Source organism: Haliotis asinina, chromosome 2 (assembly GCF_037392515.1).
Source record: "Haliotis asinina isolate JCU_RB_2024 chromosome 2, JCU_Hal_asi_v2, whole genome shotgun sequence".
Classification (NCBI taxonomy): Eukaryota; Metazoa; Mollusca; class Gastropoda; order Lepetellida; family Haliotidae; genus Haliotis; species Haliotis asinina.
The window spans coordinates 29544357-29688535 of NC_090281.1; the positions used below are offsets into that span (position 1 = coordinate 29544357).

A 144179-nucleotide genomic window follows, 5' to 3' on the forward strand; every position below is an offset into this window, starting at 1 on the left:
ATGAAGAAGCGAGAAATAGTTTTAGCAACGAGAATATAATGTAAGGAGCCAGAATTGAAGCAGCTAGAATATAATCTACACAACGAGAAAATAGTTGACAAATTCAACTGTGTGTTTTATTGTGAATAAACAACATGCATGTTTAATCTTATCTGTTTATGGACTCGAGTTTGTTTCTACTAAAATCTTTCCAAAACCTAACTATTTTGAAAGCATGCATATATAACAAGTTTACGACAGTATGTACATCAAATAAACACTGTCGACACGAATCATGTTAATCTAAGCTGTTGTATAACATCAAATGACTCCATGATGCAAACAAAGACAGATTTTGTATTCTCTATTGAATACTATGCAGAGAGTCATTATAAAAGACAGTAAAGAAATATGGCCTCAAGAAACATATATTTCCAAGAAAGATATGCATGCTTGAATTTTATGAATTCCTCGAAGCTACTTGAATCGAGGTGAATCACCCCCCGTCATAGCCATAAAGCACGTGACTGCTTGAGAGCGATCCGGGTACAACTGCTCCTCCCTGATGCATGTGATTGACAGTTTGACGGTTTGGTGTACTCATATATATACAACACCGCGCTTATTTGCGAGAACCGTGTGTCTTCACAGAGGTCGTGACCATATAACTGGTGTGTCTCCTACAACACCCAAAATGGTAGGTTTTTACTATTTTACAATATTTATTTTTATTATCCTTATGTATGTTGATAGCAGGACTGCATATGAATATAAGAATTACTTTTAAGTTGAGATCTTGAGATCTATTGATTGTAAGCAGCTGCGGGTATACATAGGGTTGCTATTTTCCTACCCATATAACATTAGTCTCGTGTAAAGGATACAGTCACCAAAAATCGTTTGTAAAACATACAACCAATGTTAGTTGTTAGTAAAACATACAAGTAATGTCAGTCGTAAAGAAAGCATAGAACCGATGTTAGTCATTAGTAAAAGCTACAAGTAATGTCAGTCATGAGGAAAACATAAACCAATGTTAGTTGTTAGTAAACGATACCTCCGATGCTGGTTGTTAGTAAAACATACAACCAGTGTTATCCGCTAGTAAAAGATACGACCAACATTAGTTGTCAATAAAATAAACAACCAATTTTAGTCAGTTAAACATATCACCAATGTACGTCGTAAGTAAAGCAGACGAGCAGACGAGCAGTCAAAGTCGCCAGTCAAACATAACTCCATCACTATGCTGTGTCAGAGTAAGGATCCTGTTATAACTGCGGTATGGTATTTAAGTTATAAAGTCAGAACTATCACAAACAGCCACACATACACGAACGCACAAACGCCTGCACAAACACTGCCTGAACAAGCAGCATCGTTCACCTGAAAGAGCAAGACGTATTTCCGAAACATCGAGTTCAATAATGTAGAAGCTGATATCCAAAATACTTTGATCATAGTTCATCTCCTTAAGTGCATTTATAAGAAGTGAGGCGGTAGAGTAGCCTAGTGGTTAAAACGTTCGCTCCTCACGAAGGTTCGATTCCCCACATGGGCACAATGTTTAAAGCCTATTTCTGTCACCCTCCTGATATTGCTGGAATATTGCAAAAAGCTGCGTAAAACCCATCTCACTCATGTTAAAGGAGTAAGTACCAGTAAAGCATCAATAATATTTGTCTTTCAGTGCATTTTTACGAATCGTTTTTCACAGATGTCCTCGGGCAATCTCGTGCTCCTGCTGTGTGTGTGTCTGTGTGTCCAGTTGGCAGCTGGCCAGGTCGGGTGTCCATCCGGCTGCAGCTGCCCCACCTCCAACACCGCCATGAGCTGCAGCCGTCTCTCCGTCTTCCCTACTTACATTCCCTCCCGCATAACCACGGCCTATTTCTATCATTCAAACTTCAGGGAGATCTCCAGCGGAATATTCCATGGACGCCCTAATCTGAAATCTATAAGCTTCTCTTATGGATCCATCGGCACCATACAAAGCTGCGCGTTTTCAGATATACAAGCTTCAGTGTCCTTCTCACGAGTAAACATCGCCAACATCAGGGGAGGCGCCTTTAGCAACCTCAACAAAAACATCCTCCGTCAACTCACATTTTCCAATTCCAACATCACCACCATCGAGTCCTACGCATTCCAAAACCTAACTGGTATGAACTCGGTTACCTTCAGCTATTCGAGGATCACCACCATCCAACCGTATGCTTTCAAGGACATCATCTACAGTCGGTCCTTGAGGATTCAGTACACCAACATCACAAACCTGATGAGCTACGCCTTCGATCTATCTCCTTACGGTTTCCAATCGTCACAGATCACCAGAGGCTCCGTCATGAACATCGGCTGCAACACCCTCGAGGAACTAACGTCGGTGCAGTACCTGACAACACCTTGCAACTGTGACAACGTCGAGTTGTATAGACGCGGAACCCGGTTCTCCGGCAAACAGTACTGCTTTGCCCCCAACCAGATCCAGAATCTCTCCCCAGGCAGCATCAACCGATGTCTACGTCCTGAAATCAGGATGCCGAGTGCATGCCCCGGGAGTTTCCATATTGTTGATACTGGCGCCACACCGACCATCAGAGTGAGTACATTTTCTTCCCGTCCTAGAGAAAGTCCTTCTGCACTGGGAGCAGTGGGGGGTTGGGGTTGGGGGTATTGCTTTTGTCCCGTGGAAACTGTGTAGAAAGCCCTGGGATAGGCCAAACTAGTTTCACTGCCTCACAAACAGGGGCAGCAAGTCGTTACGTCGGATGTTGCTTAGTAGAAAGAACCCGTGGCCCAGTGACAGGGTACAAATAACCCCAGTGTCCCAAGAATATTCTCTAGAAAGTACTCCCTGGAATATTCTGTAAACTGTCTATCTGTCTGTCCTAGGGTCATTTAGCATGCCGCTCGTTAGATGTATTTTGCATTCGGTCACCCTGTCCGAAATATTTAATATTGTAAAAACATACAGCAAATCTTACTTAGTACCTTTCAGCGTGATAGCACTTGCCACCAAATCGTGTTCCATACACGTATTCGTTTCTTTCCCCAAAGTTGTAAACACTTCATTAAGGTCCTGTACCCCATGTCAAACTTAACAGTTTGTTATATCCTGCTTAAAACTGAGTGGACACCCACACAATATCAGACTGTCTATGTAAAAATCTGACGATTAAGGATAACAACTTTTCACATGTAAATATACTGAGGGAAAAAGTAAGGGATCACATGAAAGCACAAGTGTGCCTTTATTTTTTACAGGGTTCTTCGTAAGCTTTGCGATGCAAACCTTGTGATGAAACCTTAAACAATAAAGGAACACTTGTGCTTCCCTGTGATCCCTTATAATTTTCACATTAAATTAGGACTACTAATATATTCTGATTCTTTCAGCCTCCTATCCCAACAAGTGGCAACTGCACCCGTGAACAGATCCGTCTCCAGCTGGCCAATCAGAACTACAGGGAGGCGCTGGCCTGCTTCCGGTTCAACTTTGACATGTCGGACAACAACCTCAGCTTCAAATTCGACATGTTCCTCAACTGAAACAGGACTATATAAAAATAATCATGCTGATATGAAGGAACAATAAACATAAAACTATAAAAATATGAGTGTTATTTGGCAACTTTTAATGCAAAACTGTGTAGCAGTGGGAGTAGTAGTGAGTGAGTGAGTGAGTGAGTGAGTGAGTGAGTGAGTGGGTGATTTTATTTTTACGCCACACACAGCAATATTCCAGCTATATGGCGGCGGTCTGTAAATAATCGAGTCTGCACCAGATAATCCAGTGATCAACAACATGATCATCGATCTGCGCAATTGGGAACCGATGATCTGCGTCAACCAAGTCAGCGAGTCTGACCACCCGATCCCATTAGTCGCCTCTTACCACAGGCATAGTCGCCTTTTATGGCAAGCATGGGTTGCTGAAGGCCTATTCTAACCCAGGACCTTCACGGGTAGGGAGTAGTAGTAGTAGTAGTAATAGTAGTAGTAGTAGTAGTAGTAGAAGCAGCAGCAGCAGTAGCCATAGTAGATGAATAAGCTGTAGTAGTAGTAGTAGTAGCAGCAGCAGCAGCAGCAGTAGTAGTTGTAGTAGACGCTTGTTCTGTAATTCGCACTCAACAATTTTCCAGATACACAATAGAAAGTGACTTTAGTTTTACGGCTCTTTCAGCAATATCCCAGCAGTATCGGAGACATCATAAATCAGCTTCAGATATTATAACTATTCAGAAAATTCGTCTCGCTATAGCGAACTTTAGATGCTGTTCTCACCAAATTAAATTTGAATTGAGTATATATTCAAATGCTCCGAGAAAAGGAAGATTTTCTGATGTTTAGAAAGTGAACCATGACAATGATTGGTAGCACTTCCTGGTACTATTCCAGGACTACCTCGATTTGCATGAACACGTTTAATGTCCAGTGATAACAGTGATGTTACAGGACAGTTAAAGCACTTTGTTCTCATGTGGGAAATCGAACCCGGGTCTTTGGTCTGGCGTGCGAACACTTTAACCTGTACAGTATTGGTGGTGGGTGAGTGACAGACACTCGGAAACTCTGTACTTGCGCTGTGCTGGGTCCCGGCCGGAGTGAGTGAGTGAGTGAGTGAGTGAGTGAGTGAGTGAGTGAGTGAGTGAGTGAGTGAGTGAGTGAGTGAGTGAGTGAGTGAGTGAGTGAGTGAGTGAGTGAGTGAGTGAGTGAGTGAGTGAGTGAGTGAGTGAGTGAGTGAGTGAGTGAGTGAGTGAGTGAGTGAGTGAGTGAGTGAGTGAGTGAGTGTTTACGCCGCACTCGGTGATATCCTAGATGTATGGTGGTGGTTTGTTTATAATTGAGTGTGGACCAGACAATCCAGTGGTCAATAGCACGAGCATCGATCTACGCAAATGCGATACGATAACATGCGTCACCCAAGTCTTTCCACCCGATCACGTTAGTCTCCTCTTACGACAAGCATGAGTTGCTGAAGATCAATTCTAACCCGGAAACCTGCCTGTGATATGTGATTACTTGAAAAAAACCCCGAAAATTACATTACTGTCACTTAGACAATACAAAGAACACAGCTAACAGTATAGTGTTGCCTAAATTGACGTTTTAGTAAGGATAAGACCAAGAACGGTGCGAGACGTTTACATCACCTCAAATGTTTTCTGAGACAATCTTACGGACTTATTTGTGATTTTATGTGCGCTTTCCGGGGTATTTAAACTGTTTTAGATGCATTTCAGAAGTTGCTGAGCTAAAGGTGAAGGAACAAGTTTTATTGATGATCAACTTCTTTATTTTCACAATGGCGACGTTTCGGTGTGGATTCTTATACCATTTTCAAGCATGAGTGTAAGAATCCATACCGAAACGTCGCCATTGTGAAAATAAAGACGTTGATCATCCATAAAACTTGTTCCTTCACCTCCAGGGTATTCAGGCTATAAAATTATTTTATTAACAGCAACGCGTTTCATGACAATATATTGACATGCGACTAATCACTGTTAACTCATGCAACATGCATACACTTCACTTAAACGGGTAGATTAAATCATAGTATGACTCTCCACACATTCAAATAGCAGGTAATAGGAACAACGGGGAAGATCTATGGATAAGAAAAGGAACATTTACGGATGTCAGTACATACAACATTCTATTCACGATAGTTGCGTTTCGGTGTAGATACCAACACCGTTATCAAACAAGGGATGTACTATACAGAAGGAAAGGCTGTGTATATATGAATAACGTTTGTACAGAAAGGACATTGGTGTTTACACATTGATATGGTTGTGTACAGGGAGTGAAGGATGTTAAACAAGCTGAACAAATTGGAGACGGATTAAGATGTGTTATCCTTAATGTCTGTAGATTGCCGGTTGGAACCTCTTGATATGAATGGCTTCTTGTAGTTTTCTGATCTCACACTGATTGCTGTTGATGTTGTTCCATTGACTGGATTGGAAGTTTAACGTCGCACTCAGCAATACTTCAGCTATTTAACATATAACATAATGTCTGTGTCTCCTTTTTAAGTAAAGGAAACGATGCCACACTCATAGTGAGTTTGGTCTTACGCCGCAATTAGCAATATTCCACCTATAGCACGGCAAGTGAACACCGGAAGTAGGCTTCACAGATTGTACCCATGTGGTAATTAGAACCCGGGTCTTCCGAGGCGAGCGAACACGCTAACCACTGGGCTACCCCACACCTACTACCGGTTGTGGAGAATGTTCTAGTAGTGTTTCTCGTTCCGGCAGTGTTTCTCCCGTGTTTGTACATGACAATAGAGCATATTTTTATGAAGCAAAGAAATCATTTTACTCAAGGGACTGAGAATACAATTCACTTTCGTTTTCCAAATGAGTTCAAGTTGTTTACCCGTTTCCTTACAAATTATTGTGCAAGGACTCTCCATCGCCAAGGTATCAAAATTCAACACTTCTGTGTAGGTTATCTCCCCTTGACCACAGAATTTGATATTGACCACTGTTGGTTAAAAACTATATTAGTCTTGGGTGTCTAAACTTCTTGTTTTGTTTCAATTTTATTTACTTTCCTTCATCTGTTAGACTTATTTGTCCTCACTATTAAGCTACAATGTTAGGTTATATAATGTGTTTCTTTGTTGTTTAATGCCGCAATCTCCCAGGTATATGTTGTCAAGTCTGACAATCCACTGATCATAATCATGAGCATTGATCTATGTAAATGGGATGACAAGTGTCAACCAAGTCAGAAGACTGCCCACCAGATCCTGTCAGTCACTGTTTACAACAACCATGAGTTCATGAAGACCAATTCTAACCTGCATCTTCACCAGTGGGAGTAACTTCAATGAGAAGTTTAGCAGATCCCACTGATAAAATTGTGGCCCGTAACCTACATTCATCTAAGGTGGCACAATCGATTGTGCAGAGCTGTGTCTCATGTTTCCGCAAACAACCAATGCAGATAATGAGTATACGCTCGAATTTCAGTTCATCCCATCTGGGGTCTGTCAGCACCTTTTCTCTTCTAATGGTTTTACCCAAGGTGCTAAACATCTGAGGCCAGCATCACACATTATTATATAGTTATACCAAGGAATTTGTTGATCCTACAGTCCTACAGTTCCTCAGTACAAGCTAGTGAATGAGTGAATATGGTTTAACGCCACTTTTAATAATATTCCAGCAATATCACGACAGGACACCAGATATGGGCTTCACACATTTGGTGAATTGGACCTAGGTCTTCCTTACAATGAGCAAACACTAGAATACCCCACCGCTCGTCAATAAGGATAAGTCTACCAACTTATCATTCCTTCTTGATGGGTCATAATATAATCTGTCATAATTCATAAACTATCAGAATTTTCATGTCATACTTTAAAGGGGATGAGAGAAAAGAGGTTATACATTTCTTAATTCTAGAGAATCCACTCCTGTCTTTAACTGAGATCATACTTTGAACACAACCAGATTGTAAAGTAATGTAAATTCCAAAATATCAGACAATCCCAGAAGAAGCTCAAGGGGGTCGGGGTGTAACAATTCGATTAATGGAAAATCAAATATGACACCATAGTTTCGATTTTCGACAACCATATCACTATTTCAATTCGATATTTAAATACATATTCAAATTATTCCCACATAGCAAATATGTAATTCTGACTCCAACTTGAAAAGTTTTGAGCACTGAAATAAGGCAAAACGTGATTGGTTGATGCTGGGCTAACTATCCAAAGAGAATTGTTGGAAGTAGATATTGCCAAGCTGACTGTGACAGTTAAATGAAATCTCATGTTTTCACATGTACGAAGAATCGAACTGAAAATAATCCAATAACAGTCCAATCTCGAAAATCAAATAGAATCTAGGTCTGGGTATTGTTGCAAGCCTACAAGGGGGACAACTCCGGCCCAGTTTATGTTATCAGTGAGTGAGCGAGTTTAGCTTTACGCCACACTCAACAATATTCCAGCTATAAATAAATAGCTGTATATAATTGAGTCTGGACCAGACAATCCAGTGATCAACAGCAGGAGCATAGATCTGTGCAAATGGGTACTGATGACATGTGCCAAACAAGTCAGCGAGTCTGACCACCTGCTCCCTTCAGTCGCCTCTTATGCCAAGCATAGTCACCTTTTAAGGCAAGCATGGGTTGCTGAAGGCCTATTCTACTCCAGACCTTCATGGGTCCTTTGTAATATCATGACAAATATGCAAACAGGAATGATGTCTTTATTATGTAAACAAAGAAAAATAGCATCTGAAACAATTACCTTTGCAAAGCTTTAAATACAATCTGAAAGGCACTTCCTAGAAAGTTACATCTCAAGCATCTGTTAAAAAATATACCATTCTGTTTACATATAACAGCAAATCTTAACAAATAACAATTTCATACAAGCATGCTTGTACTGCAGTCTGAATGTCAGTTGGCTGTTACATAGGAAACCATGTAAAAAAAATGTAAAAAGAAACCATTTTCAGAGTATTTACATCCTCACTTGACTGTCCACTGGCGTCATGCGGACGTACTGCTTCCCGGAAGGAAGTTCTACTACTGTCATGTCGGGAAACATTTTCTTAGCCTCATCATTGGAAAGGGATGGAACAACCATACATTTATCTCCAGCCTGCAACAAACAGCAAGGGAGCATGACATGGCTGCTCAATTATTTTGCTTGGTTTGGTTGTTGTTAAACACTGCATTCATCAATATTCCAGTGATTTGACGACGGTCTGTAAATAATCTAGTCTGGACCAGACAATCCAGAGATGAATGGCATGAGTACTGGTCTATTCAATTATGATACAATGATGTGTCGACCAAGTCAGCGAGTCTGACCACCCGATCTCGTCAGTTGCCTTTGATGATAAGCATGGGTTACTGAAGATCAATTCTAACCCGGATATTCATGGGCTGGTAACATAATTAAATATGGTTAATGCATCATTAATGGGCAACTTCATAAGATTCAATAACATACTCAATAAATAAATAAATAAATAAATAACAAATAATAAACAATAACAAATAATAATAAATAACATACTAAATAAATCTAAATTCACTCTCATAAGAGTGAATTTAGATTGACGCCACTTTTAACAATATTTTAGCAAAATCGTGGAGACACCAGTAATTGGCTCACACATTCTTATCATGTGGGGAATCAAACCTAGGTCTTTGGCGTGATGACTAATGCTTTTAACCACTACTTCACCTAATCCTAAACAAGAGTCATCAGAATATCCCCCCCCGGCACACACATATTTATAAGGACAAATCATCTGACAGTTACTGAATGTTTTTTTACACTAAGTTTGAATTGTATCCATGGAAATCATGAAAAATATAAATGCCAAATATCTGTAAACAGCAAAAGGCACCACTTTGGTCTGTCTCATATATCTACCAAGATGTGTTGAAAGATATGAATTGCTTTTCGAGTTGTGCTCTGGAAACGAAGCCCATCCATCCATTTTGAGACTACTAGTCTGAATTGTTTCCATGGAAACCAGGAGAACTGAAACTGCCAAAACTTTGTAAATAGCAGAAGGCACATGCCGGGGAGATAAAAATGTGAGCAGGTCTCACTAATACCCCTGACCATGATTCCTATCTTTAGGCAAAGAACATTTAATAATGCATACGGTTAGGACACCAGGACAAGAGATTCCAGGAAATTTGTTATGAAGAAGTCAAAGTTTCATGAAGTTCAGAGAAGTTGTCTTACTTTCCAGTCGACCGGGGTGGCAACTTTCTTTGTGGCTGTCAGCTGGAGAGAATCAATCACTCTCAGGATTTCACTGAAATTAGAACAATAACGTACAATAGGGAGTGAGTGAGTTGAGTTTTACGCCGTACTCAGCAATATTCCAGCTATATGGCGGAGGTCTGTAAATAATCGAGTCTGGACCAGACAATCCAGTGATCAACAACATGAGCATCGATCTGCGCAATTGGGAACCGATGACATGTGTCAACCAAGTCAGCGAGCCTGACCACCCGATCCCGTTAGTCGCCTCTTACGACAAGCTGAGTCGCCTTCTATGGCAAGCATGGGTTGCTGAAGGCCTATTCTACCCCGGGACCTTCACGGGTCAATAACGTACAATAAGTGCAACTAGAACAAACATCATATCCTAACTGCAACCAGAAAAAAGGACAAACATCACACAATTTACACCATCAGAGAGTTATAGGCATTTACCAATTTACTGAAATCTAATGCACAGGACGTATCAAAGCTTGGATCATAACTGTAGTCAATGTGGGATTAGAATCCATGATTAGCAGATCCTTGCAAAGTGCCCTGAAATAAAGTAATACAGCCCTCTGAGCCTCTCTATAGCTGACAAGATGACAATGAGATTATAAAGAGCTAGGAGAGAGATTCTATGACACTAGTAGGATCTGGTTTTAAGTTTACAGATTGGTTTTGACTTAATTGCTTGAAAATACAAGTCAAAATGACTGACGTCCCTGTTTGACTTCCCCCCTTTGGATCAACATTAGTTGATATATTCCAGCCATACAGACAACCTTAAAGAAGAATACCAAAATAGACAACTCACTTGAAGTTCCTGCCAGTTGTAGCAGGGTAGAGGAATGACAGCTTCAGTTTCTTGTCTGGTCCAATAATAAAAACCTGAGAAACAAGTTTAATCATAATAAGTTAAGTTCAGTGAGTGAGTGAGTGAGTGAGTTTAGTTTTACGCCGCACTCAGCAAGATTCCAGCTATATTGCGGCGGTCTGTAAATAATCCAGTCTGGACCAGACAATCCAGTGACCAACAACATGAGCAACAATCTGCGCACTTGGGGAACCGATGACATGTGTCAACCAAGTCAGCAAGGCTTACCACCCGATCCCGTTAGTCGCCTCTTACGACAAGCATAGTCACAGTTAAGTTCAGTATGTACCAGATGCTTGTAGGTGGATACTGTAGAGTCCTCAGGTAGATGGATACTGTAGATACCCCAGGTGGATGGATACTGTAGACCCCTGGGTAGATGGATACTGTAGACCCCTAGGTAGATGGATCCTGTAGACCCCTGGGTAGATGGATACTGTAGATCCCTGGGTAGATATATACTGTAGACCCCTGTGTAGATGGATACTGTAGATACCCCAGGTGGATGGATACGGAAGACCCCTGGGTAGATGGATACTGCAGACCCTGGATAGATGAATACTGTAGATAACCCAAGTGGATGGATACTGTAGACCCCTGGGTGGATGGATATTGTAGATACACCAGGTGGATGGATACTGTAGACCCCTGGGAAGATGGATCCTGTAGACCCCTAGGTAGATGGATCCTGTAGACCCCTGGGTAAATGGATACTGTAGATCCCTGGGTAGATATATACTGTAGACCCCTGTGTAGATGGATACTGTACAGCCCCCAGATTGATGGACACTGTAGACCCCTAGGTAGATGGATCCTGTAGATACCCCAAGTGGATGGATACTGTAGAGCCCTGGGTAGATGGATACCGTAGATCCCCCAGGTGGATGGATACTGTAGTGCCCCCAGGTAGATGGATACTATAGATATGCCCCATGTGGATGGATACTGGAGATCCACCAGGTAGATGGATACTAGAGAACCCCCTGGCAGAGGGATACTATAGACACCCGCATTGATAGATACAGTTGAGCCCCCAGGTAAATGGATACTGTTGAGCCATCAGGTATATCGATACTCTAGATACCCCAGTTTGATGAATACTGTAGAACCCCAGGTAGATGGATACTGTTCAGCCCCCAGGTATATGGATACTGTAGAACCCCAGGTATATGGATACTGTAGAACCCCAGGTAGATGGATACTGTAGAACCCCAGGTAGATGGATACTGTAGAACCCCAGGTAGATGGATACTGTAGAACCCCAGGTAGATGGATACTGTAGAACCCCAGGTAGATGGATACTGTAGAACCCCAGGCAGATGGACACTAGAGAAAGCCCAGGTAGATGGATATTGTAGACAGCCAAGGTAGGTGGATGGTAGAGAGCCCAATGTAGAAAGATATTGTAGATCTCAATAGACAGAAAGATACACTGATACATAATGATATTGTATCGTGCAATGGGAGATAAATGAATACTCCCCTCCCAATTCCTGATGTAGCTACTCACTGCTCTGCAGGTAAGGGGCATCCCAGCAGAATCTTTCTCGTCAGGGTCCACCATACCCAACTTGACTGCAAGAGATCGGTCCTTGTCTGAGATGATAGGGTAGGGGAAATCCTTTGTCTCTTTCACGTAGGCAAGCACATCCTTGGGAGGAAAAGCCATGACATCATGAGTAAGTGAGCGAGTTTAGTTTATGCGGCACTCAGCAATATTCCATCTAGACATCAGCAGTCTGTACACAATCAAGTCTGGGCCAGACAATTCAGTGATCAACAGCAACAGCATCATTGGGAGCACATGACATGTGGCATCTAAGTCAGAGAACCTGACTACCCAATCCTATTGGTTGTCTCTTATGACCAGCATGTGTTACTGAAGATCAATATTCAAGTCTGGAATAGTTTTTAGTAACACTGCAATAGTTTTCGTCCCCTTGAATTGTCTCATTGTCACTACACAAATGAATGTATGGTTTGTATGAAACAAAAAAAGCTGAGCAGTTTCAGTCTCTTTCAATAAGAAACAAGAAACTTGAATCCCAGATCAAGTTTGTTTAAGACGCTACAGGGGACAATAATTCTAAATCAAAGTGAACAAATCTGGTATTTCCTATATTTTGATGCTGTATTTTCTGTTTATCAGTAGAAGTTAATTACTGAACTATTGATGGTCACACATTAGTTTTCCATTTCTACCATTGACAAATAATTTGCTTCAGAGACTGCAATCCATCAATAGTCTGATGCATTGTTACAACCCAACTATTCAACAATATGCTCTACAATCTATTAATACACATCACAATCATACAGAATACATTGTACAATTTTAAACTAAGGATTATACTTGTTAAACACTGCATGCAGCAGTATTGCAGCCTTATGACAGCGGTCTTTAAATAATTAAGCCTGGACCAGACAGTTAAGTGATCAACAGAATGAATATCAATCTGTTGGGATAAAATGACATGTGTCAACCAAGTCAGCAAACCTGACCACCCAATCCCATTAGTTGCCTCTTACAACAAGTATGGGTTGGTGATGACCAATTCTAACCTGCAGCTTCAGTCTAAAGGATGATACAGTGTTGAACTGTGGCTTTTCAGTGTCGCTGAAGTGTTGCTATCTTACCTTTGACCATCCTTTGTGGCTTTCAACATCATCACAGGAGAGTGCAATCAACTTAACACCTCGCTTTTGAAACTCTGGAACAAGCTGTACAACTCGGCCAAGCTCGGTGGTGCACACAGGAGTGTAGTCCGCAGGATGGGAGAACAGGATGGCCCAGCTGAAGAACACAAAACAACACATATCCTGAGAAACAGGATACAAAAACTGGGTTTTATCTCAACACACAAACACGGGGGTTGCAAGGACCCCTAATTATTAGCAGTATCAAAGCAAGGGACTCCAGAAATGGGCTTCACACATTGTACCCATATGGAGAATCGAACCATGTGTTGGTCATGATGATAATATAATTTACTAACTGTGCATTTTTTTACAGACACAAGACATCAGTCTAATTCTATACAAAAGCAAATGACTTTGTCACCACCAAGGTCACTGGGTCACGAAATAAAGACGATACTGTATGTCACACATACCAAGTCACGGCTCTTGCACAAAACCTCCTCAGTGAGGAGAAAGAATCTCAGCTTCACTCATGAGAGAGCACACAAAACCCATACAGTCATGCAGAACTACAATATTGTGATAAATATGCTGACTCATGGATGGATGTTTAGTCTTGAGAACTGACTCGTCTGAATCATCTCAAATATTGTTACCAGGTGGGATGTGTTCATGAGTGAGTGAGTGAGTTTAGTTTTACGCCGCACTCAGCAATATTCCAGCTACATAGTGGTGGTCTGTAAATAATCGAGTCTGGACCAGACAACCCAGTGATCAACAACATTAGCATCCATCTCCACAATTGGGAACCGGTGACATGTGTCGACCAAGTCAGCGAGCCTGACCACCTGATCCTGTTAGTCGCCTGTTACAATAAGCACAGTCGCCTTTTATGGCAAGCATGGACTGCTGAAAGCCTATTCTACCTCGGCCCTTCACAGGTCAGTATGTGTTCAGAGCTGTTCAGAAACAACTGATCATACTGCATCTTGCACAACATCTATTTGGTTTCACCAAAGCTGACAATTAATCAGAAATCACAAAAAAGACTGTCCTCAAAAAAAAAGCTAAATAACATAAATAACAGTGCATGTTAAAATGGTATTACTGGGGAGGTGGGGGGAAGGACACCTCAACTGAACCGTGAAGAATCATATCTTCAGCAACCATGATGCTTACTGTGAAAAGCGACTAATGAATGTGAGTGAGTTTAGTTTTTTCCCCACACTCAACAATATTCCAGCTATATGGCAGCGGTCAGAAAAAACATTGAATCTGCACCAGACAATCCAGAGATCAACAGCAGGATCATTGATATATGCAACTCAGGGGTATAATGACATGTCTGTCAACCAAATCAGCGAGTCTGACCACCGATCCAGTTCAGGCGGCAAATGTGTTCTCAAGTTCACTGACTTAGCTGATGCATGTGATTGTATCCCATCTGCATAAATTGATGCTGATTACTGGATTGGCTGATTCAGGCTTGATTATTTACTGATTGCCATCGTATTCTCGGGCAAATGTGACTGTACTGGTAAACAAACGACGACTAAAATTTCAGCTTTTAGCACCGCCAATCATTTATCTAAATCTCCTGTATCCATTCTGATAAAACATTACTGAGACAGATGAACAAACAAAAATACATCTAAAGTAATTTCTATGAAGTAATTACATCTTTCCACTTTTGGAGTTGGACAAAACACTTGCTAACACCTTGATACACTCCAATCTGTAGCGGTACACATCAGAAAATTGCCAGCTTTCATCCTCGAAAAATACTAACAAGGCCATGTTTAGATAACAAAATCAACCAAGCAAATCTCCCTCATGTGGTTCAGTACCATTACTAAGTGAAAGACTGTGACCTATACATACATGTGGAAGATCTATTCAAGCGTACGTACGTGGTCTCAGGTTCCCCAGAGCAATTCCCACTGAATTTGACTTTGGTAAGAAGACAGTTGAGGTCAGGTTAACCCCCTGAATGTCACAGGGACATACAGTCATGTCCTTCATTTTAAACCCTCACTTTCAAGTTCAATAAAATTTTAGATATATCATGCACACAAATATACCTCACAGTTTTGAATTCTGCAGGGAATTTCCTGTTTCTTGATACCATCTACCATCATCTTTAAGACAAAGCTAGAGTACTTAAAATTACCTTTCAAAATAGGCTTCATCGTAAATGTTGCCATTTCTGACACAATACAAAATCGGGAATCACAGCGGTTTTTGCTGCAAGTTTTGAAATGTGAAAACTGGATAATTACTGGATGTGTTGAATTTCAAAAATAACATGGGCACTTATATTGGTTTATCATGAAACCACTAAAGATAAGCCTAAAAAATTGCCGATGAGCCCAGAATTGGTTGGGATGTTTTTGAAAATACACATGCATAAATGCAGAAGTGCACTTTACGCCATTATAGAGTATCATAGCAAAATATAGGAAATTAAGAACAGACACAATGCAATGATTCGATAATTAAAAAGGAATTGTCAAACTTTCCGTGTGGCGTGACGCCATGTCAGATGCAAAATGACACAGAATGACAACGGTAATTATCAGCTTTTCTGGCTTCTTCTCTTACTTACAATGAAAAAGATAAAAATATACAACAATACACAGGTAGTCAGAATCATTCTGATTACTTACATCTTGTATTTATGTACAAAAGATAACTGAATCAAGGGAAGAGGCATCACAAAACCTTCTGTACTCTGTCAGAGAAGCCGCCATTTAATAAAAAATCAGTCAGGCGTAGTGTAATATCATGCGCGATCATTGTTGCACATATTACTAGGCAATTTCTCTGATCTGAAGGTCGGTTGAAAAAGAGTAAATACAATTGTCCTATCATTTCTATTACACTTTAACTATTATGACATATATTTTGCCCATTGTTCAGATATAGACCAAACAACTATCAATATTGCTTGGCCAGATGTGCGGTTGTCAGAAACATTTTATGGTTCATTATCATTGCAATATCAATTCAAATCTGATTAAAATATATTGTGATGACAGGTTATCAAACTCAAACAATATTTACATATAAATGAAAATTGTATAAAAATGTATAAGCCAGGGCCATTATTCACGAAACATCCGTAACTTTAAGAATTCTTTTTTACCTTGATTGTAGCCAATGTGTTAAGAATGGGATTAAGAAGTTTGTAGGGCTACGAACATTTCGAGAATAGCTGATCTGGCTAGCTATTCTCAAAACGTTCATAGCCCTATCAACTTCTTAAGCTCATTCTTAACACACTGACAACAATCAAAGTTATGAATTCAGAGGGCTACGAACATTTTGAGAATAAGGGCTCTGGGCAAGTCTTAATTCTGACAAACCATACATTCATATTACAATAGCCCCATACAAAAAAAGCGATCTTTTTGCACCTTTCTCTGTATACTTATGAAGACAAATAGTTACATAATCATAAACATGGAATATTTATATCCTTAATTAATATTCAGGTGCTGTGAAACAAAATTTTTCATTTACGCTAAATTGATGCCCAACAGGTGCGTATGTTGCTCACAGTAAGATACCTAGTCTTATTGTTATGATGTCTTTTAGCAGCATTTAGAAGTTGTTATTTGTCTTATTGTTGATATATTCAGGACACTATGTCAACATGTTCAATGGTTAAATCATTTATTTTATGTTTTGTTAAAAGAGTGTTGAATTTTTACATAGAAACCGGACCTTTTAAACAATTAATGGAAATTAGGTGAGATATAAACCAATCAGTAATCCAATGTTGCCTTTTCCCGATGTCAAAAAATGCACAAAACATGCCATGATGTCAAATAAAATGTTGCATAACTTTCAGTAATTCCATTTCCTTTGAAGATGTGGCTGTTATTCCCTTAATAATGATGCAAAATTAGTCAAAATACATCTACACAAACAGGAGAATATGGGAACCATACAAACTGCTATTACATGCTTTCTCATGGAGTACATTGACCAAAAGGTGTCCGCTCACATTGGGAAACTTTGTATTGGAATAGTTTGGTTCACTGTGAACAAAACATGTAGAAAAATATGTAAGAAATATACAATACATAAGAAGAATAAGTGTCCGTATCCATGACCTATTGATAAGTGAGTGAGTGAGCGAGTTTAGTTTTATGCCGCATTCAGCAATATTCCAGCTGTATGGCGGCGGTCTGTAAATAATCAATTCTGGACCAGACAATCCAGTGATCAATAACATGAGCATTGATCTACGCAATTGGGAACCGATGACGTGTCAACCAAGTCGGCGAGCCTGACTACCCGATCCCGTTAGTCGCCTCTTACGACAAGCCTTTTATGGCAAGCATGGGTTGCTGAAGGCCTATTCTACCCTGGGATCTCCCTATAATATAAGCACAGCAGAGTTATGCCACCTTATCTATACACATGTATGATCTCCCTTTTGGCGTTTGTTGTCATGGAAGAAAATTCATTTTTGACATTTATTGTGGGTCATTTTTAATGTTGAGCATATTACATTATGTATTAGTATGTGAATTCATTTTATACACACTTATGTCATTCAGACATCAGGCTGTATTTTCTTCACTCACACAAATTGAAAAAATAGTAGCACAGTCCTTGTATCGGTGCACAGTCAAAAGCGGAGAAATCAATAGTTTTTAGTACGTAACAAAATCTTGATCAACATTTAGCAGAGTCTATTTCTCAAACCACTGAGGTAGTCACAAATATATTAGGAAATTTAACATTCTACATTTCTGTATAGTTTTATAGCCGTATGCAGATCCAGGACCACAAGAGCGCAATTCTCGCACAATGTTCACTTTTGAAACCTTATGAAAATTTGCATCTGAAAGAAAACTCGGGATCAAGGGGGTTAACGTTGTTGGCTGTTATAACAATTGTTCAGCCAGGAACATTGGAGGTGTATATTTCCTGCTGTGTCATGCTGGTTCCACTGATGTCAGTGCAAGGTGTTGCTTACAGGTAGACATGAGCGAGACATGAAGGATCTTTGTTTCACATTATCTCTCTCACATACACTTTCTCTTTCACACACTATTTCTCTCTTTCTCTCTCATTCTCTCACAGTATCTGTCACACCATCTCACACTTAATGCTACACTCAACAATATTCTAGCTATATGGTGGCAGTCTGTAAATAATCGAGTCAATCAACATCCTGAGCATCGATCTACATAATTGGAACAAGATGTGTCAATTAAGTCAGAGAGTCTGACATCCGATCCTGTTAGTTGCCTCTTACGACAAGCATGGGTTACTGAAGATCAGTTCTAATCCAGAACTTCATGGGTCCACAGAATTGCTACTTACATGGTTAGAATTCACTTGTCCCTAACAACACTTGAATAATCTTCAGTTCAGGGAATGTTTGCTTACCAATTAAATTTGGTCACTCAAGATAAATAGTGAGTGAGTGGGTTGTATGCCAATTTTAGCAATATTCCAGCAGTATCACAGTTGGGCAACACCAAAGATGGGCTTCACACAGTGTACCCATACAGGGTCTCTATATTACCCTGGCCTTTGGCATGACAAGCAAACACTTTAACCACTAGGCTACCCCATCACCCCTCAAAATAAAGTGCAGCTCAATAGTAATATTTCCTCATATGTTCAATGAACATATCAGTTTATAATCAATCAATAATAGTGTTTTCCTCATTACAGGATGTCTATGAATGTACTGAAGTGACAACAGATTATCATGATGGTATCCTGACCAATGCAGCATAAAAAAGTATAATGGAACCACCTTAATAATATTTTCTCATTAAGGCCTGATCCCTATATTGAATCCAGCTGAATCCATTCACAAATTCATTATAATTGTCACTGTTGGCAATATAGAATCGTGAGCAGCGACAAACCTGTGACCAGACCTACACCTGAAATATCATGAGTGTCTGTAAAAGGTCATATGCTCATATACAATCACATAAACTGGAGTAATCTGTGTCACAGATAAACATGGAACTATCACAGTCACATTTCTGCTGTGTTCTAATGGCCTGTTTCTATTCATCCCAAATTCATGAGCAGAGTATGGGTGACAACTGAACCAGGGGTCAGCATGGTCCTGGATTGGACTGGTTATACAAATGACAGAAGGGTTGGTTGGTTAACACTGGTACTTGTTTGTCCCTCACTGGTGCTCATCATTAATAGGTACTGGTCTGGGCTGGTCAACTCAGAGTCAGTATAATGTGTCTGAGTGGGGTATTCATGCTAACTGAGGCATGATATCTCAGAGAGCTTGCAATATGAATCCAGCTTACCGGTAAGTCTGGGCTAGTACAAGCAGCCACACATACGCACACATGCACGTTGTTTTATGAGTGAAAAATTCATAAGTGTGACATTAAGCCTCATTTTATTACCACCTTCAGGGGTAAAAAATCTTATGGTTTCAAACTACAAATAAACTTGTGATTTCATTTCATTCTGCTGAAAATGTATCTATTAAATTAACAATGGTGATAAAATAGAGTTATCTTTGATAAATAGTCCAGTACATCAAATATCATGTTGACTATTCTAATTTCCTCATCATGATTACGTCAGAAAAATCAGGGCATATGGAAAATTAGGACAAGTTACTTTCTCAAAAACACTTGTCCCGTGACAAGTGGCGTTTAAAAACAATTTTGAACCCCTGACCTTGTACCCCAATTGCATACATCCAATGCTGATGCTGTTGACCACTGGACTGTCATGTCAAGACTCCATTATTTATAGGCCATTGCCATGTAGCCGGAATATTACCAAATGCACGGTAAATAATAAACAACAGCAAAGCATGTTTACTTCCTTCTCTCGACTCCATTGATGTATCCATGACACATGACTTTCCCCGGGAATCAGACATGAAGTGAAATCTCTACAACATTCATCTTTGAGTTTCTAAACAGTAGGTCTATGACCTAAGTGCCCTCTGTTATGTGGGACAATAAGAAAATATTGCAAGTCACATTAAGAGTTCACTGACTTCTAGCAACCTCCAAAATAGGTATAGTCAACAATTTGAAGAGTGAGTGAGAGAGTTAGTTTAGTCTTATGCCACTTTTAGCAATATTCCAGCAATATCACAGCAAGGGACACCAGAAAAGGACTAACAACTGAAGGTGAGAAACTGAATCAAGTTGGAACATATCATTTGATGGCACATGGACATGGACAACCTTTCAAAATTTCCCACTAAGCCACAGGACCAGTGAGTGGACAATAATTAGTGGCTCTATCTGTACTTCCAAAACAACATTCACAGATTTACTCGACTATTGATACAAAATTCACTGGCCACCAGGACCAATGCAAACTTTTCATTTTGTGGTCCTGATGAAGTTTTACTAGCCTGGGACCACAGGACCAACACAAATGTTGGAACACTGCATAGATGTACAAACACTACCAATCTAATATGGTAGCACTACAGGATAATTTATGGAATGATATCGACATATGCATTTTTATACAAAATTGGAGTATGTGAGAGAGTGAGATGAGTTTTATGCCACATTTAGCAATATTCCAGCAATACCACAGCAGGAGACACCAGAAATAGGCTTCACACACTGTACCCATATAGACTATTGAACTCAAGTTTTCAGTGTGATGAGTGAACACCACAAAGGGCAAGTCTAGACTGCCTGAGGTCTGCGAAAGAAAGATGTTTTTCTGGAATCCTTGAGAGTAAAAAATGCCAAATCATACTGTGTCTTTTACATATTGTTTACAAAACCCCATAAAATGTGTTTTTCCCCAGAAAACAAATAAATTAAATATATTCAACAGGTCTCACATACACAATATTTTCCTGGATTGTCTTAAGAAAAGAGTGTTGTGTTTTCTCGTAATTCATATGGTTTCCCTATGCACAGAATTTGATTCTTCAATAGGCAGTGAAAACAAATATATTCATCTCCAAGAGGAATTCCAGACTCCCAGATTATTACAAATTTACTTTCATCATTTGCCAAAGAAATACTTTACAGTTAACTATTGTTACAACAGACGTAAGAAACAATAAATTGTACCTAGGTCCCCCACAATCAGCTTACCAGTAATTGTTATATCTGTCAGTTCATTACAAGTGTGTTCAGAAATTCTCTACTGCCTCTTTTGTCATTTTGACTTACACATATTGTTCAACTTAACAAATGTATTCTTCTCACACAGTGTTCAAAATTAACTTTTTTTAGTAAGTAGCAAGTACTTGCTACCTGGTTTAAAAATATGTAGCAAAATCCCTTTGCAGGCAGCATTCTTTTGTATTGCTGTTAATTCCTCCCTCACAGACCCATTTAGGGAGAAAGTAAAATACCAGTGTTGGTAAGTTCACAAGTGAAAGTGCAGAAGTGGAGGTCTATCCTTTGAAAATGATAACTAATTGATCAACGTGAGCAGTTTCTCTAAAACAATACCAAGTAGCATGTTCTTCACATTGTGAATTTTTTTCAGGTAGCAAAATATGATTTTGAATAGCAAATCTGCTACCTCAAAGTGTTAATTAAGTGTTAAGTTAAGAGGGACTAAGTGCTCATATATTGACAACCCCAGCAAATTTGTTTCAGGACATGCCAAGCATGCTCAAATTTCAGATTCACACAAGTCTGTCAGTGAAGCAATGTTTCAATTTCTAATGGCAGTTAGTACAGCTGTATACTCAACCTTAACTCACAAGGGCCTTAGGATGTGAATAAGTGTCCCTTTAAATTTCCCCGCTACCTATAAAATCACAGTTTACATAGCTCTAGATTAAATGTCGGTCGTATCTGTTAGAGTTCGTGAGGCGCAGAGGTCATCTCTGCTGAGATGCAACTAGACGGTCTTACTTGAAGGTCACTATTATCTTATCACAGTGGGGCCATTTACCAAGAAAATTCTCTTACACAAGTGTTTATTTTCATAAATTTTCAGTTCACTACTGTATCACTCAAACAAACATATTTTAATGAGAAACCCCTTAATATCTGCTAAAGCCATACACAATGTGGACTAATGGAGAGCTCCGCTCCACTGAGCCCCACCTCAACACGGCCATGACCTACTTCCATAATCATTAGACAACCTTCACAGATAACCCGAACGATGAGAAAATGATTACATGAATGTCCATTTTGTGCACATTACATTGTTTCATAAAAAACAAGTGAAACCAGTAATCGAAAAATTTAATTTTCTCAATGTTTGAACTATGATTGTTCATCATTTGAAATCCAAAACTAAATTCACCTATTTGTGCTTCAAAAGGTTCCCACTGGTGTCTATTTGTGAAAAGCACATGATGTTTATAAGGTAAAATACTCAATGTATGTCATATCCAACTCTAGCTTTACGCCAAGTAATAATTTACAAATATTATGACTTTGATTAGTTAGCTCACTGTGTTGCTTTCAGCATGTTATGACTATAGCATGTGGTAATATTGTGGAACATAGTTTTAAATACACTTCTTAAGAGCTATCATGCATGGAATAACTTTTTAATATCACCACCTGTCATAAAAAATTATTTAACATGAATGGTTCAAATGTAAATTTATAGTTATTTTTTCTGCTTCATGTACAACAGTAGCAAAAATAACCATTTCATTCTGAACAAAGCAAATCGTTGGAAATTACTCACCTGAAAACAAATGCTGAACGTTCAGTGACACACCTGTTTACATGATTTTTGTCTAAATTCTCACCTGATAACATAACCTACTTAATTTTGTTTATAACATTATTATTTATAAGATCTAAAGAACATAAGTAAGAAACGTATTTGAAACTGCAAATCATTGTCTGGCTAACGCCCCACCCCCATAATGTCCGACCGGTCATTCTACCTGCCCATCCAATACACCCCGATATCCGGCATCTTGGAACCAGTATGGGTGGGAGGATTTAGAAGTGAGTTAAGGCAGGGTGGGGAAGACGCGACATGACCTTAATCATGACAGTGATGCAGTAACACCAGGGTAGCGTGGGTTACGTGGGGACACGCTTACATGCTTGTTCACACGTTGGCAGTTGCCTTAATGCCGGCTACTGTGCTCCGCGTTAACATTCTAGGGTTTTCAAACGTGATTGCAGTTTTGAAACAAACTTACCTATTTCCCAACCATTCGTGGAAGTCTATCCTGCCAGCGGTAGAGTCGACTTGGAAATTGGGGAATACATCTCCGAGGTTCACCATTTTGATACGACAGTTCGACCGGTGTGATTGAGAAGAGCGTTGTCGTCTGGTCTCGTAGCAAGTGCGCAATGCGCCTAGATAGAAGAGATCTAGTTTAGATTATGACCTGTCCGTCTTGCTCTGATTACGAAAGGATGTACTCGTTTGAAAGTGTTTGTGGACGCCCTGTGGTCATTTGAATTCAATATCATTGTACTGCTGGACAAGTTCCAAACATAGGTTGAATACTGCCCATAACTGGAATTCGCGCATGTCACAGGTGGACGGAGAATTATTGCAAATGAGGACAGGGCGGGGCAGGTGTGAAAGGGGCAGGTAGACAGTGTAGGGGGTGCTGAATTAACAGTGGGGTGCAGGTGAACAGAGATGTGCGGTTAAACGGAATTGAGAGCAGGTCAATTAGTTGAGGGTGCGAGTGAGAGAAGTACGGGTGAAGGGAGGTACAGGTGAACGAAGATGGGTGTGTGTTAACGAATTAAGAGGGGTGTGGGTTAACGCAATGGGATGAGAGCTAACAACAGGGGTACGATGTTCCAATTACATGTACATGTGATTGAAATATTCGAAGATTGGTCATAGTTTCCAAACGACAAGTGCGAACACAAACTATTTCGAACTACTGATTTAATTAGTCTTTGAAACACTTGACAATGGCACATATCTCAGAAGTGGGTGAACAAACTGGGAGAGCGGGTTAACAAAGAGGGGTGCGGGTTAATGAAGAAGGATGAGTTAACATGGAAGGGTTAACAAAGTGGCATGGGCATGAACGAAGTGGGTGAGTGGGTTAATGAAGTGGGATAAGGGTCAATGAAGATGAGTATGGGATAACAAAGTGGAGAAAAGGTTAACTAAGTGGGGTGGGATGAACGATGTGGGAAGCGGGTTAATAAAATGGGATGCATGTAAACGAACTTGGGTGCAGGTTAACAAGTGGGGAGCAGGTTAATAAAGTGGGGTGTAGGTTAACGAAGTGGGATATGTGAGTGAACAAAGTGCGGTCCCGCAAAGTTTGGAGCGTGTTAAAGTAGGGTGTGGGTGCACAAAGTGTGGGTACGGGTTAACAAAGTGGGATGTGGATGAAGTGTGTGTGTGTGTTGGGGGGGAAGGGGGTAATGAAGTTGGATATGAACAAAGTAGGGTGCGAGTGAGTGAACGAACTGGGGGAGTAAATTAATGAAGCGTGCATAAATGCAAGGGTGGGAGTCATTCACACTGTACATGATGCTCCTCCATAAAAACCATCACTCTCCCACTGGTCTCCACTACTAACAGTTATCTGTTTCCTATAAGCGTTAGTCTAGCAACATTCCATCTGCATGAATGCTGTCTGTACATAAGAGAATCGAGGCCAATCAGTGACTGACAGCATGAACACCGATACACGTCATTTACACCCACAGTAAGTGAACATCTGGATTAGAATTGGTCTTCTTTAGCATCCTTTGCTTGTAAGAGGCAACAAACGTAATCGGGTGGTCAGAAGCGCTTCATCAACTCGGTTGACTCATGTATCCCAGTTGCGTAGACGATGTCAATGACATTAAAGACCGCCACCATACACAGGCAATACTGCTGAGTGCGGCGTAAACTATACAATCGATCGTTCATGGTAACGAGACAAGACAATTGTTTATTTGTTTAACGACAACAGACAATTGATCAAGTCACTACGACTAGCCCCCTTTTTCTACAAGACGACTTTCACAAGGGGCTGAGGCGACACAGGCTATGTATGTTATAATGCAAGTATGATATGAATATACTGAGCAAGAATAGAAACGTACTGATGGAGCTGCACGTATGGCCGATATTATAAAGATCGAGATCTACAACTGTTGACACGTTTATAAATATATCATTTGCTGTTCCAAGACTATGCTCGTTATGTCCATGCAGCCCGCGCTTTTCTGAAATTGCCACCTCGCACGTGTGAGAGGTCACGTGGCCAAAATTTCTTATGCTAATACCTAATCACCCACGCATGAGTAGAATTTGCTGGTTAGTCGTCTCTTACGACAAGCATTGGTTACAGAAGACCAATTCTTAGCCGCACTTTCACGGATCTGGAACATATCTAGTATTGTCTCTGTTTATACATATGTGTGTCCAGTCATAAATATCAGAATGCCGTATACTGTAACTGCTACAATCTCCTTGATGATAAAATTGACACATGTTGTGGGAAACGGCATTTTGTTTTTATGACTGAACACCCGTACTATTTTTTTACATTTGTGCACACACACACACACACACACACACACACACACACACACACACACACACACACACACACACACACATATATATATATATATATATATATATATATAAGTATATACACACATGTATCTATCTATCTATCTATCTATCTATCTATCTATCTATCTATCTATCTTTATGACAGAATCCTTGTTATGATAGTCGTGGGTTTTACCAGGCTGGAAAAGATTCATAATTATGATCTACATTACAACGGAATTTCTTATCAGGACTGACGCCGAGTGATGAACCCAAATGATTTTTTCTTTGCTCTTCTGACTTTGTGTAACGTTTCTAAAAATCCTTGAGCGTGTAGTTGCTTCACATCTTAATCAGCATTTGATCAGGTCAGGGAACGCTGAAGTTTCCAATCAGCCTAGAGGAAAGGCCACAGTACTGAGACTGCCCTTGTTTGCGTCCAGAACGATCTCCTACAAGCAGTCGAGAAGGATGGTGCAACAGTGTTGGTACTCCTGGATTGAAGAGCTGCTTTCGACCCCATTGATCAGGGAAGACTTTCCGTAATCGTGAGCATAGATTTGGTGTTACTAATGATGCACTATCGTGGCTTAAATCCTATCTGATAGGTCAATACCACTGTGCCGATGTAGATGGTGTCAGATCTGCGATGGCAGAGCATAGGTACGGAGTACCTCGATCAGGGTTCCGTGCTAGGGCCAATACTTTTGACAATTTACGGTTACCCTCTTGGTGATGTTGCCCGTTCATATCGCCCGACCTTCCATCTTTATGCTGACGACACACAAATATATCTGTCTTTCAGGCCCATTGACAATAATCAACCAAATGAATGGTGCATTTTCTAGAATGATTGCCTGTATTGAAGAAATCAAATCTGGGATGACAAGAAACTTTCTAAAACTGAACGAGCAAAAAACCGAAATGCTGGTAATTACATCAAAATTCAACAGACTCAAACTGTCACTTCCTGAGTTCATAGTGTCATCAACTCAAGCCAGGAAGCCAGGAATCTATAGGAATGTAATATTCGAATCTACACTCAGCACCGAGTTTCATGCCAGCAAACTCCGTCATCGAGCCTGTGTAAACATCGGAAACATCAGTCGCATCCGTCAAGTCATCAATTTTTTAACTAATTCTATGCTCGTGCAAGATTGTGTTATGTCTCACCTTGGCTACTCCAACTCACTTCTTTATGGCCTCGCCAACCGTCTCATCAATAAACTCCAAAAAGTCCAGAATTCCGCTGCACGATTAATCAAGAGAACTTGTAAGTGAGACCACATCACCACTATAGTGAAGAATCTACATTACCATAAGATCGAAGACAGAATCAAGTTCAAAATACTGACTCTAATACTGAGTCAAGTTCAAAATACTGACTCAAGCTTTATGTTACCACTGTCAAGCACCTCCCTATCTAAACGAATGTACACACAGATACCAACCTGCAAAAAAAGATCAATGCGATCGGATAGCCCACTCCTTCTCACAGTTCCCTCCACCCAAACATCGTTTCGAAACAGAAGCTTCCAACCTGTTGCTCCTCGGCTCTGGAATTCGCTCCCTTTCGAATTACGATCTTCTCAGAACATAGAAACATTCAAATCACACCTGAAAACCTGCCTCTTCACCTCATGTTACGCATAGCTGAAAGTCTACGTGTACATAGACTCACTGTCATATGTAATCCCAGAACAATTCATTGCCCCAAAGCGCTTTTGAGCAGATTAACCTAACTGGAAATAAGCGTTGTATAAATACATAATTATTATTATAATGTTTAACCAACACTAACCAATATTTAAGATGCCTGACGGCGGTCTGTATCTAAAACCACTGGCTCAGGCGATCTAGTGATAAACATCATGAGCTTGAATCCACGTCAGTGGGGTACGATTTCATTCTGTCAACTAAGTCTTTCAGCGTGATCCCATTCTCGGTTTAGTGGTCTCTTACGTTTTGTTTTATTTTGTTTGTTTCTTGCTTAACGCCGCATTCAGCAGTATTATAGCATCATCTATACACCAATCTGTAAATAATCGAGTGTGGGCCAGATAACCAAGGGATGAAATGTGGAAGCCGTGGTGGCTGAGTGGGTTGGACGGCTGACCTTGTGTTTAGGCAATTAGGTGCCATTCTTTGAGGGTGTCGATTCGAATCCCGGACGTACTTTACTGAGAAGATACAACATGTAGTAATTTGTTCATCTTCCAAACGGCATTGTGTATTCATTATATCAGTATCGATCTATATGCAATTGGGGTACGATGACATGCATCTGCCAACTCAGCAGTTGGTCAAGCTTGACCGCGGTGACTGAGTGGGTTGGACGGCAAGCATGGGTTGCTCAAAACCAATTCTAACCCTGATCTTCATGGTCACTCGCGTCTATCACAACAAAGGAACCTCTACACCAATACTCTTATCCGTAATCACATGGAGGGACGACTACAATAAAGGAAAATACAAGGAATTGAACATTTCACACAATAGTGACGCTTCCTAGCTGTGGGTTTAACCATGCTAATAGCCAGTTACGTTCGCATACAGCTTCCTGGTAAATCAACTGGCTTAACTACAGCAAACTGCCCGAACGCTGAGGATGTAGGAAATGATGCATTCCCCTTGATGGCACAGGGTCAATGCGTAGATGCACAGGGCCAGTGTTCCGCTTAATATAGACACAATGTCATACGACAATACGTATGATTTCCGGTGAACCTACGTACACGTGACAAATGGAAAATAAATGGGGGAAATTTATCAAAGTAAAACTAGAGATCTACTTATATTGAAACTAAAGAAATGTTGCGACCGCTTTATTGTCTCATATTTTCGCTGGCAGTATGCTGTGTTAATCTTGCAGCCTTAATCGGACATCAATGTTTCAGCGATATGACCGCGGTTGGCAATGTATGTCGCCGACCTGGCGCCAGATAGCTTTTGGAGACATGGAACGTCACTGTCAGGATCCGATCACTCTTTATCTCAGTCAGGTCAGTGAACACAGGGGCGGTGGGGTAGTCTACTGGTTGAAGCGTTCGCTCGTCACGTTGAAGATACGGGTTCGATTCCCCACATTGGTACAATGTGTGAAGGTCATTTCTGATACCCCCCGTTGTAATGTTGCTGGAATATTGATAAAACTCACTCACTCATTCACTCAGTGCAGATAGTCAGTTAATGGCTTATTATGATCATCTTGGAAGAATACTTACTGACCAAAAATCGAATCTGAACCAGACATTCCCGTGATCAAAATCATGAGCATCAAACATCATGGGATACGATGGAATGAACCAACCAATTCCGTTAGTTGTCTCTTACGACAAACATGAGTTGCTGAAGACCAGTTCTAACCCATACCCTCACAGGTCTGTTGTGTGGCAGTATTTCTTCAGTAACTCAAAAGTAATGTATTTACCGTTGTAAATGGTGATATCAATGAGAACGGGTATGCAGGGTGCTGACAAACCATCAGCATTTAAGCGAACCCTCAAATAGCAGTTCACATAGTTCATTTTACTAAGGAAGTCAACGTTTCGTTGTGATTCGGGGAATTCGTGAACACATATTTTTTCCGCGATAGATGTCTTCATTCTCCGTCCATCCAGTGTGAATTATCTTTTAATCAATCCTCCTTTCGTTCAGTCAAAAATGAGGGAGGTGGGGTCGTTCGTTTCGTCGAATACCCGAGTTCGATGTCACACTTGGGTACAGTGTGTGAAGCCTATTTCTGGTGCCCCTCCACCACCGACCCCGCCGTGATATTATTGACATAGTGCTTTAAAACGTTTTCATTTACTATTTCAGTCAAACACACAATCAAATATTCATGCATTCTATCCATCATAAGAGTAGTACGTCGACCATTTTTCTCAGACACTAAATCGTCATCCCAATATTCATCCAATTTTACGAAGTGTCTTCATCTTACCAATCATTCGTCCTGCCGATAGATCTATCGTGTTTTCTTGTTATCCAACAAAAAACGTCGCAGGAATATGACGTCATGCTGTGAAAATATCAGATCTGAACCAGACGATCCACTGATTGACATCATGAGCATCGATCTACCAAAATGTTGATACTTTGACATGCATCAGCTATGTCAGCGAGCCTGGCCACCTACTATCAAATATTCCTTTCCTCGTTACGATGGATGGCCCTGTGATACCCGCGAAGCTGGAATTCACTACTCACAGTTACGTCCCCTAACAGTGGCAGGATCGGCTTTCTTGACGTCGAATTGTGATTGCAAGATCATGCATCTTTTTCTGTTGATTTATATTGAAAATGATATGATGCAAAAAAAAAAGAATTAACGTCAAACCAAATTACTTCAAGTAAAGTGTTCAGTTACCAACGCTACAATGGAAATACTCTATAAAGACACGCGTATGTGACTTTGCCCATTGTGATGTCTACATGGAGTTTACATGTGTATTCTTGTGATAACATGGAAAGGAACGCAAGCTCCTTAAAGTCACTGTACGAACGTGAGAAATACCGAGATCACATGTTTTCCGTCTGTCAGATTGTCGTCTGTCATACGGCGCGGGACAGCAGGGAGCCATGAGCGGTTTGTCATGTTCGGTTTAGTTTTGTGTAGAGGACGCAATCAGCACATTCTCCTGGGTGTAGTGACAGCTGAGTGACGTTACTTCTCACCAAAATAGACCAACAAACATTGGTGTTTTGAATCATCGGATCATTAAAGGAGGTGGTCGCTGATAGTCCAGAACTGTACCCACTTTCAAAGGGATGCGTCAAGTGACTGACTGAATCACTGACACACATTAAATGCGGGACTTCGAGGTATGTTTATGTTTCTATGTTAATTACTGGACTTGATACATCACAAAAGTATTAATGTCGTAACAAGAGACTTTTACGACATAAAAAAATGAAAACATGCCAAAGACTTTGTAAGCGCATGGAATCATATCCACGTTGCATGCTTTCAGTCAGTGGCTTGCCAATGGATTGTCAATGTAGCATGGCTGGGGACCTCAGAAATGACATAGGCTTCACACACTGTACTTAATTGAGGGATCTAACCCAGGTCCTCAGCGTGACGAACCAACGCAATAACCACTAGGCTACACGAATAGCCTGAATATTTTCAACATGGGGATAAGGTATTTGGCTGGGTATTTGGTTCAGGCATGTTATCGAAATGCAATAAGGTTAAAAGGAATTTTAAAAAAGAAAAATAAATCTGCAACAGATTCGACCTTTAAATTGATGGTTACTGCCATGTAACATGAGAATTATAAGGTCGTGGTGGTTTTGGTGAAAAGCAAAGGCAACATAAAGTCGATCGCGGGTTAGCGCAGTCATAAAGGAGACAGACAGGCAGACAGACAGACAGACAGACAGACAGACAGATAGATGAGACTAGAGCACTTTACAAAGATACCTTGAACACATGCAAGACCGCTGGCGATGAAATGTGAGTCCGGGTATTAACTGAAAAAGGTATCCGCTGGGTACCTTTCAACCCGGGTATGTTTTCAATCTTACACGGGCTTAATTTGCATTTAACTTCCACGAATCGCTGCCCCCTTGTTTTAAATTTCCGAACGGGCCTTTCATGTCTTATATATTCCACTCGTAGTTTTAACAGAGTGAAGGCAAGTAAAACTATGCGAGTATAAAACCGTGTGTACCTTTAATTTTCGGATGATAAATGTGATGTTAACAGTCAGGAGCTCAGTCGCCCGATCTAGCTCTCCTAAACTTGGCGACTTAACGTATAGAATGGCAATACGAGTACGGGTGTAGAGCGGGTGTTGGTGGATTGTGCAGTACAGACCACCCTGCTTGTGTTCAAGATATATCATCCGGCTGCCATTTATGCTTTTTGTTAAAAATGTTAAAACTGAGGGAGGTGTATATGTTTCATCTGATAACCAAGGATTAGGGTGACAGTGTATTGTTTGCGTTTATTTGGTATAATGCTAAAACATCCTACAGATACTCCTTGTGTGTATATAAATACGAAAGGGTAAACCAACGAAGGGGTGTTGATTGAGAATCAGTACATGACCTTGGAACCCCCACAACCCCCACCCCCTCCCCACTCCCGGATCCGCCACTGGATGTCTCAGACATTGTCTTCTCAAAAAAAAAAAAAAAAAAGAAAGAAAAAAAAGAAAAATAATAGAAAAATGAAAAAAATACCCATCGTATTTCCAATTTCGGAACTGACTTGGAAGTCACTAAAGTTTCTGAAATATGTGAACAGATTCGTGCTGCCCAACACTGTCAGACAAGAATGTGCAATGTTGTAAATATATGATGAAAAACCCAAGTTATTTTGGTCGGATGTGGTTGTTGTTTCTGCTCGCGAACGACATTGAACAAGTCAAGGAAAACACCTTAAACTAAAACTTGCTCAGTGAGTCCGGTGATTAAGTCGTTTAAATTAGCGTAGTTGGGATTAGTATCGGAGGCGGCGTGAAACCATGTTCAGTCACGATCTCGTTAAATCAGGGAGCCTATATAGAAAGTTATAGAGTATCCATGGTTATATAGAGCACCCTCGATAATCTCCAGACTGTACGACCCACTGGTACTTGTTGAGAGTTATCAGAACGTATGCCCAGGAGACTGTCGAGATTGTATATAAAGCGACGTATAACTGCAGTCGCTCAAATACAGTTAGAGAAAATTGCTATTTACTCAGCAAATGGTATATGCATATTTCAAGATGGTGCTGTCATGCAGTGTCTTGTCTGAGTGTCGAAGTAATCATTCACATTATAGGAAGAGGTGCATCAATGCCGACGTGATTGCGGGATATTGTAAGGGAAGTAACCCGTGGGTGGCCTTTAGATTTCACGGAAATCCCCGAAAGTAAGTGTCGGAAACCCAGACAAAATGGCTGACCGGAAGTAGGCTGGGTGATCGCTATCACACAAAATATTGAACCAAAACTTGATCACTTTGATCAAAAGATGGCTAAAAGGATTTTAATACTTTTGACTTAGTTAAGGAATGGAAGCAGGCAGACAGGAAAATCAGGTGAGTGATCGATTAGAGTATTTGTATCGATTAGATTTATCGCAGGTACATGCTTGTAAATTCGTGACATTGTGTTTGACAGGTGATTTCTTTATGTATTGGTATAAGTAGAATTTAGTGCACGCTGCCATATCATGTAGTATTTCAGTCTCGAAGGCATTGTTATTTCGCCCGTTATTTCTAAGCCCATGTTTACCGCATTTACGTGGAGAATTGTTATTTGTTTCGGTTTAGTTTCGTTTGTGAGATGTTTGTGATGATCTGCGAACAAGTTTCGGTTATTGAATATGGGCTATGATTAAGAAACACTCAGAAAGATTTGATCCGGCAACCTTGCAATCAAGGTTTTCTTTAAACTATATTTTTTCCGATAACGTATCTAAATAACTTCTTTCTGGTACCCAGCTGGTTACTGGATGACACCTTTTATTTACCAATGACTGAATCGGTGTTTTTCTTTCAGAGCGGTACTCGATTGTTTTACGTTTTTTCACATTCATGTTACAAATCATGAAGTGATATTCGTTAGTTTAATGGAATAAAAGTATTAGTGTATTATTATATTATTTCATAGTAAACAACCCAGCACATGTACTTTTGATATTGTTTGGAACTCAGATGACATTGCAGACACACTGTAGATACAGAGTCACAAAGGTTTCATATATGGTGTTGCAAACTGTAAGAAATGTATTGACATACTATATGATAACATGCTTTGATAAAGTGTTTCAAGATAAAGAGATACAAGTTAATATTTTGTTTAGTGTTGACATATAACTATAAACCTGATTTTAGGCACCAGTCTTAACTTATGCCAGTTGAAGATGATGATGATTTTTATGATTGATGTTTAATGATTAGCTGACCTGCCCCTAGTAGATGTTTACAAAATTGATGACCTACCTACCTTCCCAAAAGAATATGGATGGAAGAACAAACTCCTGATGGCCAAAAGTCTGTTTGCAGTGGCGACTTCACGGCTATTTATTGCAAACTCTGGTCCCTTCTTCAAATTCACGTTTCTTTGCAAGTAATAAAGGTACTCACCTCGTATTTTCAGAATTTAGAGGTGTGACCCTGTTGTCTTGGGACAAATCGCAGTCATCGTGACAAACTGTCATATAGACGACGAATGTAAACGGGACTTAGCCCAGTCCAAATGTGATTCACCACACTTTTAAGATCTTCTCTCAAGTTAATGTCACCTATAATCTTGCTTTGAGTTGATACTTAACAGTTTTCCACACATTTTCAATAATGTTGAGATCTGGGCTTTGTCGGGGCCACGGCAAAGTTGGAATATGATTTGCCTGTTTCCAGTGGTTAGCCCTAACGGACACATGATAAGGAGCATTGTCTTCTTGGAAAATCCGACCCGTGAAGGTCCCGGGGTAGAATGGGCCTTCAGCAACCCATGCTTGCCATAAAAGGTGACTAGGCTTGTCGTAAGAGGCGACTAACGGGATCGGGTGGTCAGACTAGCTGACTTGGTTGACAGATGTCATCGGTTCCCAGTTGCGCAGATCGATGCTCATGTTGTTGATCACTGGATTGTCTGGTCCAGACTCGATTATTTACACACCGTCGCCATATAGCTGGAATATTGCTGAGTGCGACGTAAAACTAAACTCACTCACTCACTCTTGGAAAATCCAGTTGTGGTTGGCAAAATGCCTGGCAACTAATGGCCACAAATGGTCATCAAGAATGGCAATGTGCTTATCAGTGTTCAGGTTGCCATCAACGACAGTTAAAGTTCCCACACCATACGCCGACACACATCCCCAAAACATTACTGAAAACTTAGAATTTCGTTCATGATCGGCACGAATTCCCAAACAATCGGGTTGCAACTGCTCATCCGACTTTCTCCACACAGAAACTTTTCTGTCTTCCTTGATCTGGACTAGTGTCTCATCACTAAAAATGACATTTTCCCACTGATGTCCTCCCCAGTGCAATTTTGTCCGACAAAATCAGCGTTTCTTCTCTCTATTAACATGAGAAATGGTGATTTCCTTGCTTACCCCTCAGTGAACAGTCTTCTTCTGACTGTGCGAGAAGACACTGTAGTCTGTACCTGATTTTTGAATTTTGATGTCAAAGCCCCAAGAGTTTGATGGTGATTCATTTTCACAAGACGAAAAAGTCGTCATTCACTTCTTGGTGATGATTTGCGAGGCCACCCACCTCTGGGCAGTGATTTAACTGAACTGTGCTCCTGAAAACGCATTGAAGTTTTCTGAATTGTTCTAGGACTTATACCTGTCAAATCAGCAATTTGGCCTTGTTGATCCAACTCAACAATTAGATTTCTTTGATCGGGTGTCAATTCTTGGTGGACAGGTGGCTTGATTGAAGATGTGCCAGTTTCCTACTTCTAAACAATCTTTCAGTGGCATTTAGAAGGTGGTATGACTAACAGGAGATTTTATTATGGATAGACTACATGTTTTTGCAATGGATGCAGTGGTTCTTGCTTGACATTGACCGCGCCAACACTGAAATGTTGCATCCTTTGAAATAAGGAAGTTGTCTATCCATAAAAAATTATTCCTGTTCAGCCTGAATGTCAATAATGTAATTAGATATATCATTTATATTGAGAGGGGACAGGACCAGGAAGTGAAATCTATTAGAGTTGTTTTGAGTATACTTAAAGTATTTGGGATGCTGTGTTTGATGACTTAATAAGCCTGCATAAGTTAGACAGGAAGTACTCATATTATTCTCTGCTGATGGGTTCAAGAGTAGTCAATTAGTTCTTGCAGAAGTTACAGTGACAAAGAGGAAGGCCCTGACAATTGCAATGGATGGTCACAAACAGGAGATGTGAAACTGAAAATCCTGAACTGTGACATTCAGGAATGTCAGTAGATTTAAAAAACTTCTGTATTGTGGAATTTTGAAGAAATTGAGTACACAGAAATTGAAAAACCTTCTGTATTGTGGAATTTTGAAGAACACATTGTCTGTAGATGGATCTCGTGGTGAAATTCTGGTTGGTGGCATGTCTGTGTCCTTGATCATTTCTCATACTTCTGTTGGTGTACTGGATATCTATCACTGAATTGTCTGGTTCAGACATATTCATTTCCATGTTCTTGAAGAGGTGAAGTGTTGTCAGTTGTCCTGTTTTAGTTACTCTAGGCCCACTGTTAGACATTGAACTGTTTAACCTTTGCAGTTAACTCAGAAATTTGGATTCAGTGGAAGAAATACAAATTGAACTTTAAAGATTTCAAGTCATTTTGTTCACATTTCCATTTGTAAGGCTTTGGAAATAATTAAAATACTGTTTCAATACCATCTTTTTCAACTTTCATGATTACAGGATGCACCCATAATTTAGAGGTATTTTAGCCAAATCAGCATCAAGGGTTTAGTTTGTGATGTTGACTATTGTTGTCCATAAAGTATTTTAAGCCAATGAGTAAACCTAGTTAAGCAGTAACAATTACTGGTGTGCTTTATTCACTGCTTTATGTGAAAGTGTTGTGCTATAAGATGCCCACATTTGACCTTAAGTAAAAATCTGTAAATGGTCGGGTTTTTTTATGAGCACTGCTGATGCACTAATCATGTCGAATGTTTTTTGAAAAAAATCATGCTTATGTCCACTCAAGCCTCAAAAAATAAATGAGATTATGATGATTTGTTGTTGCTGTTTACTTAGTACATGAACATGTGAAAGAGAGCCGGGTCTGTAAATCCTTCGTGAACTTCACTGGTCTTGGGTTCGGTCATTTTGAGCATTGCCTGGCCTGAACAGTGATTATATATATATGAACGTGCCCAGGGCCCAGAAAGACAGATTGTCAGATTGTCGAGTACAAGTTATAAATGGTATTCTTTCAAGTGAAGATAGCTGTCATGCCAATTAGAAATTGAACAAGGAAGTTGTGTGCGAGAGGATCATCATGATCATTTGTTACAGTGTATGATGTCATCAGTAAGAGGCACAGCCTTCACCTCGAGTAAATTGGAATGCAGGCATTTTGACCTGGTGATTAACAAGGATGTCAGTACTTGTTGCTGGGAAAGAAAGGGTTATAGTCTATAATTTGAAGACTTTGAAACATACTTCTGCATAAAGCTTTTGAAACCTATATATTAACTTCATCATGTTGATTAGTTAAAGGCTTAGCTGTTTATTGTTCAACATGCTTGTCATGCTTTGCAGAGATCAATTAAATACAGTTCATCTTTGTGAAGCTTTGATATAAGTTATTCTGTCTGTGGATACAAAAGTTTTTTTTGTCAACTTTGGGAATTTTACTGATAGTCATAATGGTATTTCTCAGTGCTTTAACAACCTCCCCCCACCCAAAAAAAAAAAAAAAGAAGAAGAAAAAGAAAAAGAAGACCGAAAACACCCATGGCCTCTTTTTCATTTCTAAATTTCTAGCTACATGTATAGGGTAGCTAGTAAAAATCATTTCATATTCATTTTCCAAGTAGACTAATGCCTAGTCTCTGAATATGTGTGATTTTGACAGAAACAAGTTAGCGCTTGATTTAGTGCTTTTAGTACTTGCACTATTATTTCCCATTATCACAAAGTGCAACCTAGTGTTATAACTAACATTTGCACCAGGTGCAAGTTAGTTTTTGAGTAATAACATAAGTATATTAGGTAATATTTCTTCTAGACTTTGACTACTAGTAGCTGTGGCACTATATATAGACACATTTAGGCTATGACAACTCTTGTAAACAGGGTTCAGCTGTGTCTCTGTGTTGCTATGATTTCATTGGTAGTTGGAAAAAAACGTTTTTTGCACCCAAACCTCTGGAATTTGGCTGTTGGGACTAGTTTTATATTTTTGGTTGCACCTGGTGCAAGTAGATTGCCATCCCTTAAATCGAGCACAGCAAGGAAGCCCATTTAAGCTGAAAACTGTCATTGAGCAACACACAGTAATAAACTGAACCGATAAACCTTGCTTAAATTTCCAATAATGAAATTGCTGACTTTTGACCATGTGGCTTGTGTTGCAGGATGATGTGACACGATTCTGGCGCGAGGAGAGGGAAGATGGAGCAGTGTACAGTGCCTACCTGAAGAAGGTCACTTACCGCTCTCAAGCTCAGGTACACATATAATATATGGCACTTTGTAACCATGGTAACCAATGTTAAAACCCTTTCCAGGTTTAGAATAGTTGTGTTTTTGTGACAAGCAAACATGTGTGAACATACAAATGTGTGAACATACAAATGTATTGTTAAGTATGGCCTTTGAGATTTGTGCCTTTGATTGTCCATCCTTAGAACTGAGGATTGTCCTTTCATCAGTAGTTGCAATTTTTTGCGAGGCATGTTCACTAAGATTGATACTGTTTTCAGTGCCTGTACTGCACTTAAATTTAAAATGAGTTCAAAGTTTGTTTTTGCATCACACTGTATATTCAACTTTTTAACACTTTCATATGGTCTTCAGATCTTTATATCTCAGCAGTGAATATGATTTTAGTGGAATTGTTGGAACTGGTTAGGCAGTCATACCTGCTAATCATACTATCTGCCTGTCTTTCATATTTGAGTAAACAGTGATTATTATGATCATGCTAATAATGGTCTGATGAATACAGTGAACTGTTTGAAGGTTCCTAATTGAACGTTTTGTTAGAGATCCTCATAACAATTTCAAGTAATGCTTATGTAGATAAAATGGATCTATAACAACACATCCCCATTACTGCATAACCATGAAGTTATCTGTCTCTGTGATGTGGTGGTTAGAGTCCCAGCCCAGAGACTGAAAGAAGGTCACAGGTTCGATCTAGGACTTCGTCATACCAGTATACATTTAAAATATGGTACTTGTTGGTCCCTGTCTGATGCTCGTTATTAATGGGTGCAACAAGGGCTGGTTGGCTTGGTGTCAGTATGATGCGAGTGAGTGGGGTATTAGTGTTTAGTTGTGGCATGGTATTTTTGAGCTAGCACAAAAAAAACAACTAAAGTTTACCACACATACACATGCATGCATGTAAGTAAAATGTTCTAAAGTATGATGATGAACCCAACAATTCCTCACTGTCTTGAAGTTGTTATAGTGTTTCCCCTGCACATTGTTAGCAAGGTGCATTGCTGTTCTTATTTGGCGCCATGTCCTTCTTGTAATACAATAATTAATAATTAACACTTACTTGTTTTTATTTTATTAATAACTATGCTGTTTGAGCCTTTGAGAATCATATGCATGAATAGCTTTAAAATACTTGGAAATATATCATTGCATGCCCTTTTGGCAATAGGAGTGCCCTTTTTGAAATCTCTCACCCAGCCCTTTTTTTCATCCTGGGGGAAATGCTCGTTGAAAATAAACATTTTTCTGCTTACACAGACTATCCTTTTTTAAATCTTACTTTATTTCATCCAACTTCTCAGCCCTGTAAACAAGAAATTTAAAACATTTGTATTCATGTACAACTGGTGACTTAACATGCATTAATCTTGCAGACTAGTGTTGAGTTATTGCATGCTCCTTGACCCGCATGACATGTGGTTGTTTATCTCAGATATGAAGTCTCGCATGGGAATAAATAGTAACACTCCCATTGTCTATTATCTCCAAGGGCATATGGTGTTTGCCCATAAATTTATGACAAAAACCTTGTGCAGATTAATGTTCAAGGAGTTTTTTGTGGGTTAAGTTTGGAAATTTCATCAGAAGGTGTTTCACTTTTTCGTATATTATTCAACTGAAACAGATAGTTGTACTTCTAAAGATATTCTGTAATGCTAGAGAAAAGTACTATTTTTAATATAATATTCCCTTCAGCTAATAGTTTGATCTAAGCAAGTGACCAAATTTGAAAACACATGTACTCCATAAGAAAATTGTTTTAAATGACTTTATAGAAATATTAGAGATTGAAATGTGCTGAATTTACATGGAACATTGAATACTGAATTGGCATGAATGTGATATTTTAATGTGCCCTGGTGACACAAGTAACATTATGACAATTATACACAATATAATCCTTTTACGAGATAAATGTGATAAATTTGACCAACTTAAATGAAACAAAGGTTATATTTAGAACCACATCAAACTGTGGCTTTCATAATCTCACAGCTTAACATGGGCGTTGCCATGTTCAATGCCAGTGAACATAACACGAAAGCCATTTTGGATGATAAGACATAACGTGACTAATGAAGCTGGACTGTTCTTGCAGTCATGATAGTGTTTAGAATATCCAACACTTAAATTTACAGGATAAACTAATCTGGAGTATCTGAATATATGTATAAGCTTGATGGTAGCAAATAATCCCATTTACATTTAAAATCATCCCCAGTGAAAATCAGAGGAAATCTTGACTTGATTCATTTAGGGCTTCAGCATTGCCGAAAGGGCTGGGCATAAAGGACAATGATGTGGTTCAGGCACTGTGACTGAGTGTAAGACATACCAGTGTACAGGTTTGCATCCTGTTTACTGAATTACATGTATTATTAATACACTGAAATGACATAAATGTTGTGATGCATTCAGTTTAACAGGGTCATCAAAGGGTATGGGCATATACACAAAGGCACACCTGTATTATGTGTCTGGTGATGTATGGCATCTTTTACATGTACACTTTTGGATGAATTCCAATCGGTCTACAGATCTACTCATAGCACTGAGTCAGCTCTCCTCGGTCTCCAGTAACAGCCAGATGCCTGGGTCTCTGAGTCAGCTCTCCTCGGTCCAGTTTACTCACAGCTGCTGATGAAGGCAAACTAGAGACTCTTATCTCGTTTGACCTCTCTTCTGCCTTTGACACAATCAACCAGCAACTCCTTCTGGAAAGACTCCAGGGTTAATTTGGAATCCATGGGGTACCTCTCACCTGGTTTCGATCCTTTCTTGAAAGCAGAAGTCAGCCTGTTCTGGACATCCAATCATGAACCTCCTTGGTCCACTGTGGTGTACACCAGGGATCGGTTCTCGGTCCACTTCCTTTCATGGCATACATGACAGATGTTGCTGACATAATCGACAAACATGGCATTTGGCATCATTCCTTTGCCGATGACACCCAGCTTCAGAACAACTCAAGTGCCAAAGACTTTCTCAACAAATTGTACTGAGGATGTGATGTCATGGATGACAAACAACATGCTTTAGTTACATGATGACACAACTGAAGTGATGGTTGTGGGATCAAGGCAAGTGCAAAAACAAATTACCACCAGTACAGTAGCAGAGACATAACCAGTGGACTTGGTCAAAGACCTTGGAGTTACAATTGACTCCCATGTTATTCAACTCTTAAGGGAGAATACATCATCTTATCAGTCTTGATGCAGCCCACGGTTTTGTTTCTGGACTTATTGTATCAAGACTTAATTATTGCAATAGACTCCGTTTTGGTATTTCTGAGAACTTGCTTTCAAAATTAAAAAGTGTCCAGAATACAGTCTCCCGAATCATAAGCAGAAGCTCTAAGTGCTCCCACATGACAGTTGTCATGAAACACTTCCACTGGCCTAGTCAAGAATTTGGCTTTAAGCTGTTGTGTTTTGTGTACAAATGCCCCGATGTTGAAGGCCTAAAATACTTAAAAGTACTTTTTACACTATACACTCCAGAAAGACAGCTCCGTGCTCAGAATCTGAACCTTCTCTCCATGCCTCATTTCAAACTGCAAACTTTTGGAAGGAAATCCTGTGCCTGTTCTGCCCCTCTGCTCTGGAACTCTCTCCAGTCACCATTAAATCAGCACTTGACTTTAATTCCTAAAATGATTACTCAATACTCTTCTATAAGTCCGTCATTATATATATGCAGTGTATGAAATAAGCCAGAAACCCAGGCAGACATCAGGACTTGAAACTTCAAAATGTTACCAGCCCAAATGGAATTTAATGAGACCAGACACCAAGCTGTGGGTGAATTTACTCAGATGTAAAGACAGAGATTGGGAAAGGCAGGGGCCAAGGACCATTTTGCTCATTAGAATACAAAATGGCCCATTAAAATTTTGAAGTTTACTATTAATAAAAGGGTAGTGGCCCATGCTAAATCCAGAAAGTTGCTTATAATCCTGAAAATGGTCCATTGTCAAAGTTCTCTTTCCCAAACCCTGTATGGGGCATCTAAAAAAAAATTAGCGGACCAAATTTAGATGTTCCGTCCGAAATCTAGCCTCTCTTTGGTGGATGGACAGGCCTTATTTCATACGCTGATATGTGTATGGTATCCATCGGCTTTGTTAGCGCTTTTTGCATTGGCCTTGTTCATGGTAAAGGCATGCATCATAAGTTCATATTTATTATCATTAACAAAATTTGCATTGCAGTCTTGCAAATTAACATGCTTTTACTTTTTTCAAGTCAGACACAACATTTATGGTCAATGAAGATTTTTGTCTGATTCCCAACAATTGTACAGTGTGTGAAGCCCATGTCACATGTCCTCTTCTGTGATTGTGGTTGGACATTGATAAAAGTGGTGGAAAGCTCCACTCCACTTCACTCCACCCCTCTGCATCCCATCACACAACCCACCCGCTCGCTCCCTCCCTCCTTCCCTTACTCCCTCCCTCCCTCACTCACTAACTCACCCGCCCACCTCACTCACTCCATGGACTGTATATGTCCACTCCATCCCATTGCATCCCATCCTACCAACCCACCTGCTCCCTCCTTCCCGCCCCCCCTCCCTCCCTCAATCGCTCGCTCACTTGCTCACTCACTCACTCCATGGACTGTGTATATTGTTTCAGCTTGAAGATGAGCATGAGCGAGAGTTTTCCCACTTGATGTGGGAGACCCAGAAGATCCGGGTGATCAAGGCAGGGACTCTGGAGAAACTGGTGGAGAGTTTGTCTACTGTCAGGGGGGAGCTGGACTCCACCTACGTCAACATCTTCCTTGCCACCTATCGTACCTTTGCCACACCACAACAGGTGCTCAAGCTGCTTATAGACAGGTGGGTACTGCATGAGGAAGATGACTGGGAAAGTTGTTGTGTTTTGTTACAATCCTTTTGCTTGTGACTTAAGATCAGTAAATGTCATATAAAAGCCAAACACATTAGTCAAGCATGGGTGCAGCTGTTTGTGTAATTTGTGGTCCTGTGATGTAGACTTAAGACAGACCATGGTAAAGTAAGCCAAAGATCAGAATTGAGTATCTCACAAAGTCGTGCCAGATTTGATCTCCAGCAGCCTGTAATAATTGTAAGAAGGGACTAACCTGATCTGGTTGTAAGGCTGACTGACTTGGTTGACACATCATCATATCCCAGTGCGTACATCGATGCTCATGCTCACTGGATTATGTGCTGCAGACTCAATTATTCAGAGGCATCTGTCATCCAAAGTGCTGTTGAACAACAAACCAAGCGAACCAACCAAACAAAGCTTTTAGTATTCAAGATTTGTGTAGTATATTCCATATCAGTCACTGGATTGTCTGACCCAGATTCCAGCCATTTACGTAAGATGTCTGAAATACTGATGATGTGTATAATTCAGCAAACAAACACAAGAATATAAAAACAAAAGAATCCTAGTCCTAGCTCTACCATTTCTCATGTCCTTTATTTCACAGGTATCAGATGTTGAAGTTGTGTTGTGAAGATGACCGGACTGAACTGAATGAATTACAGCTCAAGTAAGTAGGATTTCACAGTATGCTGGAGATAATACAACCCTTAGATGGACATGATTCTGTAATTTAAATGGCTTACTGTGTATATCATTTTGTGTTGTGTGCTGTAATAGTGTTCAATGAACTAACTCACCTCATATAGTTACCAGTTGTATTTATTTTGCATTTAACAAAACTCCCAGTTACTCCATAAGTAGGTTTCTGTAGGTTGTACAGTGCTTTTGTGGAAATGTATTCACCTCTTAGACGTTGCTGTATTGTCTGGTCCAGAGTGGATCAATTACAGATCACTGTAGCGGGAAAATTGCTGAGTGCAGTGTTAAACTTAAAGCAAAAAAAAAAAAGAAAGCATGAAAAACAGATCAGTAACTGCTAACTGTTAGTTTTGATGATAACATCACCTGAGACATCCTTTTTAAACAAGTTTTTTCAGCATTATCTCAAAAACAAACATTGATACAATGTGCGACTTTGGCCACTTGTCAAAATTTCATGTCAGCGAACATTATGCAGAGATTCCAACCTCAACGAATTTATCGTAGTCACTAGGACTTTTAGCATCAAACTATGTAAATATGTTTTCATTGGAGATTTGAAATTGAAATTAATTAAAAATAAATTAAATTACAATTTGGATGTGTCAACAAAAACATATATTTTTGTTGATTAAACACAAGATGAAATGTAATGCTGATAATTTGGAAGTCTGCTGTTGGAGGTGTGTGAAATTAAGGTTGTACTCTTGATTAGTGTCATAATCGCCTTCTCAGATTTCATCATGATTTGAACCATTTAGTTGACTGCTAATTTTATGGTCAAACTACTAAGTTTGATCTTTGAAACTAATATTTGCAACACTTTGGAGTTGGCATCTCTGCATTGTTTGGTCTGGTTAACTCAGCTGAGTAACTTAAGTCAGATATCTCCCGAAAATGTGGAAAGGTACTTGCAGTTTTTTGGACATGCTTTTAGCAGAGACATTTGAAAGGTGCCATATCTCTACTTTCTTGTTGTTTACAGAACCATTAAATCTGTGATATCTGTGTGGCTGGACACCTATCCGGAAGATTTCCGGGAACCACCAAACTATCCCTGTCTCCATACGTTAGAGAAGTTTTCACTGCACTTCCTGCCGGACAGTGACCTCGCAGGCCGGGCGCGACATCGGATCGAGCGCCTCATGAAGGATCACACAGGTGCTGATGGTCAGTGTCAGTTTGGTTGTGGGTAGATGATGTGTCTCTTAACACTATCAACAACTTGTAATGAGTTACAGGATCTCAGGGGTGCAGTACATTGAATGCCGGATTGGAATTCTATTTAGATACTAATTTACAAAATAAGTGAACTTCCAGTGATATTTGCGGCAGTGGGGGTAGCCTAGTGATTAAAACCTTTGCTTGTTATGCCAAAGACCTGGGTATGATTCCCACCATGGCTACAATGTGTGAAGACCATTTCTGGTCTTTCCCTCCATGATATATCTGGAATTTCATTGCTAAAAGTGGCATAAAAGTAAACTCCCTCACTCAAATACAATAGGAAGTTCATACGTTTTATGAAATTTGTATCTAATAAGAACTTGCGTGGTATTTTATTTATTACCCATGTTTTAGTTGATTTTAAGTGGAAACTTTTGTACATTTTGTATTCATAAACTGAAACCAGTTTAACAAGACCTGACTTATGTCATTTTATGTGTTTAGTATTCATGAACCCTAAACGAGTTTAAGAAAGGGTAACCTTGTGTGGGACCCTTGATTGTCCAATGAAATTTCTCAAGGGTTATAATTTCAGTTCAGTAGACATTGCTAGCAAACTAATTCAATGACACAGAAAGGTGAATTTGCTGGACTCAAAGTTAAATATACAGTTGACTCTGGCAATATCGGCGTCTGTAAACATCGGCATGCTGTCTACAACGGCATAAATTTTTCCGTCCCGGCAGAAATGCACTTAATTATCATACAGAAACATCTGTAAACATCGATTTCTGTCTACTCCGGATATCGGTATTGTTTTTCAGTCCCAATGAACAAATGGTTATGAAAACAAATCCGAAATAAATGGCTCGTGAAAGACGGTGCAACCCTTTGATGCAGTTAGTTCCAAATGATGTAACAACACAATTCGCGGTTACTACCCAAGATTATTCAAAAATGGGAAGTGTCAATGAGCGTCTTGTTAATTAGCTGATTAGTGAGTGATATGTGTCCTTTACATAGAATGATGAATAGTGGGCACTGTACCAACACATTTCCCAATATTATTTAGAAATGGGAAGTGTCAATGAGTGTCTTGTTAACTAGTGAGTGGTACGTGTCACATACATAGAGTAATTAGAGGGCATTTCAGGTAAAATCGTATACTGTCAGTAGTGTAACAGTCAGCATTGCCAAAATATCTCGGCCTGCAAAATGTGCAAGATGTGAGTTGACACTTCAACAAAAAGTGCAGCTGATAGAAGATTTTGATAAAACGCCTTGACCCACACAGAAAGCATGTGCACTCAGATTAAACACTTCGCATCTAGCTAGGAAGTACGACTTCTGCATCAAGTGCAGAACTTGGAAAGTGCAGCGGAGGACGTTGGCACAGAAAATACAAAGCAAGATCAGTGACTTTTTTACAGTGTGGACAACCTTGTTATTATTTGAATGTGTTATAAATGACTGCATTCAAACATGTTGTTAATACTAACAAGACAGTACGACTTCCGTAGTGCGTCGGCGTCATGAGGCAAATTGCCTATCCGGCACTTTGTCAAAACCAGCGTTTTTAATTTGTTCCCAAGTGGTGCCGGTATTGACAGAGTCCACTGTATTGAAGCTGACTTTGCTTTGTCTATAGTATGTACATATTCATTTGACAGCATATATATAGGTTTTGCTCGTTAGATACCAACCATTCACTGGTTTCATAAATACGGTATTACACGGGACATAGTTTAGTATTTCATTCATTACTCACCCAGCATTAGCAAAATAATATCGAGCAAAGTACTTCTTTCTTTAGAATTCAACGAGTGTGATGACACTCACGAGTCAATCAAGGTCTAATACTACTGTGACAGAGGCATCAGCATTGTGACGTCATAACTTTGACATCATACATATGGCATTACGTGATGATATTACACAATGTGTTATAACTTTGTAAAATTATTAGACAGTGATATCTTCAGTGGGTGAGTAATACATATATATATATACACACATGCAGTTGCTATTTTCAGCCTAATCGTATTCTTCTGTTTTTCTGCAGCTAACGAAATAGAATTCCGATTTTCCATCTGTGAAGAAGTTGATCATATGATAGACAATGAGTATCACAAGCCATTAACATTCAACGACATCTCTAGTCACACCTTTGCTCAACAGCTGACACATCGAGACGCTGTAAGTATTCAGTTCTTTTGGTGCTGTCTTTTCTGTACTCCAGTATGTTTCTCCTGCAGGAAAGACTTGGTTGAGTGGTCCTTGCCTGTCATGAGAGAACTGATAAGATTTTAGTGGTTTTTAGTTTGTAAGTTAGCATTCTCAGCATATTTGTAAGTTTAAAGTGTATCAAGTGAATACAGACAGGGACCAAAATGTGTTGCGTTTTTAGCAGAGCAATGGGTTCAGTGTGTGAAGCCCATTTCTAGTGTCCCCTGCCATGAAATTGCTGCCATAGTGCTAAAAGTGGTGTAAAACTAAACTAGTATTAGTAGAAGTAAGGACAAACTGAAGAACCTCAGTAGGTGAGACTTAGTCATGTCATGACACTCTGACATCGTGGATTGATTGTGGCGTGACACCCTGACATTGTGGATTGGTCGTGTCATGACACCCTGATATTGTGGATTGGTTGTGTCATGACACCCTAAGATTGTGTATTGGTCATGTCATGACACCCTGACATTGTTGATTGGTCTTGTCATCACACCGTGTGGATGGGTGCTTATGCTATCAACCACTGGTATGCCAGACTTCCATGATATTGCAGACATATTACTGATTGTGGGATAAAACACCATTCATATGCTTTGTGCTTAAGAATTGTTTATGAATGAACTCTATTTGAGTTTTGTCCAATACCCATTACTGTTTGCAGGAGCTGTTTCGAAAGGTGGTTCCGCATCACTGTCTGGGTGCTGTCTGGGCGCGGCGGGGGAAGAAAGGGGGCAAGGAAGCAGCCAGTGTTCTCGCTACTATAGAACAGTTCAACCGTGTGTCTCTTCGTGTGATAGCTACTATTCTCAAAACTCGAGATCATAAGACATCGCAAAGAGCCAAAATTGTACAGAAATGGATACACATTGCTCAAGTATGTTGTGCTACTTTTTTCTATGTTTAGATTTGTTTTGCATTTTAAGGGATGAATGCATTCAGTATGTTCAGTTTTTTGCAGTTGTCCACAGTTATAACAAATTCACATGTCTTCCGATTAAGTACCATGTACTCAAATACCACAAGAAACATCTTAATAGTTCAATTATTTACAAGTATTGGTCAAGCTTATTGCACACAATCTTATCACTGAGTCAGGAGAACAGATCAGTGTGAGATATCATTTCATTAAAAGTGTGGTTGGGTAGATTAGTGGTTGAAGTGATAGCTCAAGACCTGGGTTCTATTCCACATATGGGTAAACTGTGATGGGTAAACTGTGTTGCTAGGTAGTAAGGGGGTATACTGTGCCTTGTGGGAGCATACATGATGAACACAGCATGAGTGGGCTGGTCCTTTGAAACAGTTGATAGTGTGGACTAGAACAGTTCTCCACAGACATGCTTGTACATGGCTACACAATAGTCCTGTTATGATTCACTTGCATCTTGGAATGATGCAAACCATTTAAATTTCAAATATTTACAAATACTTCAAAGAGAGTGCGTTTATTTGGTACTTCTGTGCTGTGCAAGGTGAGATAAGCAAATTAGAAGATGTGCAGTAGTGAAGTCATTGGGCTGTTGCATCCACCCATAGAGCAGAAGATTGTGGGTTCAACCTCTGGACACCTCATACCGAAAGACTTTAAAATATGGTACTTATTGGTCCCTCCCTGGCCAATACAACATAGACTGGTGGGGTGGGAGTCAGTATAATGTGTTTGAGTGGGATATACATGTCTGACCATGGCATGGTATCTCAGTGAGCGAGTGCAACATTAAGCCTCATTTCACTTCACCTCCATGATATTGTTAATGGTGTTTCCCCTACACATTGTAAACAGAAAGCAGGACAGGATTGGAAACAGAGTGCAAAGCATTATTGTAAACAGTGCAGGGCACTGCCCTTTTATTTGTCGCCCTGCCCTACGTTTAATACCTCACCTCATGAGGCTGTGGCATTTTTCTTGATGTAAGTTTCCATCATATTTGTTTTCTTGCTGAACAGGAACTCAGAGAGCTAAAGAACTTTTCGTCTCTGAAAGCGATAATCTCGGGCCTACAGTCTCACCCAGTCTACCGGCTACGCAGGACATGGTCGTCTCTACCAAAGTAAGTCCACAGTGTTGGTAAGAATTAGACTGCAGCATCTTCTCGCTGGAGGACTCAGTTGATGGTGCATACTCATGGATCACTTGGGTCAAAATTAGTCAATATTTCAAAACAACTTCACTGAAAAATACTTGCCAGTCTGTCTTTTACTTCTGTGAGAATCTCTTTAGAGGGATCCTGTTTCAGAGTTGTGTTTCAAATAAAACCTCCTGCTGAAGACCCGAGTTTGATTCCTCACCTGATTACTATGTGTGATGCCCATTTCTGGTGTCCCTGTGATATTGGTGGAATTTGTGCTAAAAGTTGTGTTAAAAACTCACTCACTCACTCACTCACTCACTCACTCACTCACTCACTCACTCACTCACTCACTCAGCAATATAATCCCTTTGATGTTTGGTGACCGATTTTGTGTTAATTACATACATTTCAATATTGCAGGGATACTATGGTGCTATTTGAAGAATTGTCAGAAATATTCTCAGGTGAAAACAACCAGCTCAATTCTCGGGAACTGCTTATGAAGGTAATAGTACAGCGGACATTTGTGTTAAGAATTACAGAGAGGATACTGAATTCAGTTTAAGTGCCGTGTCTTTTAAACGAAATTATGATTTGGTGTGTTTGATAATAATGGTATTTCACGGAAGAAGTGAGTTTAGTATTCTCTTTGTGGCTCTCCAGCATAAATTGATAGAAACTGTCTTCAGTGTGATGACTCTCAGCCTTCCATGAAGGTCTAATACTATTATGACAGAGTTATTAGCATTCCGACGTCATAACTGTAAATGATTATATGATGTCATACGTGTAGTGGCATTACATAAGTGTAACATTGCTGTAAAAATATTACTCTGCAGTATCTGCCATGAGCAGGTGGTAATATACTGACTGATAATACTTGTGTTGATTGATTCTCATTCTGTTGATCACTTGATTGTGCAGTATCTCAATATTCTTTGTTCCAGGAAGCAACAGCAAAGTTTCCCGATCTGGACAGCCAAAATAAGACATTAAAACGACGCAACATGCAGAAACGCCAGTCATGGATAGATAATGTAAGTCTTGCTTTTACAGTGTTTTTCTGTGTTGTGGCGAATTGAATGTGCGATAAATTCAGATAAATATATGTAGAATGCAGGATCCAAAACTAATGCATGTCATCCTTAGGTGGACAGATATCAATTCCTTATCTTGTGCATCTTCCTCAAAGATGCACAATAGGTCCCACACCTATTCCCTTGAAGAAATTCAGCATGTCCTAAATAGAAATGATGCAATTTGCAGTGACACATGTTGTCATTGCAGGGCATTGTCCAGGGAACGGTGCCATACCTGGGAACGTTTCTGACAGATCTGACCATGATCGACACAGCCAACCCTGACATGACAGAGGAAGGCCTCATCAACTTCGAGAAACATCGGAAGGAGTTCGAAGTGCTTGCTCAGCTCAAACTGCTCCAGTCAGCTGCTCAGATTTACAACTTCAAAGAAGATACTCAATTCTGGATTTGGTTCGATTCAGTGAGAGTGTACAACGATAATGAAAGGTTTGCCTTCCTTAGACATTGTTCAGTTCAGATAAAGTATACAGTGGTAATAAACATTTAGACTCTTTGATGTGGTTTGATTCAGTGCGAGTCTACAAGGTAAAAATAATTTAGCTAACCTGAGTCAGCAGTCTGTGCTGATCGCAATAAACAGCAAAAAGGATTGGGTGGTCAGGGCCGTTTCCTCAATGAGTGTCATCATACCCAAATAATGCGGGTTGATGCTCACAACATCGATCACTGGATTACACTGTTCAGACTGAATCATGTAGCTGCAGTTTTGAGAGATTGAGTGTCACCATACTCCAGTAGCATGATTTGGCGGTCACAACATTGATCACTGGATTGGCAGATCCAGTGATTTAGCTGCAGTACTGCTGAGTATGATTGAGTGTTACCATACCCCAGTAGCATGGTTCAGTGCTCATGACATTGATCACTGTATTTGCAGACAATCATTTAGCTGCAGTATAGCTGAGTGTGGCATAAAACAACAAACTGACTCATGTATTCTTGTTCCCTTGCAGCCATGAACTGTCTTGTGCAATAGAGCCTCCCATGGAGGGATCAGCCAAGATCAAGAAGAAATCAGCCAGGTGAGCTACAACTTCTATATATCCTAACTTCTTCATTTGCAAAATAATACCCATGTATCTTCTCTGCTAGATGCTATAATATATGCTCAACAAGAAATGATATTATCAACTGGAAATCGATTTCTACATGTATGATAGAACCCAGGAACCTGATAATAGACTGATAATGAAATTCAGAATTTTATATGTATATATATATATATATATTTATATATAAAGGAAAGAAATAAAAATGTATGTGATCAAAACTGTAAGCGTGCAGAAATTGCTCTAAAACAGTTTGTATAATTGCATTGGTGTCTAATGCAGTAAAGCTATCCATATTTTTATCAAATATAAAGTCCACATAAGATCTTGTCATTCTTGATGTTGACATACATACATGGAGATTGTACTTGTTCCAATATTGATTTCTTGAACTCTTTAGAGCAAAGGCTAAATCTGAGCCTATCCTGTCTTGTGCAATTAAGTTTTGCTCTTCTCCAAGGTAAGATCTTAAATTGTCAAGCGATCCGCTTGCAGGGTTGGTTGTGGTGTCACGGTGATGGTGTCATTGCAAGAAATGTGGAGAAAGGGGTAACCCGTTTAGCAAGCTTAGCTTTCATAGTGCTTTGATGTACTTACATTATGCTTTATCATTTGTAGGTTCTGTTGAGGGGTAGCCTAGTGGTCAAAGTGTTTGCTTGTCGTGTTGAAGATGCAGGTTCAGTTCCACAATTGGTTACTGTGTGAAGCTCATTTCAGGTGTTCTGTGATGTTGCTGAAACCATGCTCATACACTCACTCACAGTTCCCCTGAGTGATACTGTTATATATCATAACTGAGTGATATAACCAAGTGAAGATTCGGATTAGAATTGTTCTTTAGCTGTATTAGCTCAGCGGCATCATATTTAGGAAGTGAGATACAGTAAAGGGCAAGATAATAATCTGGTGTGCAAAGTGTTGCCTCGTCACATCAAAGACGTGGTTCGATTCTCAATATGAGTATCGTAGATGAAGTCCATTTCTGGTGTCCCCATGTGTCATATTGCAGGGTTACTGTTAAACTTGTCACCATGCTGACATATTGCCACACTTTATGTATACCTTACCATGCCAAGATCTAGCCTCCATAAATTCAAGTTATGGATCCTAATTTGGCAGCATTATTCTAATCCCTTTCATTTATGTGGAGACAGCAGCATGGATGCGTGGATGGAAAGCCTGCACCGAGTGCAGTGTGTTGATAGTTCTATTCTTAACAGTGCCATACAAACAGTTGTTTAAGGATCGTCTTTGTTGTTGCCCTGCCTGGTGTTTGGCATTCTGACAGACACAGACACAGACACAGACACAGACACACACAAAAAATAAAATAAAAAATAAAGGTTCTAAGAAATTTAAGGACAGAGTAATTTGAATTAATGTATGTATTATTGTCCTTGAATTTCAGTGACTTGTTCAGTAAATATTCAGTAATTGAACAATCCCTCAACTCATCTTTAAAAGTCTTTTTCTGAAAACCAAACATTTTACTTTTTCAACTTTTTCAGCCTAAGTAACCAGTGGTATGTTTTTTATTGTAATTATCTGAGTGATATGCTAGTTTCCATGGATACATGACGTAGACTGTGTCATCCCTCTGTTATAGGCATATACAGCTACATGAACCAACATTTGCTCAAAGTCTTAGGTGAGGTGTTGTATGCTGCCTCATGTCGGCCATAACACTGCTCACTTAGTTTCTTAGGCCTGAAGACTTTTGAAATCTTTCACCTCTTTTCTTTTGCTATTGCCTTCTTTTGATATTAATATACATTCGGCTCTCACTATGTTGCAGTTGTATTGATTTGTATTTATTTTTAAAACTTGGATGGCTACAATCAGTTCATTGAATCAAAGTGTAACAGGGTCTGTTTTACAATATGATCATAGCATAGACTCATACATTTTAACATTTCAACTGATTTGAAGTGTAGTTTTTGTGTTCAGAGTACACTGTGAAAATGTCCATTTATCACATGGACATTTTCACATTAAAAATCAGCATAATACTTCATACCTGCCTAATTAGCATTTGGTTCCTTTGGGTAGGAGTTATGTCAGTGTTGTAAAGAAATTATTAATTAGGGCTCAGGTTATGTGGTTTTTTTTATAAGTTGATGAATTGTATCCAGTAAATACCTTTCATATATCATTAACTTAATATTTGAAAGGGACACAACGTCTATTTTTTTATTGTCCATTCCCCACATGAGTGCAGTATGTGAAACCCATTTCTGGGGCATCCAGCCGTGATATTGCTGGAATATTGCTAAAAGCAGTGTAAAATGAAAGTCACTCACTCACTCACTACTTTTTTCAGCAGAATCTACTACTGAGAGTCGGTTGTCCTTAGTGTCATTACTGTAAAAGGACTATAACTTTTGTTCCAACAAGACAAATTCAGTTTTCAGCAAATCATAGTACTGTGAAGATTTATAACTATCTAATATTCACTACAATAGTCACAAAAATAAGATTTTTATATATAAATAAAACTAAATTCCACATTTCTTCTAAGCACCACACTTTTCTATTTTCATTATTTATTTATTCTGAACATGAATTTATTTACGATCAGAAATAGGTGATTTTGGAATTTATACAAAGGAACTATCTTTATGGCTTTTGTTGACTTCAGCTGCCTAAGAAACCAAGGAGTTTATGGCCACATTGTTGAATGACAGCACCAAGTTTCTACTTCCTTACTGGTCAGGGGAATAGTATCATGCACGTAGACTTGAGACTACAGTCAAATCCCAGTAAGTCAAATTACCGGGGACCATGTAAAAATTGGACTGAATGTGTTCGAGACGTAGGTATGTCTATGATGGTAGAAAAAATGATCGGGACCAATAGGTACTTCGAGTTATGCATAATATTCGAGATGCGAGGATTAGTCTCATTGGGATTTGACTGTAGTTGTTTTCTTACTGTATGATCAAATTAATATAATCCCTGAACATAGTTTGGACCACCATTGGGGCATACTATTCAGTGTTTTGAGGGAGAGGGGATTCAAAACCCACACTATTTAAACAGATGGCCAAATAGATATTGTCCTGTATGTGATTTGCTTTCGTCGCTTGCCCTTTCCAAGAAAATATGGAATATCTAGAAGTGATGGAAGTATTCTGTCTTTCCCTCCCAGAATATTTAATGGTTGCTCCCAGTACCTGTTTAGATCACAATGAACATCATATGAAGAGTAAAGAGAGTGTGGACATTGCCTCAGTTCACTGTTTGATTTGACAGTCTAACTATGAGAACTGATTCCGTTCACCTGAAGAATTCAGATTAATGTTTAGCTGAAAGTTGCTATGGTAACAATATATAAACCCCTGACTAGTAAGGATGATGCAGGTGGTGTGTGGTTGTCACTAACCCAGTAACCATGGTAACACGGTCCGCCTAGTGTTGTGTAACTGTGTGGTTGATGGTCACCAGTTGTGATACAGTGTTGATGTATGTTAGTGTGACTGACATTTAGATGGTATACTTCCACTGTGTATGTATGAGAGTCATATGTTCTGCATGAAAAGTGTATTCTGGTTATGTTCCTGATATGAGCTAAAAGTGACATGAATATGGATTGAAGTCAAGTCGAACATGAGATTGCAATCCTCTTCTGCATCCAATATACCATTTTCCCATCCAAGTTGGGATTACAATCCATTTTTGCATCCATGTTAAGATTACAATCCATTTTCCCTTCTGAGTGGAGATTACAATCCAGTTTCGTAATCCACGTAGTGATTACAATCCAGTTTCACAATCCAGGTGGAGGTTAAAATCCAGTTTCTCAAACCAAGTAGAGATTACAATCCAGTTGCTCATTTTAGCTGAGAATACAAACCTGTTTCTCAGTCCAAGTAGAGATCACAATCCATTTCCTCATTTAATGTGAGGTTACATACCTGTTAGCCATCATTGCTTTGTTCCACTTCTCCATCAAATTTTTTATTAATTCGAGCGATCAAGTCAAGCTGAGATTGCATTCTAGCTCACCAGTCAAATTAAATTATGGTTCAAGGCCATGTAGTCTAAGGTATTGCAAGCAGCTTTTTGTTAGTGGTGTCCGGATCTGTTGCAGGGCTCGATTTAGTGCCTTATTACTTTATATGGGTGCAAATCAAAGCTGTAGCTTTTGAGGAATAAATCAATAATAAATTTAATATTATAAGCATAAGTATGTTAACTCATTTTTTACCTAAACTTTGAATCCTAGTAGCTGTGGTGCCAAAACATTGCTATTGATAGACTTATTTAGGCTATGACAGCTCGTGTTAACAGGCATCAGCAGTGTCTCTGTATTGCTGTGGTTTCACGGGTACTACACAAAGGAAAAATGTTATCTGCATCAAAACCTCTGGAATTTGGCTGGTGCAACTAGATTTATGTCTTTAGGTTGCACCTGGTGCAAGTAGGTCAGCATCTCTTGAATCAAGCCCTGTGTTGTTTGTACCACCACATCCTAGAAACTTGCTTATCATGATCTAGAATTTACATGAACAATCATATTGTTCAGGATAACACTGAAGTCAGACTAATAATTATCACTAGGTTTGTTTGCATTTCATTTTGGGAATTTGTACTGACATTACTGGCAGACATTAGACTGATAATGATCACGGTTCTTAATCTGCTCACAATGTTTCATATGGTAAGTGTCAGTGTATCACTTCAACCTTTCCCTCCCTCAAAGTCCCACAGTTTCCTGACCAGAGTTGGGCACGCCTGAAATATATAATTGTAGCTTCAAATCCTGTTTTGCCACAGTTATGTTTTCAGGCCTTTCAGCACCAGGCCCATGCTTGTCTCACCAAAGCTTCACTTCGGACATTCCACCTACATAACATGACAAGCCATGCTATAACAAGGATACTGTTTTTTCTTGAAAGGCATTTAGAAGTTTGACCAACATGAATACATGACATGTTTTTGGGATAACAACTTCTTTCTATTCTTTATATGACAATTCAGAGCTAATTCTTGCTCCTTCGTGTCATTCATTCACTTGATGAAAGAGCAGGAATTAGCTCTGAAAGGGGGAATAAGTAATAAACAAAAGTTGTCTGTAGGACTTGTCATGTATGTAAGGATACTGTTAAACTAACTTGTTTCAAATTTGCTTACCCTTGAAGATTGAGGTTAGAATTGGTCTCCAGCAACCCATGCTTGTCATAAGAGGCGACAAACAGGATCGGGTGGTCAGGCTAGCTGATTTGTTTGACACATGCCATTGTATCCCAGTTGTGTACATCAATGTTCATGTTGTTGATCACTGGATTGTCTTGTCCAGACTTGTTTATTTGTAGACTGCTGTCATATAGCTGGAATACTGCTGAATGCAAGGTAACACTAAACTCATTCACTCACTACAAACTTGCTCACTTTTTAGGATATCAGTGTGAACTGAAGATCTGTGAACTGTGAAATATATTGTGTTATAACTTCCGTATTTAACCCTCATCCAGTGTCATGGAATGACTGTGTTGTTGCTCATCTTGGTTTCAGAAAGTAATTAAGAACTGTGTATTCTTTTGTAGCGTTATTAGACTGCATCTGTTGTAACTATATTATGGTCTTTGTATAATCATGGTGCTATAATTCATATTGTCCTGCATTTGAATGTATAAAGTTTACTAATCCCTTGATAAAAATTTTGTTCACTTTGTTTTTTTTTTTAAATGTTGGTTTATTTAAGAGCAGTAATGAACTAGTATTAAGAGCCCTGCCAATATATGTGAATGCAGGGACTAACTCCAAGTGCTCATTTAGCAGTGTCATGACATGTACCTTTACATATCTATACATATTAAAGTTCTTTTGTGGCAAAGTATGGCTACAAGATACTCCAAGGGACCACTAATTGTAATTTGTTATGACCCTGGTTGTGTGATATACACATTTTCAAAAATTTATAAACACAGCAAGTGACTAAGACAATAAAAGAACATTTGTCGTATCTCAAGTTATAACTGTGTTAGTCATAAACTGTACTTCAGTACAAGGGTATCCCTGCACAGAATGTGTGTGAAAATCTTTATGTTTCATGTGTCTGATGTTTATTTGTGTTGAGTCACATCGTTGGTCAGCTCAGTAAGCTAGGCTTGTTCAGCTAGTTCTAGGGACTCAGATTTAACATTGGTAAGCAAAGGTGGTAAAGGAACAATTGCCCAAAAAGTTTTGGTTGACATTTTCCCTGCGTGGCATTTTATGATTTGGAAAGTACAATATAAACTGGATAACAACTACTTCTGTTTAGTGAGTTTGATATTTTAATACAAACTCATGCACTAGACCAGTGTCCTCCTACAGGAGGCAATGACTCTGTGACTTAGTTGTTGCATCAATACTGTTCAAACAAGTGTCAACTCACTCTAGTTTGTATAATATATTTTTCTAATAGTCTTTTAGTATTTTTTCATAATTGTTGATATTACTGGCCCATGTCATAGTTTGTGCCAGGGGTGATGACCATCTCGTAATTCCTTATGGAGAGTCACCACCCCTGGTTCCAGAATCTGGAAGCCACAGTTTTACTGAATGTACTGCTTGGGATATGTAGCTTTTGCTGGTGAGCTTCATCAATGTAGCTGCCATATTTTGTTATTTAGTCTCACAAAATAGACAAAGTGTGATGCAACTGAATTACAGTTAAGTGTTACCCAGCTAACTCACTGTGGGTACCATCTGACTGATGTGATGTACAGATACACCATTTAGATTCAGATTGTATATAGTTGTGACACACAGTGAATAATGATGTCTTCTGTGTTTTTCAGTTTAGGTCACAAGCCTGCCAAATTTGACAGCAGCAAATTTGGTTTGTTTGCCTGTGGGCTAGAGGACAGAAGTAGTCTCTCCAGTATTCCTGACACCATCACAGCCTCGCTAGCTGGGCCACTGGTAGGTCATCTTCTCTCCGAGATCTCCCTAGCTCGGCCAATGGTAGGTCCTGCTGTCGTAGGGATCTCACTTTAGAGGTCTCAGGTTCATCATCCTGACATGTCATCTTCTCACCGGCTCTGTCCTTGGTAGGTCATATGCCTACTGAGATGTCCTTAACTTGCCCATTGGTAGGTCATCAACTTACACCAGCTGTCCTTGGCTTGGTCAGTAGAATACCAAGTTTCCATATTTAACTAAGATGTCCCTAGATTGATCATTGGTAGGCTATCAAGTTACAGGGATGTATCCTGCCATTGGTAGGACATTATCTTTCTGAGATGTCTCTAGCTTTAACATTGATAGATAACTGTTTCACTGAAGTGTCCTTAGCTTTGACATTGGTAGATAACTGTCTCACTGAGATGTCCCTGGCTTTGACTCTGGTAGATTATTGTTTGCTGAGATGTACTAGGGCTCGTATTAGTGCTTTGTTTACTTGCACTGGTGCAACCCAAGATTACAAAGTACAACCTAGTGATTAGTCAAAATCAGTCACCAGGTGCAAGTCAGTTTCTGAGTGTGTAAACTTGAGGGAAAAAGTCTAATAATTCAAAAGCGTATTTTTTTCTTCCAGTAAAAGCAGTGCATCTGGAATTTGTATGGTGCAACTAGGCTTTTATCTTAGGTTGCACCATCAATCATGATAAAGTCAGTCAGTCGTAGGTTGCATCAAGTGCAACTAGTTTCACATCTCATAAATCAAGCCCTGTGTCCCCAGCTTTGACATTGGTAGATTATTGTCTCACTGAGATCAATAGTAAGTCTAACTTCTTAGCACCATCATCTGCAGTCAAGTCTGCATGATTTACCAGTAGTTTCCTTCATCCCTCCTCTCTGAGATGTCAGTAGCCATTACTTCCCAGCCGTTACTGCTAGATGTTCAGTGATCAGTCTTTGGTACACCATTTATCACATCATTATGTTGCCATATGCTGTTCACTAAAGTCTTAGTGATACAACTTGAGATTATCTTGACCTGAATCACTTAGTAAAAACTTAGAGTTTTAGAACTCTAATAAATACCGTAATTTCAGTCATGATAGGTTAAGTCATATGCTTTCCCATCTGTTTTCAAACCATTATTATTAATGTGGACAAGGTTTACTTTTACATTAGTTAGAAAAAGATATATTCCCAAAATTCAGTGTATTTAGACAGAATGTTAATGCAGTTTTGTAACTTCCAGATTAAAACTGCAGCAAATAAATAGAAACACACATAACATGACAACATATCATAGTGGCTAAACAGTGCTCTGTAGTGTGTGTTTGATGCATTACTGAACATTACATTATTGTTCAGCACAAATGTGTTCCATCTACATGGTGTTCCTTGTTGATTAAAAGTAATTGTAATTTAATTTAATGTGTAGAATGTCTACAGCTAATTCTATATTGTCTTATTTCAGATGTCTCATTCCTCCTCAACATCGTCTGTGATCTCCTCTGATAGTGACACCTCGTCGTCCCCCTACAGGTCATGTGACACCTATGTGATCCGCGTTAGTCTCGAACCTAGTGACCAGGCCAGCACACACATCTACAAGAGCATAATGGTTAGTCCTTGTGTGGTCTACTGGTTAGACTGACTACCTGGAGAGCTGAGAATCAGTGGTTTGATTCCCTGAGGGTGTCGTACCTAAAACATTAAATGATGTTGTTACTTTTGAAGATAAAGGTTAGAATTGGTCTTCAGCAACCCATGCTTGTCACAAGAGGCAAACAACAGGGATTGTGTGGGAAGGTTTGCTGACTTGATTGACATTTGCATAGATTGATGCTCATGCTGTTGATCACTTGATTGTCTGAAGCATTTCAGAAAGTCGACATTTCCCTGGAATATTCCTTAGTGCAGCTGTAGACAACAACCAAACCAAATAATACCCTAGAACTTGATCCAGTCAATAGGAATCCTGTACATTAGAAGATTTCTGGTTGTGTTTGAGGCTCTGCTCCTTGGTGGCATGTAAACACAAAGGACAAAGCTGTCCTATAATACAGCATGCAGATTGCCAAGCTCTTGATACTCTAGAGACGTTTCTGACCACTGATGATCCTGTGTATAACATATGATCTCTGGCAGTGTGTGTAATTGCTATGCTTCTTGCAGCTGTGTAACACCGACCACACCAACACAGTGATACAGAAGGTCCTGGAGAAGTACTCCCTGGAAGGCCAGCCAGAAGACTACTGTCTACTGCAAATACTACCGGATGGAGGAGGTGAGGACCTTGGTGGAGTAGCAGGAGGGAGGACGTCAAGTTGGGTGGGCAGGTGAAGCTTGTCAGGATATGGGGCGTTAGTCTGTGGGAGGGTGCAGGTGTTTGAAAATCACATCACCCGATGAAAGGGACAAGTCAGTTTTCATTTCAGGCAATCAGATAATGGTATAGTGTGATAAAAAATTGTTGAGGATTAAAATATTGTAATTTTTCATTTTTTTCGCTCATTACTCACATGATAAATGTGAATATTAGCAGAACATATCTCCAGATTCAAAGACAGGTAAACAGCTAAGCAGCGGGTATACTACTTACCAAAGAAGTAGGAAAGTTGTGGTCCATGCTGTCCCAATATCAAACCACCTCTTCCTTTGCAATATTTGTCAGATTTTTCTTATTGACACTTTCATTCATAAGTCCCCAATTATTTTTTATTTGGATTTAGGTAAGGGCTATATCTTGGCCTTCTAATAATGTCATATTTTTGGTCTGAAACCAGACCAGTGAATGCTTGAAATGATGTTTTGGGTTGTTGGCCTGTTGGAAAATCCAAAAATTTCCATAGAACACATGAACCGATGGAAGTAAATGTCCCTCGAGAACAACTATGTACTGCTCACTGTTCACATTCCTTTCAAATACACAGGGGGGTGTTGCCCTTAACACAGATATGCCACCCCACACGTTAGATTGTACTTTGGATGCTGATACAAAGGTTTTGTCAGTTTGTTTGGTCCAGAATTTCATTGTATTAGGAAGCTTCCTGTTCTCTAAATCATCCATACTGAGATCACCAAAAATGTCGTCTCCTAGCAAGTAAACAAAGGGGGATAACTTCACAAACTAATGAAAACGGATTAACAGAGTTATCTCTCTTGAATGAAACCTAGCACTTGATACCTGGTCAAGGTTGTTTATATTCGAAATCCTCTTTGACATATCCTGAAATTCTCAATAACTTCTGGTCATACTATATCTTACTTGTCTGTGGGCTGCTAGATAATTTCCACTTGTGATTGAAGCTGTAAATAAACTTGGATTTCATTTCATGTTGTCTCAAAATGTAGCTAATGATTCCGTAATCATAATAAAACAGAGTTATCTTTCTTGCTATTTATCATTCTTGTTTATGCCATAAAGTCAGTGCAAGTGGAGAATGAGTCAGGACAAGTTACTTTCTTAAAGTCACTTGCCTTTGTGGCAAGTTGCTTTTAAAAATTCTTTTGAACCCCTTGGTGCAGTTTCTTAGGATTTAGGATGTCAGTCTACATGAGTGGGGGAGTAGGGTGTCAGTCTGTGTGAAGGGGGAGGAGGAGGGTGTCAGGATTTGGGTTATCAGTCTGTAAGGAGGGGAGGGTGTCATGATTTAGGGTATCAGTCTGTGTGAATGGGGAGGATGTCATGTTTTGTGGTGTCAGTATGTGTGCGGGGGAAGGGTATCAGGATTTGATGTGTCAGTGTGTGTGAAATGGAAGGTTGTCAGGATTTGGGGTGTCTGTATGGAGGGGACGGTGTCTGGATTTAGGATGTGAGTCTATGTGAGGAGGAAGGGTGTCATGATTTGGGGTGTCAGTATGTGTGATTGGGGAGGGTGTCATGATTTGGGGTGTCAGTATGTGTGAAGGGGGAAGGTGTCTTGATTTGGGGGGTCAGTCTGTGTGAGGGGGAAGGTTTCATGTGTGAGGGGTGAGTGTGTCATGATTTGGGGTGTCAGTCAGTGTGAGGGGGAGGGTATCATGATTTGGGGTGTCAGTCTGTGTGACAAGGGAGGGTGACAGAACTGTAATCATAGTTAATCATGTTAATCAGTTTGGTGGTATGATGAGGTTGGCTGATGACAGTCCATGGGACAAAGTAGTCAGTTGGTAGGTAGGTGTTGACAACATGATGTTGCTTGCAGCACTGTGGGGTGAGTATTAGCCAAATGTGTTGGTAATGGAAACTAATGTTCGATCTCTTCCTTTCCAGAACTTCTGATACCGGAGAGATCCAATGTCTTCTATGCCTTGAATAGCAGTATTGATCTGAAGTTTGTGGTGCGAACTCGTGCAGAACATGAAACTCTCACCCTCCGACGGAAAGGGAAACGTCGAGGGAAGAAACTGAGCTTGTAGTATTTGGCAATGTGCAATATGTGAACACAGAGTGTTAGTGAGATCACCCGTTGTGAAAATGTCCCTCAGCATCTTCACTGCTTCCATCATCGGCACAAAAATCATCATCCTATCATGGAAACACCTTCAGCATTTCTTGGAACCAGAAGCAAGACCATATTTGTCTATCCCTTTCTGTGTTGAATCATTTCGTCATCAATATTAACATTAACTGATCTCACATGAAGGAGTCAAAGATTATTATATTATTAAAGACACTGACTCAAAAAAAAGCATCCAGATACAATTTTACGAAAATGGCAAAAAAAATCTTTTAGCATATAAACAAGACGAGCAGATAATATTCAGCATCTTAAATGTTCTGCTTTATTTCCTTGCATTGTATTATTTTTATTGCTGTTTTTGAAGAGTTAGAGAGAAACCTTTGGTGTGATAGTGGTGTAACGATATGGCAGTAAATTATTGTATGATGACCCAAGGCAAATGATTTTTTCCTGCATGCAAGTCCTGATGCCAAAACGTGAAATATTTTCGAAACTGTTCTGCCACCAGCTAACACCGATGTCGCAATATTTCCCTGTTGGCTATAATTAGCAAAACAGACCTTAGGGTGTACAGTATTACAATATCCCATCTTTCGTCACAACAAATTAACGCCAAATATTTCTGGTTCAAGGTTGGATATGAATCATGTCACACTTGTAGTATTCATATTATTGTATCGTGATCCAACCATATCGTTACACCTCAGTAATGTCATTCTGAAACCTAATCATTAATATCATGTTAATATAAATATTCATATTTAATACTCAGTCATTGAGGATATTTCTTTAGCTGTGGGCTGTGGAGGAGTTCATCATTTGAATGTAATCATGCTGTATATTCCATTATTTGTTACCATGGTTACGTGTGACTGTCATGTTTTTTTTACATGCTTTGTACATGAAGTTGACGTATGTCATGTGATAAGTCTTGTTAAACATTGTGTCTAAAGTGATGAAAGTTCCAGAATGGTTCTAGTCAGTGTGTTTGTTTGAAGATACTTATGTTTGTTTGTTTGTTTGTCTGTTTTGTTTGGTGTGTTGTTGTGTTCTTGTTAATTTGAATTTTCAGGTGTAAGAATCAACAGTGCTTTTACCATATTCTTATTTTAATATGTTTACAATGTGCCATGACAGATAAAGATCTGGTCTTAGATTACCTATAATATAAGTTTAAGATACAATTTTCCAAGAATTTTACCTGGTGATTACAGGTAGGAATACATTTTTTTTACAGGTAATAATGAGATCATGTTTTACAAATCTGAAACAATATACTATCACAATATTTTTGATAATTTCTTTGTTTTAAAAGATTATTGAATGTAAGGTTCAACAGTGTAAATTTAGGGTCATTTAAGACAGACTGACCTACAAATTTTGCCTTATTTTTATGAGTGTGTAATTGTACATTCATTCTAGATTTGGTGCAGTGTGATATAATTATAAAGATAATATCATAAGAACATAAACTAATGCTCAGTCATGCATATTTAAGGATTCAATCTTAATTTTCACTGCTACTAAACAAAACAGATGTTCCATTACGGGTCACATGTGAATGACCTTGAACTTTGATCTAGTTTTGATGGAATCACTCATACAGTCACTAATTGTTATTCAGAATAAACTGTGTTCACCTTTAAATGTTACACAAGCCAGGCACTTGAGCCAGTGATTGTTAAATTAATCACATTTTGAAATTCATAATTAAAAAGATAAATTTATGTATGTTTAATGAACTGAATTATTTTGTTAGTAGACAGCAGTAAAAGAAAATAAGGCTAACTTTGTTCTGTCCCTTAGTTGTGCCATGATGCTTGAATTAAAGATTCTGTCAGTGCAGGAACAGTACCAGTCTCAACATGGTTTTAACACCTTCAAAGTATGACTCCACCTTCAAACTGATGCATCATTCAATGGAAACATTCTGTATCAGTTTGACAAAAGGAATACAGATTTTGTCATGAGTACAAGAATTGCACAGCACTCGTATATTGACAACCCTAGTACTGAAAATAAATGATTCTGTGAGGTCTGTTTTATCACACTCTTCCTTTATATTTCTGTAGTAATTAGTGACTAATGAACTATAATGCTATGAAAGGTTTTGGTGATCATTAACTTTTTTTTACATGATAGGGCAAGGTCACAAGACAGGTCATCACACATGGCATTTATGAAAGCTTAGGGACATGGGATTGTAATCTGGAAAACTTTTACAACCAAAAATAATAACTAAGCATTCTCCTAAGAAAATGTTGAAACTGCAGTGTAAAGAAACTGCCATTTCCTTTTGAAGAAATGCAACTTCCAATCCTGAAACTTTCCATAAATATCCAAGTTCTTCCTTGTATGTAGCAGACCTGATGAGCTGTTAAGCCTTTCGGCTGACATATAATGACTTGTGTGAAATTATAAAAAAATGAGTGTCTGTTATTCATTCATTGCTGTTACAAGTTCTTTCAGGTTTTGGATGTAGCTATTCGCTATACAGAGTTACATCCCCTTGGTGTGCCAGGATCATGATTCTTTGTTTGTCAGCACCATATTAATGCTTGTAGGTTTCACCAAAGCATTACACATTTAAGAGGTACATCACTTTAGGATGTCCTCCCATGTGGATGTAGCTGATACACTATTTAGAATGGCATTAACCTAAGTCACTTGCTGACCAGATGTTAGGAATGTTAAAATCATTTAGCAATGCAGAGTACAATCCTTTTACTCCTTGAGACTGCACCTTTTGATCAGTGCCAAATGTGTGTTTACTTATCCATGATGGTGAAAGTATCAAGCAAGTTCTATAAGAAAAAGACTAGGACTTAAGGGAAAAGAGGAAAGCGTATTGGACACTCATGGTATCTGTACATAAGCAAAGGAGGTAAGTACTGGTAGTTGAACTGGTAATTTAAACACTAGCTGAGAAGAGTGACAATATGCATTATTGCTGTTGGTGCTAAACAACTCTGCATTTTCAACCATGATTATACAATAAACCAAGGAGAACTTGTCTACCAAAATATACAGAACAGAGTAAGATATTGAAGAGTGATGAATTATGAGTGGTCCATAGGCTTTCTAAGTATTATAGGGGCCGTGGAGTAGCTTAGTGGTTCAAGTGTTCACTCATCATGCTAAATGCATGGTTCCATTCCCTTTAGGGATACAATGTGTAGAGCCCATTTCTGGTGTTCCCCGCGTGATATTCCTTGAATATTGCTATAAGTGGGGTAAATGTCTTATAAGGCATATTTGAACCTTGGACCTCCAAATTCATTAAATTGTAATATTGGATTGATGGCAAGGACATTTGATTTCATGCTTAATTTTGTGAGTATTTAAATTCATTCTATGAAACCAGTTTTAAAATTTTTCTGCTGGCATTTAGTGTGGTGAGGAAAGTGTGATGAGCACTGGGGGTCAAGATGAGAAGATCCTGAAACTGAAACCTTCATAACCTTTTATATTTAAAATTTATTTATTTGTTTAATAAAGAAAGCTTTAAAATGGGTGGTGTGATGTATTTAAGTTCTTTGCTTTACTAGTCTGCATGCTATATGACGACCTCTCACATGCAGTAAACCCTTGTTAATATGGAAACCTTGCATTCTGGACAAGTACTTATATGCAGTGCACAGTTAAAATATACTAACAACGTGTACTTGTGAAAGCTGTCACAACTGCAGTTGCACTATACATCCATATTAACAAGGTCTTGCTTTTTGTGAGTTTCGTCAGTAGATTCACATCCTTAAGAGGAATCTGCTTTAGTCACATGTACCACATGTTTCAAATATCAACAACCAATTTTATCACAGGTTGTTTTTAGAAAATACTCAAGGTAAAAAATAAGCAAACCGGTCTCTAGCATTGATTTGAGAATTATAACTTGGCATTCAATCAAGATTTGATACAGCAGTATTCAGTTCCTAATCTTACAAAAACTGACATCCCAGTTACTTTGGAACTGGCATACTTCTGTATGTAATAACTGTCTTTGAGTGTATTTGACTCAAATAGGTAATGAAAATCATGCGGTAGATATAAAAAACTTAAAAATTGGAAGCAGTTTCTTCTGTGTATATTTGTTTCCTGAATTTTTGTCGTGAGTATATTAGTGCAGGTCACAGTCACATAAGTTGATACTCACCATTATCTTTGAGATGTACCAGCATTATGAGGACTCAATATATGTCTGAAGTTGTTCTTGTGTGTTGTTCTTGTATCTGCATATTTCTCAAGTCACAATGCAATGATGTAGTTAGCTAACCTTACATAGAAGTTGAGGTGGGAAAAGGTCTCTATAGAATTGTTTCATAATAAATCTGAAATTCAAACACAAGAATATAGATGAATCATTGCAAGGTTTATGCACCAGCAAATATCACCTACATGGATATTTTTGGGTCACAAAGTGATTTTAGGGAGCAACATTCCATTGCCTTTGTAAAATTGTTGAATTTTGTCCTTTACATAACTGAAACAATTAAGCTCAGATAGTTTTAGTTTAGTCTATATGACATTTGTTAATATTTCACAGAAATGTGTGAATTAATACTTTCAGTAAGTATTGAACATAAGTCAACTTTTTTCTTTTGCCATGATAACCTATGCTTGTAAGCTCATAAGAAGTGAAAAAAAAAATCAATATTTGAATCTTGACCATTTTCCTGCCTCCTCTTTCATTTAGGGAGTAATATAATACCATGCCTACCTCATGCTCCAAAACTGAGGATTATCAAAAAGAATTCAATATTTTATTCATATCAGTTTTTTGTACTATTTATGAACTGTACATGGAAAGCTACAGACATCACTAATAGCCTTGGCTGTTTAACTGCTGAGTGATGATACATTACACAGACACTGCGGCAGGTTGTATCCACATTGAAGGTGTAGGTGTCGTAACAGTTGCTCAGAAAATATTGTCTTTAGTTACCCATGCTAATTTCTAAAGTATATTTTCACAAAGAAATTTCTGTCAGTGGTGTTGAAAGTTTGTCTCTGAATGTTATTTATGAATTGTCTTCCGTACTGGTATCTTTGTGAAATATTGTTGATATTGTTGTATGTACACTACTGTGTCAACTGAAATGCATGTCGTTCTGTAACTGTCAGTACTGAAATCAACATGTGCATCTTTGCAATGTACAAGTGTTGGTAAATGTGATCCATACCCAGGGCTATTTTCATACCATTCTCTACTTTCTTGAGTAGGTCCTTGAATTGATCTATGTGAAATTAAGTTAACTTGTTCAATCAGTATTACTGGCCAAATGACATATACTCAAGGAAACAAATAAGGGAACACCACACCAGTGTGGTGGTCCTTAGTTCATTCTCAGATATTCACCCACAGTGCAACAGTGAAGAAACCTTGAGAAAACAGAGGAACACTTTTACATTCTTGTGTTCCTGTATTTGTTTCCCTCAGTATATTTTGGAAGCTGTCAACACTAAACGGAAAGCTGCATGTACATATTGTGCTAATTTCTTTTTAATGATGTCACCAGTAGCCCAGAATCGGAATGGAGCACCTACCATTCGAATCTATGGTAATCTGAGTTCGGTACAATCATTAATTTATATTTTATGTCAAAAGGTATATTTTGATATTCAGTCTTAATGCACAAGGGAAATATGATCCCATTATTGAAGACATGTCTCAGTGACAAGATATCCACATGCTGTTGTAATTTCTCTTTCATTGTGCATGTTTCACCTGTACTGTTGATTACTGTGTTGCTCCTCCATGCAGCCAGTTTGCTTCACCTTTAAGGATGCCAGAACTTCAATAATACCAAGCCAGTTGGAGAAGCATGCAGGTCAAGAGACCCAAGTTTGTTGTATTGGGTACAAAGTATGCGATTCCCCAAGAGTGTTGTGATGGTGACAGTGATCATATAGTATAATAAAGAAAATGTCAATGCCTGAGATCAACCAGTCTCCTTTATCCACTGAAACAGATTCCATGCAGCACAAAAGGTAAAATAGTTACAATTTCATGAATAAACTAATGACAGTGATGACACTACTTGTTATGAAAAGGTAACGAGATTGTATTGTTTAACAATCATTTAAGAATAGATTAGATTTTTAGGCAGTCTCATTTGAGTGGTAAATATTACATGCATCCATTGTCAAGTTGAGAGATGTGCTCAAACTGTGAGAATGAAGTCTGTGATCCTCTGCTATTTCCGTGCTGATGTAGATGTGAGGACAGTCACACTTGACATTTTATGTGGAAACCCTGAGGAAACCCTTGTCTGAGTTACAGCATGGCCAAAAGCTATAGCCTCATGTTCCCCCACACTGGCTTGACTCCTCCAGGTAGATTTATATGAGTCATGAGTGAGATATGTCCCGTACCCGTGTTAGGATAGTGGGTTTAAGTTCTGTTCTACAGTTTTGACTCAGCACCGGACTATGCATGCGAGATTCTTCCAAGTGGTTCACCAGTCACACAGAGTTTCGATTCCCCACATGGCTACAATGTGTGAAGCCCATGTCTGGTGTCCCCTGCTGTGATATTACTGGAATATTTTGCGAATGTGGTGTAGATTCTAACTCACTCATTCCTTGATCTACCTTTGTCCATTAGTCCTGTGTCAGTTAGCTTGGGACACCTTCTAAAACTGAAAATAAGTATCAGGTTAACACTTAACAATACATATGTTAACTTGCTGGCCATGTGTCATTTGGGTTTGAGGTATGTCTCGTAATTTTATATATTTTTTTATGGAGGAAAAGTATTTTAATTGAAGGGGCTGCCCTCACCCAACTTCCTGCTAAAAGCCAAAAAGAAGAAAGAAAAAATTTTTTTTTAAAAATTCAATGTTAGTCAGAAGACTTTGGAAGTAGCTTAGTGGTTAAGGTGTTTGCTTTTCATGCCAGAGATCCGAGTTTGATTCCCCACATATGTACAATATGTCAATCCCTTTTCTGGTGTTCCCCCACATTGATATTTGATATTGATGGAATATTGCTAAAAGTAGTGTACGTATAACTCACTCAGTCACTATGGAATGATAATGCCAGCTCTTTTACAGAATGTAACAGAAGCAGACAAGGGCTTCCTCATGGAATTATTCATGCTTTTAGTTCCTTTGCTCAATGTTGTATAAATCTTACCGGTACATAAGCTTATTTTACTTTGTTTTCCTTTTACCTTGAACAGGCACGTTTTTATTGCCATTTTCATTTTCATGTCCCTCACCAAGACCATCCGGTATCCAACCCTCCCCTTCCAACCTTGATCCAAACCACCTCACATCCCATCCTTTATCCATACCTCTACCCTTTTTTCCACCTCCGCATTCTTTCATTTCACCCCTTCTTCCTGGCCCTGTCAAATATCAATAACCCTTAAAAAAGATATCCAACATATTAGCATTCTTTTGTTTTACTCCAGTTGACAAAGCACTCTGTTGGTATGGCACTTTGTTTGTGAATTTCTATTTTCATATTATCACTTTGTCCTGTTTCTGTTATCTTCATGATCTTCTCTACACATGAAATGTACATGCATTCATCAAGGTGTGTTACCTTCACATGATATTACCATGGCGCCAGGCTGGTCGGAGAGTAGGATTGTGATTTTTAAAAAACAAACTCAAATAACAAACAAAAATAAGTGTGTGCTTTTGTAGATTAATTGAATCACAAATTTGATTGTATTTTTCACTCTATTTTTGATATTTTAGGTTCTGAGAGAATATTGAGTATCTTGTCTTTACACACATATTAATACTATATTTTTTTTTTGTTAAACAACTCAAAAACTTCATGAAAATACTGAAAGAAAAATGAAGTAAATATTTGATGAATATTCCTATATATTACTTATGTATAAAATGAATTTGACACTAGCTATTTAATAGAGTGGTTAGTCTCCAAATGGATGAATGATTGCATGGTAGGTTCCATGTAGGATATATGTTTTTATTTTCACCACTTTTTTCTGTTCATTTATATGTAGATCTCATAGTAGTGTTATTTAATTTGTGCAATGCTCTGGACTTGTGTTTTATAAATGCAACGGAGATTTTTTTTACCAGATCATAATAATATGTAATTCAAAAACTATTTAAATCCAAACTTTGCTCAGTGTGATCAAAATTGTTAATGGTTAGCATATTTGACTTATTGAACAACATATCTATTTATTCTTCTAAAATGAAATTTTAGAGATTCAGTAATAATATACATATATTAATGGTGGTATGTTTGTTATCTTTGTTATTTTTACCAAAAAATTAACATGGTAATTATTTACTCTGGACTGGTGTATTAATATAACCAATGAGTATACAAATATGAAGTAACTAACGATAAACCTATGATAACTTATAACATGTCAGGTTGGTTATGATCTCTTGTTCTATTAATATGTTGTCAGAATTAATATTAATCATAATCAGGTTATATCAAGCATAATTAGAATATTATGTGTAACCAATTAGAGAGAACTTTGATATGGATTGTCGTATAATCTCCCTTAAACGAGGAAAGAATTCTTTTCCATGAAGATAGTTGACTTTTGATTTGTTTTCAGACTTGGTGTAACATTTGTCAGAAGGAATACATTTTAATATCCTATACTAATTAACGTAGAAGAACTGTTTTGTATACTTTACCCAGTCATCATGATGTTATTGTTTTCTATTATAATTATTATTAGAAGGGACAGCAAGCTGTGAAATAACTTTATTGTATTTTTGATTTATAGACAGTAGTCTCCCAGCATTTAAGGGTTGTTTATTATGAACTGACTTTGCAAATTGCACAAAAACTTTATGTTTGTGAATCTTTTATGTTTTATGAAATGTGTATCTTTAGTGATTCTGAAAACGGTACCTCAGTACACAACTGCATGAGGTCTTACCAAACTGTGACAATGTCAAGGTCATGTCTGGCTGATTTTTGCTTGAATATCAAAATATATGTAGATTTTTAATTTTTTAATATATATGATGTGTAACTATTCAGTTTGAATATGAATAAATTGAATACCTATGAAAAATCATGTTTTTGTGTGTGTGTTTTTACTGAGATATAGTTAAAGGAATTTGTTTTAGTCATGTTTATTGTTTAGGATGGTACTCAGCAGTGGCCCAGGAAATGAGGATGTTCTGCAAATAATCAAGAATAGACAAGACAATCCAGTGATCATCATCAGGAGCATCAATCAATCAATTGCGGTGTGATGACGTGTCAAACAAGTCAGCAAGCATGACAATCTGATCCTGTTAGTTACCTATTAAGAGAAGCATGGGTTGCTGTAGATCAATTCTAACCCATAGGTCTATGCAATTGGGATGCAATGCCATGTGTCATCTGAGTCAGCAAGTTTGGCCATCTGATCCTGTATTTCACTTCAGATAACAGACAGCATATGGGTATTCAATGCCGATTCCATGTTCACAGGCATCAGGAAATAACACAATACAAGATGACATGATATAAGCTTTGTGGATGGACATACTTCATAGCAATAAATATAATACTATTCACAACATATGAACAAAATCAATTAAGTAAGGTTTTGTACTGAAATAAGAATATAACAGAAATCATGGTTCTCATACAACAGACTTGCTAATAGCAATAAGCATTTGTTCATTAACAGCTTGGATACTGCCTTGGATCAGAGACCATTTATATGGTCTCTGCTATGATAAAGGAATGCCAAGATACAAATACACAGCAGCGACAGTATGCCACTAAAAAGATAACAGGTATAGTTGTTAAGAAACAAACTAGAAAAAACAAGAAATCCCCAAAAACAAATTATGTGAAAAAGTTGAGTCAGAACTCACCGTTTACAAATATACATCAAGTTTCATTAAATACATTTTAAAAAGTATGCTTGACCTTTTGAACAAAACATTGTTTACACACATAATAGTCATAACATAACATAAACATAGAATAACCGTTTCTTTCATTAACATTTTCCACCAAACTGATATTAATGGATTTAGTGTCAATGACTTTTTATTCTTTTAAAAAGCAGAGGGAGCAATTGTACATTTCAGGCCAATTAGCAGACTTAGTCAGACTGGTTGCAGCCAGTTTAACATCACTTGGTTATTTTTTATTAAAAAAAAAGAAAAAAGAAGTGAATAAAAATATAAAAAAAAAGTCCTTCTGATATGTCCAGCGCCTGGCCTCTGTGCTTATAAGCGTCCACAGAGTTCGCTTTTCCACACACGGTCCAGTTTATAACAGTAAGCTAATACTTATCTCCCTTAACTCATCCAAAAGGTGGCGCTTCATATCCGACTTCCGGGTTTGGGCAAGCAACGTTGTTCGGTCAACGTGTGCTGTATTTCTAAAACTGTACATTTGTGAATTACCCAGATGAAAATGTCAGCCACATCCAGGTTAACAGAGAGGCCTAAGCCACCTACGGTAGACGAGATAATGTTAGATATAAAATCGGCAAAGGTCGACGACCCGGTGTTCACTTTCGGAGTGACAGGCATATCGAGAGGTAAACATTGACTCATGTCAGGAGTTGAAACATAGTTATGAGTTTGAATCATAGTGTCATAGACTCAGTCTTCAAGAAAAAGGACAACAGCTGAAGCGACGCAGCCAAACGCCGAAAATATCTTTGGAGATGTTGCAAATGTCATTAAAATATCCTGGGGTGGGGTAACCTTGTTGTTTCACCGTTCGCCCTTGTCACACTGATGCGTGTTCGATGAACACATTTTTTGAGTGCTGTGATTCTGTTTCTGTCTCATGAATCAGACGCAGTCAGGAAAGTGATTGTAAGCTTGAACTGTCATAGGAAAGATCTCCGCCTATTGTCATATCCAAATGTCATGCAAGCTTGATAACTCTGTGTGATCAGAGACCATACAATGGTCTCTGGTGTGATAGTGTATGTGTTTGTGTCACTGCAAACCTACAGTGAATAGGAGGACAATTCTAGGAATATAATTAAAATCCAGCCAGCACTCTGTATGTCAAAATGCATAAATCATTACGATAGTTTAACACAACTGAAACACTTTCTGGAAAGAGAAAATTAAACTGTACCGACGAAAGATATATTCATTGTCCACCCATACCTTGAGATATATACAGTGTGGGATGCTCTGTATGGCTGTGAGAGACTATGTACTGTCTCATGAACTGAAAGAGTTGAATACTGGATACATGACATCATTTAGTCACCATGCTCTTGGTCTAAAAGTAGAGCTTGGACGTGGTGTAAAGCTGATTGGAGTTAAGGATCCAAACATGCACAGATTATGTTTCTAGTGTTTTTTTTAATTTCCTTCAGCATCAAGTTTGTGTAGATTGATGCTCATGCTGTTAATCACTAGATTCTCTGGTCCACATTCAGTTATTACAGACAGTTGCCATATAGCTGGAATATTGCTGAGTGCATCGTTAAACAACAACCAACCAACATCAAGGTGACATGGAATAATATGATTGAAATAATGCTAAAAGTGGCATTTAGACTGACTGACACACTCTTCCATATAGATCTCAGAAATAATTTTGTTTTATTCCATTCAGATTCGACGCCATTATCAAGTGTGGACAAATCATTTGATATCGGCAATCATGGTGAGAAGTCCATGGAGAGTGGTGACCACATTGGAAAATCACCCGAAATACCTGACATTGGAACAACCTATCTAAAAACTCTTCAACTCTTGAATACAACTGAACTTTTGAAATCCTCCTCAGAAAACTTGAAGGACCAGTTTGAACAGCTGGAAAAGCTGGGTACAGAGGTCACAGAAGCCATTGCTGAGTTGAAATCGGCAGCAAAGACAGTCAAAACCAAATCATGAGGCTTCAGGAATAGAATTGTAATGTTGCAATAGTTGTATAAGAAATTGAAGCAGGCTATGAGTTGTCAAGTGTTTACTGGAGGTGGAGGGTCCAACTAGGAGGTTTTTAGAGGCACAGGTGCTCACTTCTAACATGTAAACCTCATGGGTACAATGTGTGAATCCTATTTTCAGTATCCACAGCATACAAAGTCCAGCATACTAAGTGTGTACAGAGAGACACCTAAGGAGGCAGAATTATATTCAATCTGTTCATCAGTATTTTGCCTGAAGATAGCACTGAAATTCCAAAGTTGAATCACAAGTTTTCTGTTTCTTCAGAACTGTGAATCAAATTTTGAACAATATGATGCTTCTCTCAATTTGCCTCAGTTTTTTCTTGGAATATGAGATAAAGTGCTTGATTATCATAGTGAGAATGTGTGACATAGTGTGAGTGATAGTGTGCCATCCATTTTGTTCATGATTCATGTTCACACTATCATAAGTATCAACCATATGTTCAAGGACTGATTATGTGCTAGATTATGTGATATTTTAATATGTGTTATAATTATAACAGGAACATTGCTGATTGTGGTGTTAACCATTCACAAAGTCAGCTTTACATTTTGATGACCTAAGAATGATCACTTGTTGTTTGTTTTGAATAAGAACATGCCACAAGTATTTTTATGTTTCTAGACTATTCTGTGGCATATGAATTTCTCAGTGTCAACCAGGTGCATGTTTTTTCCAAGTGAACACATTCGCTGTGCTGTGTTGCTCCCCTTGGGCATACCAGAGACCAGCTTACTGATTCAAAACATAATTTACTATGTTTATGTGCCTAGGTTTGTCATTGAAGTGCCAAACACTTCACAATCACATGCATCATGCCTGGCTCTCTTCCCAACAATACCAGTGAAGATTGAGGTTAGATTCCATCTTTAGTGAGCCATGCTTCTTGTACGAGGTGACCAAAGGGATCAGGTGGCTGGGCTAGCTGGCTAATTTGACACGTCATCTGTTCCCAATTGTGCAGATCAGTGCTCATGCTGTTGATCACCAGGTTGTTTGGTCCCGTCTCAGTTATTTTCAGACTGCCACCATTGTATCTGGAATATTGTTGAGTGTGGCATAAAACTAAATTCACTCACTCCAACAATAAACAGTGACGTCTTCTTATAACTGGAATATTGACAAAAGCAGTGCTAAGTCGAGCCCAGTGACTCATTGTTAGATCCTGGTTTCAAATGTTCACTGTGAAAATACATTTTCATGAACGTACATTTGTACTTGTTCCTCGATCATTGTCTTTCATTTATTTGTTTGATAATGATCAGATCAAATCTTTGTGTATGGTAGTTTTTAACAAAATTAACCAGTTATACTGATCAGATTACTGATGACATGTGATATTAATCCAGATGTCCTTTACTTCTTCGCCATCACTCCCACATTAAACTGACTTAAAAGGGCAGGTAGTTAGACTCGCTTATTGGTTGACACATGCTGTCATATTCCAGATGTGTAGCATGATGCTCATGCTGTTGACCACTGAATTATGAGATCTAGACTCTCATTGTGTATAGACTGCCGTATAGCTGAAATATTGCAGAGTGCAGTGTTAAGCAACAAACCAAACCATTGAGTTGACATGCTGATACTAACTGGAATACTGCTTTCAACTCAATGAACTCAACTCATTCACGTTATATAAGTCTTCATACAGCAGATGCAGGGATAGAGAACTTTGACAATGGGCCATTTACAGGATTAATAGCCATTTTCTGTATTTAGAATGGGGCTCTGCACATGTATCGAGAGTATCAAAATTTTAATGGGCCATTTTCAATTGCAGTGTTCAAAATGTCCCATGGCCCCTGCCCAATCCCAATCCCTGCAGATGTCATCAGCAGAAATATCTATGAAAGACCAGTTTTATGAATGTCCTCTGGCTGGTAAACTAATCAGACAGGAGGAACATCTGATGGTAAGAGACTTTGTTGGCTAGAGGTATCACAGAGCATTATCAGTATGTGATTTTGTTATCTGACTATAGTGGAAGAACTGATGTTAATGAGATTGCCTTGTTATGTTTGTGTCTTGCGTTAGTTTCTGTTCAAGACTGATTTTTTTTATGTGTAATTGGTGAAGAAAAGAAACTTCATTTATAGTCTGGTTCATAATTATTGAGAATTTTTCTTCTTACTTTGAGCTATCCTAACACCTCAACTGATTCACTGATACTTAAAACTAAGTAATGGTATAAGGGAGGTAACTCATCTTGGCCTACTGAGTATAGTACAATTAGAGTTACCTCCCCTGAATTTGTAGCAGACGTCACTTTCCTCAGCACTGTCAATAATGTCTGCTGAAGATAAAATAAGGTTGATTTTTAAGTTGTGTAATCAAGGAATTGATGATGTAAATACATTGGCAGAGAGAACAGGAACTCCTCTTTCTACTGTGTATAGGATTAGGAAGAATTTTAAAGAGGGAAAGGATTTGGGGCACCAGAAAGGAGCAGGGAGACCCAGAAAATTGGACTTCTCAGATCGCGTCCGGCTGGGAATTTTAGCGTCTAAAAAGCAAAGGGCAAGCATATCCAACATCAGGTATGAAATGATAGAAAGGGGATCAACAGTTGTATCAAAATCTACAGTTAGAAGTAATTTGATGGAGCTTGGATGGGAGAAAAAGACTGGAATTCCTTCTCCTCTCATGAAACAAGAACATAAAGACAGGCGTGTTGAGTGGTGTTTGGCACATGAAAACTTTGAATGGGAAAATGTGATTTTTACTGATGAAAGCTCGATATGGGTATATCCCAATAATGTGAAAATATGGACAAAGTCTGCGTCAGCACCGTTGTATCGACGACCTAAATACAGCCCAAAGTTTCATGTATGGGGAGGGATATCCTTATTAGGAACGACCCGCTGTGTGTGTTTGAGGGAAATCTGACAAGTCAACGCTACACTAACATATTAGATTATTTTCTCCTTCCAAGTGCACATGTGTTTTATGGAAATGACTGGATTTTGCAGCAAGATAATGATCCTAAACACACCGCAAAACATGCCAAGCAGTGGTTTCAGGAGAAAAATGTGACTGCATTACCATTTCCTGCATATAGTCCTGACTTAAATCCCATTGAGAACATTTGGGGGATGATGAAGGAATGTGTGAATCAAAAGGGGTTGACAAAAAATGAAGACATGAAGAGAGAAGTGGTCCGATACTGGGACAGCATAACTCACGAGACACTAACCTCTCTGATAGGAAGTATGCCTACCCGTCTTAGACTGTGCCGTGAAGCTCAAGGAGACTTGATAAAATATTAAATTGTTACCTACACAACATGAAAAGGTCAGTTCACTTTCACAATACATTCAATTTTACTTGATTTGTTCTCGTTTAATAATAAGAAATGCTTTAGCTATTCTCAATAATTTTGAACCATACTGTATTTTTTAAAAAAGCCTATTGATTGGTTCACTCACTCATTAAGCTCAGGGTACATTGGTATTGGCACTAGATGCCCATCTGAAACCTCACTCAGCAAATTGTGGAAAAACATGAGTGGGTCATGAATATGGGTTCACTTCCTGCTCCACACATGGAGGTGTGGTATCAGAGTACAAGATCTGATGTAATGATATTGAGCGGTGATGCACTAGAAGTTGCATTTATAGCATTACAGCCATCTACTGCAGTATGAAGTTATCAGAGTCTAGTCTGAATGTTTGATTGTTGTGATACACTTACCTTTACAACTGTAAGTATTTATTATGCAGATTAAAAGGATGTGGAAGAGAAGAACCATGTTTTATTATTAATGAGCTACACACCAGGAAAATAGACGACCACAGCTTACTGTGAAATGTTATGATTGGGATTACACTTTCTGAGTAAAGTACAGATTCTAGTACTTTTTGATGGGTTGAGTCCATCCGGGATTCGAACCCACACCTTCATGTCAGGCATCTAATCGCCAGCACAAACAGTCACTCATTCATCGCAACATCCACATGTGGAGACCCAACCTGCAAACATAACAACTGTTACACTGTCACTGTCACTTTCTAAATGGCATTGTGTAACCATGGCTTACTATTTGCGTCTTATCAAACAAGTGAGGTACTGAAATTGCCTCATTGTCTTTTGTTTTCTTGCTGAAACACTTCTGTACAAAGCGTTTTTATGTCTTATCCTGAAAGTGATGCAAGTCATGTTTTGGATAAGTTTTGCTGATGTCAGTGTCTGTTTTTGCTCCAAGCCACAATTTGACATTTTAAATATTTTTCAATGAAATTGGGCCAATTAACTTGAGTGGTATGTGTTGCTGTTTTCACAGTTTGGGAAAACGTATCCATGGAATTATTTTTGACTTAGTCTCCTTTGAGGCAATGTTGATTCTGGAGCCAATGGCATGTCAACAAATTTAATGAATTGCTAATCAGCATTTCGTTGATGTGAGCTATTCTTTTGCAAAGTTTTATGTAGCAATGTTTGTGTGGAAGATATTTTCACTTGGTCTCCAGGCTTTGTCCTCATGTCTTAACTTCTCTGGCATGAAACAACAGATTTGACGTGGTTACACATGATGAAGGTGGTGGTGCAACAGCAGCAGCATCAGAAGATTAAGACTTCGGGGGAGAGAGGTGCACCATATGTTGATTGTGGATGCTGTCTTCAACAAAAAAAAGATATCATGATGCTCTGATAGAGTTCATCATGTCAAAGATCGAATTCGATTTCCAGAGACAAAATCCAAGATCGGTCATTGCCAGTTTTGTGCCTTAATTACATTCACATTTTTTCTGTTGTAACATATTCATCAGGCAAGTTTCTAGCCCACCACACTGCAGCTCCATGACAAACTTCTTAGCGTTAACTTACTCCCACACCCTGGGATGCTTATGATCCCTCATATGAAAATAGTACCAGTATAAAAACTGACATAACACGATGAAAATAAGGGAAAAAAAACAACTCAAAAATACAAACCTACCTCCCACAACATTTGGCAATTCTAAATAAAAAATTCATGCACAAATTCAATATGCAACTCCCAGAGCTGAAACATGATTTCAAGAATAATTCCATCTTTCCAGTTTGATACCATCTGTACCTATTAATACCATCAGCTCCTTGAGTGGCATTTTAGAAGTTGTGACAAACTACAGGGAGAGTTCTATGGATAAACGTCTTTATCAAAAATATGAGTGACGTGTCAATACAGACTGTAAAATAGAATGATCTGAATTGAAGGAAATAAAACAACCATTGTTTTGTAAGTTTTGTGAACTCTAGGTAACTGTGTTACTTGGATGTAATTCTACTCAAACATACATGACCCATTCAACATACACCAATAGTGCCTTAACTGACAAGATATTTATCACAGTCTATATTTGATCCAATCTGAGTGATAAACTGAAGCCTGTACCATGCAGTATTCAAGCAGTTCACCAAATTCAATTTTCCATGAACATTCTTAACATTTTCAGGAACTGTGTGTAGGGCTGGCCAAAAAGACTGATAATCATAATAAAGTTGATGGGAAGAATTATGAATGATTGTTGATATGAAAACAGTATCATCGAAAGATCTTACATAGACTACTGTGATGAAAGAAAGTACAAAATTTACACACAACAAAGTTCGTCTTTACATGATATTACGTTTAGAGCACTGTTTTTGTATGTAATCAATGCATAAATGTGTCAACACTTGTCATTAATGTAAATGTGTGTTAACCATTTTACTTTCGCAATAATTGATATCCATGATCTTTATCATTGGCCAGCCCCAATCATGTGACTTGTTTCGGCAATGTTTCTGCTACTTTGTTCAAAGCCTGTGATATTTCCTTCACTTTCTCCATGATTTTGTCCTTGTCTGTGTCTAAAAGCCTCTTTCCAAATTTCTGTGTGAATTTATCCGGATGCCATCGGATTTGCTGGTCCCTTAAATATTTCCGAAATTTGGCACTTGATTTGTCTGGTAAATCACAAAATAGCACCTCCGTGAAGTCTTGCAAAGACCCCCTTCCTGGCCATGGAATATCACTGTAGCTCAACTGCTCTTCACTGTTTTTACGCAGTAAACACTCAAAATTCTTCTCATACAGACTTTTTCGTCTCTTTTTACGATTTTCCATGTCACATTTTTGACTTGCATCATATTTCCTTTTCAGTTCTTCTCGGATTTTTCGTAACTTTTCTTCATCTAGGACTGCAGACTTTTTTGTTTCAGCTGCTTTTCGTTTGTGCCTGGCCTTTGATTGTGAAGGTGGAATGTCACGTCCTGTGCTCGTCTTATATACATGTTTCCGTCTGTAGTCTGAGTACAGCTGATCTGCCCATTGGTCATAGGTTTCCTGAGAGTGGTCATCATAATAATCTGAAATGAAATTCGGTGAATGTTGACAGATTGTTGTGTGAGTGAATCAGCGAGTATGGTTTTATGCCACTTTTAACAATATTCTAGAAAAATTACCATGGGGGACACCAAAATGACACTGTACCAATGTGGGGAATCAAATTTGGGTATTTAGCGTGACCAGAGGACACTTAAAACCACCCTACTGCCCTGTGATAGTTAAGTGAAATCTGAGCAAAAGTGAGTATATGCATATAGTATTCCCAGAAATTATTGAGAATCATGTTGCGTCATGTAACTCATTACGTTTATTAACTTCTGGCGTTTTACTTACATAAACATGTTAAAACATCATCCTTTAACAGTCTCAGTCTTGTTTTAGTACTTTGTTAGACCTCCTCGCTCAGCAATGCATGCCTGAATACGCCTAGGCACACTACCCATCAAAGTTTGTAGGTAATCGTGTGACAGGGTATCCCAATATTGGACCACCTCGGCCTTCATATCTTCAATATTTCTCAGTCCCTTTTGGTTTATTCTGTCCTTCATGACTCCCCACACATTCTCAATTGGGTTTAGGTCTGGGCTGTAACCGGGCCAGTCTAAAACTTGAACATTTTCGCACGACAACCACTGTTTTGTGTAGCGCGCAGTGTGTTTTGGGTCATTATCATGCTGGAAAATCCAATCATCTTCATACAATGTTTGTGCTGTCGGAAGAAGGTGACCATTTAGAATGTCAACGTATCTTTCTTTTGTCAAGTTCCCTGTGAAAACACACAATGGCGTCACTCCGCGAGCCGATATGCCACCCCACATGTGAAACTTCGGGCTATGTTTTGGTCGCTGGTAGATAGGTTTGACAGTATCTTTGGTCCAAATTTTCACACAATTAGGGAAAAGCCAAACAGAACTTTCATCCGAAAAGAAAACATTATCCCGATCTTGATTTTCATGAGCCCGACACCAGTTTAAACGTTTTTCCTTTTGTGCATCTTTCATCAACGGCGAGGGAATTCCACGTTTTTTCACCCAATTAAGTCTCTGTAATTCCTGCCTAACTGTTTCATTGCATACCTGAGGACTTCCTCTGCTAATCATTTCATTTCTGATGTTCTCAACACTTTTCAATTTGCCCCTACTCACAATCTGCCCAAGTCTTCGGCGATCCACAACACTGAATTTCCTAGGCCGACCTGCCCCAACTTTGTGCTCTATCCCGGTTCCTGTTTGAATATTCTTCAAAGTTCTGTATACTGTAGACAGAGGAATACCATGTCTACAAGCTAACACTTTAGCATCAGCCTCACCCCTTTCAAAATCATCTAGAATGAGCTTTCTTTTCTCTCTTGCTGTAAATTCTGCCATGTCAACACAGGAAGCCGTCTGCTCAGACAAGGGAGATAACTCTTGACGTAATGAGCTGCCTTCTAAGCCTTCAAGAGTTGTCTCCCTTATTTAGTATGCCTAGTGCATAGTGAAAGCCCTTTTTCCAATCTTAGCATCATTAGAAAAAAAACAAAGATTTTCTCAATAATTTCTGGGAACACTGTACATGTACCAGAATTGCAAAAAAGTAGAATACAATATATTTGCCAATACACAGCGCTGGTGTTTCATGCAAATGATTTCACTTGTGTGTTACTGTCTGTATGTAAAGGATTCAAATGTAAACAGGATTTGGCCATATGACAAAGGAAATGTTTTTTTTTCAATTCATTTTAGTTATCTATTCATCATGAAGTCAAGAAATTATAAACTGCCTATTACTGGGTGAGAGAGCAATTCATGGTAGTGTCACATCATGCTTGAGAAGATTAGTTCAACATATTCACACAAAAGGAAGATAATCACCACTGCAAAAGAAACAAGTGTTTACCCTAAATATGGCAATGCCCCCTGCCACTAAAGAACAATGAAATATTGATAACATTGACCTTGAAAATAAGGTCGAGGTCCCAAAACTGACTGGTGTCTGTGTCCCCCAGCGTAGGCTGTCACCACATTTGAAGATGTTAGGTACAATAGTTCATGAGACATTGCGTTAACAAGAATCTGAAAAGTGGCCAACGTGTTGTGGTGACCTTGAAAATAAGGTCAAGGTCACCAAAACTGACTAGTGTCTGCATAATCTCCTAATGTAGGCTGTTACCATATTTGAAGATATTGGGCACAATAGTTCATGAGATATCGCATTAGCAAGAATTGGGGCGTACAGACAAAATAAGGACAAGGTCATGAAAACTGACTGGTGTCTGCGCAATCCCCCAGTGTAGGCTGTCACCAAATTTGAAGATATTGGGTACAATAATTTATGCGATATTAAACTAAATTTAAACCAAATTTAAAGCATGTTAAATATACAGCAGCACCACACAGGTTTTCATGCTTTCGGAAACAAGGAAATATATCTCTGAGTTACACAATTTCTTATTTGGAAATAATGACTCCATCCTGACTATGTTAAAATCACAAACAGTAGGACTCACCATATTCCGTGTCATATCTGCCTGTAAACTCCTCTTGTTCCCAGTTAAGTTCTTCTTCTAGCTTCTTCTCCCACGCCTCTGATGCGGTTCTCTCATGAGTTTCCTCCTAGATGAAGGAAAAAGACCATAACGTTTGTTTGATTGATAGCACTGTTCCTGGTGTACAATGGCCAAAGGGTCAAGCCTGCATGAGTGTCTGATGCCTAATGTACGGACACTGCAAAGGTCCTAGCAAGTTAATAACAATACTTCTTCTCTGGTAAGTCTAGTGAAATTGAAACACTAATATAGCTATATCACTAATGTCTGTAAATAATCAAAACAGAACTGCGATCAATATTATGCGCAATCACTGTAGCCAACAAAGATTTGGTTGATTTCTTGCTTAACACCACACTCAACAATATTCCAGCTACAGGGCATGATTTCATATCTGTGTCAACCAGTACTTAGACTTGAAAGTGAGAGTGAGTGTAGTTTCACATCATACACACCAACATTACATCTGTATGGCGGTAGTCTGTCAGTAATCAAGTCTAGACCTGACAATTCAGTAATCAACATCAGGAGCAACGATCTACACAATGGAGATATGATGACGTGTCAACCAAGTCTGTGAGCTTGACCACCCAATCACATTAGTCACCTCTTACGACAAACATGGGTTGCTGAAGACCAATTCTACCCTGGATCTTCACGTGTCAGTCAAAGAAGCGTGATGTGCGATGAACATAGTCGGCATGCCTGACCAAGTCAGCTCAGACATCATTCATACTTCATAAATAATTACTAAAACATTTGAATTACATTCGAATGAGGCTTCTAGACTTTATAACCAAACTTATCACTGCATGATGCTGGAAATTTGACCCATCCTCCTCCTCCTGCTCATCATCAGGAGACAATACTGTGTGAAAACTGTTTAGTTTGCAGTTATTTTACTGTTCCCAGATTTGGATTTGGACGCCAGAGGTTTAGACGCCAAATAGTGAAAAAGCAGAAACAGTGGTCTTCGTCTTGGTGTTATCCTTACAAAGCCATTGCTTTGTGGTAGAGTCAAACCTCAGATAACTGGAGGTATTGACGTACGTCTTTTGAACCTTAACAGTGATGAAAGACAGACACACATGACACAGTAAAATATGTGTATCATTGGTCTAAACAGATTGGTTCAAATTACCATTCTTTTTGCATCCCATGGAATCTAAAATGAATACTATTTGTCAATCTTTCAAAAGAATGTAAAGTCAGTAAAACCCTGCGGATCAAACTGATGTTGTCTGGAAAGTTACCTCCTGTTGGTTCCTGTTGACTAACTGGTCCAGAAGCTGGCGACAAGTGACTCCTTTATGGTTTCTCACCTCCAGAGTTTCTGGCACCGTCTCTAACAATGGTAGCACCAGGTCATTGTAAACTACAACATCAATAGTTGAAGCATGTCAGGTAGTGCCGATAAAGTTTGTTTGATTATAGTTCAATGCCAGACTCAACACTATTCCAACTATAAGCGTGGCACTCTGTATATAATCAAGCAATCTACATGAGCATTGATTTACGTAATTTCGATGCAATGACATGAGATTCTCATGGGTACCTATCATAGAAACGTCAACACGCTAAATAAAATACGCTTAACACAGAGCATGTGACACATATCAGGGCTAGTATCTCCATTAAAGTACTGTTGGATATAGGAAAAATTTGTTTATTTACATCTATCTCCACAATTCATGTAGTTGATATGTGAAAGTGTGAAACATCTGTTAAACTAAGTTCGGCTTAAGCACAGTTCCAGTGGCAGGGAGTTAGGAAACGAAAATAAAGGACTTCACTGAGGAGAGATTGAAGCATAAATGATCGATGCAGACTTTTTCACAGTCCAAGGCGACTTATTTGGTACAGACCATGGCTTTATGCAAATTAGTGTGCGATAACATTGCATTACAAAGGACATTTTTTAAATGCCCATTTTGAAATTAGACTTAGCTTCATTATAAAGGACAGCTGACATAAAAAATAATAACTTTCATGCTGAAAGTATGAAGGATGTAGCTACTACTGAGTCTCACCATCATTATAAAAAGAAACAGGTAGGAGGGGTAATCTCAATAGCAAAACCAGGACGGGTGTAGCACATGATGGTTGGAGTTGGGCCAAGGGATAGCTAATATATGATATGAGCTAATATGTGATAATCCCTTAGGATTGTACAAGGCATCTCATAACAATTTACAAATAATATCCAGCTCTGCTGATCTTCGGGTGGTGATGTATAAGTATTTTGTAAGTATTTTGAGACATTTAATACTATGCTTTTCTTTGGGTATCAGGTATCATATTCTTTTACATATCTCAACATAAAGTTTATGAAAGAAAGACAAGTAAGATGCTAATAAATAGATGAGACAAATTCATTAAACATGACAAAGCAAAAAATATCTTTGAGATGGCCCTTTGTGCCAGTTGGCACCACATGCATTTCATGCCAGGTGAGTTGACAGTCCATGGTCATACCTGGCCATCTATAGTCTGATCTTTTGTTTTCTGCAGCTATTCATATGTTTTCTAAGTTTTGTCCAATTTTACAAGTAAACATGCTTTTCTGAATAACCTCTTACACATCTGAATGAATGCCCAGTTATGCCAAAGTGGGTTATTTTGACATATCCTGTTTGATTAGTGTAAATTTTAGGGATACAGAGTAACTGCCTAAAAAACGTTTGTTTCTATTTCTGACAGTACTTTAGTACCTCTGTTGACAGGTTGATGAAGAATGACAAGATGACACAAACCTACTTTTCATGACATCATAACTATGTGTATGTTAATACAGACTAGCTGACTCTGGTCACAAACCTTCTCTGGACTTTTGTGAATCAAGATCAAGTGCTTGCTTCAGAATCACATGAAGAGGAAGGTCTCCACCATTGTCTGGCTCAACAGCACTCACACCTTCTTTCAGTAAGTACCTGCCATAACAACATACAATATGTCAGTGAAAGGAATGGAACATGTTACTGATTCCATATACCGGTAAAACCTGTTTCAATAAAGCTGCAGAAATAGAGCAAAAGCAGGTATGTATGAAGGATCATGACTTAAAAATATCATATACCATCAGCAGAGAATACTGTATTTCGTAAACTATGCTGACTCACACTTAAAAAACACTTTGAGATGTTTTAGATAAGCAACAAAGAGAGACTCTAAGATGTTACTTTAAAATTAGAACTACTGCAACAACATGTAATAAATTTCTTCTTATCTAACTATTTTCCAAACGTTTGGCCCTGTTGACTTAAATCTATGGCCCTTTTGACTTTCCTGTGGCACTTTTGTACATGTATTTTATATGGCCCTTTTGACTTTTTCAATTTTTGCCCTTTGGTCTTTTTGACTTGTTCCCCACATGACCAATGCATCTATTAATGGTAAACTAACCTAGCCTCAATTTACCATGGGAAGTTACAACATGGTCTTATAAGTCAATGATCAGTATCTATATCATGATCATGCAGATATATCATTGAACCATAGGCTTTTGAAGTTGAACATCAAATGCTTTCTGGCGACAGCGCTCACTCTGTGTGTTAAGAGGCATGTTTTGTCACACAGGCATGGGAGTGAGTAAGTGAATATGGTTTATGTCACTTTCAGCAATATCTCAGCAATATCACGGTGGAGACACCAGTAAACAGGCATGGTAAACTCTTGATCATGCGCTGTGTTTAGGATAATGTTACTGTTAGTCCTAATGGCTAGAATGCAGTTTACCGGGTGCAGCACCAGCCAAAGTCATGGAGCAATTATCTCACTATAGCCCTCCACCCCTTACGATCCTTAGGGTTAGGGTTTGGGGTTTGGAATAGGTTTTGGAACTAGGCACCCTTTATGATCCTTAGGTTTATTTTTGGGTTAGGGTTAAGGCCTGGAGTTATGGTCTGGTACCCTCTCCGATCTTTAAGGTGAACTGACTAATCTGAAAAAGTGCGCATGGTAAAGTCCAGTACTCCCGTCGTAATGTTATATAAGTCAGTAACATATTTTACAGCTGTATAGGTCAGTCTCCTGTTCTTGAGAGTTTCGTATTCTCGTGGTAAACACAATTTCTGCTGATATTGCCAATATAATGCGATGCCTAGCAATTGTTTGCATCACTGACTAGTAACAAAGAAGTGGCCAAAGTCTGGGAATGATCAAAATACCAAAGTCTGTGAATGATCAAAATTTGTCAAAATGACAAGTATTGGTCAGTTTTTACCAATTTGGACAAATCATAATTTTTTCCTGCCTTTTCCAGCAAGATTCCTCGTCCTTACACTTCATAACTTTACTTCCTCATTATGCTTTGAGGATAGGAGATGCCTCATTAAGTCAGTGGCGGACGACCTTGGTTTTCACCGAGCTCCAAAGTGGTAACACACCTGTTGGATCAAGCAGCTGATAAGTGCAGATGTTAGAGGAGTCGTCTCTTCATTTAAAGACAACAAGCATTCATGCAAGAACTGTTTGTATTATTTTTTCAGCCGATATCCATAAGTACAGCGAGAATGGGAAACGCAAGTATACGGATATCGGCCGAAAAAATAATACAAACAGTTCTTTTTGTATGTATGCTTGTTGTTTTTAAATGAAGAGATACTCCCTCTAACATCTGCATCTATCAACTACTTGATCCATCAGGTGTATTATTTCACTTGAGCCCGATGAAAAACATGGTCATCCGTCGCTGACTTTTCGAGGCATCTCCTACTCTCGCGGCATAACGAGAAAGTAACGTTATTAGGTGTAAGGAAGGGGAATCATATCTGAAAGGGCGGGGAAAAGGTACGATTTTTCCAAGTTGGTTACAACTCACGAATATTCGTTACACTGTAAAATTTTGATAATTCACAGACTTGGAACACTTCCTCGTTATCGGTCAATGATGTAAACAACCGCCAAGTATCACGCATTGGCGACCTCGACAGAAAATGTGTTTACCGTGAGAACAGGAGATGGCCCTATATAAATGCAACAATAAAGACAAAAACGAATGCTCGTCGTATACTGGCGTCTCCTATTCTCACGGTACTTACGAATATCAGCAGAAAAAATAATATAAACAGTTCTTTTTGTATGTATGCTTGTTGTTTTTAAATGAAGAAATTCCCCCTCTAACATCTGTATCTATCAACTGCTTGATCCATCAAGTGAATTATCTCACTTGAGCCCGATGAAAAACATGGTCGTTCACCGCTGACTTTTCGAGGCGTCTCCTATTCTCACGGTACAACAAGAAAGTAACATTATTAGGTGTAAGGAAGGGGAATCTTATCCGGAAGAGAGGGGGAAAGTTACGATTTTTCCAAGTTAGTTAAAACTCAGAATATTCGTAACACTGCAAAATTTTGATAATTCACTGACTTGGGTCACTTCCTAGTTACTGGTCAATGATGTAAACAACCGGTAAGTATCACGCATCGGCGACCTCGTCAGAAAATGTGTTTAGAATAGGAAACCCGCGAGAATAAGAGAAGGCCCTATAAGTGTGCGAAACCCACAAGACGCGGATTATGATAATTTGTTAAATTACCTCAAGACACCTCCTGATCCTTGTTGGCAACAGTAATGGAGAAGTGACCTTCCCTTTGTTAATTCGACATCTTTTAAGTAAATCCTGTGCCTCTTGGCGTAAGATTTAAGTTTGGAGGGTCTGTCATCTTTGATGTATTTTTTAAGCTTTTTCACTTTGTTTTCGTCAAGCATATTCATTGAAAAAATTTACTGTGCGATTGTAGTTGGAAGAATGCATCACGTATTCCGTTATTATGGTGACCTCTAGGTGAATTAGCAAAGCTCAAGGCATATTTAATTAAAAACAAGCAGCTTCGAGACCAAAAGGTTCGTCAAATCTTCGTCTGAATGAACCGGAAGTTTTCTAAAGGGAGGTAATAATTTGAATGTTGTGAAAGTAAAGCTGATATAAAAACGGCAATTTGCTAGAAACATTTCCGTTTATTCAAATCTTGTGGTTTCTTTTTAATTCTTTAGAATATAAAGTGTTTTTCTCCGAAATCAACTAAAATGTTTAACACATTAGTTTGTCCCGTAAAATCAATTATTTCATACAAATCACATTTCGCTTTGTTGCATTACTCGCACCTGCGTGGCTGGGCTCTGTCTACCCATAATTATTATTACGGCATGTCAACAGCGCAACCTAGTAGCAATACCTGTTAAAGCGAATACGTTCGCTAGTCATCATGTTAAAGATAACATTTGCCACAGAATCAGTGAAAAAAAGTTACACTTCAGTTTTGTTCAAGAGTACTTCATGAGGGAAATAGTGTCAGACTCCACAACACGTTTCACGCTGTTTTGTTATTCTCTTTAGCTTGTGTTCTCGTTGCCATGATACGTCTAAACATGTTGATAGCAAGTGAATGCATTTCTAAAATTTTGGCAAGTTGCCACATGTTGATACCCACAACTGGCACGAGTAACGGGTGTATCTGGATTCCGTCCGGTCGATACCATTCCATCCTCCGTCACCGTTTGAGTAAGTGCTTATTGTTCTATATAATTTTCGTTAGTTCTTACTTTCGTGTCCCATTACCTTCGTGTACACAGTACGGAACCATTCCGAATCTACTAGACAAAATGATTAATGCTACATTTTTATACTGAAATCTATTTTTATATATGACCAAAATTCACGTGGAAAGGCATTGTCTTCGTTTGTTATTGACAGTAATTAAAGTATCGAAATGTGAGAGCATACCTATATGTTGTTGATTGTAATGTTTTAGTGCATGCATATGTGGTTGATCTCTAAATAACAATAATAAAAACTGGAAACAATTTCCAACTTGATCATAATACTGATAATTATCTTGATAAATTTGTGCTGTGATCTAAAACTAGATTTCATTTTAATTATTGCAATATTAACCCCAGCACTTTTATAGGAAATGCTACATTTAAAACATAAGTTTAACATTGTTTGTTTGATTTTGGAGAACATGTTGTGTGATTGTGTAAATATAAAGCAGTTAGATTTCAAGAAAAAAAACCCCTATAATGTCTAATGTGTTTGCTCTTATACATTGCACATTTTATTCATTATGAATACATATCAAGGCAATAAATACATGTGCACGGGGTACGTTGTGTGTGAGCTCAGTGCGGTGTCCATGTTAAACTGAGACCTGGGCCCCATGTCACAAAGGTCTTCGAGCCTAAGATCTCATAACTTTTCTTGTAGCATTCATATTTCCTGTACTGTAATACATGAGGTATGCTCTGAGAAAAGTTTCGAGTTCTTAGGCTTATGGTAACTTTGTGAAATGGGACCATAGGTTCTAGAAAGGATTACTCTGTAAAAACTGATCCAGACTGGTTCAGGCAGTGTCACTCACATTTGCAAATTATTGGTAACACAATGTGTCCATTGAAACTCCATTTCAAATCACCCTAACTTTCATCACAGTTTAAGTGCCCACTTATACAGTAGGATAGGGAAGTACTGTAGAAGCTAAACTGCTGTATGCTGAGAGAGTCAGACGTCGTTATGTCTAACCTTGATGTGGTGAACTTACTGTTGAGTCAAATAAATGAAAAGCTTGGTCCCTTCGTATTCAGGCTAGCTGACATAGTTGATAGATCAATGCTCATGCTGTGTATCACTGGATTGTCTGGTCCAGACTCGATTATTTACAGACCAACGCCATACAGCTGTAAGATTCTTGTGGGGCGTTCACTGAACATCAAACAAACCATTCAGCCAATTTATTGTGTCTTTTTGGCATCTATTTTCAATTGTGTTGAACCTCAGAGAGGAAGAATGTTTACTAAGGTCCCATGAGCTTGGACATATAGTGTTTGACACTACAAAAAACCACTGCTATAACAAACTCAACAATGCACTAATGGACTGCAACTTTTAGTTCATTGTAATCATAGTTTTTTTATGTGCATTTTGTACTGAAATCATACAGCAGATGTACAGGCAAAAATAGTGTTTATATCTATTAGTTCATTGCAATCATGTTCACTGCAGATGTAGTTTTCTGTGTATCATTGCTCTGTTCTCTTACATAACCCTCAATTTATGATTATTTAATGTTTGCCTTTTATTTTATCATCATTTTAAACAGATTTATGGAACAAATCATGGCATCAGAAACACCTGACACTCCTTTGGGAACATTGGAGTTAGAATCACTTCCAGGAAAGCCTGACATACCCCCTGTAAATGAAGAGTGTCCCAAAACAGAGACAATTCTGGGAGAAGAAAACCTAGCATTTGACGGAGCCGAAACACTGCAGGGAGAGTTAACTCCCCTTACCTATGTCGACTTCATGCCAAGATGTCTGGGAACAGGGTATCTGAAAGGACAACTACCTGAATTTGCTGAATTTGGGTATGTTTGTCATATCTCTATGGATCTAAGTATCACTTGTTAAAACATATGAAAATGTGCAAGATTATTTCTATTTAGAATTAAGAACAATGAAAAACGTTAGTGGCATGGGTTTTTTAATGCCTGTAAATGTAAATAAGTGAATAGCTGTGAATATGAATGAGTGAATAGCTGTGAATATGAATGAGTGAATCGCTGTATATGTGAATGAGTGAATCGCTGTATATGTGAATGAGTGAATCGCTGTGAATGTGAATGGGAGAAAGGCGTTAGATGTGAGTGAATGGCCTGGAATGTTAGTAAATGACTGTAAATGTGAATAGGGAAATGACTTGAAATGTAAGTGAATAGTTGTAAATAGGAAAAAGTGAATTTGCTGAGATGTGATTGAATGACCATAAATTTGTTGAGTGAATCGATGGCCCATAGATCATAGAATGGAGTAAATAAGTGTACATGTGAATGAGTGTATGGCAAAAGTTGTGAATGCCGTAAATGTAAATAGGTGAATGGCCAAAGATGTGAGTGAATGACTAATGTATGACTAAACAACCGTATATGTTTATTGTTGTCATTGCAGGACGGTGGTGGAGCAGGCCAACCAGTGGCTAGAGTCCATGCCTCAGTATACAGTGTGGAAGTGTGAGACGGTGGGGAAGAAACTCAACAACAGCGACTACCAGCTTGACAATGATGCTGTATTCATCCACATGTCCAGCCACGGCAACAACGCCTTCCTCATGGGACTAAGGTCAGTCTAAACTCACACTACCAACACTTGTAAGATTTCAAGCTTTATTTGTTTGCAGAAAAATCACCAGGAACAGGCAGATCATTATGGGAATAATAAAGGCTGTGCATGGTATTTTTGTGTGTTTATATTTGTCGTGCTTATGATGCACTGCTCCACCAAGACCAATCAAATGTGAGAACATCTTCCCAAACTGCCCGTTTCATTTGTACATTTCTGGCTTTCACACCTTTCCCTTTGATAGATCGCTGGCTTTATCCACTTACTGCCTGGGCAAATATATCGTTTTCCTTGTTACAGTCTGTATATTTATTTCTCCTCCTCTTCTTTCTACATTCCTGCTTGACATGATACAAGAATCTGTATCCAAATGGCACACTCCAGAAATATTGAATATGTTAAGCTGCATCAAAAGTATTAAATGTTTCTCAGGCACATTTTCTCCAAAAGTGACAAGGGTGGTAGGACCTTTTCTTTTAATTTTTGAAAGACAAAAAGTGACGCGGGACGAACACATTTTTTTTTCTCTTGGAAATACAGCTTGAGAAGTTTAGCACGTGTTAATGAGTTGTAGATTTAGTCACACTCACTCTTACAGATGCCCATTCTTTTAATAATACAAACTGATGTTTGGGACATGGCCACGTCAAAATTATCTTTTTAAAATGGCAATAAGAAATTGTTATGTGCTCAAATAAAAGTGATGCACCAATGCCCGCGAAATATTTCACATTTTATATTTAGCCTTATCCATACAGTCTGTGTATGTTGAACTGACATGTCGTCCTTCTGAGAGGACCCATGGAGATCCGTGTTAGAACTGAATATTGCTGACTGCGGCGTAAAACCATACTCACTCACTTCTTCTGCGAGAGGAATATTTGTGGAACATCTGATGTTTGTAAGATTGTGATAAATGCATGATAAAAATTATAATGAAAATATTCAGTATCCTAATGAATATTTAATTTTTCCTCTAGTATTGAAAAGTCTGTTGATATGGTGAATGCTCTAGTAAGTGAATGTAACTATTGTTTGTTCAGGTTGTGGCTGACTCCAAAGATGAACCCAGATGCACCGGTACAGAAGTTGTCGTACCTGACAGTGTTGCCGGAGGAGAATACTCAGGGAGGGGGCAGTGTTGCGGATGTCATCTCAAATCTCCTCAACCAGCAGACAGGGTACCGCTTTGGTGGAACACAGTTGTTTACACAGTTCAACTCTCTGAGCAAGACCCTGGAGAAACTCTCCAGACAGTTCCAGTTGAACCCTATTGCTGGTGAGCTTGGTCTGGTTAAAGATCAGGGTCTCCTTTCAGGAAGCAACCTTGACCAAGGTTAACCTTAACTCCCATTCTTTAACTTTGCACTAAGGTTACCTTAGACTTGGGTAACCTTTGTGTAATTTTAAAGAATGGGAGTTAAGATTATTACCTTGGTCAAGGCTGCTTTGTGAAAGGAGAGGAGACCCTTGTGCTTGATTTCTAATTGACCATTTTGTCTTTGTTGCATATGGTAGGCATGTCTGAAACTAGGACTTTGAGATTTGGGTTGAAATTTCCTTTTTCACTGATTGTGTGTTCTAAGGTTTGTCTCTATCAAATGTGTTGCTCATAAGTATGAGGCCAGATGTAGTGTAAGGTTGGTTGTGTGAGGCCAGATGTAGTGTAAGGTTGGTTGTGTGAGGCCAGATGTAGTGTAAGGTTGGTTGTGTGAGGCCAGATGTAGTTCAAGGTTAGTAGTGTGAGGCCAGATGTAGTTCAAGGTTGGTTGTGTGAGGCCAGATGTAGTTCAAGGTTAGTAGTGTGAGGCCAGATGTAGTTCAAGGTTAGTAGTGTGAGGCCAGATGTAGTTCAAGGTTAGTAGTGTGAGATCAGATGTAGTTCAAGGTTAGTAGTGTGAGGCCAGATGTAGTTCAAGGTTAGTAGTGTGAGGCCAGATGTAGTTCAAGGTTGGTTGTGTGAGGCCAGATGTAGTTCAAGGTTAGTAGTGTGAGGCCAGATGTAGTTCAAGGTTAGTAGTGTGAGGCCAGATGTAGTTCAAGGTTAGTAGTGTGAGATCAGATGTAGTTCAAGGTTGGTTGTGTGAGGCCAGATGTAGTTCAAGGTTAGTAGTGTGAGATCAGATGTAGTTCAAGGTTAGTAGTGTGAGATCAGATGTAGTTCAAGGTTAGTAGTGTGAGATCAGATGTAGTTCAAGGTTAGTAGTGTGAGATCAGATGTAGTTCAAGGTTGGTTGTGTGAGGCCAGATGTAGTTCAAGGTTAGTAGTGTGAGATCAGATGTAGTTCAAGGTTAGTAGTGTGAGATCAGATGTAGTTCAAAGTTAGTAGTGTGAGATCAGATGTAGTTCAAGGTTGGTTGTGTGAGGCCAGATGTAGTTCAAGGTTAGTAGTGTGAGATCAGATGTAGTTCAAAGTTAGTAGTGTGAGATCAGATGTAGTTCAAGGTTGGTTGTGTGAGGCCAGATGTAGTGTAAGGTTGGTTGTGTGAGGCCAGATGTAGTTCAAGGTTAGTAGTGTGAGATCAGATGTAGTTCAAGGTTAGTAGTGTGAGATCAGATGTAGTTCAAAGTTAGTAGTGTGAGATCAGATGTAGTTCAAGGTTAGTAGTGTGAGATCAGATGTAGTTCAAGGTTAGTAGTGTGAGATCAGATGTTGTTCAAGGTTAGTAGTGTGAGATCAGCTGTAGTTCAAAGTTAGTAGTGTGAGATCAGATGTAGTTCAAGGTTGGTTGTGTGAGGCCAGATGTAGTTCAAGGTTAGTAGTGTGAGATCAGATGTAGTTCAAGGTTAGTAGTGTGAGATCAGATGTAGTTCAAAGTTAGTAGTGTGAGATCAGATGTAGTTCAAGGTTGGTTGTGTGAGGCCAGATGTAGTTCAAGGTTAGTAGTGTGAGATCAGATGTAGTTCAAGGTTAGTAGTGTGAGATCAGATGTAGTTCAAGGTTAGTAGTGTGAGATCAGATGTAGTTCAAAGTTAGTAGTGTGAGATCAGATGTAGTTCAAGGTTGGTTGTGTGAGATCAGATGTAGTTCAAGGTTAGTAGTGTGAGATCAGATGTAGTTCAAAGTTAGTAGTGTGAGATCAGCTGTAGTTCAAGGTTAGTAGTGTGAGATCATCTATATATTGAGGTCAGCAGTCTGAGATTAGTTCTAATTCTAGGTCAGTAGTCTTATATCAGCTCTTGTTCAAGGCTACAAGTGTTAAATCTGCTGTAATTCAAGGTTAGTAGTGTGAGATCAGCTGTAGTTCCAGATTAGTAATGTGAGATCAGCTTTAGGTTGTGGTTAGTTGTGTGAGATCAGCTATAGTTCAAGGTTAGTAGTGTGAGATCAGCAGTAGTTCAAGGATACACATGTGACGTCATCTGTAGTTCAAGATTAGTAGTGTGAGATCACCAGTTGGTCAAGGCTAGGTGAGATCACTTTAGTTCAAGGCTACTAGTGTGAGATCAGTTGTAGTTCAAGGTTAATAATCTGAAATCAGTGGTAGTTCAAAGCCAGTAGTCTGCAATCAGCTGCAGTTCAAGGTTGGAAGTGTGAGATTAGCTGTAGTGCAAGGTTAGTAGTGTGGGATCAGCTTTAGTGCAAGGATCACTTTGTGAGATCAGCTGTAGGTAGAGGGTACTAGTGTGAGATCAGCAGTAATTCAAGCCTGCTAATGTGAGATGAGCTATAGTACAAGGCTACTAGTGTGAGATCTGCTGTAGTTCAAGGCTATTAGTGTGATATCAGATCTAGTTCAAGGTTAGTAGTGTGAGATCAGCTGTAGTTTAAGGCTAAAAGTGTGATATCAGATCTAGTTCAAGGGTACTAGTGTGAGATCAGCAGTAGTTCAAGCCTGCTAATGTGAGATGTGCTATAGTACAAGGCTACTAGTGTGAGATCTGCTGTAGTTCAAGGCTATTAGTGTGATATCAGATCTAGTACAACGTTAGTAGTGTGAGATCAGCTGTAGTTTAAGGCTAGTAGTGTGATATCAGATCTAGTTCAAGGTTAGTAGTGTGAGATCAGCTGTAGTTCAAGGGTACAAGTGTCAAATATGCCGTACCTTGTAGGATTACAATTTGCCATTTAGATCAGACTCAGTGGCTGCAAGATGGGAATGGTTCAAAGAGCCTTATTGTCATCAAGTAAACTCTGTCTTCTTTTGTCAGGCACGATTCTGAATGCTGAGACAATTAAACTGCTGCTGTCTGACAGTAAACCAAACCCCGAAACTACCTGCTGGGTGGAGACTGGCAGAACTAACCGGCTATTTGTGTTTGCACTTAGGATATTCTACGTCATTGGAGAACCAGCATTTGAGACTCTAGGTGAGATAGCTAAACCAAATCCTGCATGAGTGAGTTCAGTTTTATGACGCTTTTAGCAATATTCGAGCAGTGGGCTAGGGCTGGGACAGCTACTCGGGTACTCAAAAGTGGGTCAGGTACAGCTGGAATAGAGTCCTATTTTAAGGAATTGAGTATCCGGAGAGGGAGATATCTCTGTAAGGACAAGGACAGATAATAACTTGTCTTTTTCATAACTGACGTAGCACAGATTTACATTATTGGTAATGTCTGATCGATGAAGTTAATATTAACGAGGAGTAACGTAAGTACTGGTGTTTCTTTTGATTAAACAAATGTGAGTTATGCAGCCATCTGATTAAATGTCTTATTGGCACCCTTTCAGGATTTCTGCAGTTATCTCTGTCAGCTCTTGATTTAATATTCAGACAGTTGACAGAAACTCTCTATTCCTTACATTTCCTGGTACTTGATTCTGAATCTGGCAAGTACATGCGGGTACTTGATTCCAATTTTTCCTACCCGTCCCAGCCCTACCATGGGCTTCACACATTGTACTTGTGTGGAGAATTGAACCATTTCCTTGACATGTTGAGTGAAAGCTTTGTCCACTAGGCTACCCCACTGTCCAGAAACCATGGATAGACGTAAGTACCCAAACTGTTAAATACATATGATTTTGGTTTTATGTTTCCTGATGAAGACCCTTTATAAAGCAGCATGTGTTATGCAGGGGCCAAGGACATCATCCCTGAATACGCCTGTAACACAGAGGGGATGATCCAGAGGTTAAAGTTCGCGACATATAGGTCAACAGTACAGAAAGCTTCTGATTGGCTGAAGAAACAGCAGGTTAGTTACCATCCTTAGAGTTGTTTTATACATTGACTGTTAGGCTGTTGAATGGAACTGTTAGATGTCACCCACACTAATCTGTTACCATGGTTACACACTGTCTCAGCTGTAACTAGAAATGTCTGGCAGCTGTAGGACTTCCCTCCTCATTATAAAGTCAAATAATGTAGTGTCAGAGTTTAATTTGAAGTATGAAAGATTGGTGTCTGCATGTTCCACATTAATCATCAATTTGTGCTGGAGCAGTTGATCAAATAATCGGTCAGTCGATCGATCTTGCCTGCTTCAGACATTATGGACTGGCTCAAACTAACCGACATTAGTTAAAAAATTAAGCTTAAAAGCATGCTTCCTATTTTTGTGTTTGTTAAATCAAAACAGTTATTAAACATCTTATACATGTAAGAGCATAGTGGAGTGTCTCAACAGGAAGTGTGAAACAAACGAATGAGCAAACAAACAAACAAACAGTATTAATCAACATGTGACCTCTGTTTCAGGGTATCAAGGTCGTGAACGTGCAAACTATTGATGTCAAAGTGTTAAAGCTTCCCAATGGTAGGTATCTGTTCTGTATACACTCGCTTATAGCCACATACACTGATGGGGATACCAGCTAGACTCTCTTTGGGGATTGTATGGCAAATGAAATCTTAGATAACTTGTGATTGACCATTTTGGAATTGTAGGCAGGATAGGCCGTTGACACCACATGCTTGATCATTGGTGGGGATTGAGGGAAAGAACACTCAGTGGTTGATTCCTGCTTGGATTCTGAAGCAAGTGTCCAAATGTCCCAATGTCCCAATGTCCCAATGTCCCAGTGTCCAAGTGCCCAAGTGCCCAAGCGTTACAATGTCTCAGTGCTCCACTTTCCCAGTGTCCCAGTGCCCCAGTGCACCAGCGTCACAATGTCACAGGATCCCAGTGCCCCATTGCTCCAATGTCCCAGTATGCCAGGCCCCTCAAATGGAATCAGTCATGGTCATACATGCTATCAACCCCCGGATCACGGCTATATTGACCTGTCACCATCACATGACCAGAAATGTCAGTGCCTAACAACATTCACACAATTCTCTTTCAGGCAACATTGAGTTTGACTCCAATTCTTCTGGGTATGGTGAGATGGCGTTTGAGGACAGCTGCCAGTTCTTGAAGGTTCTTCGGATCTACTATGTGAGGAAACAGAAGGTGACCCCACTTGACGCCACGCCTGTTTCCAACATGACCAGCAGGCTGTTTGTCCCTGTCCGCAAAAACCAGACTGGAAAAGTCTTTGAGTCTTTCTCCAAGACCATGCAGAGAGTCATAGCCTGGCTCAATGTTACACGTTAGTATTGTCATTAATCATATTAATACCATATTCTGATGAGTATAGTTCACACTCATGCAGTGAATTTGTACCTTGGAAGGAAGGGAAAGCCACATTCAGTCAGTGTGCCTAGTGGCTGCACGGATTGTATGATCCTCAGGGAGTTGAGAATGATATCAAATTTGGGTGTACTTTCATAAAACTTTAAGGTGATCGTAAGTCTCTAAGGTAGCCTTAGTGCAGTGTTAAAGAATGGGATTCAAGGTTAACCTTAGCAAAGGATGCATTGTGAAAGGACCTCTCTGGTCAATAAATATACCTCAGAAAAACTATCGACAGAATAATTTATCATTTACTTTCTATGTTTTGTTCTGCTAGACTTTGAGGTTGAGACTGCCATGTGTAATTTGTGGTTAAAAAAGCCAGAAATAGCAATAGTTTTCTCTCAGTCTACCGGTGTTTCTGTTTAAACATACCTTATATGGTAACTTAATAATACTGATACAATGGTTGGATGGATTACATGTGAACTAGTATTTTATCAGGAAAAATATTTTCCAATTTTGCATTATTTTCATCCAAAACTTTAAAAAGTTTAATGCCTGACTGTAAAGACTTATGGTATATACTTAGGTTCATTCAAAGCAGCAATTTTTTTCTTATTGTACCAGAGTTATTCTAAAAATTGAATAAAATCAAATTGTTTTTAATGCTGTAAAAGTTAAGCATTCTTGTTTTTTTTTGAGTACTGGACAACATGAATAGTTGTATGAACTTAAAATTATGACTACAAGAATATGAATTTCTGTATGTAGGAATGTGTATAAAATGTTGTGGTTTCATGTAAAATTATGACTATGCTGTTGTTTCCATGGTTACAGAGACGCCCTTGCTCAGCATGGAGTCTGTCCAGTACATGGTGAACCCAGAGAGTTGGGGGACTGGTGTTGCTGAGGACAGAGTGGATACAGTCAAGAACCAGTCCAGCGGGAGGTATCAGCTCACCTGTATCAGGTATGTTCCCTGCCGGAGGAGGGAGGAGCAGCCTAATGGTTAAAGAGTATACTTGTTGCTTGTCATGCCAAAGACAAGAGTTTGATTCCCCACATGGGTACAATGTGTGGAGCCCATTTCTGGTGTCCCCAGCAACCATATTGCTGCAATATCGCAAAAAGATACGGGATTGAGTCGTCACGCTTGCTGACAGTGGTTGACACATGTCATTGTATCACAGTTGTGTAGATTGATGTTTATGCTCTTGATCACTGGATTGTCTGGTCTAGGCTGGATTATTTACACATGACTGCCAAATAGCTGAAATATTGCTGAGTGTGGCATTAAACAATAAAGCAACCACCTGGTCATATTGATTAAGAAACATGTCAACAATTACAAAATTTCAGAACATTTATACTGAAGATACGCTAGTATTTCTTGCTTGATTATATATTACAGAATCTGCACAGTTCCCCAAGCTTATATGTTTCTCCAACACAATATCCCATCTTTGCTATCAGAAATTTGAACACAAATAGTTCAGGATAGCAATTTACTTACCAAATGGGGCAGAATATGGGCTTAGCAAATATAAGTAACGAATCAGGATACGAATCATATGGTACATATAATATCAGGAAATGCATCGGGTCGTGACCTCACATATCGTTCTGACTCTTACAACGTCAATCACTGGTTTATCTTGCTCATGAAGTGGTTGCTCATCACGCCGAAGACCTGGGCTTGATTCCTCGCATGGGTACAATGCGTGGAGCCCATTTCCTTTGTTCCCAGCCATGATATTGCTGGAATATTGTGGCGTAAAACCATACTCACTCACTTATACATGCTTATTAAAGGCTAATGCCATAAAGATGGACTATTGCCATTGTGTTTAACATTAGGAAACTGACCAATCGGATGTTTCTGTTTGTAGGTTGTATTTCCCACAAGACTTTGAGGAGCCCTCTCCAGATCTGCTGCCCCCAACAAAGGAAGATGAGGAGGGCTGGATGTGCATCATATCTTAGGGTGGACAACATCTCGGGTGGACAACATCTCTGGACCAGTGTTTCATGTCAGAACATCAGAACTGTATAGCTGTGGACACCAGTTGTGTGGGGAATATGATAGAGTGTATGTGTCATGGAGTTTACATCCTGGAGTACTGAGTTACATCCATACTCAGAATTAGTACCGTCTTTTAGACCCATATTCACACACAGATACATTACACACAAACAAACAGACAGATGGATAGACAGACACGTCATCCATGTCACAGCCACAGCTACAGCCGAAGTCACATACATACCAGACAGGCACACAGACACACAGACAAACACGTCATCCATGTCACAGCCACAGCTACATCCGGAATCACATACATACCAGACAGACAGGCAGACAGACAGGCAGACAGACATGCCACAGCCACAGCTACAGCCGAAGTCACATACATACCAGACAGACAGACACGTCATCCATGTCACAGCCACAGCTACATTCGAAGTCACATACATGCCAGGCAGACAGACAGACACAGATAACCCACCCACAAACACAAGAACACATTTGCAGTAAAAACATACACACATTTGCAGTAAAAACATACCAACAGACACAAACACATACAGATAGAGAGATATATATACACTCATTCACAACAGACACAAAGAGCCCCATCTTGCCTTCATCCCATCCAACCACAAATCCCCCTCACCCTTCTACTCCCAATACCACATTTAAAACACACACACACACACACACACACACACACACTCACGCTCGCTCGCTCGCTCGCTCACTCACTCACTCACTCACTCACTCACTCACTCACTCACTCACTCACACACACACACACAAATTTTTCTTGTCAGTTTTTGCCAGCGGACAAAATGTGTCTTATTGTACATATGGTAAAAGACATATTGTTATAGAGTACTGCTATGCCATTTAAAACCAGACACATGATATTCTGATATTATGTTTGTGTGCGAGAGGAACTAGTTTTGTAAAAGGATGAAAAACTCATGTCATTTCATGAAATACATGCTTGTATCTCGTGACATGTTTGCTTGTTATTGACCATTATGGTCGTCAGTATTACCATGCCAACCTGTTGTGATAAACGCTTTTGTTTCGTGTCAGCCAATCTCTATAAAGTATTTTCCATATCCATTTGTTCGTTGATCATGCAGTGTTGCAATAGTGCTAAAATTGTCCTGCACATGAAATTTTCCGTAGAGGATAGCACATCATACATCATCATGCTAAGACAACATGAAAGACTGTTGTCACATGTCATCAGTTCTCAGTTGTGCAGATCTATTATTTGCAGATTGCTGGCATATAGCTGGAATATTGCTGAGTGCAGCATAAAACTAAACTCACTCACTCATTCACTCATGTCCAGTTGACTGCTGACATGGCAACTATTAATGAATCTCTAAACGTGTTAAATGATGTTCATGAATAATTGCATGATTCTTACATTTTGGTCTGTTCCTTCTCAACATGTGTATCATTATATGTATTGATGATGATGATGATGATGATGATGATGATGATGATGATGATGATGATGATGATCTGTTTGATTGGCATTTTAGACGTTGGCGAGTAATATGAAAATGAGATACTTTGTGGTTCATAACTTCTGTATTATATATGATGCAACGTTTTGGTATAAATGTTTATGCTGTGCTCAAGCTCAATAAAAATAAAGAAGCTGTCAACCTTTAAGTATCTTACTTTTTTGATGATGCTTAACTGTAATTTATTTCACGTGTTTGGTGGTCATCCAGGTTTTACATTAAATGCAAATTTATTATAGAGCAGGTATCTTGTGTCATTTAATTACTATGCAAACTCATCAATTCAGGAACTATTCTGCTATAAAATGTCTTGTCAGTTCTGTTGGATAGGATGTAGTTTTGAGTTATGGCATTGCAGATTTGAAACACTGTGAACCCTGGAAACCCCAATTTGTGGACAGTTGAACGTCCATGACCGTCAATTTGGACATTACTGTCTGTTTATTAGGTTAGCCCTGTAGGGAATATGTTTGTTCATGTTGGTACAACCCTGTGTCTATTGTTATTCTCAGCAACACATTTTGCAGGGGTATTAAAATGCTTTCCATTAATCCATCCGCACGTCCTTGCACATTTGTCTTTTCTGGAGCAGAACTTCAAAACCGTCCTCAATTTCTTCACCAAACTTGGCACATAGAATGGTCTGGTGGTGTACTTTTGGTAGTTTTGGAATTCTGAGTAAAATATTTTCAATACTCACCTTCCACTTTGCCAAAACATTTGACATCATCATATCTAGTGGACATATTTATGACGAGTATTTTGCCATTGCGGGGGATATTGATGACTTTGCCTTTGTCTTGTACACACAAGGTTCCTCTCCAAGGTCCTTTGTCTAACTACGAGTGATTGTTGATGAGGTGAATTACCAGCATGTGATATTTTGATATTTGTTACTTTCAAGTATCAAGCCAAATTGTATGTATGGAGGAGGGGGAGGTGGGAGGGACAGATGCAGGGGAAAGTGCCCTGTAATAGGACATAAAGAGAATATTCTGATCATGGGAAGATAATTATTCCTTTGATTTTTCTCCTTAGGAATAGGACAGTGGATTTTAGTAAATTTACAAGAATTTTAATGTTTTAGGATATTTATTAAATTTACTATGTGTTTGTCATATCGTCATGTCAAACACAATGTTATACCAGAGAAGACGTTATGATAATGTCATACCGGAGATGATGTCATGATGATGCCATACTGGAGATGATGTCATGATAATATCATACCAGAGATGATGTCATGATGGTGTCATGATAATATACCAGAGATGATGTCATGATGATGTCATGATAATGTCATACCAGAGAGGATGTCATGATGTCATGATGATTTCATGCTGGAGATGTGATACCTTAGATGCCGTCATTTAATCCTCATTGACTTCACTTTGGTTCTGATGTGACCAATGTTAGGGTCTGTTTTAGATTATTTTATCTGAATTTCAGAAAGAGGTAAATTGTTTGTACTGTATCTAAAGGTTGTAAATCGCTGTCATGTTTTGTGACTGCTTGATATTAAAACACTGCTGAGACTAAAATGAACTATGTGATGTATTCTGCTTCACCACTAACACTGAACATTGTCAGTGGTCTGCTTGAAATAAGGTATGTTATATTTGGGATTACACTTTCTCAGTGAGGTACAGATTCTTGTACTTTTGTTGGGTTGAAAACCCACAATCCCACTGAGTAGACTCAACAGTATAAGTTCTAAAATCTTTACTTCACTGCCAAAGTGTAATCTCAAATATAATAGTTTGTTACATTTCACCACTCTCTAAATGGCATTGTGTATTCAGACTTTAAACATATCTTCTACACACATAAAACTTCCCATGAAAAGAATTTTCCATCTGTTGCTAGTAATTGTCTTGAGGGGGCCTCAAGTGGGCATTTTTGCTGAAATTTGCTGTGAAGTGAAGGCCAGAAAGGGACATAGCAGAAGGAGCTTCTCCATTACAAACCCCGTTCCCTGGAAATACAAGCGACAGACCATTCCAAATTCCTGACAAATCTCAACTAGAGTAAGTGAGATTTCGACTCTAACAAGATCATATGTTCATGAACCAATGACAAATGGTGATGATATCACGTTTTCCCGAAACGTGAGAAGTCCACGGGGTGATCATGTTAGGCATGAAAGGACAAGCCAATTATTCGCCTAAAACACGGGCACATGGGTATAAGTAAAACACTGTACAGAAATGCTGTATGTGTTCATTAATCAGTAATAAATAGTGGCGAAACCACGTGTTTACCAAAGTGGGCGTCTTTTAGTCGTTCTGACCTCTTTGAAGACGCGCTATGCACCCTTTAAAATGTAACTTGATTGCTCTATTTTTTTATATTTAGGAAGTCAGGAAGGATTACATCTTTGAACAAGGCTCCAACTGAAGCGAGTCCACGTAAAACGTTTGACATTAGAACTTAATGAGTAAGCAACCCGCATTACCTTTGAGTGAGTGTGTATGTTTTACGCGTGGAACCTCCATAATGAAAGCTGCATCGATGCATTTTGACATGGCTCTGAACATGACGTTTTCCAACCAGGATGGAGTAACCATCCATCACGTTTACATAAAAACAAAACATACATAAATTAGATTTACATAAATCCCAAAACACCAGAATATATATTAAAACGATCAGTATATTCTTTGATTACTTTACAGTCGTCATCCCAAAAACTACTGTACGAAGTTGGACTGGATCAGGTTGTTGAATTCTGGAATAAAATTAGAATTAGCGTGTTTCTTTGAAAACATCAATTTGTCATTTGCACGTTTTTCCTATGGTGGGTTTGAGATCACCTAAAGCAATCATACTCTGCTCCAATTTAGTATTCACAAAGTTACGGATATCAAAACAAATGCGATCTAGTTTAGAATTGAACTTCAGCAACCCTGGCTGGTCGTAAGAAGCGACTAACGGAATCGGGTGGTCAGGCTCCTTGGCATCGTATCTCAATCAAGGTATTGTTGGTCACAAGATTGTCTGGTCCATGCTCAATTATGTACAGACCGTCATGTAGCCGGAATACTGCCGAGTGCGGTCTTAAACAACCAAAATGCAGACAAACAAATATAGACATATTACCTTCAGAGGACAATACTCCATCGCGGTTAGTGTCTGCACGCCTCATCTTCCATCGAATACGGCGTCTGTGAATTCCGAAGATGGCCGACATTATCGCAGAAAGGATCCTCTTCTCGCGCCGGTCCAAGACGCCATCATGGTTCCAGTCAAACGTTGAGATTAGCATAGGTTCGGAGTTTCTCTTCACCCGTACTGCAAAGTGCAACAGATAACATTTTGACAGCACTGAATGGGTACCCGGTAGGATTAAATGGTAATGTGACTGGTATTCTTCTAGTTCCTCACACATTCGTATACTCACCTGTGAGATAAGAGTGATCCGTTGTAATCGTTAACGTGATTCTTTGATGTATATGCATCATAATACATGATGATGATGATGATGATGATGATGATGATGATGATGATCCTGTGTGCATGGTAACCATGGCCATGGTGATGATTGGAATATATTCTCTTCTTAAAACTGATAATGCCGACGTGTTATTTAAACTATCTCAATTTTTATACCAAAAATACCCTTAAGCGATAAACTGCATATAGGGTTTCCCAAACATTCGCTTGTTTTGTTTGCGCTAATATATTTACCCCTCACTAGCATGGCAGTGCTGCACATAGGCACAAACTGAGTGTTCACGTGTTACACTTTAGGCCCTTAGACCACATATACGAATAATCCTGTCTGTCTGTCTTGTCCGTCTGCTTGAAGACTCAATATAGGTTTGCATAATTTACAAAGAACTACATTCATGGAACGTTTAATTGTAACTATGTATTGTATTCTTATTGACTTCATGGCCTTCGTCACGGGCACACAAAGCCGACAAACCACATTACGCTCGTTCCGAAGAAGATGTAATACAGAGACTTCTTCAAGGGTCTTGACGAGCATACATATACAAACCTTGGTTTATTTCTCAGTTCTCACTGAAACTTTGGCTATTGTTCAGTCTGAAATTGTTCGAAACTTGACCACAGTTCAGTCTGAATATTTGTGAACCTTGGTTGTAGTTCAGACTGAATGTTTATGAAACGTTGGCAGTAGTTTAGTCTGAATGTATGTGGAACGTTGGCAGTAGTTTAGTCTGAATGTATGTGGAACGTTGGCAGTAGTTTAGTCTGAATGTATGTGGAACGTTGGCAGTAGTTTAGTCTGAATGTATGTGGAACGTTGGCAGTAGTTTAGTCTGAATGTATGTGGAACGTTGGCAGTAGTTTAGTCTGAATGTATGTGGAACGTTGGCAGTAGTTTAGTCTGAATGTTTATGAAACGTTGGCAGTAGTTTAGTCTGAATGTATGTGGAACGTTGGCAGTAGTTTAGTCTGAATGTATGTGGAACGTTGGCAGTAGTTTAGTCTGAATGTATGTGGAACGTTGGCAGTAGTTTAGTCTGAATGTATGTGGAACGTTGGCAGTAGTTTAGTCTGAATGTATGTGGAACGTTGGCAGTAGTTTAGTCTGAATGTATGTGGAACGTTGGCAGTAGTTTAGTCTGAATGTATGTGGAACGTTGGCAGTAGTTTAGTCTGAATGTATGTGGAACGTTGGCAGTAGTTTAGTCTGAATGTATGTGGAACGTTGGCAGTAGTTTAGTCTGAATGTATGTGGAACGTTGGCAGTAGTTTAGTCTGAATGTTTATGAAACGTTGGCAGTAGTTTAGTCTGAATGTATGTGGAACGTTGGCAGTAGTTTAGTCTGAATGTATGTGGAACGTTGGCAGTAGTTTAGTCTGAATGTATGTGGAACGTTGGCAGTAGTTTAGTCTGAATGTTTATGAAACGTTGGCAGTAGTTTAGTCTGAATGTATGTGGAACGTTGGCAGTAGTTTAGTCTGAATGTATGTGGAACGTTGGCAGTAGTTTAGTCTGAATGTATGTGGAACGTTGGCAGTAGTTTAGTCTGAATGTTTATGAAACGTTGGCAGTAGATTAGTCTGAATGTATGTGGAACGTTGGCAGTAGTTTAGTCTGAATGTATGTGGAACGTTGGCAGTAGTTTAGTCTGAATGTATGTGGAACGTTGGCAGTAGTTTAGTCTGAATGTTTATGAAACGTTGGCAGTAGTTTAGTCTGAATGTATGTGGAACGTTGGCAGTAGTTTAGTCTGAATGTATGTGGAACGTTGGCAGTAGTTTAGTCTGAATGTATGTGGAACGTTGGCAGTAGTTTAGTCTGAATGTATGTGGAACGTTGGCAGTAGTTTAGTCTGAATGTATGTGGAACGTTGGCAGTAGTTTAGTCTGAATGTATGTGGAACGTTGGCAGTAGTTTAGTCTGAATGTATGTGGAACGTTGGCAGTAGTTTAGTCTGAATGTATGTGGAACCTTTGCTATAGTAGACGTAGACGGCAAGCTAATACTTCCTGTTTGTAAGAAACGAACCAAACTTACTTGAAGCTGCAGCTGCAACTGCCATGAACATGGCGATGATGATAACGATCATCTTCATCTTGATTACAGAGATATTCTTTTACAGATGCAAAACCGAGGGTCTGCTGGTACACATCTGCCTCTCCCAGCTCGTTGACAGCGCAGTATAAACTGTAACAAGACACGATGGGGATACACACATCCGCCGGAAATATAACTTGATGTGTTGACGCTCCCGAGGATGTCGCAATGACCACGATGTAATGTCGCTGAGGCGAGACATCTATAATTATGAAATGATAAGACTGGATTATCCCCTAGGAGAGAAGAGTAAATAGATCGAGTGTATGTTCCAGAAAATGGATGTCCCAAAGTGTCACTAGCAATGGTTTTCCCAACCATTGATTGGGTAAGGTCATCGGGTGTTCAACAGAATGTCTCATTATATAATGAGCGTTCCAAGCAACCAATCTCCGAGACAACCAATGTCTCAAGGTACGCGAGTCCAAGCGGCAAGTGTCCTAGTGCAATGTGTTCCAATCAACGAATCTCTCAGGACAACAATTATCCCAATGCAATGATTATCACAAGCAACGAATCTCTCAGGAAAATGCATGTCCCAAAATATGAGGTTCCAATGCAACGAGTATTACAGGGTAGAGTGTCTCAATTCGATAAGAATTCCGAGCATTGAGTTTCCTAAGCAAGGTCTGTGAGGTGGGGGTGTAAACCATATTCCAAATAACTGTAAATCTTAGCAGGCAATTCGGAGACATTCCCTAGCAAATATTCTCACAATTTTGACCAATGCCTTCTCTTGTCATGTCTGAAACACGTGTGATAAAGATATAAACGTTGTGATTAAACACAAGTTGTATTGTCCCGTGTATTTATGCATATGGGTGGGGATTTCTAAACCTGAGGAAGAGTTTAATATATACAACGAAACAGTGACAATCAAGACTCGCCACAACTGCATGGGCTACTTTGGGGATGTTTGTTTCAAGGTCTGGGTGACAGACACATGGTTGTTCCTGTCTTTTGTTAAATCGTTTCTTCAGACAGCATTCATTGCGTAAAAATGAACAAATTACATAGAAACTCAATCCAGACCTCGTTCAATAAACAACCCTGACCACTGTCAGCTTAACTAAACGAAATACCATATGAGCTGCAATGTCAGTAAGGGCTATATGAATTACTATTTCCCAACAAAGTGACATAGGTAGTGTGAAGTGATTCATTATTTCAACGTGCCAGCTGTGAAAATGGCATATAATATAAGCGAATTAGAGTATAGGTAACAAGTAATTTGGACATTTGACCTATGTTTGTGGCGCTGTGGGCGATTCTATTTGCCACATCAGTGTACTCTCCGGCATGGCTCCGGGAATCTATAGTTTGTATTAATTGTTTATTAGACTCCTGTCATATTTGTTGCTGAAACAAGGCAGGGGCGATGGGCTAGACTAGTGGCTAGAGCGTTCCTTCGCCACCCCGAAGACCCGGGTTCGATTCCCGACATGGGTACAATGTGTAAAGCCCATTTCTGATGTTGATACTTATGGAACATTGCTAAAAGCGACGTGAAACCATATTCACTCACTCGCTCACTCACTAAATGAAACAAAACGACAAATGGGTCGACTTTCACAATCATTAACACAACGGAATTTAACTGGTCTGTTAAGTCAATAGTTTGAGTTAATGTCGTTGTATGAGTCCAGTCCCCACCAAACTATACTTGTCGTTTTGTGTAGTCTAGGGGGATTGTGTTTCATATTACCCGACGGAGTTGAACGGTGTTCGTAATATGGAATCTATTGTGGTTTGGTTATTTATTGACCCCGTTTACATATTAGGCTTCGATTTGCTTGAATTATTGTCGTAGAAGTGCAATATAACTGATTACTATTGCTATACTGTTATGTCTAAGATTGAATTGGTCTTCACGAACCTTTGCTTGTCGTAAAAGTTGGCAAACGAGATCGGGTAGTCAGACTCGCTGACTTAGTTGTCACGTGTCATCGTATCTCAGTTGTGTGGGTCGATGCTCACGATGTTGATCACTGGACTGTCTGGCTCGGACTCGTTTAATTACAGACTTAAGACCCTTGAAGATCTAATTAGAGCTTCACTAACACATGCTTATCGCAAAAGTCGACTAACGAGATCGGGTAGTCACGCGACATCACATACCAGTTGCATAGATCGATGCTCATGCTGTTAATCACTGGATTATTTACAGACAGCTGCCATATTGCTGCAACATTGCTAAGTGCAGCGTAAAACTAAACCAACACACTCACTTACCAATACCTATATCGCAATGTAATTCAATCAGTTCAAATAAAATATGTTTGAATTTTACTGCGATGCTGAGTACAAGGAGGGGAATGGCAAATGGTACTCAAGCGAAGGATGGCTACAACAGGTACTGAAATGGTCGACAACTATGGTTCATAGAAACACAACAACGTGAGAACTGTGTGGCGATGAGATCCTTTCCGATATGTTGATATTTACTTTTTTGTGTATTCCTCTCAGATTTCAAGAAAACTATTGCTAAATGTCAGCTTTGTTTCTGTTTCAGTCACATCATGTACACAAATGTACAGTGATGTTAAACCTTGTGTGAGACAGTCAGCTGATGCTTATTCATAACTTTTTGTTTGGTTTTGGGAGTTTGTCAAGGCGATTGTTTATTGCCAATTCTATTTTCGCTTTTCGTTAATGATATTGTGCAAGCTTTGTCATCAGATAATCTCTCTCTCTCTCTCTCTCTCTCTCTCTCTCTCTCTCTCAGACACACACACACACACAGAGGGACACACACACACGGGCACACATAGACAGAATGTTATTAATATATGTAGATCTGCCTCGACAGGTAACGAGCAGTCTTCTGTAATAGAAACACAATTTGTCTTTTCTGGAACATCCATACTGATGGAAGCAATAGTTGAAGCCTCTTTCTCCCCTCTCCCCCCCACCCCTTTCTCTCTTCTCTCTCAACATCCCTCTCTCTCTCTTACTCTTTCCTCTCTCCCCTCCTTCTATTCTCCTCTAACTCGCTTTCAGCTTTCCCTCCCCCTCTCTCCCTCCCCTTTCCTCCCCATCTCTCCCTCACTCCCTCTCTCTCTCTCCCTCTCTCTCTCTCTCTCTCTCTCTCTCTCTCTCAGCGGTGTAGTCGCACTCTTCAGGGCAAATAACACTTCTGTTGAGCTAGTCCACTCAGATACCATGCGACAGTTTATCTGTAATAGCAAGACCCACCGAGGTAATGTAGCAATTAGCCAGCAGTTCAGCTGTTAAAGGTGAAGTAAGTAAGATTCCTGCAACATGGTACCAAGGGACAGCTGAAATGGGCTTCAAGCATTGTAACCATGCACAGGTTGAAGTACATGTACAATGGAAGCTGTCAAAACCGGCATCTGTCTAATCCAGCAAGTTGTCAACGCCGATATAAAATCCAAGTCCCTTACGTGGCTTGTACATCTACTATCAGCTCTCCAATCCGACACATTGTCTAAAACGGATTATTTTCCCAGCCCCAATGAGTGCCGGATTAGACAACTTACACTGTAGCTGCAATCTCTTTTAATAACTGACAAGGAACCTGAAACCCAGATCAAGTAAGCAGTTAAAACAACTAACTCGAAGAAGCTGCAAGTTTGTGCTCAAAGATCATAATTTTGTGCTGCGCATTTGTCAACGGGATTCACTTACGAAATATCGATAGTCGCTCATACTATCGATGCATCGATAGCTTTTCTTTTCTACCATCGATTAACTGCTATCGGAGACTCAACAATTGACATTTAAACATAATCTGTACTTTGTACCAAAGCATTGGAATGTACATACCAGGACTTCAAGCTTATCTGCCACAACTGTATAGGTGCTACCTTATGCACATTTGGTTTCCGAGAGAACCCTGACCACTTCCTGTTTCTTGAGTTGTACCTGCTGCAGGAGAGGTTGTATGTACATAAGAATGTGAAAAAATCATAACCGGGAAATATCTGGCTTCACACTTCCTAACGCCAATAGATTTTTAATCAAGAAAGGAAGCTTTAACTAATTTCCTCAACGAGAAAGTCGACCTGTAAAGCCACTGTATGAGATTCCCCCTACAATGTGACACAGAAACAAATGAGGAACACAACCTTGAACGTGTTTCCCAGACAACTGTAAAGGACAAAATGGTTATGAAGGTTCGAAGATACATAAATTCACAAAAACTCATTATTGCTACCATAAATTAAATCCTTCGCAGTACAGTTACCGTACAATCAAAGCGGTTATTGTTCGTGGAACAGATCAGTGACAACATTGTATGTATCGGAAAAAACGATAACGCAGATCTCTCTAACCAATGAATGTGAAGATATTAGTTATAAACAGTTGAGTTCATTATTGTCGTTTCTCAGCCTCGATGCTTAAGATATCAATCACTATTTGTCTTTTTGCAGACTTTTCAGATTCAGCTGGAATGTGTAACAACAAACGTATTTAGGTCAAGGTTTGAACAAACTAACCACAAGAATGCCAAGGGACATGTTTTAACGTCCTAAAAGTATTTTTACATCTTTTTCAGTTACAATCCAGCACCGGTTAAGATTAAGAACCAATGAATGTGAAGATATTAGTTATAGACACAGCTGGAATGTGTAACAACAAACGTATTTAGGTCAAGGTTTGAACAAACTAACCACAAGAATGTCAAGGGACAAGTTTTAACGTCCTAAAAGTATTTTTACATCTTTTTCAGTTACAATCCAGCACCGGTTAAGATTAAGAACCAATGAATGTGAAGATATTAGTTATAGACACAGCTGGAATGTGTAACAACAAACGTATTTAGGTCAAGGTTTGAACAAACTAACCACAAGAATGTCAAGGGACAAGTTTTAACGTCCTAAAAGTATTTTTACATCTTTTTCAGTTACAATCCAGCACCGGTTAAGATTAAGAACCAGTGAATGTGAAGATATTAGTTATAGACACTTAGTGGTGCGTTCATAAGATATCTGTCTTTGAAAATGTTTGTTACCACTTATAGTTTCTGTTCAAATTAAAAATTCTGTTTCAGGTTATTTCCGTTTCAGAAAGAAATATGCCGGGGATAACGGTAAATTAAGGTGCAAATCGACTTTCTGCATCCATAAAACATCTCTTCTAAATGCAGTGTCGGTTGTACAGTTCCGACTTTGTTCCGACTTTGTTAATGAATCACTATCAAATAGTGATGTTAACACTCATTATGGAACCTTTAAAATCGATTATAAAGCCGAGAACAACAGTTTCTGTTATACGCCACCCTGCCACTGGCGTTACCTTTGTATGTTTAGTGTTGACGAGAAAATGATCAATACTCCAAGAAGCAACGCACAAAAAGCCTCATGCCAGAGGAATGTTTTTGTTGGAGAAATATGTCATTGGATAAGAAAAACGAGTCTTCACAATGCATGTCATAATCACGTGTCAGACATCGGTTGTTAATTCAAATAAAGTGCTAAACAATAGTGTCTTTAAGTCTGTCAGACTAGCTCAAATATTGGCAAACGGTCACCTATTGACTATCCGCACGGCTCTACCTAGTTAGTGTCCTCTTATAAGCTCCTTTCTTTTGAAATACACTATTAATATGTTGCTAATAAATATTGTCTGTAGTCTGCTGTTGTCTATGATCTATTGCAAATGTGTCAAAGTAAGATAATTGGGGTTTCTATATTTCAGTGCTAGAACTTCTAAATGCCCCTTAAAGACCTTATTTCAGTGTCGTTTCTGATATGTTTCATTGATAGATGTTGATCAATCAAATTAATTATAATTACGAATTGAATTACACATTGAACATTTGTGGTGCTTAACGGGACCATGAACTTTCAAACATTCAAACATTCTAGGAGGAGTTTCAATATGGCGATTTGAGAGAGTATATCTCACTCCTCTTGCAGTGCCTGACCAAGTTCCCTGGCGTTGTGAGTGATGCGAGCTCATTGCTATCTATGACATTCGGTTGCTGTTCCTCAAGATGAGCATGGATGATTGGTCCACGGTGAACACAGTGTCGTCCTGAGGGGTAAAACGTCTTAGAATCAGGAGAACCATTTGCAAAGGTGTCAGTATGTTGTTCAGTAACTCTTTCAAGCATAATATGGATTGGGGTCGCTCTGTCGTAGTAAGACCACCGTAACCGGTTCACAACCAATATCAGCCACGTCTCAGGATGTTCATTCTGACGTTGCCAGATACGACCGCACATGTCAATTAGTTGCTGAGATAACCAGGAAATATCCTGCGACATGACACTTGAGCAGTTACGACTGCCCAACTTCCGACACTGTGTAAACCAGTGAAGAGGTTGGCAATATGCCCGTCTATAGGGAGGGGACGGTGGTTTAGCCTGATGGGTAAAGCCACCGCTCGTCACTCAGGTTTGCTTTCCACACATGTGTACAGTGTCTGTCGTCATATTGCTGGAATATTTCTTAAAGCGGCGTAAACCTAACTTACCGTTTGTTACGGACGACCTTACAAGCAACTGAAGAACATGGAGGTAATCTTCATGTAGACAATACGTAATCATTTGACCTGTAATCCGTATTCAGTTTGATTCTCTGATTGGCCATGTCTGGTTTCGTGTCAAAGTACGTACTATATTCGTTTACTCCGGGCGCGCTTTGTGGTTTGTTGATGCCTGTTCCATATACTGCTGATCATAATCAGTGATACACTGGGCCTATTGACCGCTACATGCTGACTTCAGCCACTTGTCGATCCGATCCCGTTAGCCGCTTCTTACAAGGATGGGTCTCTGAAGGCCAATTCTCACCCGGATCTTCACGGGTTTCCTTCCTCCATGATACCGTGTCAAAATCAGGAATAACACTCAAGATACGTCATATGTTTCCATGTTTTGGTGTTCCTCAGGATGATAGACAGCACCACTTTTAAAATCCTACCTAAAAATACATATATTCGCCTCGAAAAAAGAATGCTTCTATCTGTTTGACAAAAAGTGAAATGACGACTTAAGAGGGATGTTAAAAGGGTGGTGTAAAATAGTACTTGTGAAATGCACTCTAACTCTTTTGTACTTATGTTCTACTTTATTGCCATTTGTACGGAGCACTTGCGTTTCCGTGTTATATTACTGCATCATATTGATCAAATTGATTAGTCGACTTATCTACAGAACGAGAGGGACGATGGTGTTGTTCCTTAATGTCTAAAAAATTGATGACGAGTTTCAAATGGACTGGTAAATACGACCCGTTTCCGGGTCAATTCAGAACGCGTGGATCTACTTAGGGTCCGGTTTCGCATAATGTCATCATTTGCAGTCGTAATGGGAATTCGTGTCTACAGCGGCGTTCTGCTCGGATGAAACACTGGCGCTGAGTTCCTGTGACTGAATTTAATGGATGGATGGTTGCACTGTAATAAACATTTATTACCTAACCACTTCACAATAAGTGTTGTTACACTGGATTGTTGTACTGTAGTCTACCTACTTTACTTTTTTGTTCGGGTTGTTGTTTAACGCCACACTTAGTAATGTCACAGTCGCGCAATTGGGATACGATGACATGTGTCAACCAAGTCAGCGAGCCTCTAGTCGACCCTTACGACAAGCATGGGTTGCTGAAGATCAATTCCATCCAAGATCTCTCACGGGGGAGACAAGCATGGGTTGTTGAAGGCCAGTTCTAACCCGGATCTTCATGGTGAATAAAGGATGGTTTGCTAAAATATCAATTCTTACCCGGATCTTTACAAGGGAGACAAACATAGGTTGTTGAAGGCCAGTTCTAACCCGGATCTTGATGATGAAGACAAGGATGGTTTGCTAAAATATCAATTCTTACCCGTATCTTTACAGAGGAGACAAACATAGGTTGTTGAAGGCCAGTTCTAACCCGGATCTTCATGATGAAGACAAGGATGGTTTGCTAAAACATCAATTCTTACCCGGATCTTTACAAGGGAGACAAACATAGGTTGTTGAAGGCCAGTTCTAACCCGGATCTTCATGGTGAATAAAGGATGGTTTGCTAAAATATCAATTCTTACCCGGATCTTTACAAGGGAGACAAACATAGGTTGTTGAAGGCCAGTTCTAACCCGGATCTTGATGATGAAGACAAGGATGGTTTGCTAAAATATCAATTCTTACCCGTATCTTTACAGAGGAGACAAACATAGGTTGTTGAAGGCCAGTTCTAACCCGGATCTTCATGATGAAGACAAGGATGGTTTGCTAAAACATCAATTCTTACCCGTATCTTTACAGAGGAGACAAACATAGGCTGCTGAAAATAATTCTAGTCCGCATCTTTACGGGTTTTACTCTATTTAGCCACTGTATGATATGCATGTTTGTAAGATTGCGGACGTATCTGTCAAAGCACCATACAGGCAAACGTCGTTGTATCGAAGAGTCAACGTTAATACTTCGAGTTGTCCGGGAATATACACAACCGCGAAATAATTTCTGAGTAAGGTATACATATAGATCAAGTTATTATTAAGAGGACAGTAATTCGACACAAACACATTCGACAAAACACTATTAGGGTGTATTTTTCCCAAGGGGATATGTGCCAGGCTTGCAGGGAAAACGGCTGTTCGTTCCGCCGAAGAACCCAGTTCGATCCCCGATATGAGGACAATCTGTGAAACCCATTCAAAGTCCTGGAATAGTGCCAAGAGTGGTGAAAAACCAGATTCACTCATTCAGTCATTTCAAGCAGTTGTTCTAGAACTCTTTGTTGTGTCAAGGTTGATATACAGGACAACGGGAAAATGAACCCACCTCTCGTTTGTCGTCAGGACTAAATAGGAGACATAAATATGAACGTTTACATTTTAGAGATCGTATTTTTGCGAAAATTGCGTTTCTTTTGCTGTTCAATATATGGTTTAAAGTCAATGTTGATATATCTCAACAACATGTTTCAAAGCTAAAAGACGTTCAGTGTGAGGTCATTTGTTGAGATGCATTAAAATCTTTTGAAATCATTCAAGCAGTTGATGGTAGTCGAGTAGATAATTACCTTCCTTACACTCACATCCTCATATAACTAACAATATGAAAGGGAATGTGCTCTTTGAGAACAAACATGGATAATGCCTGCTTATATGTCATGGTAAAGATGTCAAGATTACGCTTTTCTTCATCTTGGAAGTCACGTGATCATCTTACCCAGAACAAAAGATACCAAAGCTGTCAGCAACTTCTTGTTTATCGGCCATGTTTTGTTCATAGAAACAAACAGACATGGTGTTATCCGGGTGTAGTATTGTATTGCTCTCCGCTTGTACACTGTTGGTTCCAACACCAGGACACACACAGAAGACCTTCTATGGACAACTTGTGTCTGAAGTGTACATGAAGACTCGGGTGTTCAGCTCCACCTTGTGTCAGTCTCTGTGCTGGTACTCCGCCTCCTGTATGTCCTGTTCGTGGGCTACAAGGACGGGTCTGTGTTCCCTCAGCAGTGAGACCAGGGACACCTCACCAGTCTCCTTCGTTGTCAGTCGACATCACGTCTACACAGAGACGGCGATACCAGAGGTATTGTCTTTGTTGAACACTGTCCATTGTTATTCTCTGAAGTCGTTTTTATTGTTCCTATATGTACGTGGGACTGGTGTTAGCCTAATGGCTGTCACTTTTGCTCGCCACGAGGAAGAATCTAATTAGATTGCCCACATATACCATGTGGGAAGTCCATTTCTGGTGTCCCCCTTGTGATACTGCTGGAATATTGCTACAGTGTTCCCAGACCTTGTTGAGAAATTTGTTCCTGATATTTTGTTAGATCGATGCTCATGCTCTGGATCACTAGGTTACTTGGTCCAGTCTCAATTATTTTCAGACCGACGCCAAATATCTTGAATATTGTCAGCATCAAAACAATTACAGTTCCCTTTAAGCGGACAAAACTAAAATCACCCTCTCGCAGGTAGCCGTCGTGACAGTCGGTTGGTAGCTTCGTGAGTTTCTCGTCATGTAAAAAAAAAAAATACATTTACAGGGTATGTACAGTTTTCTTGCTCTCCTTGTGAAGATTGTGAAACAAGTGTTGAACGCCGTCAAAATCACATAAATGGAAAGACATATATCTAGCCAAATAGCCAAATAGTCAAATAAGAATTGCCAACTGGAGATACGCGTATTACTTCACCAGGTGCCAACATTTTATCACCAGTTGTAAATTAATTGCGACACAAAGTCACCAGCTCACTACTTGTTTACCACTAGTTGACCCACTACCTGACAGACAGCCCCCCACTCGTTGACAACCAGTTCATCACCCGTTGACCGCCAGCTCACCACCCGTTGACCACCAGGTCACCACCAGTTGACAACCAGCTCACCACCCGTTACCGCCAGCTTGCCACTCGTTGAACAGCAGCTTACCACTCGTTAACCGCTTGTTGACCACTAGTTCATTGCTACCGGACTGCCTGCTCATCACCCGTTGACCGTTGACCCGTTACAGCCGTTGATCACAAGTTAATAATCTTTCAGGCGCATGACTTCTATTTGTACGTGTAAAATTGCCATCCCACCCCACCCCCCAAAAAAATGATTATAAAAATAATAATAATAAAAAAAATAATAATGAAATAAACAAAACAAAAACACTGGTCGCATCTAGATTATCAATTTTTCACAATAAGAATGAAAGTCTGTAAGAACGAGTGTGACTGAATCTAGAACTCATTAACACGTGCCAAATTTCCCAAACTGTATTTCCGAGACAGACACCCCCCACCCCCCAGCAGCCTTATGATGCCAATAGTTGACCACTTACTGACCACTAGCTGAGCACTTGTTGACCACTATTGGACCACTTGTATATCATTAGTAGACAAAACTAACTTACCCTTCATTCGCTGTTTATTGCTACATATTGATATGTTTCTTGAAATGCTTTCCATAATTTCATAAACTAAACATCATTACAAAACGTAGAAAAACAGAAGATACCACTACAATAATACCTAATCATATAAAGGGTACATGTGACCGAACATTTAGGGCAAGCATGTTAAGATTTTGTGGATTGCCAATATTCATTAGTCACTGAAGCATTTCAGCGAGGTGTATCCTATGTAGCACTTTTCTGTGTTTCAGAACGTACACCACCCGTGTTTCAGAAGAGCGTGTTCAGCTGAAGAGCTCTGTGTCCCAGTAGAGGCTGGGGCTGATTACATGTGTCTGAAGAGGGGTGTGTAAAGTCAATGTCAGAGACGGGCTTTAATCGGCAAAAGAGCGGTGGCTGAGATCGCCTTGTTGAAAGCACCAAGACTAAGTGTCTCTTTAGCTGATCTAACTTGTGTCATTGTGTAACAAATGCGTAGATCGATGCTCATGCTGTTGATCAGTGGATTGGGTGGACCAGACTCGACTATCTCCAGACTGCCACCATATAGCTGGAATATTGCTGAGGACGGCGCTAAGCAACAAACGAATCCGATCCAGTAATATATTTTTTGTGATGGAATTATGAATGAACTATATTTCCGTGCAATGTTATTTTAATGAAACACATTTTTCTGAATATATTGATATACTTAGTTCACTGGATGTTAGTGTCTCTAAGAGTTGTGAAAGCTGGGTTATGACAATACTTTCACTCGTTCCTTTACGTTAATCGTATGGTCCAGGATACCGATTCACAAAGCGTTCGTAACGTTGCGACCTGTCGTAACTCTAGTTTATCATATATTTACGAATGTCGCAGCGCTACGAACGTTTTGTGTATCGGTACCCAGACTCGAATACTTACAGACCGTCCTCATATAACTGGAATATTGCTAAGTGCGACGTAAAGGTAAACTCAATCACTCACTCACTCACTCAGTCGTTTATGTTAACAGACGCAACTGCCGATGTAACCACTCCCGCTGCTGCGTCTGATATTGATGTCACCGCCGTCACATCATCAGTATCAACATCTCCGGTATCAACTAAATCCCCTGATATTTATGTAGCAACGACATGGGCTGGTACGACTAATGCAGATCAAAAGGTCAGTATGACAGCGGGTGTTTCGAGCAGCGCCGATCCAACTGCCACTACGGCAACGGGCGAACTGACTAACACGGATCCAACTCTCACTACAGGAACGGACGAAGTCACCAACACGGATCCAACTCTCACTACAGGGACGGGTGAAGTGCCCAACACGGATCCAGGTGTAACTGCAGCAACGAATAAAGTGACCAACATGGATCCAACTACAGCTATAGCAACGGATCAAGTCACCAACACAGATCCAACTGTCACTACAGCAACGGGCAAAGTGACCAACACAGATCCAACTGTCACAACAGCAACGGGTGAAGTGACCAACACAGATCCAACTGTCACTACAGCAACGGGTGAAGTGACCACTATGGATCCAACTGTCACTACAGCAACGGGCGAACTGACCAACACGGATCCAACTCTCACTACAGGGACGGGTGAAGTGCCCAACACGGATCCAGGTGTAACTATAGCAACGAATAAAGTGACCAACATGGATCCAACTACCGCTATAGCAACGGATGAAGTCACCAACACAGATCCAACCGTCATTACAGCAACGGGCAAAGTGACCAACACAGATCCAACTGTCACTATAGCAACGGGCGAAGTCACCAACACAGACCCAGCTGGCACTACAGCAACGAGTGAGGTGACCAACACGGCTCCAACTGTCACTATAGCAACGGGCGAAGTGTCCAACACGGATCCAGCTGTAACTACAGCAACGAATAAAGTGACCAGCATGGATCCAGGTACTGCAATAGCAACGGATGAAGTCACCAACACAGATCCAACTGTCACTACAGCAACGGGCGAAGTCACCAACACAGATCCAACTCTGACTACAGGAACGGGTGAAGTGACCAACACGGATCCAACTCTCACTACAGGAACGGGCGAGGTGACCAGAACGGATCCAGCTGCCACTATATCAACGGGTAAAGTGACCAACACGGATCCAGCTGTAACTACAGCAACGAATAAAGTGACCAGCATGGATCTAGCTACCGCAATAGCAACGGGTGGTACGACCAACACGTCTACAACCATCTCTAAGGCGACAGCTAGTTTGTTTATTTGTTATTTAATGCCGCACTCAGCATTAGTCAAGTTATATTGCGGCTGTTTACATAATCAAATCTCAATCAGACAATCCGGTGATCAACATTATGAGTATCGATTCTTGAGATACGATGACATGTGCCAACCAAGTAAGCGATTCTGATAACTCGATCCCGTTTGTCTCCTCTTACGATAAAACATATATTGCTGAAAACCAACCCAAACAATGATTTTCACTGGTTTGGGCGTGACAGCAATTTTAACTAGAGTCTTCACAGGTAGTCACACCGAGAGAAATTGCCTGAAATGAGGAAAGTAATTAATATCACAGGCAACAGCCAGTTTAGGTGCTGATAATGGTATTTGTTGTCAATGGAGATAATTCTAGACTAGTTGCAGATCAAATCTGAGTACAACCATAAACCTCTTCATGAAAGTCTGATACATTTGCTACTGCATTCATGAAATCATTCTCACTTGCATTTTAGGTGCATGTTTCTCCGACTGTCAGGGACGACTAGGCGTCTACCACTATTGCGGTGCCTGTCACATCTATATAATTTGCGTACTGAATGTCGCAACAGTACGCACTTGTCCCAATGGATTGGAATGGGACAATATCGACTTGACCTGTGCTCCTGGACCTTCATCTACGTGCCCTTAGCTCGAGCAGTGCGAATGAACTGTAATATGTTTGTAATAATCCGATATAGACAGCGTATCCTGTGGGCGTAGCTTTGAGCGATATCCATAAACAAGATCTTCGTTCGAATAACTCACTAATTACATGTACATCTATACCCATACTGAACTGAGATCAAATTATCTTTGTCGGCAACCATTAAACTTCAACGCAAGATTAAATGGTGACAATATGCATGCGGTCGACTCCTCCCCGTGAGCCGGATTAGACAGCGCTGATTACATTAAATTTAAAGTCTCATTTCGTGCCAAGATCAGGCAATGACAGCCGCCGTATTGTAGAGATGTTAAATGATGATAAATGTGAAAGCCACACACGGAACTGACATTGTATGCCGGCGTTGACAATTCACCAGACTGGACAGCTTCCGTAGTACTAGTGTCAAATAGTGTCCAGAATCAGGCTAAAGGATTCTGTTACGGTTTGCAATACACGATTGGAGATCGTAAATAACAAAAACAGTATTGGCAGTTTATGCTTCAACTCCTTCATATAATGTCACATTAATTACCTTTTAGTTATCATGGGTCACACCAATTTGAAGGATTTGATCTCACGTCTTGAATTTATGTAATTAATTTTCACTTGTTAAGAGAGTAAGTTGTGGAGTTAGAGTTACCTCCTCTTTGTCGTGTTTGCTTCCGGCTGAAGACTGTTGGATTGATTCCAGTTATTTCTAATGATCGTAGTGTGATCTAATTGGTTGTAATGTGGTGTGGCCTCTCCTGTTATTATACTCTGGATCTGTATAATAGGTATGTGTGTATACTTAAGCAAATCTCAATCAGACAATCCCGTGATCAACACCCTGAGTATTAATCTACGAAATACGATGGCATGGAATATTTGTGAGAGGTAGGTGGGTCTCCTGCGACACTGGGCTTACGCTCATGTGTCTGCTAACATCGACTTTTCAAGTCCAACCGACCGATGCCTCGTCTACACTCGTCTACTCTCGTCTACACTGAGCTTTCACTTGGTGTCAACAATATTCATTTATTGTCAGTTAGCACATCTGTCTAACAGGAGGATGTATCAAGCCTAAGGTGACTTAAGACATGTTAGATTTGTGCTGTATTGGAATTCTGTGTTCTGTGCTGTGAATGCTCTTTGCTGCACAATTTCAAATGGAAGGTGATTTCTGTTGCATTGTATGCCTTTCTAGTCCTTCAAATTTCAGATAAAGTCGATTTTTAACTTGTGCAGTTGTGTAAAATCATGTTTTCATCACTTTTGTTACAAATTTGGACGATTTGTTTGAACACAATAAGCAGTTAATAGATTAAAAAAAATACAAATCGCCCATGTGTTTCTTTTCTGGGATAGTATAGTTCGTTACCCCCTTGGTTCATTGTAAGCTAAAGTTAAATCTCAAAATTATGAAGTATTTCACAACGTCAATATTTATGAAAAATATAGTAAAATTTAAATCTTTGACGAAATATTCCCATCGTTTATACATGTCTGGATCTGTTATACTCTATGTATTTACCCGTGCTATTGCGCACTGAAATTTTGTCAAATGCATGTTCGAACATGTAAACAAACCTCTTGATTGAGTAGAACTGATTCTAATTCGGTCATTGTGTCAATACTAATGGTTCTAGAAATCATTACATACCAACACAACTGTGTGTATCGAGTTTAGATATCGATTAGATATTGCAAGTACCGTTAAGACTGACAAGCCGATTATTGAATTATCAATAGAACACTCAGATTGGTGTATGTTTGACGTGAGCATCCGCCTGTATTCTTGTAGTCTGTCTCACAGTCCCTGAACCATCCAACCTACCCCGTCTGCAATGCTAAGACCCTAAATGAAGCTAGTCTAGATTTCCCTGAGTTCTGAATCTCCCACTGGGAGTCCTTTTTAATTTAAAAGAATTCTCTGTTTCTGTCAATACTTGTCTAATATTAGCAACTATTCTGATATAAATGTCTCTATCAGATCTTAACTGGTTCCCTGAGGACATTCCTCCCTTTGCAGGTCTTTTGTTTCAAACTCACACAGGACACATTTACAATAATATGTTTCTTCCTACAAAATACCATTCATGGGACAACTATGTTCCCCATTGACACAGGCAAAGTTGTGTTCTTCAATCATCATCTGAGACATGATCGTAGCCCTCCACTCATCATTGTGTAGGAAATTGCTCTTTTCGGAAACTCTCAGTTTGGAGAGGTCAATTTAAAACTTTCATTCAGATTCGGTTGCTTAGTTGGTATGTTGCTTAACACTTCAGTCAACAGCATTTTTTTCATCATATTAGCATGAAGTACACAACATTTCCCACCCATTTACAAGAACGGTTACGTTTTAACACATTTAATTTGCTTTTCATTTCGTCTTTAACTTTATATGTACACATATAAATTCAAGTACAATTTTACAAACCCACGAAGTGGAGACAGCGTCCGCTTACTGGGTGGTGGTATAATTAGGGTCGTTAATTTTAATGTGATATTTGTTAACTGTCAAGAGATTAGGAAGTGGCAAACCGGGAGTACACCTTATGTTACTAGTAGGCGATTCTCTGAACTTCAAGCACATTTGCTCCGTGGAAATAAATTATTCTCCGGCGGAAATGCAAAAGAGTCATCAACTTGCTGTTGTTTTTATATCATGTATACACACGGATCAGGTTGTTTGATGACGATCATCAGGATAAAACCGTTATTATCGATTGAAACCCCAGAGGAGACGTTCAATAGAAATCGCTCTCTATCCCTTGTTCCACTCTTTGTGCATGGTTCCTTCATAGCAGACAACAGACATGGTGTTATCCGGATGTAGTATTGTATTGCTCGCTTGTACACTGTTGGTTCCAACACCAGGACGCACACAGAAGACCTTCTATGGACAACTTGTGTCTGGAGTGTACATGAAGACTCGGGTGTTCAGCTCCACCTTGTGTCAGTCTCTGTGCTGGTACTCCGCCTCCTGTATGTCCTGTTCGTGGGCTCCAAGGACGGGTCTGTGTTCCCTCAGCAGTGAGACCAGGGACACCTCACCAGCCTCCTTCTTTGTCAGTCCACACTATATATATTCAGATGTGATGCACCCACATGGAATGGTATGTATTTCTTGTAACATTTTGGTGTTTTTCTGTCAAAAATCTGTCCCATCATCACCCAAAGAAATTGATACCTGTTGTGATCCTGTTGCACATACACCTTTGTCTTTGAAGCCTTGACACACCCAGATGAATACAGAGAATACATGAATGTAAGAGAAGAAAATCTTTATCATCAACCGGAACGACGACATAGCTTAGTGGTCAAAGCATTGGCTCGTCATGCCCAACATGGGTACAATATGTGAAGTCCAGTTCTGGTGTCCCCTGCTCTGAAAAATATTGCTTGAGTATTGCTAAAAGCGGCGTTAAACCAAATCCACTCATTATTATTAACTAGAATAAATTACTAGTACCTTTGATGTTAAATACTAAACTGGCGTGAGATTAAGCTGTTTGTGAAATGTCCTTTCTCTATACTGACAAAGTTCCACAGTTCTTAGAACTCTTTTGCTGGAACCATGCTGTGAATAGATGCTCCTGTAAGTTCATGTTTCATAAAATCATGGTTGTTTGCAAGAAACAGCGCTCTTAAAGTGTTTTAAAAAGTGCATCTGCCATAGTGTTAACATGAAGTCTCTTGTCGTATTACCAATAATAATAATCTATAAATTGTTGTCGGAGTGTGCATGAGAGTGGCAGTCTAGATATGCTTCATGGGCTGTTTTTGCTTTTGAAACCATATATGTCTGTTGGATAAGAAATAAATGAATTGTCTCATGAAAAAATTCAGACCTTTGATAAAATCATTCACAACACAACGACAATCATTCACAACAATACTTTTAGGGTGTTAAAATGTTTGATGAACCATGTGACATTCTTGACGCCAGTTTATTTGTCAGTACTCTTTCCCCAATGCACGTGGTCCAATCTAATGATCAGCAGCATGAACATCGATCTATACAATAGGGTGTGGCATGTTCAAGCTGTGTTCTCCTAGATGATATCCCTGGTGTGATTTTAGCAAGAAAACTCTAACTGCGATGCTTCTAGACAGAAATAAAGAAAGTATGGAAATAAACTTCTGTTTTATCTATGCCGGCATACAGTTTAGATTACTATAGTGACTGATCAACAGATCAATGGAAATCTAGATACGCCTCATCAGCTTTTGAAAGCATGTATGCTGGATAGGAAGCAAATGAATTGTCTAATGGAAGAAATCAAACCTTTGATAAAATCTCTTTGGAATTTCAACACAGAATCACAAAAAGCATTAAAGCATTTCTTTAATGGGAATTATTCCCAACAAGACTATAAGGGTTGTAACAAGTTTGATGAATAAAATAACATTACTGAACCCAATACACAGTCATCAATGCACTCGTCACAAACGAGCACAATCAATCTTGTTCAAATTCACATCATACATAGTTTTGCTTTTCGCAAGGAAGTTTTCATTGCTAGTGCACCGTTTTGATATCACTCTCTTCTGTCCGATATTTTAAATTATTAATTGAGGGTTGTGTTGTGTTGTGTTGGAGTACCCATGCAATTTCTTCCAGTTCATCGATTACTAGACTGTTTGGTTTGTTCACAGGCTGTCGTCGCGTGACAGTGCCTATGTGCAGCGTCAAGCAAAAGTACCTTCATTTCAGACATATCTAGGGTGTGGCAGGTAATACCGACGGGGATGGAACACTCTTTTGAAGAGCACCTGTTGTCACCATTGATTTTCAATGATCCATCCACATAGTTTCCACAGCTACTGCAATTTTCGCCCGAACCCGTGAAGACCCTGATTATTGAATCGAATTTATTGATTGATAACATCAATGCCCAGTTGTTGTCTAACTGAAGCCTCGAGTCTCAGTTGAACTTTCTTCAAGATGAGATTGTAATGGATGTGGGTTAGAAATGCTCTTCAAGAACACTTGCTTGTCGTACGAGGCGACTAACGGGACAGACAGTTTGGTTCGGTTGTCACATGTCATCTTAGATTGATGTTCTTGATGTCAGTCACTGAACTGTCTGGTCCAACTTAGTTACTTACAGACCGAAGTCATATTGCTGGTTTATTGTTGAGTTAAACAACAAAGAAAAAAAACTTCACGCCCAAAGCAGTTTTTTTCTGAGGATGGTCAAAACTTTGTTTTCTTTTGTGCTGACGTTAAACTTAAATGTTTTTATTATTTTCAATTTATAATCCATACAGCCGACAAAAATAAAAGGATCTGATAATGTGATAGTGGAAAAGTAATGGCGTTAAATGTTCGTTGAATTAATTTCAGATGTATGGGACAATATATTGCGTGTCCACTTCGATGGCGTTCTATTCATAAACGTCATATTTGACCTTACCATTGCCCAGCTGCAATTTTAGCAATGCAATACTCCAGCATGATCACACTGGGGAACACCAGGTAAAAGGGGTACATACATTGTACCCTTGTGGGGCATCGAACCCGGATCTGCGAGGTGACGAATGAACGCTTTAACGACTCGGCTTCTCTACCGCCCCGTGTCGAACGTGAAGGCATCGAAGTAAACATGTCGAGGTATCCTAGGCGTACAATGACGGTTAGAATATAATGTATGTACCAAGCTTTTTCTTCGTCATGATCATATGTTCGACACATCTAAGTTCTATTTCACTGCCCAAACAAAAGCCTCACCCCAAGTACAATGTGTAATTAATGTTTAAGGTCAAAATGACACGCTTTTTGAGTCATCGTCATCAGAAGTCGTTTTTACAGTATGACCCTGTGAGTGAGTCCGAGTCAGTGAGCGAGTTTAGTTTTACGCCGCGTTGATTTACAATATGCCGACGACATCACGACTGGCGACAACAAGAGAAGGGAAACCTGGGGGTCCGGCATGACAAGCGAACGCTTAATCCACTAGGCTACCCCACCGCCTCAGAGTGAGTCAGACTGTGAGTGACACGTATGTATTTCATGAACATCCCCAAGGGCCTTTAAGCAAAAGAAACATATTATGTACAAATGAAATTCAGTTTAACGAAGACACCTAACTCACTAAAGGCTGTCTGGGTATTATGTACCTACTGAAATGCTTTCGAGTCAATACTAGATCAATTATTTGTTGTGTGGCCTGCATCCCATTTACGAATCATTCGATACTAGTCCCGTAGGGGGGAAACATGTCACATGTCGAACCCGAACATAGATTCAATTTGTAATTGATTCAAGAGGTGTTGTGTTTCACCTGTGTAAAATGTTGTTTTACTGGTACGTACTGTCATTACATTTCGTGGCAATTAAAGATCCCTTACTGTGAGCACTCAACGACTTGCGCTGGTGACGAGAGTCGACTGACCCCAACAGGTTATCAGGTCTGGAGAATGCCTGCCATTTTATCGGAACCACAAAGATTGATCAATAACACGGTTGTCTGACCCAGATAGTTTCACATGTACATATACTGAAAGAAACATAATAAGGGATTGCATAACATTTCATATTTATACACTTCAAACGCATTAATCATGCCTCCAATCAGTGTCCTCAGTGAATATGTACTAGTATATGGCAGAAAATACACGCGGTCATTTATTGTTTCCCCTGTTGTTTATATACAGTTGATCACTGTTTTGTCAAACTCTGGCAACTCGATATCTCGGTTGTCTCGATATGACATTTAGATCCCGGCAAAATCCGTCATAATGTTATGCATGATGCTCTTTTAACTCGATATGGATGTCTCGATATTTCGGATATCTCGATACAATTCCATGGTCCTAACAAGCAAAATTACCCTTTTAACTCTATGTTTGCAAAGAACCTGAACTGAGGTTGTTTCCACACGTTTACAGTCGGCGCGGCATGAATCGAAGGGATGCGGTAGCGATCTGTTTCCTAGTGACCTTCACCCGATGACGGAGCAAGAAGTTACTACGAAACGTTATGTCCCATATATAACAGGAGGGAGAATTACCCTTCCACGAAGCAACCTTGCTAAGGTTAACTTTAGCCCCCATTAATAACATTGCATTAAGGTTACCTTAGTGATTTATGATCACCTTAGTGCTTTGTGAAAGTGCTTTGTGAAAGGAGGCTCTGGTAGACGACGCGTGACATGTCCTTATGAAGAAACTGTCCTGCTCAGAATCATAAGACTTCATATGTTCACGTGGAGTGAAACAATGTGGTATCCGTTGTTCGACCTACAGAACGCTCCGAAATTGTCTAAAATCTTCCGGCACAGGTCCAGACGACGTGGCAGGCATCTGTTATCTTTTGGAGCAAGTGCAGTTTGGAAGGGGTTAATTGACTGCGTGAAGGTTCCTCTGACATGACATGATCTTGTACATCACTGTTATCTTAGACAGGGTGATTGTACCACGATTCGATGACCATCCTCTTGCTCTAGGAGAAGACTTTTTGAACGACAATGCTGTGCCACGCCCAGCACGTACCCTTTGTGATTTCCTACTTCAAGAAGCGGTAGCAACTCGATCATTTCCCGCTATCGACTGCAGAACCCAAAGCCTCAGAGAATATTTGGGACAATGTTTGCCGCACATCATACCAGAGAAAAGAAGTAAAGAATCCTGATAAATTTTGGAATAATGTTCCATCAAGAATGGAACGCATTTTCAACGGCAAGTCTGATAAAGTCAGTTTGCACTGTTCGGGTGCTATTGTGGTCGGTGGAAGAGACACCGCTGTGCTGTTATTCATGTTTGTGTGATTTCTTGAGGATTGTACGCCAGAATCGTGTCAGTTTAGCAGGCCTTAAAACCGTTCCGTCTGCTTTCACCGTGAACGACGGTAACATTTAGAGGTGAACCTATGAAAAATATAAGGCAGTGTTATACATTTTTCCAAAGTATTAGTTACTTAACACCGCACTTTGTAAATAATCGAATCACCATCCAGTGATCAACAGCACGAACATAGACCAAGGTAATTGGGTTACAGTCACATGTGTCAACCAAGTCAGCGAGTTTGATCATACAGTTCCTTTAGTCGCCTGTTATGCCAGTCGTATGTTGCTGAAGACCGATTCTAACCCGGATGTTCACGGATAGAATGTGAATAATCGATTTTGGACCCAACAATCGTGATAATCGATTTCAAGACCACAATCGTGATAATCGGCCTATGTAATTACGAGCGTGATATTCCATCCCGTTGCATGCATAGACAGCCCAAAACCAAGACAAATTGGCTTGAGCAGTCAATGTGACAACATCACTGAGTTGTTATAAATTATCTTATTTTGTCGTTTTCAGCCGTTGCTCAGTAGCACCTGATACCGTGTTACGTTAAAAAAAACATTTCCTGTATCAAGGAATAAATAGCCTCTTTCTTTAAGTCATTATAATGAATAAGTACAAAGCTTCCATGAAGACGTTTGCGTACAAAATGTACGAGGATCTTAAGATACACGATACAGGTACTCAAAGTCTCAAATTAAACTGTTAACACTCTATCCCTTGGGTGCAGCAGCGACTCATTGATCAACAGCTTTCAGACGGATGTTTTAGTGCGTTCACAGACGGCGTTACATTGAAATGCCCAGATGGCTGATTTAGACAGCATGACTGCAGTCGCGCCCGCGTAGCCTCGTTAAGTATGTTGATTGAAAACAAATTTCAATAATGATGAATATCCGCCGACTAATCACTGACAAAGGATGTGTCTGTTATCAGATTACACACCACTAGATACAACAGGAAAAATGTTAATTATAGATTGATTTAATTACGAATGTCACTGATCCAACCCGTCGGTCGTTATCTGAAAAAGCACATGAACGCCGTTTCGTTGACTTCATGACCATACATGTCTACATTGTACCTGCACAACAGACAACAGACAATGTGTGGCCGGGGTGAACTTGTCTAGATGATTCCTTTCTTCATCCTAGAAGTCATGTGATCCTTTTTAACAGCAAAAAAGTTGTTGAAGCTGTTAGCATTTTTCGGTCATGCTTTGTTCAAAGAAACAAACAGACATGGTGTTGTCCGAGTGTAACATTGTATTGCTCTCCGCTTGTACACTGTTGGTTCCAACACCAGGACACACACAGAAGACCTTCTAAGGACAACTTGTGTCTGGAGTGTACATGAAGACTCAGGTGTTCAGCTCCACCTTGTGTCAGTCTCTGTGCTGGTACTCCGCCTCCTGTATGTCCTGTACGTGGGCTCCAAGGACGGGTCTGTGTTCCCTCAGCAAGTGAGACCAGGGACACCTCACCAGCCTCCTTCTCTGTCAGTCGACATCACGTCTACACAGACGCCATTGTTCCGATCACACTGGTATGAACACATGCTTCGCGTAATTGTACCACTTGTGGGTTCTTCCTGAAAATACCTTCATACTTTCATGTCTACAACGTTTCTTTCATTCTGATTTGCTGAATGGGGTACTGACCTGATCTGAGTTTCAGTGTTCACACACCTGTCTACGGCCAGAAATGTTCACACGCATTTTTTGCTGAACTTTCGCACCGCATGCTTTCCGGACTGCCTCTCAGTGTCTACGATTCTATGCCAAGGTCACGATTCTATGACGAGAACCTTCACGCATGAAATAGGGTTTCCGAGTTGAACAGTTCAGGATCATCTTTGCAGGATATTGATACTTTGGAGTGTTGCCTTGATTAAGACCCTCAACATGCACAAACAACTCCATAATTGCGGTTCATTGTAAATCCTTTCAACATGGCTGACTTCTCGCCAGGCCATGACGTCATACACTATGGCGTCTCCAATGCAAAAAGTGATAACAAGGTTTGGAACCACTATTTCGTTTAAATCAGGAAATTAACATTTTCATTGTCTGTATTTAATGTCATTCGCTTTCTCTCCTCATTCTAACGTTTACTATTGGTGTTAGATTCTTTAAGCAAACGTTACCGTTTTCTTTGGTAACTGAGTTGTTGACTTTTGATACCTTAAGATCCGGGGTGAAATCGGTCTTCAGTCAGATGTCGTTAGATGTGACTAACGGGATCTGGTGGCCCAGCTCGCTGACCTGGAGCCTTATTCTCGAAACGTTCGTAGCCCTGAGGATTCTTAACTTGTGTTAGGAAAGGGCTTAAGAAGTTCGTAAGGCTACGAATGTTTGAGAATAGCTAGGCTGGTTCACACATGTCACTGTGAACCAACAGCGTTGATCTATGCTCACAATGTCTATCACTGGATTGTCCATTCCAGACTCGGTTATCTATAGACTTTCCCTTTGTAGCTGTAATACCACGATGAGGAGCAACAAACAAACAATATCTATAAAATGAAATATCTTCCCTTTATTTCAGAATTCTCATCATCCATGTATAAGTCGACCATGTGATGCAGGGGAGATCTGTATCCCTGTAGAAGCAGCGACAAGCAAACTGTGCCTAAACGCTGGTAGGTTTACACATGTACCTGTGCGTGACAGACCTGCCATGAATAAAAGAGAATGAGTGAATTAGGTTTTAGCGCCACTTTGAGAACATTTCCCAGGTCGAGTAAAGGCTGGAATATTTCTAGTGTGGTAGGCGCCATGCATTTGGAATATTGCTGAATGCGGCGAGATACTAAATTCACTCACACATTTGTGCGATTGTTTATAGAAAACGGCTAAAAGAGTAATTGCAGCTCCGGGGTATCAGTAAATGTGATGATTTTAAACTCACTTTGGTAGAAGATAGGTCAAACTAGCACCTCAGAGGTCATGTCAAATATTGAAGAATTTGTAGACGTGTATCTATCTACCCAGATATTTACCAAATCAACCGACCTGCCCTTAAGTATTAAATCGAAATATATGCATTGAAAAACAAAATTACTGCAGAAATGATAAGTAACAAACATTTTTATCAGGTATGATGGCCCCATCTTCGACACCTGTGACTACGACTATGGGAACAACGAGTGTCGAACAGACGAGTGGGAGCACTTCAGCTACTCCAGAACCATTGTCGACAACTGTATCGAACTCAACCACTTCAGAACCTTTGACGATCGCTTCCACTACTTCGGGACCATTGACCATCACTTCAACTACTTCAGAACCTTTTTCGATAACTTCATCGACCTCAACCACTTCGGAATCGTTGACCACTACAACCACTGCAGAATCCTTGACGACCAATTCAACCACCCCAGGACCTTTGTCGACAACTTCATCGCCCTCAAGCACTTCAGAACCTTTGACGACCACTTCCACTACTTCGGGACCATTGACCATCAATTCAACTACTTCAGAACCTTTTTCGACAACTTCATCGCCAACAACCACTTCGGAATCTTTGACGACCACTACAACCGCTGCAGAATCTGGGTCGACCGCTTCAACCACTGCAGAACCTTTGTCTACCATGTCATCGCCCTCAACCACGACCTCCGCGCTAGAACCAGTGTCGTCCACTTCAGCTACTTCAGAAACATTGACGACCCCTTTACCCACCCAAACCACACTTATATTCACCTCAACTACATCGGAAACGACAACGACTACTTCTACAACAACGACAACCACCACCACCACCACTGCTGCGGCTCAGACAAGTATGTTTTTAAGTAAAATGAAGTTATCACATCACCACTTCCAACTGCTGTTAAGTTTAGTGCATAAAATATTATATTACTGGACTGTGAAAAATTGTAACGGTAAATCTTTACTTTCCACACTAAAACTGATACACCGAGATGTAAGTGAAATGTGTCTGTGAACAATTACTCCTGGAATATTTCTAGAATTGTTAGAATTGATCTTCAGCGACCCATGCAATATTACAGCTATATGTCGACTGTCAGTAAATAATCGAGTCTGGACCAGATACTCCAGTGATCAACATCATGGTCATCGATCTGCGCAATTAGGAACAGATGACATGTGTCAACCAAGTCAGCGAGCTTGACCACCCGATCCCGTTAGCCGTCTCAGATGACACGCATAATCGCCTTTTATGGCAAGCATGGGCTGCTGAAGACCTATGCTACCCCGGGACCTTCACGGGTCGATGAATGGAGAGACAAACGGACAGGCGGACGATGTATGTTGCAACACACGGATCTAGTAATGAAAACATACTGATCTTGTAATGAACCTGTTTTTCAGATGCGTGTGTGTCCGACTGCGGTTCGCTTATTGGCAGACACCACTCCTGTAAAGGCTGTCATATGTATGCCGTTTGTGCCGTTGGGGTGTTGACGGATATGCCTTGCCCCACTGGAACAGAATGGAATAATATCTTGAAGACCTGTGTAAATGCACCCTCGCCTACGTGCCCTTAGTCCGTCCATCGAAATCAGATTCATTCATTAATCTTATGACATTAAGAGATCTGTTCAGAAGTGTTTCTCCAAAATACAGCCATGTCTGAAACAGTTCGTGTACATATCACTAAACGTGACACCCAAACTCACCAAAAGGCACACATATCACAAAAGGCACGTGTCCCACATGGGACGTAGGAGAGAAAAACACATGTGGTCAGTTTAGTTGTTGGGGCTTTTGTAAGTTTCATTTGTGAAAACTTGTATCGAGAGTATTGGGAGAAATTAGTTTCTTGAGATCAATTGTTAGACATTTAGTATTTAGAAATGTAGTTTTTTGAGACATTTAAACCTTATCTGAGCATATTTCAAACAGGTCTAAAATTTACTGCATTTTGTGAATTAACTTCGGGGTCCCTTCAGTTCGTTTAGTTGGTTTTCACTGTAACTATTCTTTGATTTAGTTTTGGCCCAAGGTTGAAATATTACCTGAAGCCACCCAGTTTATTTTTACTTACACATAGTTTCTAGGACCCTTTCAGTTCGTTTAGTTTGGTGCATTTCCTTTCAGACGTTTGTTTTTAAATAAAGACTTCCACTGTGCATTGCTCCGCTACAAGATCATTTAAGTCCCGTCGGATATAGAAAAACTAGTGTTTTTCACATTTACATCTGCACGTTATGTAGTCGATATGTGAAAGTGTGAAATATCTGTTCAAATAAATTTGGCAAGTCTCACTCATAAGGAAAAATGAAAACAAAACAAAAAATGAGACTTAAAATAAAATGGGGAGAGATTAGTTCAGAAATGAGGAATGCGGTTTTTCAGCAAAGCGCCTTACTTGGGACAAACCAGACTTTTTGCAAATTGGTCTGCAAAAATATTGAATTACGAAGAACACTTTTTAAATGCACAGTTTGAAATCAGACTCATTATAAACGATAGCTGACGGAAGAATGATAACTCCCATACTGAAATGATGAAGGATGTAGCTACCGTGCAGTCTCACTATCAATATAGAAACAAACAGGTAGTTTACGGGGGCGTCTCAAAAGTGGACGCTGGCAAGGGTCAGGTTGGGGGATAGTCGTTTACTGCGACTACAACCCTTCTCTGGACACCAAAACAAACAGAATTTTTTTATGATAGTTACCTAACTAACGTTTTCCTCAAATGACCAACAAAGGTGAAAGTAGTTTTTCTTGTTACGTCAAAGGGGGTCATTAAGATATACGTTAATGGTATGTGGTCAGTTTGTGTTATTTGACAGATATTTGACCAAAGGTGGGCCGCAAAAGATGGGTTAACAGAATATACGGGTCTGAATTTCTGACATTGGACCACATATACTACATGGAGCTTTAACCCATGTGCTTAATTTAATCCGTTCCAACTTGTTTGAGTGGCATTTTAGAAGTTGAGGTGTACCAATAGGACAAATTGTTATGGATAACAACTTCTTTATCGCGTGATTGCGACGTTTCGATACAGATTCTTGTACAATTGTCAAGCAGGAATGATGCATGAAATCCAGAACATGTATATATATACTAATTAAAACAATGACATAACATAGTATACAAAGAAAACGCAATTGACATACGGAGCAACATAATGCCACGATTGGAGAAGCAGAAAGCTGGAGAAGTCAGTTACTACACAAAGGATAGGGAATGGAAGCCAGACATGTACAAACAAAGGCGTTACAATGAAGGATTTACAATGGAGGGTGAGATGTTTATACAATTGATTGGGCTTGGTAGAGGAGTGCATCATAAGCAGATGAAATATCCTTGGTCACGGTTGTTGGTGGGCTTGTGGCGTTTAATGTGATGTGGCGTTTGATGTTCCATCCTCACAATATGTTTTGTGTATAGTATCCTCCCATAGGAACCTAGAAGGGACATTGTCATGTTGCCGCATTGCTGCGTTGTTGCGAATTTTTAGACTTTTTTACACATCTTAGATGAGGCGACGATGCGACAACACGACATATTTAAACCTTGAAAATTGCTGCATGTCGCCCTGTGGATGAATAGAAAAATATTTGTCAAGACGCCACAATGCAACAAATGGCCGAAATGCCGCGTTGTCGTCCTTTGGTTAATTATGCCTCTTTTCGCTTGTTTTGGAGAGGGCGGCAACGCGACAATGAGACAACACGACAATGTCCCTTTTATGATTCCATAATCCTGGCGATGTAAATAATTAACGATTTAGGATTGACCCTTGAGCCTCCCAAGCTAAAATCATGAAGCACGTGACCGTCTCGCGTTAAAATCTACTACACTTCACATCTTATGTATTGCAATTTACAACCGGTGTTAGCCAGATGCTTAGCTGTAAATTTGCTATTATTCAGAATTATTATGAATAATTACCAAAATGTGCGAATTCTTGTTTTCATTCGTTAATCTTTGATTGTTAAAAAAAATGAAAGAGTGGTTTCCAGGAGTTTCATTGTAAATTATCTTGACATATTTGAACGTCTCATAAGTTCCAAGTTTTATGTTTTTGCTATTTGAACATGCCACGCGTGTGTTTTGTCAATAAAGAACGAGACGAGAAACTGTCGCCAATCCGCCTGTTGCTGTTACCCCCGTTATGTACTTCATACACTTACACACAAAGAGGACATACGTGAAGACCCGGATCAAAATTTGTCTTCAGCAACCTATGCTTTTCATGAGAGGTGACTAACAGGATCGAATGGTCAGGCTCGCTGACCCGGTGACACATTTCAACCAATCCCATTTGTGTAGAGCGATGCTTATGCTGTTGACCTGGATTGCCTGGTCCAGCCTGGATTATTTACAGACCGCACGTCATATAGCTGGAATATAGCTGAGTGTGGCATAAAACTAAACTCACTCACTCTGAATGCCCCAAGCATCACAAATAATCACTTACAAGTGGTGAAGCTGTGCAAGATATGATTTCATGAGTGTTTCAAGTATAACTCAGCTGGATTCTTGCTGAGTGTCGAGTAAACCTAAACTCAATCATTAGCAGCAAGAGGAAGACTCATCACTCACTGTAACTGCTGCTGTTTTTTCTATGTATATTCAATAAAGCAACCAGATAAGTTGGTATCTTACAGTTATGATGAAATCGAAATGAAATGTCCTAGAGATGTGACTTTGTTTCAGTGGAATAAAACCACCAACATATTATACACGAAATATGATTAAAGTATCATGAGGTGTATTAAGTGTTTGGTGAATAAATCCCATGCTATCGACATAACATGTATTCCGAAAGTATTTTCGTTTTCAGAGAAAGAGATAATGAAAGCCATGAAAAATGCATAATAAATACACGTGTCATTTTTGTACAACGGTTGTCTCGTGGAGCTACATGGAAAGTGGCTTGTTTTCCGAGATATGGTATGTGCACAGTGGTCCGGGCTAGTGTTAAAGGTGTTCGCCAGTCACGCCAACTGGTTTCGTTCACGGGCGGGGGATTAGCGTAGTGGTAAAGGTGTTCGCTCATCACGCTGACGACCAGGGTTCGATCCCCGAAATGACATGGGTGCAATGTGTGAAGCCCATTTTGGTGTCACAGTGATATTGCTGGAATTATGCTAAAAGCGACGTAAAACAATTCACCCACTCACTGTTTTAGTTCACCATGGCCTTGGTGTGTGATGGCGGCATGAACACATATTCAACACTGACTTGCACTGACATTTGTTACATGGATTTTGTATTTGAGATTAAACTCTCCCCGTAAAGTACCGAATCTACAACGTTTATAAAGTTGAGTCCCGTCAGGGATACGAACCCAAACTCTTAGATTGAGACACGTGATCGCCAACACACGAAGCCAGTCATCTAACCCACTCAGCCACCTCGACTTCAAATAAATGAGTTGTTGACCTATACATGTTTAGTTTGCATAGCTTCACTCATGGTGCTACTAGATCAAGAATGAAAACTAGGACAAATCTGAACTCACACGGAGTCATGGGCTGGCTTTTTTTAAAATTGAAAACACGTTTTGGTGACAACGTGAAATGCACTAGATACAAGTCAAAATAAGTTCAGTGGCATGTTATACAAGAGGGTCAAAATCGCAGTACAGGTGTCCACTCCTATCTTATCTATTCAAGAGCAGACGTCTGTGACTAATGTCTCATATTTGCCCCATGTTCGCGCTCTCTGGGTGAGCACATATTATACAAGGAGGAACCTCAGGTCACATTTCCTTTTGCACACATACTCCGTATTCCACATCTTAGCTAAATGTAATGTCTGTCGAATGAATGACTCTAGGTGTATTGTTGAAATCAACTTTATGAAATATATGCAATGAAGGATCAAGCTGCTTATTGAGCTGTCTTTTTCAATATTCCAGAAATATCACGGCGGGGGACAGAAAAAATTTTAAATTTGTGATTTACCTTTAGTTTAAAGAACAATAGCAGTAAACTGCACGTCCTTGAGTATGATGACGAGTGGGTGAGTGGGTGAGTGGGTGAGTGGGTGAGTGGGTGAGTGAGTTAGTGAGATGTGACATATGACCGTCAGTACATCTACAACAAGTCCAACAAGAAGCAGGTCATCTTTTTACAACTTAGCCAACTCAGTTAGTGTAGACAAACTACAAATCACTGGAAGGGAAAGAAACCTGGGCAGTTCGTCCCACTGTGCCAAAAGACCCCTCATCTAACCAGTGACCAGGAAATTCGGTTTATGGGATTGGAAAGTGAGTGAGCATGATTTTAAGTCGCCTTTAGCAACATGCCAGCAATATCACGCCGGGTGACAGAGAATGGGCTTCACTTATTGTACTCATATGCGGAATCGAACACGGCGCCAGCGTGACGAGCGAACGCTTGAACCACTAGACTACCCCACCTCCCTGGCATTCGGAGAATAATGAAGACATGAACTGCGTTTTCAGACAGTACAGCGAGGGACATACCGTGCTTATGACGCCCCCCCCCCCCCCCTCTTCTTCGAGACGTGTGAACATAATCATGTTGTCCTTCTGTACAGGTTTACTCACTGACCTTCCTGACGAACTTTGTGACCTGGAGATAATACTATCGTTAGTCATAGACGCACGCAGGACAAAATGGGCTGCGATTTTCAAACGTTCGTTACATTTCACAAATGCACTCATAAGTCATTAATGACATCCCCTTTCTCGTGCCTCACACGGGGTGATTTTTAACCATTTCTAATATTTCACAAATGCACTCTCAGGTCATTCATTTCTCGTGCCGGACGCCGGGTTAGATTTTTAAACATTCATTACATTTCACAAAAGCACTCGTAGGTGACGAATGACATCACATTTCTCGTGTCTCACGCGGGGTGATTTTTAACCATTTGTAATAGTTCACAAATGCACTCTCAGGTCATTCATTTCTCATGCCGGACGCCGGGTGTGATTTTTAAACATCCATTACATTTCACTCACATGACATCATCTGAAGAAAACTTGTCGGACTTATGCCTCCTTTATAACGCTAGTCTTCTGACATGCTAATGCACTGTCATACCCCACTCAGAAGTGTGTGTGTGTGCGTGCGTGCGTGCGTGCGTGTGCGTGTGTGTGTGTGTGTGTGTGTGTGTGTGTTTCTGTGGGCGTGTATTGTTGTGCGAGTTGTTGCACAACTTCAAGGCCACAGAATAATTTTTATCATTATCCACTGACGCATATAACAAAATATCAGTGGAATATATCATGAATGATTAGTAAGCATTAGTCATGATACATGTTTTCGCTAACAGGATAAACACTGTCAGCTTCTCAACTGTATGGCTGGTGAAACCTCCGTATCATTAGCAACAATTTCCCAAACTAGAAACAGCCGATGCTCACACAGAAACGAAGAATATTCTCCTTACATAAAAACTCTTTGGTGAACATGCAAAACGAGGCATACACAGTAAGTACCATATAATACAAAAATACAGTAATGCAAATACATATGGACCATGATATCACATGACCCGTGCAACTCTGAAATAGAATAGGCCTTCAGCAACCTATGCTGACTTGGTTGACATGTGTCATCGATTCCCAATTGTGCACAGATCCATGCACCTGCTGTTGATCACGGGATTGTGTGATCCAGACTCGATTATTTACAGACCACCACCACATAGCTGGACTATGCGCTGAGTGCGGCGTAAAACTAAACTCACTCACTTTGATGTCACATAATGAGTAATAAGATATATAATTTATTAACTGTGCATTCTTAGTTTCCAAGACTGTTTGAAGGCATTAAGGCTTTAATACGTCCCCGAAATATTCCAGCTGATCTAATAGTTTTCTGCGAGCATAATAGCAACGATCTTCATGTTCTGTTTGGACGGTGGGGTAGCTTGGTTATTCGGGTTCGAATCCCCACATGGGTGCAATGTGTAAAGCCCATTTCTGGCCTCTCCCGCCGTGATATTGCTGGAGTATTGCTAAAGGCGGCGTAAAATCAAACTCACTCATTCACTCATAATCTCTCTGTAGTCATACTTTCATTGGTTTCCACCTTTAATGAAGATCCGCTCTCAATCTTGAAATTATATTTCTTACAATAGGTGTCCAATAAGACTGTGGGATATTTAGCTGACGCAAAGAGCCTTTCAAATTCTTATTTCAGGTCAACATAAATTAAGGAGTGTCAGGTAGGTAAGGAAATAACTGATTACATACTTGTAGAAGGACTGACAGCTGGTAAATCATCGAACTATCGAGGAATGCATTTGTTGAGTCTTCCATAGCAATTAATTGATGGTAGAAACGAAACACTATCTATGCATAGATAGTATGTGTGACTATGGATAGGTTAGTAATTGACTGACTTCCGCTGATAAATGCGCAGCACAAAATAAGTGAAGTACAGGAGTTATCCGCCCATGCAGCCATGCAGGTTTATACTATAACTGTATACTTGATCCGGGTTTCAAGTTTCTTGTCAGTGAGTAAATGCCACTGAAACTACTTCAACTTGTTTTAATTTCATGTTAACTGTACATTCATTTGGAAAATGACTTCAAATGAGGCAAATCAAGGAGGAGAAAATATTCCTGTAGTTTTGGAATAGTTGGTCACAATAGATTTTCGCTATGGCAATAGCATGTTGCAAAATACTATCCATATCGCAATAGAATGTTGCACTAGACAACCGCTATCGCAATAGTTGTTTCCTAATTGAAATACACTGATACAGTATTTGCTCGTTTAGGTTATCTGCCCTCGTGAAGATGAACTACGGTAAGGGAATATTGCACTGTACTACTACAAACGAACCCCATTTGTTGTGCTTATATGTAGTCCGATATACGAGACAGCTGGGATATTGCGGCGCAAAACTAAACTCACTCTCCGTGTACAGGAAACCGGATGGGTTGTATTGCACGTTGTCTTTTTGCTGGAGTCTCTACCCCATTAAAAAGAATTGGTATCATAAATACTATCGCCGGAACAATAACATCTTGCCTTCAATAATCATATATAGATTAGTTCAAAGATAGATAGATAGATAGATAGATAGATAGATAGATGGATAGATAGATAGATATACTTTATTTCCTCCATATCATATGAAGATAAGTACAGGGTTCACATGTGCATTACGGCAAGTAAATCAATATGGAATGATATGGATAAACAGTAACAAGTATCGCATATACAGGTGTCAGAAATTATATACATTGATGCAAATATCGTTTCCACAAGTTAACAGTTCTGCATATTCGACTTATGCACATTGCCCATGTTTTATACTCAAGGGTCTTGAACATAGTAATATAGTAATATATCGTCATCATTGTTCCATAGGCTACCAAACGTTTCTACCTCAAGAATGTCAATTTAGTCTTCATTTAGTCTGTCTCTTTCATACTGCGTTTCATTACAATAAAGAAATACATGTTTAACGATGTCATAGGTAAACGCACCACAAAGACATTCATGAGACTGAATTACTAAAGTGCCGATGTGTAATACCATTGCAATATCAAAAAATCATAGATGTTTTTCTAGGGCAAGACACCATAATCTGCTCGGACAATTTTCATAAATAAGGTGATACTGTGCTAAAGCTGCTCTTGAAGATAGTTCTGAAATAATGTATTTGTTGTCTAGTTCATGAACAGCAGTTTTAACCAGGTGTGCCCGTAGTTGTTTACTGGGAGGTACAGACGTTTCCAGGTACATATATAAGTCATATATTCCATATTTTCTCACCAAAGCTAACATATGAAAGATGGGTGAGGTCTTACTCTTTAGACATATTGAGGGAGCGTCATCGCACAACCTTCTGAATCTATGACAGAACTTTTTCTTAAAAACAAAACCGATGTCGGTACGTATTAATCTCCCGAACTGGACCGTTTAGTTTAGATCGTTAACCATTAATCTGATAGACAACTGCAGGAAGACTTACTGAAGAATTAAACTGAGATATTTGTAGCCAGTCAGTTGTTCTACAAAACGCTTTATTTTCTAGGTACTATAGAAATAATTTTCTTTCGAAAAAGGACCTGTTAGTCAAAATACAGGTTCGGTGGGGATAGCCTGGTGGTCAGGTGTTCGCTCGTCACGCCGCAGACCCGGGTTCGATTCCCCCCACAATCACAATATTGCTAAAAGCGGCTTCAAGCTAAATTCATTCACCCACTCCTTAAACAAGTAAACAAGGTTTACAACGAACACTCATATGAGACGTATATATGCGAACTGGTCCGGATGCTTGCTGCACATTTCAGTAGAAATAGGTATAACGAGTTACTGTTACAAGAAACATTAGTGATCCCTTTGAGTTCGTAATTAGATCAGTTTTGTCTTACGACAATTTTGGTTTGAAACACATTTACCTTACTGTTCCTCTTAACATATGTACTCTCCCAAAAAAGAAACGCATACGCGTTCATGAACTCATTGCCAAACATAAACCACAGGAGACAAAGCAAAGAAAACAAAGAGAAAAAACAAAACAAAAGAGAACCCCCCCCCCAAACCCAAAACAACAACAACAACAACAACAACAACAACAACAACAACAAAAGACCCAAACACCTCCAACGAATTCGACTTTGTGGATTTCTGGTCTATTTCTTTTGCAATGCCCGCGACAGTTGATCTAAAATCTGATTGACGTACTCAACGACAGAGGTCATCCTACAAATGCCTAAGGTTGAGGCTGGGCGATTTGGAAGGCCATGGAAGCTGTAAGGCCATGGTCACTGTAACGTTATCAATCTGGAGATACTAGATGGTGCCATGTACTATGTGTGTGGTCTGGATCTGTCTTGCTGGAACAACGTTCTCTGGCGGTCAATATCGAAACCATATGAATCCTTAAGATTTCGTCACTGAGCCAAGTAGCAGTTAGCCATTAATAGACATGTGAACACATGTAGAAACCTGAGTGTAGACACCTGAGTGATCATGACGCGTCCACCGTCATGTCGGTCAACCTGGAAGAAAAGGACTGGATCATATCGACGGCATACGTTAGATTTAAAAATTCAAGAATCCAACGTTATTGCACAAATGTTCCCCTACCCCGCTACACACACACACACACACACACACACACACACACACACACACACACACACACACACACACACACACACACACACACACACACACACACACACACACACACACACACACACACACACACACACACACACACACACACACACACACACACACACACACACACACACACACACACACACACACACACACACACACACACACACACACACACACACACGTGCATATCTTTTCATGCAAGTTGACACTTTAAAAAATATGATCTAAATATGTTATAAACGACCACGCATTTGCCTCTTATCTCTGCATGGAACCAGTATATATACTCCAAGGACAACGAATGCACCCTTCCTGCCCTCCGCCACAGAGGTGAGAACGTTCTGCTGCATGTATTCAAATGTCTCATTGACTTTAAGACTTTAAATCTAATTTATTCAAACACGGTGATCAATACCTTTCTTAGGCCACGCTCAGAAAGTGTAAGCTATTATAACATACCTGTGAGCTCACTAAACAGCATGCCACTGTTTTAGTCAAAATGGTTTACTCGATACTGTTACCAGGAAAGAAATTAATTGGTCTGTGATTAATGATGATGATAGTGATGATGATGACAACGAGTCCGGCTCGGCTAGAAACGGTTTTCAACAACCCATGCTTGTCGTAAAAGGCGACAAACGGAATCGGGTGGGCAGGCTCGCTGACTTGGGTGACATGCGTCATCTGCTCCCAATTGGGCAGATCGATGCTCCTGCTATTGACCACTTGAATGTCTGGTCCAGACTCCACATAGCTGGAATATTGCTGAGTGGGGAGTAAAACTAAACCCACTCACTCCAGTTGGATAA

The 144179-nt window shown here is 39.5% G+C and overlaps 8 protein-coding genes across 12 annotated transcripts in view; 5 read left to right on the plus strand and 3 right to left on the minus strand.

Moving 5' to 3' along the window:
• The first annotated feature begins 500 nt into the window (after positions 1 to 500).
• Positions 501 to 3591, plus strand: LOC137273557 (leucine-rich repeat-containing protein 15-like). Its single transcript, XM_067806298.1, has 3 exons — positions 501 to 676; positions 1697 to 2578; positions 3376 to 3591. The coding sequence occupies exons 1-3, from the start codon at positions 545 to 547 to the stop codon at positions 3526 to 3528; spliced, it is 1167 nt and encodes a 388-aa protein (XP_067662399.1). The 5' UTR covers positions 501 to 544; the 3' UTR covers positions 3529 to 3591.
• A 4615-nt stretch (positions 3592 to 8206) lies between these two features.
• On the minus strand, positions 8207 to 23722 carry LOC137273560 (peroxiredoxin-6-like). The gene is made up of 6 exons (XM_067806301.1): positions 23389 to 23722; positions 13263 to 13419; positions 12136 to 12276; positions 10566 to 10639; positions 9725 to 9797; positions 8207 to 8620 (listed from the first exon to the last, which is right to left on the minus strand). Exons 1-6 carry the CDS (start codon positions 23472 to 23474, stop codon positions 8480 to 8482), a joined length of 672 nt encoding a protein of 223 aa, XP_067662402.1. The 5' UTR covers positions 23475 to 23722; the 3' UTR covers positions 8207 to 8479.
• An 8835-nt stretch (positions 23723 to 32557) lies between these two features.
• Positions 32558 to 71392, plus strand: LOC137273551 (ral guanine nucleotide dissociation stimulator-like 1). Of its 4 annotated transcripts, none has more exons than XM_067806287.1 (18): positions 32558 to 32753; positions 37758 to 37850; positions 42491 to 42696; positions 43320 to 43382; positions 44400 to 44584; positions 46644 to 46777; positions 47475 to 47687; positions 48761 to 48864; positions 49306 to 49390; positions 49833 to 49922; positions 50173 to 50414; positions 50942 to 51010; positions 51438 to 51497; positions 52644 to 52685; positions 57823 to 57988; positions 59397 to 59543; positions 60098 to 60209; positions 62178 to 71392. In XM_067806287.1, exons 1-18 carry the CDS (start codon positions 32727 to 32729, stop codon positions 62321 to 62323), a joined length of 2184 nt encoding a protein of 727 aa, XP_067662388.1. In that variant the 5' UTR covers positions 32558 to 32726; the 3' UTR covers positions 62324 to 71392. The 4 variants fall into 4 exon arrangements, with proteins under 4 accessions (XP_067662388.1, XP_067662389.1, XP_067662390.1 ...); XM_067806288.1 differs by having other exon boundaries at positions 57823 to 57946; XM_067806289.1 differs by lacking the exons at positions 51438 to 51497; positions 52644 to 52685.
• Positions 71393 to 72685: 1293 nt separating this feature from the next.
• Positions 72686 to 74282, plus strand: LOC137273554 (UPF0449 protein C19orf25-like). The gene is made up of 2 exons (XM_067806294.1): positions 72686 to 72865; positions 73909 to 74282. The coding sequence occupies exons 1-2, from the start codon at positions 72733 to 72735 to the stop codon at positions 74187 to 74189; spliced, it is 414 nt and encodes a 137-aa protein (XP_067662395.1). The 5' UTR covers positions 72686 to 72732; the 3' UTR covers positions 74190 to 74282.
• Positions 74283 to 77985: 3703 nt separating this feature from the next.
• LOC137273552 (NF-kappa-B inhibitor-like protein 1) lies at positions 77986 to 88994 on the minus strand. 2 transcript variants are annotated; one of them, XM_067806292.1, is made up of 5 exons: positions 88626 to 88994; positions 85907 to 86019; positions 84343 to 84464; positions 83051 to 83156; positions 77986 to 80582 (listed from the first exon to the last, which is right to left on the minus strand). In XM_067806292.1, the coding sequence occupies exons 1-5, from the start codon at positions 88802 to 88804 to the stop codon at positions 79993 to 79995; spliced, it is 1110 nt and encodes a 369-aa protein (XP_067662393.1). In that variant the 5' UTR covers positions 88805 to 88994; the 3' UTR covers positions 77986 to 79992. The 2 variants fall into 2 exon arrangements, with proteins under 2 accessions (XP_067662393.1, XP_067662394.1); XM_067806293.1 differs by having other exon boundaries at positions 77993 to 80582; positions 84343 to 84434; positions 88626 to 88970.
• A 486-nt stretch (positions 88995 to 89480) lies between these two features.
• On the plus strand, positions 89481 to 102405 carry LOC137272447 (uncharacterized). The gene is made up of 10 exons (XM_067804827.1): positions 89481 to 89591; positions 91189 to 91455; positions 92036 to 92206; positions 93250 to 93485; positions 96360 to 96518; positions 97231 to 97349; positions 97853 to 97910; positions 98440 to 98685; positions 99549 to 99681; positions 100601 to 102405. Exons 2-10 carry the CDS (start codon positions 91193 to 91195, stop codon positions 100692 to 100694), a joined length of 1479 nt encoding a protein of 492 aa, XP_067660928.1. The 5' UTR covers positions 89481 to 89591; positions 91189 to 91192; the 3' UTR covers positions 100695 to 102405.
• Positions 102406 to 104895: 2490 nt separating this feature from the next.
• LOC137272448 (uncharacterized) lies at positions 104896 to 107911 on the minus strand. Its single transcript, XM_067804829.1, has 3 exons — positions 107752 to 107911; positions 105360 to 105551; positions 104896 to 104988 (listed from the first exon to the last, which is right to left on the minus strand). Exons 1-3 carry the CDS (start codon positions 107807 to 107809, stop codon positions 104951 to 104953), a joined length of 288 nt encoding a protein of 95 aa, XP_067660930.1. The 5' UTR covers positions 107810 to 107911; the 3' UTR covers positions 104896 to 104950.
• Positions 107912 to 143649: 35738 nt separating this feature from the next.
• LOC137272449 (lanmodulin-like) overlaps positions 143650 to 144179 on the plus strand; it is a 5421-nt gene continuing 4891 nt past the window's right edge. Inside the window, exon 1 of the mRNA XM_067804830.1 lies at positions 143650 to 143700. The gene's annotated coding sequence lies outside the window, so the exon portion shown is untranslated. The remainder of the gene's footprint in view (positions 143701 to 144179) is intronic.

Excerpts from the sequence above, each read along its gene's own strand:
- LOC137273557 (XM_067806298.1), top strand. The coding sequence starts at position 545 with ATGCATGTGATTGACAGTTTGACGGTTTGGTGTACTCATATATATACA. Across the intron at positions 677-1,696 it reads CTCCTACAACACCCAAAATG|ATGTCCTCGGGCAATCTCGT; the intron begins GTAGGTTTTTAC and ends CGTTTTTCACAG. Across the intron at positions 2,579-3,375 it reads GCGCCACACCGACCATCAGA|CCTCCTATCCCAACAAGTGG; the intron begins GTGAGTACATTT and ends TGATTCTTTCAG.
- LOC137273560 (XM_067806301.1), bottom strand. The coding sequence starts at position 23,474 with ATGGTGAACCTCGGAGATGTATTCCCCAATTTCCAAGTCGACTCTACC. Across the intron at positions 12,277-13,262 it reads GCCACAAAGGATGGTCAAAG|GATGTGCTTGCCTACGTGAA; the intron begins GTAAGATAGCAA and ends TTTCCTCCCAAG. Across the intron at positions 9,798-10,565 it reads ACAACTGGCAGGAACTTCAA|TGAAATCCTGAGAGTGATTG; the intron begins GTGAGTTGTCTA and ends TTCTAATTTCAG.
- LOC137273551 (XM_067806287.1), top strand. The coding sequence starts at position 32,727 with ATGGAAGCAGGCAGACAGGAAAATCAG. Across the intron at positions 50,415-50,941 it reads GTGTACAACGATAATGAAAG|CCATGAACTGTCTTGTGCAA; the intron begins GTTTGCCTTCCT and ends GTTCCCTTGCAG. Across the intron at positions 57,989-59,396 it reads TCTCCCTAGCTCGGCCAATG|ATGTCTCATTCCTCCTCAAC; the intron begins GTAGGTCCTGCT and ends GTCTTATTTCAG.
- LOC137273554 (XM_067806294.1), top strand. The coding sequence starts at position 72,733 with ATGAAAATGTCAGCCACATCCAGGTTAACAGAGAGGCCTAAGCCACCT. Across the intron at positions 72,866-73,908 it reads AGTGACAGGCATATCGAGAG|ATTCGACGCCATTATCAAGT; the intron begins GTAAACATTGAC and ends TATTCCATTCAG.
- LOC137273552 (XM_067806292.1), bottom strand. The coding sequence starts at position 88,804 with ATGAATATGCTTGACGAAAACAAAGTGAAAAAGCTTAAAAAATACATC. Across the intron at positions 83,157-84,342 it reads TCAACAGGAACCAACAGGAG|GAGGAAACTCATGAGAGAAC; the intron begins GTAACTTTCCAG and ends TCCTTCATCTAG. Across the intron at positions 80,583-83,050 it reads CAGATATGACACGGAATATG|ATTATTATGATGACCACTCT; the intron begins GTGAGTCCTACT and ends ATTTCATTTCAG.
- LOC137272447 (XM_067804827.1), top strand. The coding sequence starts at position 91,193 with ATGGAACAAATCATGGCATCAGAAACACCTGACACTCCTTTGGGAACA. Across the intron at positions 96,519-97,230 it reads ACCAGCATTTGAGACTCTAG|GGGCCAAGGACATCATCCCT; the intron begins GTGAGATAGCTA and ends TGTGTTATGCAG. Across the intron at positions 99,682-100,600 it reads TATCAGCTCACCTGTATCAG|GTTGTATTTCCCACAAGACT; the intron begins GTATGTTCCCTG and ends TTCTGTTTGTAG.
- LOC137272448 (XM_067804829.1), bottom strand. The coding sequence starts at position 107,809 with ATGAAGATGATCGTTATCATCATCGCCATGTTCATGGCAGTTGCAGCT. Across the intron at positions 105,552-107,751 it reads AGTTGCAGCTGCAGCTTCAA|TACGGGTGAAGAGAAACTCC; the intron begins GTAAGTTTGGTT and ends TGCACTTTGCAG. Across the intron at positions 104,989-105,359 it reads TGGAGTATTGTCCTCTGAAG|AATTCAACAACCTGATCCAG; the intron begins GTAATATGTCTA and ends ATTTTATTCCAG.